General features: G+C 34.0%; 5 protein-coding genes and 3 long non-coding RNA genes across 11 annotated transcripts; 3 read left to right on the forward strand and 5 right to left on the reverse strand.

The window, feature by feature from the left end:
* Nucleotides 1–16,470: 16,470 nt before the first annotated feature.
* Nucleotides 16,471–20,561, forward strand: LOC128546608 (cobalamin binding intrinsic factor-like). Its single transcript, XM_053517551.1, has 4 exons — nt 16,471–16,751; nt 18,379–18,552; nt 18,954–19,078; nt 20,398–20,561. Exons 1-4 carry the CDS (start codon nt 16,693–16,695, stop codon nt 20,514–20,516), a joined length of 477 nt encoding a protein of 158 aa, XP_053373526.1. The 5' UTR covers nt 16,471–16,692; the 3' UTR covers nt 20,517–20,561.
* A 3,285-nt stretch (nt 20,562–23,846) lies between these two features.
* On the reverse strand, nt 23,847–32,301 carry LOC123532963 (uncharacterized). Its single transcript, XR_008366074.1, has 5 exons — nt 32,201–32,301; nt 28,856–28,916; nt 28,169–28,300; nt 27,883–28,007; nt 23,847–25,184 (listed from the first exon to the last, which is right to left on the reverse strand). It is a non-coding gene; the product is annotated as an uncharacterized LOC123532963 (long non-coding RNA).
* Nucleotides 32,302–34,713: 2,412 nt separating this feature from the next.
* Nucleotides 34,714–40,018, reverse strand: LOC128546609 (uncharacterized). Of its 2 annotated transcripts, none has more exons than XR_008366075.1 (3): nt 39,917–40,018; nt 36,050–36,075; nt 34,714–34,873 (listed from the first exon to the last, which is right to left on the reverse strand). It is a non-coding gene; the product is annotated as an uncharacterized LOC128546609 (long non-coding RNA). The 2 variants fall into 2 exon arrangements; XR_008366076.1 differs by lacking the exon at nt 39,917–40,018 and adding an exon at nt 39,801–39,912.
* A 14,095-nt stretch (nt 40,019–54,113) lies between these two features.
* Nucleotides 54,114–71,861, reverse strand: LOC123531785 (uncharacterized). Its single transcript, XR_008366077.1, has 3 exons — nt 71,502–71,861; nt 64,162–64,360; nt 54,114–54,975 (listed from the first exon to the last, which is right to left on the reverse strand). It is a non-coding gene; the product is annotated as an uncharacterized LOC123531785 (long non-coding RNA).
* On the forward strand, nt 59,237–77,862 carry LOC123531782 (protein white-like). 3 transcript variants are annotated; one of them, XM_053517552.1, is made up of 20 exons: nt 59,244–59,398; nt 59,612–59,859; nt 60,732–60,877; nt 61,137–61,185; nt 62,277–62,466; nt 63,676–63,846; nt 64,168–64,334; nt 64,902–64,973; nt 65,682–65,784; nt 66,365–66,460; nt 68,516–68,544; nt 68,930–69,035; nt 69,729–69,860; nt 70,314–70,406; nt 70,874–70,931; nt 71,825–71,902; nt 73,227–73,332; nt 73,844–73,944; nt 74,967–75,052; nt 76,536–77,862. In XM_053517552.1, exons 2-20 carry the CDS (start codon nt 59,744–59,746, stop codon nt 76,638–76,640), a joined length of 2,004 nt encoding a protein of 667 aa, XP_053373527.1. In that variant the 5' UTR covers nt 59,244–59,398; nt 59,612–59,743; the 3' UTR covers nt 76,641–77,862. The 3 variants fall into 3 exon arrangements, with proteins under 3 accessions (XP_045168960.2, XP_053373527.1, XP_045168961.2); XM_045313026.2 differs by having other exon boundaries at nt 59,246–59,398; nt 59,601–59,859; XM_045313025.2 differs by having other exon boundaries at nt 59,237–59,859.
* Nucleotides 77,863–82,763: 4,901 nt separating this feature from the next.
* Nucleotides 82,764–102,881, forward strand: LOC123531783 (protein white-like). Its single transcript, XM_053517553.1, has 19 exons — nt 82,764–83,017; nt 86,299–86,441; nt 87,410–87,458; nt 87,776–87,965; nt 88,493–88,663; nt 89,552–89,718; nt 90,281–90,352; nt 90,615–90,717; nt 90,986–91,081; nt 93,092–93,114; nt 93,571–93,676; nt 94,218–94,349; nt 95,307–95,399; nt 95,985–96,042; nt 99,087–99,164; nt 100,290–100,395; nt 100,729–100,829; nt 101,307–101,386; nt 101,666–102,881. The coding sequence occupies exons 1-19, from the start codon at nt 83,004–83,006 to the stop codon at nt 101,768–101,770; spliced, it is 1,887 nt and encodes a 628-aa protein (XP_053373528.1). The 5' UTR covers nt 82,764–83,003; the 3' UTR covers nt 101,771–102,881.
* A 1,153-nt stretch (nt 102,882–104,034) lies between these two features.
* LOC123532344 (uncharacterized) lies at nt 104,035–111,254 on the reverse strand. The gene is made up of 4 exons (XM_053517555.1): nt 111,030–111,254; nt 109,672–109,849; nt 108,143–108,323; nt 104,035–105,599 (listed from the first exon to the last, which is right to left on the reverse strand). The coding sequence occupies exons 2-4, from the start codon at nt 109,837–109,839 to the stop codon at nt 105,493–105,495; spliced, it is 456 nt and encodes a 151-aa protein (XP_053373530.1). The 5' UTR covers nt 109,840–109,849; nt 111,030–111,254; the 3' UTR covers nt 104,035–105,492.
* Nucleotides 111,255–115,221: 3,967 nt separating this feature from the next.
* Nucleotides 115,222–121,041, reverse strand: LOC123532241 (hornerin-like). Its single transcript, XM_045313632.2, has 4 exons — nt 118,317–121,041; nt 117,934–118,200; nt 116,532–116,666; nt 115,222–115,559 (listed from the first exon to the last, which is right to left on the reverse strand). Exons 1-4 carry the CDS (start codon nt 121,024–121,026, stop codon nt 115,378–115,380), a joined length of 3,294 nt encoding a protein of 1,097 aa, XP_045169567.2. The 5' UTR covers nt 121,027–121,041; the 3' UTR covers nt 115,222–115,377.
* Between the last annotated feature and the right edge of the window lie 9,213 nt (nt 121,042–130,254).

The following is a 130,254-nucleotide window of genomic DNA, read 5'->3' on the forward strand; positions in this document are numbered from 1 at the left end:
TAAGAATAAGAAAAAATTAGTCGGACTAAAGATGAGAGCTCTTAAAGAAGAAATAATGAGAGAAAAAATAAGAAAAGCTACAAATCGGGATATGTACACTGAAATTTATAAGCCAATTACTGAAAAAATAGAAAGTCAAAAAGAACAATTATCAAGTCAATTATAAGCATTACCTGGAATTAAAGAACAACTTGCATTAATTCCAGAACAGTTTGCTGATAAGATACATGAAATAGAAAATCTAAAAAGTTTGGAAGAGCTATTCCGAGAACCAACACGATTATTACCGCCGAAAGATCATTGGGTTTGGATGATGAAGATGATGAGTTTGAAGACACTAGAGAATTTCCTGAAGAATTAGAAGAATTAGAAGAATTTGAGGCAAATTTAGATGTAAATATTGATAAAGATGTATTATCAGATTGGAATTTACCTGTATTATCAGAGTTAGTAATAAACAAAGATAAAGATGATTGGATAAAAACAAAAAAAGAGGTTACCGAAAAATTAAAGAAATGTACTCGTAGAATAAATGAATACAGTAAAAAAAATCCAAATGAAAAAATTGAATTTACAGATGCAGAACCTATGGCTGCAGGTGAGTATGTTTCGGAGTTAAAAACAGACAAAAAAAATCTTAAAAGATATGGTGAACGTTTATCAAAAATGATTAATGACTCAGAGGTATTTGGAAAAGGAATAAAACATCATAACCCATATAAAGTTTCACCAAATGGACAATATGGTAATTTAATTATTAACTTAAATAAACTTTATGGTCAAAATAAATTAATTGCTAAGGATAGAATAACTGGAAAAGAAGTCATTAACACTAAAGTAGATGATGATTTAATTGATTTGATTAATAAAAGATATAACAATAATAAAAAGCATTCAATTCATTCAAGAAAAATATTCAAAGAATTAACAGAAAAATCAGAATTACCTATCAATAAAAGATCTATGAAATTTAAAAAAGTAATTAGGGGACACGGTTATGACGTTTGTCCATGTAATCCAAAAGAATTGGTTAATGACTTGGAGTTAATTTGTGGTTCAATTGATGCTGGAAATAATAATGAAGAACTAAAAAATGAAGGTATTAGAATAATTGATGAACTATTAAAAATGAAAAAATTGTTACCAGAACAACATGAAAAGTTATATAAAAATTATTTTTCTTGAATATATAAATGGAACAAAAAATAGTATTAAGTTCTGAAACAGTTAAAGATAATAAAAATACTCCGAGTGATTTTACACTCAGATTTAGTCGTTCTTTAATTTTAGATAAAAATAAAACTTATGTTGTTGGTTTGGATAGTATTAACACTATGACCTATTCTTGGCATAATATTAGTGATGAATATGATAATAAAAGAATTCGTTATAATAATGGTAAGGATTGGAAAGATATCATATTTACAAATGGTTCTTACAGTTACACAGATATTAATAATTATATTAGGGAAACATTAATAAGTAATGGTGATTATGAATTTGATAAATCAGAAATTGCTCCAATAAGTTTGGAATTTGATTTAAGTAGTTTTAAGATTTTGATTTCAATTACAGGTAATTTTAAGTTGGATTTGGAAACATCAAATTTTCATACATTGCTTGGATTTGAGAAAAAAAAATAGACAATACTGAATGGGGAACTAAAACACCAAATATAACTAACTCTGTGGATACAATTTACATTCATTGTGATCTTATTGATAATTCACTTGTTGATGGTAATTTCAGTGATATTATCTATGCTTTAAGTACTGCAGATTTAACAAGAGCTTATCCATTTACAAAAGAACCACAAAGAGTTGGATATTCTGAAATTAATAAATATATTATAAATTCAATTAGAATATATATTACAGATGTATTTGGTAGAATAATTAATTTTAATGAGGTTGAAACAAGTTTTACACTAATTTTAAAAGAAATTAATTAAAACTAAAGTATAAAGGTATTCCATGTATGATTTCTTTTCCTGTGTGAGCATCAACATAAATAAATATTCCTTTATTTTTGTCATAAACTTTTTTTATTTATTAAAATAAATTTTAATAATAATTTAATTAAAGCTTTAATACTTTAGTTTTAATTAATTTCTTTTAAAATTAGTGTAAAACTTGTTTCAACCTCATTAAAATTAATTATTCTACCAAATACATCTGTAATATATATTCTAATTGAATTTATAATATATTTATTAATTTCAGAATATCCAACTCTTTGTGGTTCTTTTGTAAATGGATAAGCTCTTGCTAAATCTGCAGTACTTAAAGCATAGATAATATCACTGAAATTACCATCAACAAGTGAATTATCAATAAGATCACAATGAATGTAAATTGTATCCACAGAGTTAGTTATATTTGGTGTTTTAGTTCCCCATTCAGTATTGTCTAATTTTTTGTCTCAAATCCAAGCAATGTATGAAAATTTGATGTTTCCAAATCCAACTTAAAATTACCTGTAATTGAAATCAAAATCTTAAAACTACTTAAATCAAATTCCAAACTTATTGGAGCAATTTCTGATTTATCAAATTCATAATCTCCATTACTTATTAATGTTTCCCTAATATAATTATTAATATCTGTGTAACTGTAAGAACCATTTGTAAATATGATATCTTTCCAATCCTTACCATTATTATAACGAATTCTTTTATTATCATATTCATCACTAATATTATGCCAAGAATAGGTCATAGTGTTAATACTATCCAAACCAACAACATAAGTTTTATTTTTATCTAAAATTAAAGAACGACTAAATCTGATTGTAAAATCACTCGGAGTATTTTTATTATCTTTAACTGTTTCAGAACTTAATACTATTTTTTGTTCCATTTATATATTCAAGAAAAATAATTTTTATATAACTTTTCATGTTGTTCTGGTAACAATTTTTTCATTTTTAATAGTTCATCAATTATTCTAATACCTTCATTTTTTAGTTCTTCATTATTATTTCCAGCATCAATTGAACCACAAATTAACTCCAAGTCATTAACCAATTCTTTTGGATTACATGGACAAACGTCATAACCGTGTCTCCTAATTACTTTTTTAAATTCCATAGATCTTTTATTGATAGGTAATTCTGATTTTTCTGTTAATTCTTTGAATATTTTTCTTGAATGAATTGAATGCTTTTTATTATTGTTATATCTTTTATTAATCAAATCAATTAAATCATCATCTACTTTAGTGTTAATGACTTCTTTTCCAGTTATTCTATCCTTAGCAATTAATTTATTTTGACCATAAAGTTTATTTAAGTTAATAATTAAATTACCATATTGTCCATTTGGTGAAACTTTATATGGGTTATGATGTTTTATTCCTTTTCCAAATACCTCTGAGTCATTAATCATTTTTGATAAACGTTCACCATATCTTTTAAGATTTTTTTTGTCTGTTTTTAACTCCGAAACATACTCACCTGCAGCCATAGGTTTTGCATCTGTAAATTCAATTTTTTCATTTGGATTTTTTTTACTGTATTCATTTATTCTACGAGTACATTTCTTTAATTTTTCGGTAACCTCTTTTTTTGTTTTTATCCAATCATCTTTATCTTTGTTTATTACTAACTCTGATAATACAGGTAAATTCCAATCTGATAATACATCTTTATCAATATTTACATCTAAATTTGCCTCAAATTCTTCTAATTCTTCTAATTCTTCAGGAAATTCTCTAGTGTCTTCAAACTCATCATCTTCATCATCCAAACCCATATGATCTTCCGGCGGTAATAATCGTGTTGGTTCTCGGATTAGCTCTTCCAAACTTTTTAGATTTTCTATTTCATGTATCTTATCAGCAAACTGTTCTGGAATTAATGCCAGTTGTTCTTTAATTCCAGGTAATGCTTTTAATTGACTTGATAATTGTTCTTTTTGACTTTCTATTTTTTCAGTAATTGGCTTATAAATTTCAGTGTACATATCCCGATTTGTAGCTTTTCTTATTTTTTCTCTCATTATTTCTTCTCTAAGAGCTCTCATCTTTTGTCCGACTAATTTTTTTCTTATTCTTATTTCATTAAGTTTTGATTGCATTTATATAATAATGTAAGATAATGTAAAATATTGTAAAATAATGTAAAATAATGTAATATTATATAAATGGAAATTCCAAATTATGATACAAAAAGTGATAAATCAAATAACTTTACACAATTTTATCCTTTTATGCCAGATTCATGTTTTAGAATGTTAATATGTGGATCTTCTGGATCTGGAAAAACAAATACATTAATGCATATACTTCGAAAACCTCTTATATATTATGATAAATTATACTTGTATGCTAAAAACTTAGAACAATCTAAATATCAAGATTTAATTAACAACTTAAGTCAAATTGCAAAAAAAATTAAAGTAGATCCAAATGAAATACTTGAATATTCAGCTGATCCCAACCAAATTGAACCTTGTGAGAATCTTGAATCAGAAAAACAAAAAGTAGTAATATTTGATGATTTTGTATGTGAAGATAAAAAAGTTCAAAATGAAATAACAAAATACTTTATTCAAGGACGACACAAAAACTGTTGTGTTATTTATTTAAGTCAGTCTTACTATAAAACACCAAAAGATATTCGAATTAACTGTTCACATTATATTTTATTTGAAAGTCCAGGTAAAAAGGAAAATGATAGGATTTGTAATGAACAAAATATAGATTACGATTCTTTTGCTAATGCAACAAATCAAAAATATGATTTCTTATATATTGACAAACCAAGGAAGTTTTTAAGAAAAACTTTACTGGTAATATATAATGGGAGTTTTTAATGATGTAAAACAAATAAGTGAACCTGAAAGTATAAGTAAAGTTAAATTTGATATTGATTTAAGTGATTATGCTACTAAAAAACAATACAAAAAGCTTAGGAAGGACATGGAATCATATCTTCACAGAAATAAGTAACTTGATAACACAATGAACAGAGCATTAGATATGGGAGGTAATAAAATAATCAACCTAGGAAATCCAGATAAATCCACTGATGTAGTTCCAAGACGGTTTTTGTATAGAAAAATTCAAAGTGTAATAGATGACTATAAACTTGAAGATGTCAAAAGTATAAAACAAACACTAGAAGCAGAAGTAAAGAATATTGAAGAATTAACAAAAGATTTTAAAAAGAATTCATTATTAATTAATCAATTACAAGGTAAAATTGAAGAAGAAATGAAAGCTATGGTTGATTCTATTAAAGAACTTGAAGAGAAATCTGATTTGACAGATGATACATAAAAGAAGTATTTCGAGTTAATTTAAACATTTTATTCACTCAAATTCAAGAATTAAAAGATAGTATGATTAAACATGAAGAACTAAAAGACAAGATTATTGAAGCTGAGAAAAAGTTACAAAATATGTATCAGTTAGAAATCAGAACAGAAATAAATAAACTAAATACTGAAACTGAAAATAAGCATAAAGATTTATTAGAATTAATTTCAAATAAACTTGCAGAATATAAATCTGACCTGGAAAAGGCAGCTTCACAAAGAGGTGATGATCATGACACAGCATTAGAGGACTTTAAAAAAGAGCTAAATTCTAAAATAGATGACTTTAAAAAACAAATTCGAAATTGGATTAGTATTGTTGACAACCGTCACAATTTAAAGTATGCAGACTTAAGTAATATTACAAAAAACTTACAAGAAGATATTAATGAATTTAATGCTAAAGTTGAAGAACATAAAAATGAACTGGACTTTGTAGTTGAAAAATCAGTTAAACAAGGAGAGTTAATTACTGCTAATACTGAAGCAATTAACATAATTAATAATCAGCTAGAAAATTTGAAGAAACAACTTATAGACCTGATTAATAATGTTGATGCACGTCACAATACAAAGTACGAAGAGTTAAGTAAACTTAAAGGTTTATTACAAAAAGATATTAATGAATTTAATGATAAATTTAATGATAAATTTAATGATAAAATTAAAATAATAATAAATGATTTGGACTCTGTAGTTAAAATATCAGCTAAACAAGGAGAATCAATCACTGCTAATACTCAAGTAATTACTGCTAATACTAAAGCAATAACCGCTAATGTTGAAGAAATTACCACTAATACTCAAGAAATTACAAAAGTAAAAAATGTTTTTTTAAAACAAGAAACACAATTAGCTAGAACAAAAGGCGTTGTTGACAATTTATCTGCTTCTGAAATTGCTACAACAAAACGACTTGATGATTTAGCTGAAATAATTCTTAAACTTAAAAAGAAAGACAAAAAAATAAAAGAAGAATTGGAAAAAGAAATAGAAAAAGTGAGACATGAAGTGTTTCTCTTTGAATACTATTATAATCATACTTTTGATTACATACAAATGAAAAAGTATTTTGACCGTCGTGGTGCCTGGATATATTCAACATATAAAAATATGGCCGATCTGAACTATTTAAATATATTTGAAATAAGACCTGGAATTATCGTAGATTATAAAGATTTTATACTCATAGACCAAAAATATAAAATAGATGTACTAGATATGCTTTTGAGTGGTGTGTTTATAGTCAGAAAAACCGGAACTTATATAATAGATATTAAGATTTTATTAAAGGGTGCGAGCCCTATAGGTGAACCGTATAAACCGACTAAAAGCCCAATATCACATTTTATATTTAGGTGGCGGAATTATAGACCTCAGGATGATGTTTTATTTTTTGATATATTTGATAATGTAAATATAACAGCTGAGACAGCTGAGGACTTTGACACTGATAAGTTAATATCTATGTATAAGAAAAAAATTAAAATTTATCTAAAACAAGGGACAATGTTTGATATTCATCCTTATGACGATTCAGCATCTACAGAAGTAACATTTATGCTTTTGATGGGTAGTGACATCAAATTCTACATATCAGATGAATCTGTATCTTATGATGGAAACAAACTTTTGAATTAAAAGCTTTAATTAAAATTTTAATTAATTACTGTGTAAATAAAGTAAATCTATTTTTAGTAACGTTTACAATGTAAACGCCTATTTTTAGTAACGTTTACAATGTAAACGCCTATTTTTAGTAACGTTTACAATGTAAACGCCTATTTTTAGTAACATTTATTTTTAGTAACGTTTACAATGTAAACGTCTATTTTTAGTAACGTTTACAATGTAAACGCCTATTTTTAGTAATATTTATTTTTAGTAACGTTTACAATGTAAACGCCTATTTTTAGGAACTAAGCATAACACAACACGACTCAATGATATAAAAGTTGAAACCGGTTATATATAGTGTATATTCTTTATTATAATAGTGTTATGGTTTTGAAATTATCATAATTTTATTTTCATGTGTTATAATTTATTCAATTACTTTTTGTTTTTAAATAATAACAACTCCTAAAGTAATTTTATTCTTCCAATATTAATTAAAATAATTTGTATGAATTTCAATTATCAAAGGGAGATATTACTTGTTTTTTAATAAAAAGAGGGATAGATTTGTAAATAACCTGACCTTATTATATTTGCTATATTTAGCGTTTGGTTTCCCGGTCTAAGTTATTTTTAGTTTGAAATTTTCTTGTTTCATGGATAATTATTAATATATTTATTGGTATTGTGTACATTTTGTGTCATTTCTAATGTCTTTAACAGTTGTTTTATCTATGTAGAAGGATTACAAAACAAGGAAGTAAAAGAGTGATTTAAACAGAAAATAAATGTGGTCTAAATTCAACCACATTATATTTTACTTCCTGTATGTTATATTAGGCCAAACTTATTCTACATTTTGTCTCTCGGTGTAGTGTTTAAAGTTTTTAAGTGGAAACTATTTTTAAATAAAGACATATGTTTTCTTCATTTTAAATCATCTTTAATTAAATCATCTTTAGTTAAATCAGAGGTTTTTACTGGGTTTAAAACCTGTGGATTTTAAATTGTCTGGCATTGGCCAGTCCGGATCAAGGGGTTATAGGTCAAGTGGGGTCGAACGCTCGCACAAACAATTACTATACTACTATCAAAGTCCATTCAAAGACTGTATGATAAAGATCCGCTTTAGTTAGATGTGTCAGGCTTGTTGCACATTTCATTTTCGCATTAGAAAACTCAGTCACATATTTTATTATATTCTTTTTTTCTATGCTTTCATAAGATCGGCTTATCGAGTCTATTAATGAAGCAATAGTAACAGATTAGATATAGATACCAACTTCAATCAGTGTGTGTCATGTAAATGTTTTACATATACATTAATGTCAGTGATAAACACATATTCATAATGGTTAGTGTCTACAGACGATTTAGTAAAGATAGAACCAAACTGTGAACTGCTGAATGTAACAGATGAGTCTATATCATCTTTAACAGGTTATCTCCCAAGTTGTTTTATCTGTTATGAAATACACCCAGTTTTTTTACAAAGAGTGCAATGTGCAAATGTATTTCCATAGGAAAATCCTGATTATTTGATGATATAAAAGGAATTATAACATTGTTGTCTTGAAACAAATATCTTATTAAATATCAAAAGGTCAAGTTGCACAGAGGTCAAAATCAGTATTACAGGCAATTCAAAACCATCAAACACCTCATCCAACAAAAAAAAAATAGGTTATCTTATGAAACGTACATCAAGAACATTCTTGACATAAAACAGACAACTATTAAAATTAACTCGGAATGCACTGGTTAAGCAAACATACTTAATAAACAGTATTATTTTTTTTTCCGGAGTTCTGCACTCTCACTGACCCAACTGTGTAAGAATGCCCTTGGAAAAACCAAATACCCAACTATGGCTGATATTGTCTTTGACCCCAGAGGTATCCTGAAACTTATCCAAAACCTGCTGCCCCAGATTTGATTAAGCCCATTTCCTGAAGAAGCTCTGATATGAGATCCTTGACATAGTATTACTGATTTTTCAAAGATCCCTAAATATTGGTCAGCTTAAATCGGAATGGACGGAGACAAATGTTGCCGCACGGTTTTAAAAAGGTGATACTAGTGACCCCGCAAACTATATTTCCATATCTCTAACGTGTGTTCTATGCAAACTCTTATATTATTGCGCTAGCCTATCCACACACTTCTCAAAACAGAACACTCTATATGAGCTGCAACACGTGTTCCGGGAAAAACGGTCCTGTGAGACCAAGCTAATAGAACTTGTTGATGAAATATCAAGGAATCTTTCCTCAGGCAAACAAACCGATCTTATCCTACTAGACTTCAGAAAAGCCATCGTCAAGGCCAGTCACCATAAATTAATATTCAGACTCCAAGAACATGGTGTTCCCAAATAAATCGGGTCTTGGATCAGATTCTTCCTAATAAGCAGATCCCAGTCTGTCGTCGTCAACGGTCATATGTCTGATCACGTCCCTGTCAAACAAGGGGTCCCCAAGGGCTCTGTCCTGGGACCCCTGCTCTTCCTACTGTACATTAACGATCTCACTAATACAGTCACCTCCCAGGTACGGCTATTTGCAGATGACACAGCGTGTACCTTGCAGTTTCCTCCCTCATAGATTGCCAAATGTTACACACTGATCTTCTAAACTTAGAAACTTGGGGAAAATGTGGGATATGGAATTTAACCTTAGCAAGTGTCAGGTCCTTCACATCACACATAGCAGAAAGCCAACCTAGTTTCCCTATAAACTACATGGTCAAACACTGTCCCTAGATAAGGATGCAAAATACCTTGGTGTCGACATCAGCCACGACCTCAACTGGAACACACATATCAACAGAATAACAACAAATGCAAACAGAACATTATGTTTCCTTAAATGCAACATCAAAACAAAACACGAAAACGTCCAAGCACTCTCATACAAAACACAGGTCAGGCCATAGTTAGAATTCGTCTCATCTGTATGGTCCTCTAAACACAGGTTAACATATATAAGCTGGAAATGGTGCAGCGACATACAGTCAGATGGGTTACAAACGATCATTCACGAAACAGTAGCTAGCGTAACGGACCTACAGAACACCTAAGGCTGGAGCACACGTGAGAGGAGACGTTTAGATTCCAAAGTGGTCATGTTCTACAAGATTTATCACCATCTTGTAGCCATCCCGCTTCCAGCTTACAAAGAAGCCCCAGCCAGGTTCACCAGACAGATGCCATGAAACCATAAAGAGGCGTGAGGCAGTAAACATCGATAGATAGATAGGTTTTGCAGCTATCATGAACACCATTTTGGATATTAATAATGTTCCATAAAAAAAAAAAACTTTTTGTAATTGTCTTGACAACATAACATACATTTTAGTGCATTTCAATAAGATATATACAATTTAGCTCTCCTGTATATACATAAGTCTCCATATACAGAAATTTAACAATTTTTGGTGGCCATTTTGGATTCCATTTTTAATATCAGTTATCTACCACACAAGATGCAACTGCATCAAGCAATTCTGTAATCTAGAGTGAAATGTGAAAATGCATTTCCAAAAGACAGTATTGATTATTTGTTAAAGGAATTATAACATTGCCAGTTTGTCCACAAAGTCTTGAAACAAAAATCTTACTTAATTTGGCAGCCATCATGAACGCCATTTTGGATATTAGTGATGTTTCATAAAAATAACCCTTTTATTATCTTTTTGACAACATAACATACATTTTAGTGTATTTCAATAAGATGTATACAATTTAGCACCGCTGTATACCCATAAGGCTCCATATACAGAAATTTAAAAATTTTCGGCGGCCATTTTGGACGCCATCTTGAATATCAGTTATCTACCACACATGATGCAACTGCATCATGCAGTTCTATAATCTACAGATCCTAACAAACATTTTGGTATATAGAAACCTTTGTTTACGGAGATAAACCGGTACCTTGTCAGTTATGCTTAGGTATTTGCAGTAGTATTTGTACAATAAATCAATAATAAGTCTTGAAAGAAGTAAAAACTTACTAGAAAAAAGGAAAATAAGGGAAATAAATTTGGCCCCAGTGTGGCTTGGACCTACGCCCCCTGAAAATTGCAGTCAAAATTGGTTTATGGTAGGAATTCAATACTCTTCAAAAAGGAGGTACTCTATTACGAGTCTTATACCTTAATCTGATGTAAGATGTATAGCGGTCGGTAATTTCAAAAATCTTTTCAAGTAGATCAGATTTGGTTCTGATATTTTTCTTTTGATGTATATAATGATAAGCTACAATTGAAACAAAATGTTTTCAACATAGCACTTTATATTATCTGGGAAGTATACGTTAAAACAAAAAGAAATAAAAATATCAAAATTTACTAGTTTTTGATAGTTTCTTCTTAATGTATCTCTTAGATGCACGGTGACCCCAACTGTTTTTCTTCTATTTTAAAGCATTCTTGTTTGTAAAATATTAAAATGATAAAATATTTTAATAATAATAAAATATTAAAACAGTAAAATATTTTCTAAAACCTTTGTTGTGCAATACAGGTCCAATCATGCTAAAAACTACTTCAGTTTAGCAATTGCTGTTTAATACATGTAATGATATAATTATGCATAGGTTTATACAATTAATATTCTAAATATGATTTACAAAATGCAAACCGTTGTAGATCTAAGCGAATAGAATTATGTACCTAAAGTTTTTTTCCCCTTTTTCGAAAGACTGAGGCGCATGGCAAGAATACAATTTTTCATAAATTGCTATACTCCACATTAACGTAAGGAATAGTAAATGTAACTTTTAAATTGCATTTTGTTTTGATGAATATAGTAACTGTAAAATCTTTAAATTAAAAAGTTATCTTACTATCATTATTTTAATAATTTCGACAACATTTTTCTAGGACACAGAAATGGCTTGCTCAGCATCAGAAAAAATATATAATGACCTTTTATAAAAAAAAGAAACAACTCGAAGCTGACCAATAACACGAATTTTAAAGCACAGTCACGTACACTTGCGGATTGATGTTACATTTTGTAGTATAAAGTACACTGTAATAGTAATTTCATCGTACAATTTTGACAAACGTAAATGCAAAAAAAAAAAAAAACTTTTGTGCAGGCATTTTTGTTTGCTCGGTAGCGTTCTACATGTTCTATGGTTCCAAAGAATCTTTTTATTGAGTCTAGTATTTAAATGAAATCAAGCAATTACGTCATTTCAAATGCCACGTTAGATACAGAAGAGAAGATGTCAATGAATCGGGAATTCATCTGTGGTCAGGTGTTTGGAGTTGTTTTATTCTGTGTCGGTTTTGTCGGAGGAATTGTTGTTGGTATCTATGTTTATCATGGAGGACCTGACAGCGAGGTTACTTGTAAGGTAAACACGCCTTTATCACCTCATTTGTGACAATAAATTGTATAATAGTGGTTTATAGGCTCACACGTAGTATTTCTATCAAATAAATCAGTAAAATTTAAGAAAAATTACAAACGAAAGGTGGTTGCAAAAAGACATTTTACTTTCCTTCCATTGCCGAATTTAGTGTCTGTGACACACTGATTGTTTTTGGATTTGCTGTCTTATCAAACCTTAACACGCAGAATGTGACAAAGGTTTCATACACATGTCAGGTATTAGTAATCGAACACTACTGGATCAGAATAAACGATCTTTTAAAAATCTTGACATGATTTAAGTTTTACTTTTACTCACTTCTTATATGTCTTTATAAAAAATATGTAGGTTACGACAGCTTTCTTTATTATAAAATATTACATGTACTAATTAAATTGATTTATCTCTTTACTTAATCCTGTCCAAAATTATCTTTATTTTCACATGTTTGACGACTTATGGGTGAAAATAAAGCATTTATATAATATTTTGGTTATGCGATAATGTATTAAAGCGTCAGCATTGACGTCGTTTTAAGTACTGAAGACGTAAGCAGAATTGACTAAGTCTATAAAAGGTAAAGAAAGAAAAAACTTTTTGTTATTTCAGTAGGAGAAACTAATATGTGATAAAAAGAATATTACATGTTTATCTTTCCCAATTGAATTTATTAAATGCAGACCCTCGCATTTTGTTATTTAATTCGGCTTGTTTAATGAATTCAATTTCAAGACTTAGCGCTACTCAGAACGTTTGCAGCGGGGTCGATATCCTATATATACAGTTAAGGAAGATAGTCTTTAATCGAATTAGGATCGATGCTAAGTTATCGGGTGTTGCCCTCATACAATTTGGCAGTTCCATTGCCAAAAAAATGAGGCTAATGGCTAACATGTATACAGGCTTTATTTTCACCCTTACGACGTCAAACATGTGAAAATAAAAATAATTTTAGACAGGATTAAGTAAAGAGATAAATCAATTTAATTAGTACATGTAATATTTTATAATAAAGAAAGCTGTCGTAATCTACATATTTATTTTTTTATAAAGACATATAAGAAGTGAGTAGAATTAAAAAAAAAAATCATGTCAAGATTTTTAAAAGATCGTTTATTCTGATCCAATAGTGTTCGATTACAAATACCTGACATGTATATGAAACCTTTGTCACATTCTGCATGTTAAGGTTTGATAAGACAGCAAATCCAAAAACAATCAGTGTAAAAAAGAATCACATAAGTTCTACCAGGAAAAGATTCTTGGCTGTTGATGTTGACAAAATAACAATATATGAACTCGTTTTCGCTGAAATCTTCAAATATATGTATCTTGTCGTATAGAAAAAATAAGTATAAAATGGTCTTAATCTCCAAATATATGAAACGAAAATCACTGCAATGATTATGACTATAAAAAACACAGGTCATTTGAGATAATGTAATGTTTTATCCATTGTTTTTAGATTAGAATAGCATATCGGTAGGAAAAGCCTCGAAAACCCAGACGTTTAACTGCATTTTATACACAGTTCCCAGCTTGATAGAACTCTGCCAAAGATTTAAAACAAATGATTTGTTTCCATATTATGACATTTGCATGATGACAGGGAAACGATGTAAAGGCACACAATTAATTTGCAGGAATATATTTCAAACCTCTGCGATACTTATCCGACAAGCAGCTTTGTGTGTCAAAAGTGTACGAATACAGGATTGAATATGTTGTTAAATGAAGTAAAAAGGATACACACCTGTATGGAACTTTATTAAGCATATATTCTTCCTTATGTTTTTCAACGTAACAGACGACAAAACCTACTTGCAAATAGTGAATGCCTCAGGGTCCCATTTGGGCGGTAAGATAAATCATGCTACATAACAAATGATCAGACCTACTGGCAAATAGTGAATGCCTCAGGGTCCCATTTGGGCGGTAAGATAAATCATGCTACATAACAAATGATCAGACCTACTGGCAATAAGTGAATGCCTCAGGGTCCCATTTGGGCGGTAAGATAAATCATGTTACATAACAAATGATCAGACCTACTGGCAAATAACAAATATTTCGAGACATCTTTGGTTGGTATACTGGCGAATATCAAATACCTGTATACTTCTTTAGGGCGGAAGGTAAGCAGTTAATAAGTTACTCAAGAGACGACCAAAGCTACTGGCAAATATCAAATACCTTGGGACCTCTTTTTGTCGATAAAATACAATTACGTTACGTAACAAATGCCAACACCTACTGGCAAATATAAAATATTTTTGGACAAATTTTGGGCTGTTATCATTACGTAAACACACGAGCAAACCTTCTGGCAAATATCAAATACCTCAGGACATTTTTGTTCGGTAAGAAGAAAGCTATGATCTATACAGAGTACTCATGTACATGTCAATTTGTGTTGCTTTCCTCAGCTTTCATGTACCTGTGAATTTGTGCAGTTTTTTCTGTACATTCATATATTTGTCAATATGTGTTCTTTCTCTGGGCATTCGTGTACCTGTCAACTTGTGCTCTTTTCCTGGGCATTCATGAACATGTCAGCATATGCTTTATTCTTGGGCATTCATGTACCTGTAAGGGTGTAATCTTTTCTTTGGCATTCATGTACCTATCCATTTGTGCTCTTTTCCTGTGAACTGATTTGTAAAAGTTCATATATTTATATTGTGCATCTCAAAATTATTTTACATTGACGAATTATGTACAGAATTGTAACTTGACACGTGTTAATTCAAAGTTTACATTTAAATGTTTAAATATGTTTTTAAAACCTATTGGTTACATTTATTGAATGTCCATTCACACTTTCACAGTATCTGCAGATACTGGTACCATCAACTTCTACGCATGGACAGGGCAACACTTGTGTATACATACCTTACAGTGTTTTGTTTTTGGCAGGTGCTAGTTCTTACATTCCAATGGACGGAGACACTGTGCTGTTAAACCTCACAGCCTTTTCTCGCGCCACGGATTAGAGAAGATAGAAGACTTGAATTGCAGTTGGGATGATTAACGAATAAAGTCTTACTGAGACATTCAGAAGTTTTCAAACGCCTTACATGTATAAACACTATGTATAATTATAATATAATGATTTCGTTGATTATATTATTACATTGTGCAACTCGTATATAGGTGACGAATTCCACTATCTATCTGAAGAATAGAAAAGAAAGTTATCATTGTTAGAAAAAAAATCAGAATTTGTTGAAATCACTGATATTAAACAGCGTTGTATTTGTTGATCTTGTGACTTTGTTTCTACTTTCTAACAAAACTTATGCTTGTATACCGCCCTCTCGCCATAACATTCTTATCTTACTGTATCTTAAAGTTTTCATCATATGATCTCAATTTTTTTTTATTCATCAATAAGTTAATTTATAGGAAAACATCAAGTATTAATTTCCGAAGTATCTATTTCAGCATCTTTTTCAGCTGGTTTACAGTTGGGGTTAGTCAAATTAACCTTTAGCATGCTGGCGGCAAGTGATTCTTTCTTTGCGACCAGTGCAGGCTGATCATGGTCTGCACTGTTCGCTATTCAGTCAGTAAATTTTCAGTGAACACCCCTTCAAGTACTAAATGGTACTGCCCAATTTTGATGATGGACCAGTCCATTTTAAAAATTTAGCAGGCTAAAGGTTAACCAAATATTATCTTAAACTAATCGGCAGTTATACAGTGTTTAATTGTTAAATTTTCAGTAAATTTTCTTCCGTTAATTGTTACGTTTACAATAACAGATTTACAAGTACTTTAAGGTTACCAAATGATATCAACGTAATTAAACTATTGAAATAATTATCACGCAAATTCAAGGCAGAGATATGATTAATAGTCATGGAGAGGGTACACTTTGTCTATAACTGTGTTTTCCTTTTGTAAAATGAGGACATTAACCCGTGCTATATAGTTTCACCTTATATTCTCTCGACCTGACTTGACCGTTTTTAACGAAATACAGATATGTTTCCTTTTGCAGTATTATACCATATTCAAATATTTACAATCCGCAGAAAGAGTTCATGTCCCAATCTGCAGTAATTTATGGATAACTGGTGTGTTATTAAAACAGTATTGTGTTTGATTTGTACAATTTGTAATGATTAACTAATTCGATCATCGGCCGTATAGGATAGGCGATGCACAGGTGAATGATATATAGAGCGAGTACCTTTTCTCTTTGTCCTGGATAAAACTGTGACCTATTGATAAAAACAAAAATATGTAAAGATCATATGCGAACTAATTAAATAGAACAACACTTAATATGATAAGTACTCAAAATTACCACAATACTTATATTATATCGTTCAAAAATATCATTTGTCTTCTAAAAATTAGTAAAATACGATGTTAAAATTGTCTGTTCTAGGCGTTGCGTTGATCGCTTTGGCAGCTTGGACCGAAGGGTACGTAAATATTGTATTTTTGCTACTCGTTTCTTCATATAATTGTAGAAATTAAAAATATATTGTTAAATTCATGTTATTGACGCTCAAAATTGATTGACCGTGTTTTGGTTCGTTTCTATAAGATTTGTATTTTTATCTTAAAGGCACAATTTTTAATGTAAAAGTATAATAATTATATTATGTAAAAGTCTTAAAATTACTACAAAGACTAATCATTATTCAATATGGAATGTGATGTTATTGTTGTTTCCAGTGAATTCATCTGCTTATATGAATGTGATGTTATTATTTATTTCGCTTATATGAATACGATGCGAAGACGCGATATCTTCCCGCCATCACAACTTGTTATTGCTAATCCACAGGGTGAAGGGGCGTCACACCTGCATATTGGAAATGTACATGAAATATCCTCTTTGTTTGTTTAAAGAACGTTCACATTTTAAAATCAAAGTAAAAATACATCGTGAAATATCGTGAAATGTACTTAAAATATTGCTGGACTACAAATGCTGTATTTTTACTGGCAGGCATAATAATATTTTGAAATAAAAATAACGAAAACGTATTTAAATATAACCATATTGAAAATAAAAATCATTTTGTAGCAGTATCCCCTGCATATTCTGATCGGCGATAAAGGGTAAATATAACGATACTATTACAATCATCTATGTATAGTTAATTCTTTAAGAACTTTTAAACATCAAAGTTGATTAATGTTAGATTCTGAAAAATCGATTAATTGTTTTTAATAGTTTAAACAAAAATATTTAGTTTATTGTATAATTGAATTCTACATGTACAAACATAACTTTTCTAGTCAATATGATAAGTTTAAATACACGAATGTTTATACATTTCACATTAAAATACTAGGGCAAATGGTTTAGCCATATTATGTTTATCAGTGTATTTTCTATTTCGCTGTATGCCAAATCGGAAACTGTGTGTAAGTATATAAAAAGTGTAATTGTGTTCTGTTTTTTAATGTTTGAAATAACATTTATATTACAATTGTGTTGGAAACAAATCATTTATAAAAATGATAATATTAGAATAATTAACAAATAATCAAAGCCTCCGAGTGGTTTGTCCTCTAATTTATCATGGTCAAAGCCTCCGAGTGGTTTGTCATCTAATTTATCATGGTTCAGAGTTCAGATATGCAGAAAATGAACCATTAGGGCGTGAACACGAGTGGTTTAATATCTAAGCATTTGAACGATGAACCGTGGAAAATTAGACGACAAACGACAAGAAGGCTTTGATTGTTTTCATTCTTACATGACCATTCTTTTTCTTGGGGGTAAAAATTATACTGGGCTTTATTCATTTTGGTATTATTGAACCGGACGTCATGCGGCAATTTGACGTCATATTGTTCTCTTACCGGTTCGAGCGGCAGCCGTTGTTTTTCGTAGAATATACAGAGCTTGCCTTTCTTCTTTGTTAAACTGGCCATTATGTCGAGCCATGCCAGAATGGTGGGTTTTATAAGTGGACTGATGTTACCGCCGATATCTGTGATATCCCTTTATTGTTTGTTCGCTATTTTATTGGACAATTCAAAGCACGAATCTTTTATACCACATCTGTTTTAGTTTGTTGTTTACATTTTCAGAAATACTGGCTGTAGAAATGGCATGGTATGCATGGAATCGTTCACGTATACAGTTACTAACCACCTGATTTGGCCATATTTCAACAATTCCATTGCATTCAAAATAGACGGAAACAAACCTGTCATTCATTATATGCAGCAAGCTTGCGAAATGGAGCCGAAGCAATTTATAAAGTAAATGACAAATATTTGCATTTCTATAACTTTTTAAACAATGAAAAACTGATTTGACAGTTCCATTTGCGTTGATCTTTCTTAACTTCTAGAGTTGTTTTACTCTGTAAAAGTAAATGTTGGCATCTGAAATTGTAACAAAAACCGTTCTATGATCGTCACCTACGCTCAGTACTGGTTAGAATGGTTGGCAGTGGCGTTGGTCCGGATCCAAACTGTCTGTGGTAATGTTGAGCGAAGCTATCTGTGAGAAATGAGTGAAGTCTGTTGTAACACGTGTAACATAATGTTCGGCAGTTAGGGAGATAACGTTTACTATGTCATAAAAGACAAAAATTTTGGACGTAGTGTTTGTCACATGACTACTTTAAAACAACTGATATTGAATTTTTCCTTCGCAGTTTCACGGCAACATATTATCACCAATATGGTTACTACATCGATGCAATAAATGGCATCCGTGATAATTATTACAACAATGGAACATACTGGGAGTTCTGGAATGCCACTACCGCACTAAATGTCGGTAAGTAGCAGTATAATACAAGATTTTAGTGTGTTACTGATTTGGTGCGTACTTGATTTGTGCCGGTTATTTTTAGTTCTCTTTTCCAGAATAATTCTAACAACTTACGTCCAAGAGGATTCACTTTCTGTTTACATATTCACTTTTAAGAAACCTAAGAATATTTTAACATGATTCATTGGCATTGTTAAATGTTTCAAATCTTGAAAATTCATATACGGTAAAATCTCGGCATCTTGAATTCCGGCGGATCGACCGTTTTACTTCGAGATTAACCGAAATTCGACTTATAATGGTATTTTGTGCACGTGTTTTTAGGACGATACTTAATAATGTCTTCGAAATAGCTGGAATTGTGAGATTAGCAGGTTCCAGGTATTGTGTTTCAACTGTGTATTTGAACCATTTGTCATTACATCGTTGTATATAAAGGCACACCCGATAGTATCATTTACGCGTCTTTACATGCATAGCGTCATTCTTGTTATCATACTTTATCTAGCAGTAACTCGAAATAACTATGTAGAATTGTAGATGAAAACCCAATGTTTTAGAGAATATTAGGTAAGAAACGTTCTGAACAAACGTTTATTCGGTTAATCCATCCTGAGGCTCTGACATGTCTATCCCACACTTAGGTGCTGCTTGCTTCTTTGTAGTAAGAATCACGGATAAATGACTCGTAAATCTACAAACATTTTTTCTTAGATTAATACAGTCTATTGCTGTGACCTTTACAATATGTGGACACCGTTTGATTGTCCTTCAAATTCATGAATACTTTTCTAAAAGGGAGATGATAAGGTTTGGCATATAATACAAAATTAGTTCCCCAAGATGTGGTTATTTTTGTTTCATTTTGTTGATTTTGTTTTCAGCTAGTTACACACACACACATACACAAAAGAAAAACATATCTGTATATTAGAATTTGTTTTCTTTAAAACAAATATGTCTCTATCAGTTTTGTACATATGATCGTAGTTATCTGATGTCACAGAATGACGTTTTTCTGTGTCAGAATGTATTCAAATACTCAACGCATCAAAACACAAAATAATTGTACATATTGTGTTTTTAAGCTTTGAAATGATTTTTTTTCTAGTTTTCTTGAGGGTCGTCTCACTTTAATGTTAATGTTACTCAAACTTTACACCACAACCTTTCATTTTAATTGTTGATATTTGAAACGTACATATAGTTATAGTATTCAAGAAAGTTATATGAAAATATCTCTATCAGAAATAAACTGCGAGATGTACTTTCAAAATTCCTGGTTTAAGGTTGTTACCAGTAAATTTGATTGTTATCTATTCCAGGTGTAAGCTACTACATACCAAGCCCAGGTGATCGCGTGTTGCTAAAATTTACTGTTGATTCCAGTAAACAATCAACTAAAAGACACTACAAAAGAACGGCAAATGGGAGATTATCTTAGAATATTATAAAATGTCTGAATCACATTAAACTTTAAAAACACTGACTTTATTCTTTAGTTATATATAGGATACTTTTTTATCAACCCCTCTCTCCTCGACCCCAAAACATTTTTAGGAAACTTAGAGTTGCCCAAGGTACATCTGTCCGTCCGTGCACCCTTCGGTTCGAATTAAAATTTTGTGACGTGCATATCTAAGAAGAAATTGACATAGAGTCACCAAACCTCATAGGATTGTTAATCAGAATGTGAAGTTGTGCATTGGGACTTTGGTATGGATTTCACTCAGCCAGGCCAGAGTTACGGCCATTGACTTAGTCAAAAATATGCATAAATAAAAGTATATGTTGAAAGCACCTAAAATTTATTTGACCTAGAGTCATGATACATTAGGGAATTATTATATAGCATGCGGGGTTGTGCACCTGATATTCTGTTTGGAATTTAATTGCCATACCAGAGTTATGGTCCTTGACTTAGTAACAAAATGTGTAAAACCCTTAAAAGTCGAATATAGACTTTGTGTCTGAAATAATTAGTCCTCCACATCTGATTCATGTGGGGAAGTTGGCAGTTACTTGCGGAGAACAGGTTTGTACTGGTACAGATTCCAGGAACACTGGTTAGGTTAACTGCCCGCCGTTACATGACTGAAACACTGTTGAAAAACGGCGTTAAACCCAAAACAAACAAACAAACAAAAGACCTAGAGTCATGAAACCGTACTGGAATATTGTTCAGCATTATTTAGCATGTGAATTTATGCACCTTGTTTTGTTTGGGATATGCATTAAGGGCCTAAAAGCTTGTGTCGTACGTATCTCAAAAGTGATTTGACTTGGAGTAATTATAGAAATGTTGTTAAGCATATGAAGCTGTGCCCATAGACTTTTATAAGGAATTTAACTCATCCAGTCCACCTCTTTCAATTTTTTTATCTTGCTTTTCTTGACGAAGTTTTGTAGTACCCATACCCACACCATTCCTATACCCCATAATGACACATACGCCCCCACCCTCCTCCTCCCCAAGGTAATTTGAAAGTTTACTCAGCATACATTGTCAACAAGTAACATATGACCGTACAATAAGAGGAAAAGTTTTCACTTTTTTCACCAAGGTATTCTGTATAGCCCAATCCGTTAAATGTGGAATTTGCATATTTTTTTTCTTTATGTTTACATGTGGTTTTCCTCACTGGCACCAGACAAGAAAGAAAATGCCTCTGTACATGTTATACCCTACCCCTAGGTATTCTATAAGAATCATGGTCATGGACGGGAAAATATACTTACCCATTTCAATCGCGCATTACGTATCTAAAACGCGCAGTTCGGTAAATGTGTGCTGTAGATATTGAACAAGCGGTAATTTGTCTTCCATTGTGAACAAGTCACTTTTCTTCAATATTTCTTATATGAGAGAAACAACGCGTTGTTTATAGTTTTTTCAATATACATAAAAAGCTTCCTTGAACTTCCCTAGTGAAGTTCCGGTCTAGATTATAGACACACCCTGATTGGCTGATGTGAAAATGTATGTCAGTCGTGGTTTAACTACACGTGTTCGCTAATATGTGTATGTGCAGCATAAATGTGCAATATGAATTTATTCAACAGTACAGATGTAAGCCAATGTATGACTTCAAATTCAAAGTCATATATAAGATGAATTTCATACATCATTTCGAGTTTTATTGTTAAACTGTGAATATTTTGCATTCTGTTTTTGTTTGTTTACATTTCGCCTAACATGTGCACACTGCTGTGACCTCTAGACCGGATGTTCATTAGGGGAGTTCACGCAAGTTTTTCTGTAACGTTAACGAAAGCATAAAATATGTGGAGTATCTCTGCAATATAAAATATTGAGACAATGTGACTGGTGCACGATGGAAGATAAATTATCCCTTGTTTAATATGCTGGGTACCCATTCACCGAACTGCACGTTTTAGGTGAGAAATTTACGGTTGAAATGGATAAGTGCACTTTCCCGTTCACGACCATGGTTCTTATAGAATATCTAGGGGTTGGGTATAACATGTACAGAGGCATTTTCTTTCTGGTCTGGTGCCAGTGGTTTTCCTTTAACGATAAACAACTAGCACTTCCGGGAGTAAAATGTTGTTGTTGTTGTTAGAATTTTAGTCAAATCACGACAATTATGGTCGTACGGAGACATTTTATCTTTAAAGAGTTGATAAAAACACTGAGTCGCCAATCTAGGAATTATTTCAGGCATGAATGAGCATCTTGTAAGAACCACTGACTTTCCGCCAGCCAGCTGTCACGAACAGATCCATTCAAACGAACTTTGCTATTATTTGCTTGGTTGAATTCTCTGTTTTGAAAGGATCTTTTTAAGCATTTCTTAAACTTTCACAATCGTAAAGTGTCGTGTGGCTGTCGCAAAAAGCCTCCCCGCACTAGCTATATGTGATTATTGAGTCCAATTAATATCACAGAGTTTATTCAATATCAATGTAATAGAATTCCACTTTTTGTTGTTATTTGACGTTGGAAAGAAAGTAAATTTATCTAGCAAAGACACTAGGAACAAGGGATAAATATGCCAGCAACTCTATATTAAATGCACTTTTGACAAAACATTTTGAAATCATTTCACTTTTACTAAAATACTCGGTAAACCAATTAGTATGGGTCGTTTTGCATTAGAATGATCATTGCAAGAAAATGTCTGTCATTCCTTTGCATTAAGTTAAAAATGTTATACACTTGATGAAATTATGGGCAAGGGCGTCTTTCAAGCATAGGCTGGTTGCACTTCATTATTTGCTTCTGTCATTTTGGTCTCTCTAAATGAACCGCGTCTAAAATGCTGGTATTTCAAAAGTAGCCACTGTGCCCTGACACTGACTTAGATGTGAAAAAAATACGTTTGTGATATTATATAGCTACTGTTTTACTATTATTATGATTAATAATGAAAAAAAGAAATACCACTTAATCACAATTGAAGACGTTTTGTTACATTGAATATTGTTTGGAAGGGTAATAGTAAATATTCAAAACATTCATTTCGTAAACAAAAAAGTTTAGCATAAACCAAGATATCGGAATCAAAACAAGAAAACCTGGGTAAGACAGAATTATAATTTGACCTAAAAATATTATATTTATCGATATCAAATATTAAAGTCTAGATAAGCCTTAAATAGCTACTTATTACATATTCTTAATCAGCGGTTTTAAAATTGTCAAAAAATATGTCCTAGTCCGCTAGAACATAACAAGTTGCAAGATTGCCATAAGATATCGCTTCCTTAGGAATACTAGGGCATAATGTTATATAAATAACAACCTACAAAATTCAAAAGGACTTTAAACACTTTATTAAGAGTTCACACAAAAAGAAAGACATCAAAATCTCAAATTCAAAACTAAATGAATAAAAAATCAAGTTAAATGATAACATGATAACATGAAATTTTGTTTACAATATCAAACAGTGGGAATAATTAATACCAAACATAGATAATAAATGGAAAGTCCGATATTATATTCTTTTGTATTCCTTTCTAAGAGGGTCAAAGACATCATCTCCGCTTTGTATTCGAATTGTACTTACACTTTTCTCGAATGTCTTAATCGTAAAATAATTATTATCTTTTATCGTATTGACATGTACATGTATTAAAATAAATGAATTTAATAAATACTCGTATTACTTGGAACATAGTATCAAATTGGATATAGTAACAAATATCTTTTGACAACAGCAAGCTGTCCTTAATCTTTTAACATGTAATATATATTGTTGTTGTCAATATTTTAATAAACAATTACATGTTCAAAATTGTTTGATACGTGTTATTTAAAGCACAATATAGCATGTTAACATTAAATACTAGTATTTTAAAAGTATTCAGCATAGCTGAAAATGATATTATTTCAACCCTCGCGTCAAGTAAACATTTCATCGTGCATATTTTTAAATTGTACATATGTCAATTAACATTTCGAATTTTGGCAAATATGTATTAAAGTCACCATAATGTTTTGTCATTAAGTAAATAAGCAACACAAAGAGTACTTCCTTTACTATTAAACAAAAATTCGTCATAATCGTTCTGGGATATATGAGAGAAAAAGAAAGGATTATGCTGTTCGATGAAAGACAGCCTATGGTCGTATGAGTTTCTATAAGTCACAAGGTTAGATTAAAATACGATAATGAGCAAAACTATGCATTTCGTTAAAAAATTAAATAACCACTATCACTTGATTTCGTAAGAGTAGACCACCTGCAGGCTCCTTCCTTCCTATATATAACATCTTGTTGACATCAAATGGAAGACTATTTGTTAGCAAATGTTAGAAGCACTTGTACCCAACCTATTAGCTTTCATTGTATCTTTATTGTTTTGTTTCATCACATATATGTTTATATTAGCTATAAGATATGACAATGACTCGATGGGCTCTGAGACGTTAGCACACTGACATTGTAATATAACCAGCGGTATTAGTAGGCTAACAACAGAATTACAGTAGTATAAGATACATGTATAAAGTTTGTTATAACGCTCATGGCACACGATATTCTGACATCAAAACGCTAATGGTTTTCACATGTCTCTTCTTTCTCACTTCTAACTAGCTCAAATACAAGTTCGTCTTTATCTATTGGGATATAAGTACTGACGCCTGAAAAATGAAAAAAAAGATAGGATATAAATACTGACTCCGGAAGAAAATACAAGATTGTTTAAATTTCAGTTATATCATCTCTTGACAAGTTATACACTGCATTAAGCATGGATCAGAAAAAAATTATATATTATAACACATTCATTATTCAGACTACGCTAGAGACTAGATCACTAGCTGTCACATTCAAAAATCGGTCCTGATAATAATACGGCTGCCTCCTGATCTATCTATGCATATGTACTCGTTTTTACACGGAAAAAACTAAAAACTTCATATTACTTTGACCAGATATGTCATAAATTGTCATAAGCTAATTGATTATAATTACAATATATACCTTTCTATTGATTTGGTATTATTTCATGTTTGTTGGCATATGGCTTAAGCCCATTTATCAATGTTCTAGTGTAAAGAGTGTTCTGAATAGCTAAAATGACAAGGTAAAAGAAATTCATAAAAATACCTAGTAATTTCACTTAATCCGATTATATTCGTTATTATCTTGAATTTATCATACTTCAGATTATGTAAAACTAGCTATATATTTCGGAAAGGTCTTTTTAAATTACAAGAAAGAAGTCACTGAAAGGAATAAATAACCAGTTTTTTTATCAAGGCCAATAGCTATGGTTGACCTCTACTGGCTAGCGTCCTACAACCGGACACCTTTGGAATATTTTTCACGATAACTCGGGAAATAGATACATGTAGTAGTTGAAATTTTACGTGCACAAAGCTAGGTTCTGCTCCCAACTAAAGAGCTGATTTGTTTACTTATAAAATTAGGTCAAGTACTTTTCGAGGCCTGAACGAAGGGCCACCAAATCACGTTGTTGTAAGGTCTTACAGTACCATGTTTCTGGACAGCGAGTTGTCACTTTATTGATTTTCAATTTACGTTCAACATGGAATTAAACTTTATTTTCAACCAAGGGAAAGTAGTCGTAGAGTGTCTGAGTCATAGAATTTTACGAATTACCTCTCTTGAATCTGTAATTTGATCGTATCACTCCCGATCAAAACTTTTTTAAGTGAATATTTTGATATGAAAATGTGTTTTAGGGTGTATTAAAATCATGCATTAAATTATCAAAGCTGTATTTCCCTGGTTTAAGTGCTCACTAAATGTCTCGTCTGCTTACCTCAAACTTGCATGGGAGGCGGGACCTCATGGAAATACTGCGCATTCGCATTGTGCCATTTCCGAATTACCCCGACATGTAAACATGCTCCGTGAGTGCAGACGAAATGAAATTTAGCATTTCTTGTAAAATACTTAAATTTAACTGTTGTAACTTCGCTTTGTTGTTGAAAATCAAGCTTCCGTTTGATCGTGAACAGATTAACCAGGTTAAAGACCGAAATAAAGCGTTCACGGGACTGTCCGGTTTGGTGGTCGCTAGCCAGTAGTACAAAGAAGTTTTACTTCATTTTATACAAAATTCTCTGCTTGAGATCTGTGAAATTATGACGTCAAATTATGATGTCAAATTGCCTCATGGCGTGTAGGTCATTACTTCTCGGAGCAATGAAGTTTAGTATTATCAACATCGAGGTTAAATTCCCACATATTTGAACTCTGAACCGTGGTAGATCAGATGATAAATGTTGCTAAGGTCTGGATCATTTCATTAATAAACCATGCTAGTATGATATGATTATTGATCATTTTAAAAGCAAAACACTACCTTGGACATATTGCACGAGACCTTCTCTTGAATATTTTACAATGGTGAAAAAGGCATATTATGTGCAGCAAATCAAAGAGTTTCATTGACAAGAATCCTCATGCAACATGCGTGGTAAGTTTTTTATTTATCTATTTTCCTACTTTCTCACATAAAATAGTATCCTGTCCAATGAGAGTCTAAAATCAAAACTGATGTCTCATTTCTATTTACAGATGTAACAGTTTCTATCTTACGGATGGTATAGTTTATAGTCACTTCAACACGTGATAGCATATTCCAAGGTTCCTATTTTTACAACCAATTCCTACTTCGCACCTTCTCATATACTTGCAACTGATAAATGTTTTGAAATTTTTGATATCGAAAAAGGCTACATTTTCAGAGGAAAGTACCCCAACAAAATTCCTTTTTCTTTTACTAATAAAGATAGTAGTTAGTAGATCCTCGGAGTTAAGAAAGGTATTATATTGATGATATTGTCATATTAATCTTTAGCCTGCTGGCGACAAGTGACCAGTGTAGACCAAGATCAGCCTACACATCCGTGCAGTCTGATAATGGTATGCACCGTTCGCTATTCAGTCGGTAAATTTTCAGTGAACACCCCTTTCAGTCATGAGTGGCACTGCCAAAACTGAATGAAAGTCCAGTCCGTTTTTGAAATTTAGCAGGCTAAAGGTTAAAAGAGAAATCGGAGAAAAACCTTTATCAAGAAAAAGATGCTTCAAATAGTAGATCTATGATATGAAAAAAGGCCTTATTACTAACTGTATGGCTAGTTTTAGCACATTTGTATATAGCCAAGACGCGCCTTTTTGAATAGTGAAACTATAACAAATGATTACGTATAGTATGACTGATAAATCAGCAACGAATATGAGTGTCGGAACAACATTGCTTTTAAACAAATTAATAATTATATTGAAAGAAGAATATGTCCAGCTGAAAATTAATCTAATATCATAGAATTAATATATCAAGAACAGCTAAATAGCTTTTACCGACTGTAATTTCTCCATACTGGTTGTACATTTTCCAAGATGTTCTGTCATTATCCCAGTCAGAAGTCACACCATTAAAGGAGTTCATGAAGTAACCCAGGTCACCAAAGTACGTTCCTGTAAATCTTAAAATGAGATTTTATGTTTCAATTAGTATCAAATTCTGTGTTTAACCACTTTTAATTATATATTTTGTCTTTTTTCTACGCTATTAGACTTTTAATGAATTTAAAGTATTAAGAACCATATGTTGCGTTGGAACAAAACTATTACATAGAAAAGGTACCTGAATCCTTGTTGATTCCTCGCAGCTGACTCTAGGTAACGAATCAGTGTCTTGCGGTCTTCAATGACTTGTGTAATGGTGTGGCAAAAGTTTGGCTCAAGCAAATTATTCCTGATGGTTATTTTAAATGTCCTGAAAATTGAAAGGATGTGCATTTGTTGGTTTAAATTCACACCTACTATATTTTATGCTGTTTGGCGACTTTCCAGATTCCCATAATAGAGGAAGACCCTAGGTGTCCCTCGGGGCATCATTTCAGACACGGGCACCTAGGTAGAAACACCGACCTTCCGTACGCAAGCTGGATGGCGTCCCCGCATAAACAAATTTTACATCCCAAGTAAGGTTTCGAACTAGCAGCGATCAGGGGCGAGTGTGATTCAAAGTCAGAGACCTTAAGCACTTGGCTACGGAAACCCCGTAGATATATACGTTAAGTTTACCTTATATTTTCTGATATTTTGTCGTTCCAACATCGCGAGCGCGCGCGCGCACGTGTGTGTATGTTTCAAACTGTGTTTTCCGCTAAAGTCAACAAACAACACAAAAGCTAATAAATATATTCAATAACGTATTCTTTCAACTTGAAACTATTTCTATAAGGTTATGTAAAATTTAAAGAATATATGAGTATGTGAAAATCTAAAATGGTGTATATCCAATCAAAATTATCCATACATTACTTACCTCGAATCAGCTAATTCGAGCACAATTGTGTCATCTTCTTGAGGAATATAGCTACTGACACCTGAAAGATTACAGTTCTTTAAAATGATGAAATATATGTATATATAAACTCTATATGTTGTACTACTCAGACGCGTTTTATAAGCTTTCTGCAATTAAACATTCCTAAAGATTTGTTATAAAATGGTTAAAATATTTTTCTATTAGTAGGTGCCGTGCAGAGGGCATAAGACGTGTTCCCGTATTAAGACCTAGCGTTGTTACATTTTCTGGTCTTTTGGGATTACGAAATCCTTTCAATCTTAAGTATAATTGAGTTCCGCTTAAATAGAATCAATGTAACAGTCTGCAGTCATTTTGTTTGTTGCATTTTATCAGGATTACCACGTGACTTTTCAGTATTGTACAAAAGGGGTAATAATTCGATTTAGGTAACATTTTTGCAAACCTATTTTTCTTTTACTTGACGGATTATGATAAGATATAAAGCGTCGAAGACAGGAAAACTAGTGCTTCCTTTTGCATAAAGCGTCAGCCACACATTCTCAATGCTTTCTTCAAACTTCGCCCAAATGTCATTGTAAACGTTACCTACACATTTGGTCAGTAAAAACATTGGGCAAAGTGTTTGAGAAAAGTATTGAGAATGCCTTGCAGACGTTTTGTGCGGAAGAAAACACTCGTTTTCCTTTACTCGACGCTTTTCATATTTTCAAAATCAGTCAAGTCAAATACAAATTCATGTACCTCTCAAACCGAGTCTGTTAGCATGTTGCTTGGTTGTGATCTTTGGTTTGTGATCTATGCTTCTAAAGCCCGCCCGCTTAACTCAATAGGGAGAGCGTTGGTCTACGGATCGCGGGGTCGCGAGTTCGATCCCCGGGCGGGGCGTATGTTCTCCGTGACGATTTGATAAAAGACATTGTGTCTGAAATCATTCGTCCTCCACCTCTGATAATTCATGTGGGGAAGTTGGCAGTTGCTTGCGGAGAACAGGTTTGTACTGGTACAGAATCCAGGAACACTGGTTAGGTTAACTGCCCGCCGTTACATGACTGAAATATTGTTGTAAAACGGCGTTTAACCCAAAACAAACAAACAAAACAAAACAAAATGCTTCTAAAGGAAGTTCTTATTGATTTTATTTGACATCATTTCGAATATTCGATTGATTTCTATTTTATACATCGGGATTCGTGTTAAATTTGTAAATCGGAAAGATTCCGACTGCTGGCTTATCTTATCTGGACGAGCATTTTCTCGGATATGTATAAAATAGGGATATTTGTTAATATTTAGCGATTCATACTTAATGTGGTGAATTACATTATATAAATATTGAATACCATTTAACGATTCATATTTAGAATGGTTAATAATAATATATATAAACTGAATACCATTCAGTGGCTCATACTTAAATTGGTGAATAATATTATATAAATACCGAGTACCATTCAGTTTCAAACGCTTCTTAAACACGGCGGGGAATCTCATGGTTCGCCTGATAGTACGAACGGAAAATGAATGCAGTGTCTGTCGGTTCGTCAAGAAAAACAAAGCATTTTGAATTAAATACATGACTGTTGTAATTACAATATGACCTATCATATGGCCATTGTCTTCCGGTTAATTCCTAAAATTAGCATGCTTACTAACATAACGATCACTTTTTGAATTTTGCTATCATACTCAACTGATCCAAAACGTCTTTCTATACTTATTACTATCTTCATTTGATACAAATACAAGAAAGATTTAAAAAGAAATGCTAGAAATAACCCTCTATCCGTGCATTCCACCACTATGGAAACGTCTCATGGATTCAGACATACCGAGTGTTCTCGAAAAGTATAGAAAATTGTAAAAAGTATCAACCATATGAGACAATGGCCATATGACTGGGCATGATACAATAACAACAAGGCAGTCTGAAAGACAGCTATATCCCACACCACTGTTATGGATAGTGAAAGGGTGGATGGTACTGGGTGGAAGCATTGACGTTGTTAAGTATATTTCATAATCCATCTATGACGACATCAATGAATTTGAAAATCCTTCAATGGGTTTAGGAGATACAGAGTGGACACAAAATGGAAGGCTCAAACGTTTGACCTTGAGTTGTGACCTTGACCTTGAGCCAACATGGCTGACTCATGAGTTCTGCACATCGCTTGATGAGGTGATCATTTGACCAAGGTTTCATGAAAATCCTTCAAGGGGTTTAGGAGACACAGAGCTCAAACATTTGACCTTGCGCCGACATGGCTGACTCATTAGTTCTGCATATCGTCTTAATAAGGTGATCATTTGACCCAAGTTTCATGAAAATCCTTTAAGGGGTTTAGGAGATACAGAGCGGACACAAAATCGAAGGCTCAAACATTTGACCTTGAGTTGTGAACATGACCTTGAGTCGACATGACTGACTCATAAATTCTGCACATTGTCTTGATGAGGTTATCATTTGACCCAAGTTTCACGAAAATCTTTCAAGGGGTTTAGGAGATACAGAGCGGACACAAAATGGAAGGCTCAAACATTTGACCTAGAGTTGTGACCTTGACCTTGAGCCGACATGGCTAACTCATAAGTTCTGCACATTGTCTTGAAGAGATGATCATTTGACCTTGAGTTGTGACCTTGACATTGAGCCGACATGGCTGACTCTTGGTGGGGGATTAAAATTCACGTATTTAAGTAAAAGTGTCTTGTTTTCCTCGGCGAACCGAAAGTAATGACAGCCGTTTTACGTGCGTACTATCATGTGAAGTCAAGTGATTCCCCACCGGTTTAAATAATAAGATATTTTCATGACCGGAGCAAAAATAATAATAAAAAAGTTGATCTTTCTTGCATACAGGACAGGATTTTCCCGTATTTTTGTCGGTTCTTGAGAAACTCCTAAGATGACTCACGTGCTGTAGTATATGAAAGAATGTGTAAATTCATACGCTTCTATAATCAAATAGTTCATGAAAGAAAAACAAACGTTTTTTTAATTTATGCATGGGTTGCGGATGGCAGTAATGAGCCTCGTTACCGCCTAAACAGTTACCCTGGAGTCAGATATTTCAATCCGTCCCTTCAGCCAGTGAAAGATTCTTTTATTCCTTTCTAGATTACATAATACTATAAATTTGAGGAAAATTCAAACTATCCTTAGCATTATTGAACGTTTCAACATGACTAGCCTCTATGCATTTTACAGGTATATTGGTATGAAATATAAACGCACACATAATAATGTCTGCCTGACCGACACCATTTTGTCGTCGCTAATTTACCTTATGGAGGATGAGATCATCGGAGTTTTATTAAAGTGACCATGTTACTACCTACCAACGTTCAGTTTTCCATGCTGGTTTGATATTTGCCAACTTCTCCCCTCATTGTTACCAGCGACCCTATTGATGGATTCAATGACGTAGCCCTAATCCCCATTATAATTTGCTGTAAACCTAACAGAAAAAAAAGTATTTTTAGGTATGAAAGAAATATTTTACTTCATTTAAATCCATCATTCAAGCACAATCAAGTGTGTAGCTGTGTCAAATATCCATCCCATCATACATGTTAAATATCAGCACTGGATTATATGAGATGCATTTCACAAAATACATATTTAAGATGAGAAAAACACAATGTTTCAGTACAAACAATTATATGCAAAGAATTATATCATATTAAAAAGTGTCAGTGACATGGTTGAAATATTTGGTATTCCATCAGTAATAAGCAATATTTAGAAACATAAAAACTACATATGTTTTCAAAGAATGTGTCATTAATAATCGGAGAATGGTCAGGTGGTCAAATGGTTATTGTCAATCCAGAGGCCCGGGATTCGAATCTTGGTCCAGGCATAGGAACGTATTTGTCATGGAAAGGCTGCTATATCAATATGGGTAATATATAATTTAAGTATTTTTATTATATACGTTACTAGCCAAAAGTTTATACATATATTGACAATGTGCATGCACACCTAAAAATAAAAATGTTCTTTTTTTGCAAATTACCGACCTAAATGTCCTTTAAAATTTGAAAGTGCAAAAAGGATAACATAATTTAGAAGATGTCTCTTTCTGTCGTTCATGATGAAGGTGTAACTAATACTTATTACTTTTGGTGTTTTATTAAGAAGCACTGGGGGCATGGACAGTATATTTGAAACTTGTACACGTCGATACTTGTGCGAAAAAATTTCAATTTTGAGAAATGTCAGGGAAGAGTAGAATGTACTTCATATAATTTTTAGCCTGCCGATTCTCTTATCTTTATGATAAAATCTGCAAATGACTGGCATAACACGTATGTATATTTTTGAAGCATGTGGCCAGACGAAAGTAATGGTGCCTAGAAAAGTGTCCCATGATCGTTTTTTTCGTAAATCTAAGCTGGAAGGTTATCTATATAGATGGATGACCATTTCCATTTCGTCTGACCCTCAATATCTCAGTTAAGATTTGAGACTCGACCGCCTACATTTAAGCTAGGAAAATCGATTTCAGCATTCATTTATTTTACACAACAAATACTCGCCCGTTTGAATCCTAGAAGCGGTGTACCCGGTTTCGCACACATTTGCAACATAAACGTTTGCTAAAAATTAAAGACAACAACTTCAAATACAGATTTAATATCAAATTAATGAACAAATTTCTTGTATTAAAAATTTGTATTTACAACGGTTAAAATTTATGACGTCATGGAGAACGGAGCACTTGAATACAATACCTTAATGGAGAACATGTTCTTCCTGAAAGTACACCTCGATTTTGGAAATATTGTTTTTTTTTAAATGTGTTGTCTTATTGTAATTGAACCTGATTACTTACAAATAAACACTTGAAGTGCATTCACATGTAAACATCTGGATAAAGCAGGTGGGACCACAGCAAATACAATTTTAAGAAAACATAAACTCTGTTTTTAACATTCTTCAATAACATAATATTTTGAACAAAATAATATGCAACATCTACTTGTATGTGGCATATAAACAGTATATTTCTGCAATATGAACTTTGTTTAACTTTTTAATATGGTAAACTTGCACAGCGGTGAATCAAGTTTCCTTTATTTTGATAGTTCTAAGTTTGGAGAAGAAGGATCAATGGAGTTTTAATAAATATTTTGTATGTTTCTATACTTTTGTGTTAACATTTTCTTCAGTTAAGATGTATTTTCATTGAATAATTTCGGCTTATGCACCTGTAAATTATTTTTAAATCCATAATCCGTACTCACTGACCTGTGACCATTTTGTTTTTGGTTCGGCTGCAGCTTTTAAAGCGAGGCTCGCGTGCAAAAACGACAAGCGGCGGTCAGCTACCAATAGAAAGCTGTCCTCGATCAATTAATGAACAAAACATCATTGTTTTTATTGAAAATAACTTAGAAAACGTTCATTTTCAGCAGGTGTGCGAAACCGCGTCCTGTGCGAAACCGGGTACACTGACTCTACATCAAAAATAAACAGTTGAATATTTAAGATAAGTCTAGCCATTTTATCCAGAAACCTGACACAGACCGCAATACAAAACTGGCCCCATACAATACAAGACTGTAAAAGAGAATGTGAAGTAATTTTGCATTTTTTTTCTTGTTTTTAAATGACCAACACTGCTAAAAATTATTTAACCTTGATTGCTTCAAAACTGATAACATTTTGTCGTTTTATCCTCAAAATCAATTTATAATATACAATTCAAAACTATAGCGAAATCTACCCGTTCAGAAATAATTTTGAAAAACACATTTAATGACGAAGAGTTGATTCAATGGAGATGGATGGAATACCTTAAAGTGAGAGAAAAGACTTTGACATAAGCAGGTTTAGATTATTTAACATTTCATATCTTTAACAGTAACCTTTCAAATCTTGGTTTATTCATTTCAACTGCACGCTCCATGTAATGAATTAAAGTCTGGTCTTTTTCAAAGGCAAGTAGAAAACTGTGACAAAACTTAGGCTCAACAAGCTCATTCTTGATCGTTAGTTTCATTTTCCTGTAAAAGAGAGGTGAAAAACATTTTTCTCGGAAGTGACCTATTTTATAATATTAAAATCTGTATAACAAGGACTTGACATATAACTAAACAAGAGCTTCGCTTGTGGTTATCAATGCGGTGATGATTGTTACAAAATCGACTTATTCTACTGTCTAACTTACCTTTTTTCTGATGTGTAAAAGAGTAATATGTTTTTTTTTATTAAATAAGTGTTCCGGAAAATTGGTCTTATACAAGTGTAAAGCAAAATAAATAAAAAGTACACAATGGGCATTTGGTTCATACATTTTATAACAGGGATGTATGGCCCTTTAATAATTTTAAAAACGTCTATATGGTAAAGTATACGTGTTGCAAGTTAAATACTGTTTCATAGACAGAGATAGAGAACCATATCAAATAATGCTAATATTCAAGGTACAAATAGTATATAACAATAGTGCAGTCTGACAAACGCGTCGATGTGTTTTATAATAAAATGGGAAGTAAATGAGTTATAAGTGAAGCTTTCGGTGCTATATCAATGTATATTGAAACACTTTTTCTAAGCCCTTATAAAATGAAGTGCTTATAGATTACGAAAAGACATGCTGGCTTTTAAGGGAGCTGTTTTATGTGTCTTTAATACTAAATGCAGTAGGGCCACACTTATTTTCAGAACGTATATTCGACCTCATGGCCTTTATCAAAATCAAACATTCTTCACACACCTTTGTCTCGTGATTTTTCAAAATATAGGCGTAAAGTGATTTGAAAGAATCGCATTGTGGAAACCGTTTTTGCCAGTTTATTTGATAAAACATCCCATCAGATCGGACCCACTTTTGTGACGGACTGATAGGAAGTGCACACCTGGTTGTCATAATGAGACAATGTGCAGGATGATGCTTGCAGCAAAATCGACAGGATAAATGTCTTACTTCGAAATTAAATCGCGTCCGCTCAATATCTTAAAATTATCTTGAACAATGTTTAAACTACTACATCGAAACAATGGTAAAATATAGAGCGGATGATATAACTAAATATCTCAATATTTTAAAGTTAAAAGGTACATGCTTAAATTGACTCAAAATATGTTATAAATATTGCTCATGTTGTTAGATTAAGTGATGTGCAGCGGTGTCATGAGATGATATTAATTTCTAGCTTCAGCCTTAACATATATCATACCTATCTTCCTCAGGCGTATTTTCCTTCTGAAATATAAAGTGAATAAAGATTATTGAATTTCAAAATTGTAAATGTCAGTAGATAAATTAAACACTAGGGATATTCCTCTTAAATAAGGTAATCTAGCATAATTATTGAATATACAATACATTGATATCATCGGAAGCTATCATTTCATGAATATTTGTGATTTTAGTTAGAAACTGAAGAATATTGTCATGAAAAAAGTAAACTCCAATATAAAGTTTATAGACAAGTATGTCCTATTCCTATCATTGACACTTACCACAGCGCAATGGTGGGGTAATCTGGCGACGATGTAAGGACAAAAGCATGGCGATGGTGGGGTAGTCTGGTGACGATGGTAGAATAATAGCATGGTGATCGTGCAATAGCAAAGTAGTTTTAATGGAACGGTATAGCTAAATTACCATTCTTCAATCGCCAATTTACCACCTTTTTATTCTTGCATACCAAAGCAATGTTTAATACGGGCGACATATAACAAAGATCAATGTACAAAACAAGATATAGTTACCTAGTTATTGCTGAAAATGACAATAGGCAATGGAAGGATTGTTTGGAGAGTGATAGCAGAAATGCAAATGTCCATTCTATCATCACTGAAATTGCTATCCTTCTATCTCTCTACTCGCATACAATATCCACCGGAGCGACACAATTAAAAGTCATATAGCGACTTTCCAGCTATTGATAATGTAGGAAGACCGATGGTGCCCTTTCGGGAATTATTCAGGCATAGAACAGGCACCTTTGTACAGAACCACCGACCTTCCGTAAGCCGGGTGGATGCTTCTTCACATGAAAGAATTCTAAATCCCAAGTGAGGTTTCAAACCTACACCTCTGAGGTGCTAGTGATTCAAAATCAGCATTCTCAACCTTCTGGGCTAAGAGGCCCTCAGCTTTTATCAAATATCAAGATTTAGCTGCCTTATTACTCAATGGGATTTGTTGTAGAGTATATGTTATAAATGGACTGTTGAATTCGTTTAATATCAGTACATAATGCATTTGACAAATGACCATATGATACTCTCCAGTGACTCGAATCAGATAATTTCATTGAGTACATGCAATAAACTGAGTACTGTAATTTATCTTGCATAAATACATTAATGGCTCAATCTAGTTTCGCAAAATATGTTGAAAACATGAGTACGTCGGTGTCTTACACTCACAGCACTGTGAAATCTTTAATATTCTTGGAATATCAGTTTCATGGGGGCTGTGGTCACATCAATAAGCGAAAGTAAATCCAAATGAACGAATAGAATTTCCATTCAATTTATCAGCAAAGGTCGTTAGGTTAACCAATTCATATCACCTCGAAATAAGTGATTCGTCAAAAGTACACTTTATGCCAATGAAATTAAATGGTTTGACATTATCATGCATACAGGCCACTTACTTACCTCTCGTGAGTATATTATTGACATTCTGCAAAAAGGGAAAAACTCTAAGACTTGTTAACATCAATATTGACATCTTTGCTTCAAACAAGCATTAGAATCTAAGATGATATTGTGTTATATGGTCCTCTTCCCACTTATTCTGTTTCGACATAGAGTGTGATGGAGATGAGTTGTTAAGTATTGGTCTGTACTTACTAATTTACGTTTGAACCATCTGATATTTATAATTGTTACCTAACGCCTGATATTCTGAAGCAAAGAGGCAGTACACTTGGGTTTTGCTGTTATTTCAGACAACTCTTCCAGAAAGATATGAAAAGTTTGATATAACGAAACTAAGGATATTTATCTGCCTACACAATGCAGTGATGAAGTCTTTATTCCACATTAAATGATTAAGGGGTCAAGACTGAAGTTTTAAATTTTGAGATTACAGTATTGTTTTTCTTAATTTCTTTACTGTAAATGTGTTCGAATTTCTGTATTTCTGTATTTTTTTTCAATACCGATTGTGCCTACATCAGCTGTGAATAAATACTTTGAAAATATCAATATGATCGGATATATCATTCAAGAGATATGTCTGTAAGTAAATGTACCAACTATGAAACTGATACCTTGCTTAGGGAAAGCATTCCGGTATAGCGGTGTCTTAATTACGTCAACTTCGTTATACGTATTTCCCTTATCTTTTTTTTTAAAATAAACAGTATTCTGCAAAATGTTTCTTACACCGCGGTTTCGCCATCGTGATCTCGCGCTTTGCGCTTTATGCATCGCTTTCTCTAACGGTATGCGAAGTGCGAGATAACGCTGGCGAATGACGAAATCGCTAAACTTTAGCAATTTCGCGCTTTGCCACCGTGATTTCGAGCATGTGAATATTCTCGATTTCACACTTCGTCTTCGTGATCCCGCGCTTTGCCATCATGATTTCGCGCTTTGCCACCATGATCCCGCGCTTCACGTATCGCCTGTTCATGATGGAAAAGCGCGAGATCACAATGGCGAAGTGTGAAAAAACGAAAATTCCAGGCTTTAACATTAGCATTGGGTATACATTTTACCAACAATATTTAATCATAAAAAAAATGTTTAAAACATAGCGTGATTGTTGATATACCGGTATCTCAACGACATCTAAAACCAAGTATTACACTGAAATCTTGATTGGATATTTTTCAGAATGTCGTTAAAGGTCTTCTGAAATATAATACATATAATTTAGCTACCTATAATGTCACGGTATAGAACTTGAATATTAAAACGGGGAGAAAATGTGTAGGCGGCCGGGTAGCTCAGTCGATAGAGCATCGGAACGGAATTTCGACGCCCCGGGTTCGCGTCCCGGTCTGACTGCACATTTTTCTCACCCTCTGACATTTGGCGCCCAACATAGGACCGTGACGGCATTAAACTAGTTAGACTCCGACGCCTGTAATTGCTTATATATAAAGTACCCGCTGAATTTCAAGGACGAATTCCAAATGGTGGGGAAATATGTCACGGTATAGAACTTGAATATTTAAACGGGGAGAAAGTGTGTAGGCGACCGGGTAGCTCAGTCGGTAGAGCACCGGAACGGTATTCCGAGGACCCGCGTTTGAGTCCCGGTCTGGCTGCACATTTTACTCAATGTGACAATAAGGCCATTGAAAAACCTGTAATCACCAATTATAAAGAAAGAACATAATTATCTCACTGTGAATTAGTTGTCAGATACTGTAATATCGTATGACTTGTACCGGTGTCAAGCGAAATAATAAAAGCATTTATTTCAGTTTTATACGGTTGAGTCGAGTAATAATTTTCTTTGAAACATCGCCGAAGCAAAAAAGACAATTTTTTCCGTTTTCCGTATTTTGTAATATATCAACAAAAATGACCGTTAATTTTGTCCAAAATTAGACTTTTCCTATTGACCTCAATGGAAAATATTGGTGATAATATAAACGGTTCAAAGTGTAAGTGTAATAATAAACTTACAATTTCTAAAATTATATTATCATTTAGCTGAAATATTATATCAATGATTGCCGCCGAAGCAAATTCGTTATCTTAAACCATTTAAAAGATATAACGATTACATTGAATTTATCCTTCTTTGTCTAATGTGTCAAAAAAACGAAAATACCGATTACTGGAAAAATTGAAAGTTCAATATGGCTGAATATGAATTGATGAATATGAGTAGAAATTAAAAACCGTATCTACATATTTGATGATATAAGATAATATTGAAATTAAATCACAATCAGACTTTTATTCTTTACAATGTTATTATTTGACTGTTGAACCAAAACAAATTTTACTTACCTAAAAATAATTATTTAGAAATAAAAAACATGTTCCCACAAGTTCGTTTAAGAGAAAAATATTTTAAAGACAATTTCGTTTGATATTTTATATTAAATCTTTTAAAAAAAATTTACCTTTGTTTGACAATGTATCAGTTCCTATAAATGATCAGTTATCAAACATATCGCATAATAAGACGAATGAATAAATTCAAAAGCCTTTTGTAGTAGTTATTCAATCCTAACAAAGCATTTGCATGTTGCAATAAAACGCATTGACCCTTTTGCTATTATAAGTCACATTTACATGTGCCATATATATTTTAACGATTACTAAACATATTATACTCCTTCCAACTAAATTGAATAATAAAAAAAAACCTTGATGTTTTCATATTTTTGATATTATGAACACAGCAGACACAATATAATTATATATAATAAAAGTTATTAATATTGAAATATAGTTTTTCAGTGAATCGTTTCTAGAAATTTCAATGGTGATTCAAAATATAATTGACTGAAGTTTGTATTTTGCATTCTGCACTGTTCATATTTACCATTCACAAATAAATGAAAGCACAAACTTATAAATTGAAACTTCATTTATGCTGACTACAAACAAAAACACAAAAACAGAAACAAAGATCTAATAAGAACTGTAACGTTCCAAGAATACATAGACGATGTAAACAAACAGACTCCAAAGGAAAACAGAAAAATAAAATAGACCGCGTCAATGGCGGAATCGCAGTTTTAACTGCACTATGTCAAAAGGGGTTAGCTACTTTTATCAGGAGTGTATTAAGTTCTATATTTATTTATTATCTCTGTTTGAACGAATGATACGAGGGCTGTTAAAAATAAAGTAGACTTTTGTTGTCAGACACCAGTTATGTATAGTGCAATGTGAAATATAAACTTGTAATTCGCAGTATTTGTGTAATTTGGTCATAAAGGCCAAACGCATAGACCGTTTTAATTGCCATAGCTACGCATAACCGGCGCAGTCGCTTTTTCATCTGTCATGATTTGAATTGACCACTAATGTTCGCACTGATAGTCCACTTGCTTACCGGAAAATAAGTGCTGCAACACGTCGAGCCGATATGCACCAATGCTGTTTGCAACGCATATAATGTCGTCATTGGATCGCAAAACTGATTAGAAAGTTGTTAAATTATGTAGAGATGTTGGCAAACACCAGCTGAAATTTATAAACTAATGAAGCAGACGCTAAAAAATGTTCGGACATCTGTGTCTGGATCTTCAAATGGTACAACCGATTCTTAAAAGGCCAAGAATCGCCGCCGAGAGAGAAAACAAACAAATCGTGATTCGACAGTAACGTTAATCTATGTCGTCTTGAATAAAGACCAACCACACACGGTGCACATCCTGTCTGAGATGCTTAGCATAAGTTTTCATGCTATTTTCAGTGTGTCAACCTTACAACTTATTTGACTTAGGTATTGTTTATAAGATTTGGTGAAAGAGATTTTCAAATATAAATTAATTCAAACTTAACTTGTGCCCACCTTACATACTTTTCGCTGCCGGAATCCTAAGGGGTGCCTGTTTTTTTCCTGCTTATGTTTGTGCGTTTGTGTGCTTGAGCATGTGTGTCTTTGGCGGTGCCCTACAGAGTTGTTATATCTTACTTGTCTGTTTATTTATGTAAGTCAGTTATGTCTTTCGTACATGAGTGTCTGTGCTGCTGTGTAGGGTAACTGTGATTAAGGAACTTAGCATTCCCTTTTGAATATTCATTCTTGTTCCACTTTCCCTTTCACCGTCCCCCTCGCCTGTTCAACCGTCTACCCCTTCCTCCCCCTATTTCTATATTTTGCATAAAATTAAATTGTACTTGTTGGATTTTTGAAGAAACCAGTCTATAATATTTTTCCGTTACAGATTCTTTTTGTTGTGGGCCTACTTTGCAAATACATGGCTCTGAGACTGTGTTTATGATGCTCTGTGCTTCCGAGAAATCTACCCTTTATTTTTATCTTTTTTATTTAAGCATCTCGATGAAGCCCTGGAGTCGTAAACGTCACTGAAATAGGTGTACCGTGCGCCAAATTTTGGATAAGTGACTATCTTCGAGGAGGTGTAATTCCTGGCTGTATGATGATAATCACAAGAAATTAGAAGTAAAGTTAAAAGAAAGATTGCGAATCATGATGGTATGTATCCTGCTTAGAGGAAATGTCTACGATATTTTCGAACAACCCTCGTACATGGTAAAAGCACTCTCCTTTTTTAAATGATGGTCTTTGTTGGGCAGTACAAAATAGCATCCTGGAAGCAGTCACGGTATTTTGCTTAATCATATTAGAAAGGTAATCTGCATTGCATTATCTTATCTTGCGTCACGCAGAAGTAAAATATATACAAACAATACCGCCATTGTCAATAATTTGAAACAGTATTTTTGGACACTGTGCATTTAGCTTTTCATATATGTTTTTACTATATTTGATGAAAATAGTCTTTAGTTTTTAAAATATCAAAACAAATGAAGCTTGCGATTCATCCTAACATGTGATTTCCATATTTTTTTCAACTGTTAACAATAAAATCTGTTTAAAGATCCCTTGGAAGCAAAGAATACAACCTAGAAGAATAATAGCAGACTCGGTTTGATTGAGTCTGTTCATGAAAGGTAATGGAATGTGCAACACCTCTCACGCCCCCTAGCACCGGCTTAAGCGGAACTCTATTACACATATGTTGAATGAACTCCATGATCCCAAAGGACCAGAAAATATAACAACACTGAATCAAAGTACGGGGAGACTTTTTACAGCCGCCACACGACACTTAAAGATTGCTGTTGTGATAGTTAATAAAATCTGTTAAAAGAACCCTTGGAAGCAAAGAATACAACCAAGAAGAATAATAGCAGACTCGGTTTGATTGAACAATAACTTCAATATTAGTTGATACTTTTTTCATAAAACGGTGCATAAACAACACCGTATCTGTACGGCCTTTTCGAAAAGGTTGTAAAAAGTAATTTGCCATGGGGAAGCATGATTAAAACATTTCTCATTATATAAATCTGGGAAGATAATATGACAATTGTGTACATAACAAAAAAATACAGTTGTATGACTAAAATAAGAAGGACGGCATAATTTTTGCTAATTTAGTGATGAAATGTTGTCTTAGTTAATAAATGCTGCAGCTTTATCATTTTTTTTAAATTAGATTTTCATCTTTCGTCCCCATTTCCATGGAATTACCATCCTATATCTACATGTATATTAATCTGACTATAGTATTATCCACATTTTAATATAAATGTACTCATATGACTAAATACTAATTGAAATATTAATTGCCTGTTCTAATCAATATGAGGTGTTTCAACAAGGTAGTGGTGTCAACCAGTTTTTGGTATCAATTGCTTTTAGGTGTCAACTTGTTATTGGTGTCAAACAGTTATTGGTGCCGACCTGTTATTTGTGCAAAGCAAAATTTAAAAATGTAATCCCCGCCAGTTTTTTTTAAACACATTTTATGAATACATGTAATGAACAAAAAAAATCACAGAGTTTAGCGGATACACACTGGGTTTTGGGCTAATTTTAATCAACTTTATGATACAAACTTTATTCGTATTTTCGCTCCTATTGTGCATACAAAGTCGCAGGTTAATATAATATTTAACACTGGTATACGCGTATAATCAGTTTCTTTACAGACGGCAGAATAACATGGGAAACTCCTCGCAAGACAAATATTAAAGCAGCCCAGTCTCATAAACGTTAAACAAACTGCCATAAAGACTCCAACAATGACCTTAAGAGACAAAATCGTGGCTCAAGTCCATCGTTTCAGTGCAGAATATAGCAGTATCTAAGCACCAAAACGCGTTCCAATTTCGTAATGAGGCATTCTTTTGACGTAAACCGTCGGCTTTCTAAAAATCCGTGGGCAATGCAATATATACTATTACTTGGACATAATACCAGCAATATATCTATTAGTAAATGGTGAAATGCATCCTTAAACCCTACTGAACGCTGTTAATTACAGGAGTAACAAGGATTCGAGCCCATTTCTGGACACCTGAATAATCACAAATATTACGATTTTCAACACATTTCACCGCTCTTCGCCATCATGTAAGGCCATGACCTAAGGAAACCAAATCGAAACTCAAGTCAATCGTTTATTTGCAGAATACAGTTGTATCTAGGAACCAAACATCTTCCAATTTCGTGATGAGGCCTTCTATGGGCGTATGTCGTCGGCATCCTGAAAATCTGCCGGCTATGTAAAATGTTCTTTAAATTGGACATATATACCAGCAATATATCCACATGGTTTAATTCTTCCTCAAATCCTCCTGGACGTTGTGAGTTACAACAGTAACAAGGATGGATTCGAGCCCATTTAAGGAAATCTGGAAAATGACAAAAATTACTATTTTCAACAATTTTCACCGTTCCTCGTCTGCCCTTCTTTGAAGATCCGTCAACAATGTGATATGTATTATTATTTGGACATACATACCAGCAATATATCCACATGGTTTGATGCATTATCGAGTCCCCCCCAAAACGCTGTGAATGGCAGCAGTAACAAGGATTCGAGCCTATTTTCGGACATTTGAAAAATACAATGCCGTCTGTATCCTTGATATACCCTTACCTATTATCTTACATATTGTATCTCAAACAACTTCATAACTACTTTTGTTTCTGCTATAACTTTCAACAGAAGAAGCAGTAATCCGTGTATCTGTGTTCATCATATTTGACATCACGTTTAAGTAGTACACATTATTTACACCGGCGGTTGTTTGGCTGAACGGAAGTTAATACATGTTTCTGGTTCCCGTCATGGCTACGTAAACTTGTGAAGGAGAGAGGACACATCTTTTTACATCATGGCGGCAATAATTAACGCAGACAGCAAAACTGTGGGTTTTATTTACGTGAAATGAGGTATATATATAATAGGATATGTGATTTATTGCATGCAGTTTTATTCTGTATATAAAATTATGTCATTTCCCAGTATACGATAGATGTAGATATTTTGAGGCAGGCCGTAAATATACGTTGTATATATGTTTTTAGAAAGTATGACTAAACAAAAAGAACAATAGAAATTCAATTGCTTGTTGATTATTTAATTTATTATTTGTTTTCATTTTATACGTTATACATACTTCTTATTTGTACTTGCTTAGAAAAAAATTAAAATAAATATTAAAAAAAAATATAAATAAATAACAATTGCAGTGTTTACACAGTGAAAAGAAATCTACCATATCACTAGCAATGTGTGTTTATCAGGAAAATATGGTGTATGATCAGAGCCATTTAATCTTTGCATCAGGACATTGATATAAGTATAGTTTTAATACACGGAAATAGTGTAATAGTTGTTTGTGATATCTGTGACTTTTTTTCTAGCGATAATGGGCAAACATCGATAGTCAGGGAGTTTACGTTGCAGCAAGTTTGGTGTTGCAGGAGGCCGACACTGTCTCAAGCCAAAAGAAGGGAAAGGGAACATATGTAAAAATACAAGAAAATATGAGGTACTAGAAAAACCTGTTGCATGTACATAAAAGTAGCAAATTGAAAAGAAAAATATTTGCTAAATTATTAGTGCAAAAAGGCAAAAAGGTACATTATTAATAAAAAAGTGATTCTGCGGATGCATCAGAAATAAATGGAAATAGAGTTTGCAATTTAAGTTCTTTGAAAATGCAGTGTCGGAAATAGCTACACATTCCGCTTTATGCGAAAAAAGGACGTGAACTTGCTTGGAACGTAGTAGATTCAGTTATTTTTGTGAGTGATGGATTACAAAGCATTTTAAAGACACAGTGTAAAGGATTCGGAAATGCTTTTATCATGAAAAGTAGAAATAGTGTGAACAGTGGTGCTAGATCAATATCAGAAATAGAATTAATGTTAGAGGTGTTTGGGGAAGTTTGTTGACTGGTGTTGGTTGTTTTAGTATAAATGAAATCTTGGGAATATTAGGCATTCCTGGTGTCAATAAGATTAAATTAAAAGATTAAAAGATAAAATTTAAAGTACTCTTTGAGTAAAGAAGAAATCATTTCATGAGAGTATACTAGCAATTACAGTTGCTTGTGACAGTGGGTGGTGTAAGCGCTCTCCTATTCATTTATTTATTTTTATTGGGGTTAACGTCATACTGACACATTTATAGGTCATATGGCGACTTTCCAGCTTTATTTGTGGAGGAAGACCCCAGGTGCCCCTCCGTGCATTATTTCATTACAAGCGGGCAAATGGGTAGAACCACCGAGAGCGCTCTTATAAGCATGATAAAATGCAATGGCTAGTGTGGGGGGAAATTTTGGGTTGAATACCAAAAAATTACTTCACATAGGTATTAGAAACAAATACCTGTTATATTTGTAGTGCAGCTGAAAGTAAAAAAACAAACACCTAAACATCATAAATGTTTCAGAAACTGGGGAGAATCTTCTCAAGTTATGGAAAGTGGCATCATTCTCGAATAATTTTTAATTTGTGAAAAGATACACGGTGTTAGGTACATAAAGGTAATTGCAGACGATGGCAGCTCACTGTATGTAAATATAATCGAAAATGTTGCTCGTGCACAATTTCAGAAAGTGTAATGCGCTAATTACTCATGTAAATGTTTGCGAGCTCACCTTGAACAATTGGTTAATGACAAACCATATCATAAAGGAAATGGTAATTTTAATAAGCTAAATAGGAAACGAATTGTTCAGGGTGTGAGATGTGCCATCAAAATGCAGAGTGCCGGAACAGATCAAGCATCAGCAAAACAGAAATTAAAATTGGACACTAGAATCTGTGCAAGACATGTGCTTGGCTTAAATAACCTATCTTCTATAGACTTTTGTAAACATAAAGTGTCAGATGTAATCAATAATGAGGAAGAATATGATGCAGATGAACAAATTATTGAAGAGGAAAATGGTGATGCAGTGATAGAGGCAAGTGACTGATACTATGAAGGATTTGACAAAAGATGAATCCACACAAATAAGGAAAGGTGAGACAACAAGTGGACATATGTATGAGGCACTAATTCTGAAAGATGTTTATTTCATTCTCAATAGAATGGCAGAGAAGGCAGACCGACTTATCTCAATTTTTACCAGCAATCTTGCAGAGTCGTGGATGAATGTCTGATGTAAGTTTGATGGTGGCAAAATGAAAAAACAGGTGTTTCGGTGGGTCTTTTTATGCACGCTGTTTTAAGGGTGGCCTTTAAACAAGTCAAGGACCAGCATGGTCCGCAATGGTGTATGCAAAAATGACCGGTAAAAGGCCTAATGATATTTTCATACAGACATATAGAGAAAGATCTAAGTTGTTTGTTCGGACAACAAATAAGCAACACAAGCCTATTACAAAAATCAGTAGGAGTAAGAGAAAGATGTTGGTTACCAAAAGTAACCAAGGAAAGAAAGCAAAAAGATCATTCGGAGCTAAGGTTTTATCAGATGTAACTGATTTGAGAAAAGATGAACTCCAAAGAGATTGTTAAATGTATTATACGCAAAGCGTAAAGGTATCAGATAACGAAGCAAACCAAATTGAAATTGAAACAGGAGGTCAATCAATAAATGAAAAATGGAAGATTGAAAGAAAGGAGAGACTAACTAGTTCTGTTTTGGAGAGGTGATGAGAAGAAGTATTTCTAACATAGCAGTTTCCTGACAAAAATACTACTCTGTGCAAAGATTTTGTGATTGTGGTACTCTGTGCTTCCGAGAAATCTACCCTTACCTATTATCTTTTGTATTTATTTCGACGTTTTCGGAAGATAAACATTGAGATGTACTCTTGGCAGCGCTATATACCAGTGTCTCCATCAAACACCAAAATAAGACTCTTATGCATACCACGACAATGTTTTTGATCTGTCTGCTGTGTTAAGTCTCTCCTTAATGTCAACAAGATTTTGTACTTTTGTACATTTGCTGTCATTAAGCTATTAAATTCATGGGATACAACTGTGGAATGCTAGTTATGTTGACTGGCTAGTGTTGAAGTTTACCGTTCGTCTCAGTACGCTTACTTTGATGAATGTTTCCAAAAACAAATCAAGCAAATATTTACAGGTTTGTATAAATGTGATACAGTACTGTGCTTGCATTTTTTTTTATTTTCTAACGGAAAGATAAGTAAAAAGGTGTAACCTACTTTCCAGTGTGACAGCCAGGCTGTATTTAGTAAGAAAACTATTATACCGGCGCGATTTTGATCACAACTGAAAGTACGTCATAATCTTACTTGAAGCCCCAATACATTATAGTATACGAATATTTTGTACGAGTGAACAGTCAGAGTGACTAAATTCTCGAAACAGGTAGTGTAAGATCGATATGGATTTTGCATTTTGATTGTATATTTTTTTCAATTTTGCAATTTTTTACATCCGTAATTGCTGTTTAACCGTTGCCTTATTTCGAGCTTGTAGATTTTTTTTGTCGTGATTTACTTATATCGGCACGCCAAATCTCCTGCCTTTATGCAGTTGTCAAAATTGTTTCTTAACTGTTGATTTTGTTTGTAATGTTCTGTATGATAAGTGGTTTCAAAAGTATATGAAATATAAATAATGTTAACATGGTTAAGATCTTTATCCCAGTTTCGTCCAGTTGACGGCCAGTTGATTACTTCCCTGACGAAAACCCCGTCTTTTGTTTGAGGTATACCATGTTATGTCGCTGTATGCCTTACCTGTTTACTATCTAAAGCTGTTTAGCCAGTTGTAAAGGCAAAATATGTTTTCTATATGTCATGAAGAAATATAAAGCTACTTGTAAGTGACGATTTGATTTGGAGAAGACATGCTGCGTTTATTTATATGGAAAATATTATTTCGTTTACTTTCGTATACATGATGTTTATCACTGAGGTATTGGCCGAAATATTTTGAACGAGGACCATGAAAAGAATTTTAAGTAATCAGACCTTTATGAAATCCCCTCCTATAATGTAATGCAAAATTTGAAAAAAATAAGTTGTTTTAGAATGTACTATAATGTTTGACGACCCTAGGTGAAATACTTTTGATATGTACACGACATAAATTCGGACAAACGAAAAAACAAAGGCAACTCTAACTGAATGTCAAATTATTTAATTAAAGCTCATTATCAGCGAATACATGCACATGTGCATTAACTGTTTTAGGCGCTTTTATGTGGTTGTGTCAACTACAATCGTTAATCAATGTGCTACTCTTTCGTTTGTCTATACGAATTATTTACCTTTACGGAAATCCATTTTTAAGTTAAGGTACATATTAGAAAATAATCAATCTGAAAATGATCACAACTCAAATGGATACGTTCAAGACAAGAGCTCTATATAAACTTCATAGACCGTTTAAACGATATACCGTTCGTTCTATAATGCTAATAGTTTTTCTCGGTTAAAATTGCGTTCAAAATCTAATATTTACATTGACCATATTCTTTTCCATTGACTATTATAACGTTCATTTTTTTGTGAACAGCAAAAGGAAAGGCGCCAACGTGACGTCATTGCTGCGAAGTGATAACGGACCGCTGTTATGATAGTCAGGGAAACGTTCCTTTATGACGTAACAGTTGTTCCGTCTGGTGAACAGAATTGACGGGAAGCTGATCTTATTGTTAAATAAAACAAAATCTGTGCAATATATATTCTAATATGCTTTTCTCTGTTTAAACACGCTTAAGCTAGAATGACGTCACGTTAACGTGCGGTGACGTCAATGTTTTTGTTGCGACCAAGAAAGAGCGCTACCATATTTTATCTACTGTTTTAGATTAAGGACATATTAGAATCAAAATAATTTATAGCAAAACCGTGTTTAAACACCATTTTTACGCTCGGGCGGTAAATACGTGCCCTCGTGAAATTATGGAGCCCGACGTGTAACCGCCCATCGTGCATAAATAGTGTAAAAGCACTCTTTGGCTATAAATTAGCTCTAAAATATATAATATCGTTTACAAATGGAAAGGTAACATCTGTGTCACAGTTACCTGATATAATTTATGGTTGTAATATCATGTGCAGTTCTCACTTGTGTTGCACCTTGTATGGATGTTTTCTGTGACAGTTAAAACAATTCAACTAGTGAAAAAGTATTTCATATGCCATGTATATTAACTTTTGTTATGTAAAATTTCAATTTTCATCGAAATTGAAACCGTCAATCTGCCCTAACCACCACCGAACAGATTTGGCAGCGAATCCCCTCAAACTCTAGTTCAGAGTATTAGTACAAAAGCCGTATTTTCATTGCAACAGAGCAATAAACAATTGTGTTGCAGTGCACCTACATTACTAAGGCTTATAATATCTTGCGATGAGCCGTGTTTATATAAAATATCAATTGTTTCAAAAAATAAAGACCGTCACCCTGCCCTTACTTCTCAACCCGTTTGGCAGCGAATCCCCTAAAATTGTAGTTCACAGTTAGTTTAGTTTATACTAATTTATTTTAGCTCGATTGTGATGAAAGCTTTAAGCTTACTTGAACCACTCTCGAGTCCGCTTCCTGGAAAACCAAGTACTGGTGTCATATGAGAAGTCATGGTCGTGACCCCAGTGGGGCTCGAACCCACGACCCCCGGGTCGAGCGGCCGACACCTTAACCACTAGACCACCGCTCCCCTGTTCACAGTTAAAACACATATTTTCATTGCAACAGAGCAACAAACACTGCTTCCCGATATTACTAATACAAGTAATACCATGTGCTGTTCTAACTTGCGTTGTGCCATATACGGTTGTGTTCTGTGGCATCTGACATTTATTAGGCCGGTGTAATGAAGTATTTCGACCCCCATAGAATAATGACCCCCCGGTCATTATTCTATAGAAAAAGTGACCCCCCGGTCATAGTATTATGACCTCCGGATCATAGTACTATGACTCCCCCACGTGAAGTAAACTGAACCTCACGAAGAATATTGACTCCCATAAAAAAACGACCCCCGGTCATTTGGTCAAATTTAGTGATAACTCATGTTATCTAAGGCCTAATTGCTGCATTTTATGCCCCCACTCGGGGGAGGGGGGGCATATAGATTTGCCCTTGTCCGTCCGTCCGTCCTTCCGTTTGACCATTAGCCCCGGATACCATCACTTGACACAGAAATCAGAGCATTCCGCAACGGGAAAAGAAATTCTATTTCTAGACGCTGTGTCTTGGTATATACAATTTTTTCAGGAAAATAACAATTCACAATACGTTCACAAAACACACCAGTGTCAATAATCCCTGCAAACTTCGGTATGAAGTAATTCTTCAGAAGAAAACTGCACAAATAAATGCTAGCATAGAACTTAGTATTAATAGAAGTTGCAATACTTAGCAGTGGCAGTAAAGTACGGTAGCGGCAACAATAGGAAGTAGTAGTAGTAGTAGTAGTAGTAGTAGTAGAAGTGGTAGTGGCAGTGGCAGTGGCAGCAGCAGCAGCAGCAGAGGAATAAGTGACAGCAGCAGGAGAAGAAGAGGTAGATGTACAAGACTTATTAGTGGAAGCAGGTATAGTAGTATCAGTAGTAGCAGTTGTAGTAGTAGTAGAAGAAGAAGAAGAAGAAGAAGTACATGCAGTAATAGCAATAGAAGTAGCGGCACCAGTAGTTGTAGTACAATCAAAATGTTAACTATTGGCAATGGAGGGTACTAGAGTTGTAGATCTAGTAAAATTGTCCGTTAGGTTTGGTGGGGATCACTTTTTAATAGATATTATCGTCGAAAGTCTTTTTAGGAGCCGGTGTTTTACACGGAAAGAGTAACTTTTTTAAATAGAATAATGTCCGGGAATCGATATTGTATGAGAGTTCAAATGTAGTAATTTCGGCAGTGAGTATTTTACATGGAAGGAGTCACTTTTTCTATAGAATAATAACCGGGGTCGTTATTCTATGAGATTAGAAGGGAGTCATCTTTAGGGAGTCAGTATTTTACTTGGAGGGGTCAGTTTTTCTATAGAATAATGACCGGGGGTCGTTATTCTATAGAGTTTTCAAAGGGAGTCAGTTTTTATAAGGGGAGTCAATATTTTACAGGAAAGGAGTCACATTTTCTATAGAATAATGACCGGGGGGATCGTTATTCTATGGGGGTCGAAATACTTCATTACACCGGCATCAAATATGTTTCATAAGCCATGTATACTTACTTTTGGTATGTTAATTTTCAGTTTTTATTTCAAAATTAAGACGTCCATCCCGCCTTAACCAATTTACCGATTTGTCAGCGATGCCCCTAAAATTCAGGTTGACATGCTTGATAAACAGATACTTTTCAAGGTGATTGAGGTCAAACATCCATGTCACAGTGTCCCAATATTATATATGGTTTCTGTGACAGTTGAAACAATTCAACTAGTGACAAAAATATTTTATATGCCATGTATATTAACTTTTTCTATGTAAAATTCAAATTTTAATCAAAATTGAAACCGTTGTTCTGACCCTAATCACTCAACCGATTTGTCAGCGAAGCCCCTCGGATTCTAGTTCAGAGGCTGCTTTCATTGCAACAGAGCAACAAACACCTGTGCTGCAGTGCGTGCACCTATATTACTAAGGTTTGAAATATCCTGTGCTGTTTTCACTTGCTTTGAGCCGTGTTTATATAAAAAATCAATTATTTCACCAAATTAAGACTGTCATCCTGTCCTAACTACTCAATACATTTGACAGCTAATCCCCTAAAATTGTAGTTCACGGGTAGAAACAGATATTTGTTTTTGCAATAGAGCAACAAACACTTGTATTGCAGTGTATGATATTACTAAGGCTTTTTTATATCCTGTGCTGTTCTCACTTGCGTTGGGCCGTGTTTATATAGAATATCAATTGTTTCACTAAATTAAGACGGTCATCTTGCCCTAACTACTCGGCAGCAAATTCCCCAAAAATTGTACTTCAAAGGTTAAACACACAGACATATTTTCATTGCAATAGAACAACAAACACAGTTTCCCGATATTACTAATACCTATGGAAAACATATACAGTGAAGTTTCGAGCCCACAGCGGTGAGGTACAATTGATTCTAGGGAGAACTGGTTCTAAGCCAGTGATATTAACCATATTATCACAAAGCCTTTTCTTTTAGAGCCCTATCATGGTAAAGTTCCATACTTTATGTGATGAGGAAATGGTTTTCTCATTTAGAGTGTATAATTGATGAAAGTTCCCACCTGAAATGGATGGGAAAAAGATTACTTGTTGTTGAGCTCATGTCAGGTGCCATTTACCTTTCCAGCATCCGGTCTATGCCGATACTTCTGTATACAATACTAATTTAATAGTGAATCACTCAAGACTGAACTCTGGTCAAGTACCAGTCAAGTCCGGAAATCGAACCGGGATTAAAGGTGTTGTAGTCCACCTGCTAACCACTTCGCTACTTACCCTCTCTATGTATTTGATTTGACGTTGTAATCTAGCCTGCTCACAACTGAGCCACTGACTATCTACCAATATCAACATAAATTATATAAATATTTCTAAAAATATGAACAATGTTGATATTTCTAGATGCCTTTATACAAAAAAGGTTGGCTTTTACAGACGGATTTTGAAAGAAACACCAGGGCCAAGTATTGTATTGCACATCAACATAAACTGTAGAAAAAAGATTGAAGTTGAACCACACTATGTGCATTTGCTAGAAATAAACATCTTACATGTCAGCAGTCGGGGCTTTCATGTTGAAACTGGTACTAATTATTTCAGGATTATATTCATCACTAGAAGCATTTCTGATGTTTACTTCTGTATTTCTACTTGTTGCCAACATTTCTGTTTCTTATGGTAAGTCATCGTAAGCATGTGGTTTTGTAAATATCACAGAAAATCATGATAATATCGTTATATCGATCTGTTAGCATAATACGTTATCCTAGCAAATGAATGAGAGGAAAAGCTTTAAGGATATAGTAAACCTTTATTCCAGGGGAAATTCAAATCTACTGAACATATTGAATTCTAGCTGTTTCTTGTAAAGTAGAACATACTCTTAACTGTTACTATATAATTATATAATATACAGAAATAATTAAATTAAAGTTGAAAACCAAACTTTTGGTCCTCTGATGTAGATTACTGGGTAAAAGAAACCTCGTCCTCGTTCGGGCATGCGCATTATCAAATTTTAAGGCAACCTACTTCCTTAACCGGAATTATTCCTGATTCACGATCCCTACTAGTTTAGAGCTACCCCCACGAGATCATGCAAATAGTACATTTATTCGGATTCTTAACCTGTCAATAATAATTTGAAGCTAAATAAAGTTTGAGTATACCTGATTTATTTGAATGTCACATTATTCTGCATTTTTCATATTTTGTCAAACTGTCGATTGGGTATACATTTTATCAGATATTTATATTCAATACAAATTAAATATTATATAGTTTAAGATGTCATGTGAAACAATATATCAGTCATATAAAGTATACAATACAGATTGATATAATTAAGATTACAATCATTTCTTTTTGTGTAACAATGGAATATTAAGATCTATGACTTTCAACCCTGTCAGTTTAATATAAACTGAATTCAATTGCTGCCAAGTATTTTAATTGCCCTTTGTAATATACACTTTATAAATTATATGTGTATAATAAAAGCATGCATAATTTAGTAAACTGATAAAGCCATTTGGGATTAAAATCTGATCGCTGTCTTTGGAACGAGAAGGTTTTACCATTGATTTAGAATGTGTTACTAGATGAACAAACATTCTCGTCTTAATCCTCAAGCGTACACACTAACAGTTCATATAAATTATCTAAAAGAGGATAGAACAGTCGGTTAGTCGGTGATATCAGACTTTCTTCAAAGTTTATCAACCAATCCTACATTACTTATGTATTTCAAACTTAAAATGCAGTGCCGTAACTAAACCTGCCAGTTGCTAAACTTGGCTCTAACGTGGTTGGACAGCATATTTTCCTTTGCGATACATATCCTCTGGAAATGGAACTTTGCTATGCCCGTAGTATGACGTGTTCCCATTATGCAATACGGCATTTGTCACACATTACTTTAGATCAAGAACCAGAGAAGGGCAAAATTGAGTAAGGAGAACAGGTGATTTGGCGATTGTCAATACCGTAGCAACTAACATCAGATCTCTGTCTTAAATTCTGTCTGGATATTATACAGATCTGCAAATAAATACAAAGAACAAATCAAGCTTAATGCCGTGACAGATATCATTTTTCAGGTTTTTCCGGATACATATTGTTTCATAAGCCATAACGAAACCATATATATATTTTTTTTTCCAAATAGATATTTTCATAGTTTATAACGAAAGAAATATATTTGTTTTTTCCCGAGGTAAATATTTTCATAAGTTATAGTGGATGCCATGTATTTGGAATTCGGTCGCCAGTATTGATTTATAGTACACTTCGATGTAACAATAATAGATTCTGTGTGTACATTTAAGTGAGAAAGTGTTATATTTTTAATTTTTATTTAGTCTTCTAATTCAATTTGTGTAGCTAGTTGTTTTGTTGTTGTTGTAAATAAGTAATAAATTACCTTAATTTCGATAAGGTAAAGATATGAAGGGATAGTTGTATATATTATTTTGTATGTTTTTAACTTTTCTATTTCCCAAATAATTCTTACGTCTAAAAGTACGGGAAATGAATTTGGTTGACGGGAATGATTTTATTTTGACTGTTGCATTGCATTTACAGTCAAAATTGTTTGAAAAGATCATATTACGGAGGTCGGCAAAGTTGCTTTCATTCACATGTGATCTTTCTTCACTCTTAGTTATAGTTGATAATAGCATTTGTTGTCTAAAGAATCAGCTGGTCCGTGGTGACAATTATCACAGGTTATGATGTATTTGCAAACTATCTCGGAAAGAGGGACCATACGTTAGAAAAAAGAATATGTTATCAGTAAGACTCCAGTATTTAATTGTAATATTTCTTGTTTTATTTAATTTCTTTTCTTCAATTTGATCCTACGTTCAATGTAAGCTTGTGAATGATACCATATTGTATCTTGGTACATGTACTTTCCAACGACACTAAGCCTTTTTAAATGTGACATTGATTGGGTGAGCAACAGAACACTAAACAAAGTGCCAAATCCCCAGATATTTCTCATATTTAATAATCTATAGATGCGTAGAAAATAGCGGCCTTTGACCCGAATTCAGGACCCAGAACTATTGCTTGCAATCGAAGCTTGGTTGGTCTCGTATGAACAGGTATTTGCATACTTTACGATATGGCAATATTAAGCCCCAGTCCAGGGCCATCCATCCCTCAATTAACAAGGAATCACATTGTCGATTGGCACATGTACTTTCCAACCATACCTTTGAAATGTGCTTTTGAGCGGATGAGCAGCTAGCAGTACATTAAATATAGTGCCAAAATTAATATTTCTTGTTCATAAATACATACATATACATGTAAAGAGTATGGATTTTGATCCGTATTCAAGACCCAGAAGTTTTGCTTTTTAATCAACGCTTGTATGATAAAAATAAACGTGACATATTGTAGCTTGGCACATGGACTTTCGAACGATTTGAGGGCTTTTGAAATGGAACGTAGAATGGGTGTACACTAAGTATGTTGCCAGAACGGAAGGAAATTTCTTTTACATAATTATCTACATATACGTAGAAAGTAGGGATTTTGACCCGAATTTAAGGACCCAGAAGTTTAGCTTGCAATCAACGCTAGAACGATCGCATATTACAAAGCATTTACCTAATTACGAAATAGCAATTTTAAGCCCCAACTCGGGGCTCTTCCACTTTAAGCTGACTTTTTTGGAGTGATTTTTAACCATGCTTGTATATTTCTTTACATTATGATTGGTAGATACACATTTGAAAGGAATCATATTGTAGCTTGGTACATGTACTTTCCAACGACACCAAGTCCTTTGAAATGTGCATTTGAGCGGAGGAGCAGCAGTACACCAAATATAGTGCCAAAAACGGACATTTCTTTTACGTAATTATCTACATAAGCGAAGAAAGTAGGGAATTTGACTCGAATTAAGGACTCAGAAGTGTAGCTAGCAATCAACGCCTGAATGATCCCCCTTTCAAAAGACAATTTTCTTGGGGTAAATTTCACCCGCGCTTGTATTTATTTCTTTACCCACACGGTGTTCTCCTGGGCCTTGTGGCTGGTATAAAGAAATTTGGAAGGTATCATATTGTAGCTTGGCTCATGTAATTTCCAAGCACATAAAGTCCATTTGAAATGTACATTGAGCGGATGAGCAGCAGTACACTAAATATAGTGCCCAAAACGGAAATTGCTTATACATAATTATCTACATATGCGTAGAAAGTAGGGGAACTGCGTGTATTGTAGATTGGCACATGTCATGTACTATCCAACGACACTATGCCCTTTGAAATGTGCCTTTTAGCGGATGATTGTTTTGTACTTGGACATAATTATATACATAATTTATGTAGAAAGTAGCGATTTTGACCCGAATACAGGTCCTTTAAATTTAGCTTGTAACCAACGCTAAGGTGATACCACATAACCAAGCATTTACCTAATTTACGAAATAGCAATATTTAGCCCCAACCCAGAGCCCTCCTTTTTCAATTTTCTTAGGGCAAATTTCATCCGTGTTTGTACATTGTATATTGTTTTCTCCTGGAGGGTGTTATTGTTAATCTACTTTTATTTAATATTACTGTTATTGTGATACGTCGTTTCTTCAGTGCATGTTTACAGGCTACTAGTGATGTGTTACACTGTTACAATACTACTTCAGTTATGTCACTTTTCTGAAGCATTGCAATATATTTCAATTGACAGTTTACTACTATATCATTTCTATACGTCGTGTCACAATCGTGCAGACTTGAAAATTATTTCTTTTGATCTTGTTAGTTGCGTCACTAGTATGCAGCCTTGCAAGTTTTTTTTTTCTTCTGACACTTTACTTTTGTATTATTCTGTTCGTTGTGTAACTATGGTGCAGTCTTGTAAATAATTTGTTGGTTGTGTAACTATTGTGCTAGGATGATTATTAAAAAATATCTTCGTTGGTTATAGGAATTTCACTATAGATTATAGTGTAATTTTGGAACATCGTTATTTGTATTGGCCCTAGTGCTTTATTTTATTTCAAATGTATACTATATATTCAGGCTGACACACGATATATGTATGAGCTTTGACTATGGTTGAATTTTAGAGAAGGCAAAACGCGCGTTCTGATCGAAAAGTGTAATGCGTACATGTAAATGAAACCATTCAAAAGAAAAGTTTATGCTATCGAAAATAAAGGATGTTTTGTTGTCTAAAAAGTGTCATTTTTTCTAATACTTTGAAGACTATTATGTAAGTCTTATTTGCGAGCAAGTTTATTGATAATCCATTGATTAAGAAAATAACAAGTCCAGTATTTGGTAGACATTTTCGTTTAACACAATTATATTTTTGTGTCGTCTTGTTACATTTGAATACATGTTTCTAAAAGAGATAAATTGAGATTTTCATTTTTACATGGAATAAGTTAATCTTTTTTGAAATGTTAGAAGGTCAATGCGCCCGCGTACATTGTTAATGTGTTTCGTGTTCAAATGAAACTTACTCAGCTACAATTCGTATCTTTATAGTCTCAGTATGACAAGGCGACGATTGTAAACAGTTTTTTCCACCAGTAAATATAAACACTTTTTAAGATCATCACGATTGTTAAGCATTGTAACTCCATCAATGTATAGATGACGCATGTTATATTGTGCTATGGTATATAGAGAAGTCCTAGCAGTTATCCCAAGGGATTCTGAAGGTGTTATAATACGAAATTAACATGCGCTGACGCATACGCGAAGGCAAATGAGACTTTTAATCAAACTAGTGCAACATTAAAAGATAATAAAAAAGTACTCGTGTCCTGATTTTGCTGCCCATGGCAGTCATGATCAAGACGACCTCCAGCAGCTTATGAACTATCTTACAGTGAGTTTGAACCAACAACCAACAATTTAGTACAATGGTAATGGGTCAAGATGAACAAGTATTATCTCTAGATATCTGTCAGTTTGTTTCCAAATTTAGGTTTATCATTTATCAGCAATTAAAAAAAAATGTTAACACAATGAGTTTGAATGACACTAATTTTTCAAACATAATACTTGTTTTCGGTCCGTTGAAGCCAAGAATAATATACTAAAACAGTTTCGTGCGGAGTATGTGATTTAACCAATAAATAATTTAGAAGTCAGTGTCAAGGTCATTTCTAAACTCCTTTGCACGTACACTGATGTTTACTTAATAGCCATGATGCACGCAACCATAGGTCTTAAACGTGACTGCATACTACATAAAGGCATTATTCTGATCTTAAACCTTTATAATTATTAATGAATAATACCCCATTATGATTCAAACTACATGGCATTGTGTTATCCGATATTATCTCAATTTGGCATTCTCGTTTTAAGACGGTTTTATGTTTTAATAACTTTTAATAACATTATTTATTTTGTCAAATATTACCATCATAAAAACGCTGTGTAATCGGAAACAAAAACAATTTGAAATTGAAATGAATTATATGCTGATTTAAAAGGTATTGTGTCTGAAACATACTGGATATATGCATTTGTGCTTATTATAGTACTTTTGTTGTTGTTTTTTTAATTGCTTTTATGAAACCAAAATTTTGACTTAAAGAATTACTTAATACAACGTCTGTATTAGTTCATGGGTTTGACAAAGTATATGTAAAATAAAAGGTTTTTTATTTGCGATTTTTATGTTATGTCGTTTAGCTGTTAAATAGACGAATCAGTCAAATATCCGGTTACCCCTGCAGTGCAGCAATTTACATCTAAGCGACAATAAGTTGTTATACAGGAGGTTAAACGTTCTTATGGAAGAGACATAGATTAATCAATATACTTAAAACATTAGAATGCCTGTCAACAAAGTAAATGTAGAAATGAATGGAAATGCAAGTGATCCATCTCCTCACTATGAAAAACATCAGGACAGGAAAGGTACTCGAAATAACCATGTTCTCAACATCAGGTGAGTAATTTTTGAATAACTTCTGTTATAGTGTAATTATTAAAAGCAAGCAGATGAAATAAGAACAAAATCTGAAAAGTAGATCCCTCGGAAGCACCGAAAACAATGCAAACAGTGAAAATTGCAGACTCGGTTTGATTGAGTCTGTTCATGAGCAGTAATGGAAAATGCAACACTGCCCACGCCCACTAGCACCGGCTTAAGCAGTATTCAATCTTCAAATCTAAATGAGTTGAAATCAAGTTCTGTTTGGTTAACAAACCCCGCGTACTCACTGAAGTTTGTTGTAAAATAATATTTATCCATAACAATTTGCAAAACTTTCTGCATTAATCTGGAAAAGAGACAAAAATATGAAAATATAAAAATAGATTTAGCATGATGAATTGATAATATATAAGGAATTCCTGGCAGTTTTCACCCTAACCATTTTTCCTTCTTTCTCTCTAGTGTCGTTTATACAGTATTTCAGTTATGTATTGGCGGTTTGTTAATCCAACCGGTGTTTCTAGATTCTGTACCAGTACTGCTTTTCGTAAGTATCTGCCGATTTGTCTGCATGAAACAGAGGTCGAAGATGAATTGCTTTGGAAACAATGTTGTTGTTTTTTTTATCATATTTTGTGCCTAGCCTGGGAATCGGACTCATTGCTAAAGAAGCTGCAGGTCTGCGTCCTCCTTATTTAACTATGCAGTTTGGATAATTTAAAACAAAATCAGACTGTTGAAGATGACATTAATAACAGCTAAACGCAGTAGACTGTAATTTATTATATACTTAAGTATAAGCTGCTTTACTTTACAGCAATAGTTCTTTGAACGCAGAGTTCTATATCCATAAGAAAAGTAACAACAAATTTTGAATATTTCAGAAACGAAGCACATCATGCTCTCATAGACTCAACAGAAACTGTAGTGCTATCCTGGGAAAATGTTAACGTGAGTGCAAGTCCAAAGACTCGAACTTGTTGTAGTGGTAACGATGTCACAGAGGTTCCAAAACAAATTATCAGAAATGGTATGCCCTGCCGAAAGCAACTTCTTTATTCTATAACCGACATTTATGAGTCAAATAACATGGTGACTTTATAACTCAAATGTAGCAATGTCTAAATATACTTTGTCAATAAACATTTACTATTAAAATAATGTCTGAAACTGTGAATGAATAAGTGATATTAATTTGAAATTCAATTTCTCATTTAAAACCAAACAATTTAAATGAACAAGCGATTTTAGATGTCACTGGTATTAATACTTGTACAATAAATTTTCAGCGTATGGACATGTGAAACCTGGAACACTTCTTGCAATTATAGGAGCCAGGTATATACAATAATAACATTTTAATATGTACTTTTAGAACTAACATACAAGAGATCGAGTACACAGACATATATAAACAATGCTTGCGAATCGGAGAGCTCGGTCTATCTGTCTATTTTAATAATATTCCTATGGTCAAGCAAGCAAATTTAATGTTGTCATGTACAACCAAAACCAATGAATTGAAAACATTAAAAATTAACGTAACCGCACGTCGAAAAGTATGATACCACACAAGTTTGAAATATCAGAATGATTTTGATATTCATTTAGATAGGCAAACGATAACATTGTAATGTCGGTACGTCTAAGTGATCAAATAAAAGAAAATAATAAGGAATGGATCTAACAAAGCAGTATAATAAAGCTTTATTGATATAAATACTTCTGAAAATGTAAAGGTAGCTAAATCTATTGTAATATTTCATTCAACTTTGTATTCAACTTGTGACCTTGTCAATGAATTTTCCTTAAAAAGTTGTTTTTATTCAGACCTGATACTTGAAATGAGCAGAATAATTATATGCATCTTTTCTTCAAATAACAATAGTACGCCCTAAAACACCATTTATTCTCCATAATGATGTCCGAACTTCATTTTTGGTACATGACGTCAATTGTAACGCTATTTTAATGTGTATCGTCGCATTAAAGTTCAGTAATGGCAATATTTTATTCAGACTTATGAACTAGTTTATTAAATTTTATAGAATATCGCCAAGAGTATGTTTTTTGTAAAGAAATGTTAGTTTTGCATCAAGCAAAAATGCACTCGTTTTTACACGGAATAACATAACGCTCCCAAGTAGAGTAAAATTAATAACCTTTAGACTGCTAGCGGTAAGTGATTCAGCCTTTGCGACCAGTGCAGACCAAGACCAGCCTGCACGTCCGATGGTCTGCACTGTTCGCTTTTCAGTCAATGAATTTTCAGTGAACACCCTTTGAATAACAAGTGGTACTGCCCAAATTGAATGATGGACCAGTCTATTTTAGAAAATTAGCCGGATAAGGGTAAATATCTCTGCTGCAGAATTCGTACTCATATTTCTATGCAAAACTAACAACCTATAATTACGTTTAACTTTCAGTGGATCTGGGAAGACAATGCTTTTAAATGCATTAGCATCCAATACTGACAGTGAGTCTCTGACGTCATCTGGTGACGTAATGGTAAATGGAGTTAAAGTTGGCAATGGTATACGGAATATTTCAGCGTATGTGCAGCAGGATGACCATTTTATAGCCACAATGACTGTAAAAGAACACCTTACTTTCAGGGTAGACTAAATGAATCAATTATATATTTAATAAAAATTTAGATGGTATAATATCTTGATCTTAGTATTCGTCTCTAATTAAATTATTGTACAAACACATTTGTACAGTAACTTGTTCAGTACCTGTAAACGAAGTATATTTAGAACTAATTTCTGTGATAGTATATTGGACAGAACAGACATTTCGTTATTATGTGTGTCTGTAAGCTACTTAACAATACCTCACGATATGCCCTAATAAACTGAAATAGATTGATGCAAATATTCTTTACAACTATAAATCATTTAATCTTACAATATATCTTAATTGATTTCGTCGCCTTAATTGGTATCTTAAGGTATTGGACCCGTAATAGAGTATCTCCTTTTTGAAGAGTATTCAATTCCTACCATAAACCTACTTTGACTGCAATTTTCAGGGGGGCGTAGGTTCAAACCCCACTGGGACCAAATTTTTTTTTCCATGTTTTCCTGTTTTACTAGTAAGTTTTTACTTCTTTCAAGACTAATTATGGATGAATTGTACAAAAGTGGAAAATTTTCATTTTATAAGTGATTTTTTGCTGTTCAATGTGAATTTACCTCTGAATCAGGAGGGGTAGAGTTAGACATCTTTAAAAATACTGAGTTACGTGCGGTAAAAGTTCTCTATGTTGCCTTCATTCTTTAGATTACATATTGTGGAAGAAATGCAAGTGGGTTTTACTATTGCCCCAAGGTTATTTTTGAATGAAGTGAGCAAAATTCAGAACAGACCCACAGGATTCGACCTTAATTTTTCAATGTTGGAGTTAGAATTCTGTCTCATTAAATTTGTTTACTTGAGGCACCCCAGACAAAAATGATTTTTACAGTTTTATTTTGTGTTTTATAATTGTTTAACAATAGTTGGTGTTTCTTTTATCAAAATTAATGCTGTAATGAATTCTCTGCAAACGTTTTAGATAGTGGCCATCACATTGAATTTTGTCTGTTCTTGAGCATGAGGAAATACCATAAATTATACAAAATGTACAAAAAACGGCACGGTAAAAGTTGTTTAAAATTTGCAACACAGTTTGAAACATGGTCAACTTTGAGAATATACCAAGCAAATGCAAATTTTTAAACATTACTATTAGGGGTCCAATACCTTAGACATCTATCCAAAAGAAGTATATGCATTATAGTATCAGTTTGGAAAATTCAGTATCGTATATATCCAAAATAGGCTTTGCTTCGAATGGAAAAAGAAGTATCAAAGAAAAGAAGACTTGAACGTGTAGATGAAGTGATTCTAGAACTTGGTCTGCGTAAATGTCAGGACACAATCATAGGCCATCCAGGGCGAATTAAGGGCATATCTGGTGGCGAAATGAAGAGACTGTCATTTGCTTCAGAGGTCAGTCACACGTGATATTTTCTTTTTATGTTAGCATCTTTGCATTTTCTACTTATATTTTAAGGTCATTTCAATAATCACACTGTAGTGAAGTGTGTCTGATTTGGTGATAGTAAGTTTAAAACACTATTTGCGCTGTCATTTATCTCCTGCTTGAGTATTGAAACATATTTTAATGGAGCATTATATCATTGTAACATTTTATTTACAATAACAAAAGAATAAAGAAAAAACACAGTTTTGTCATTTTCCAATAGAATGATTGTTAACAGTTTATTGAAGAATTTTTATTCTACCTACTGTTTGTTTGCTTACCGAAAGATCTTGACAAATCCGCCGTTGTTATTCTGTGACGAACCAACCTCTGGCTTGGACTCATTTATGGCAGAAAGTATAGTGCAAACTCTAAAAGAAATGGCTGACAAAGGAAAAACTGTATTGTGCTCCATCCACCAGCCTTCATCTGAGGTGTTTGCATTGTTTCACCAGTAAGTAATACCCTCGGTGTCTTTTCCTGAATAATCAGAAAGAAAATTTGTAATCATATTTTTATCCCTCTAACATATTACTGTCTGCCTAAAAGTAATCATCAACAATTATTGTAAAAATCTGTATAAGAACAGGGAATGAATACTAGTGCGTGGATTCATGCCCAACATTTATCTCGACCATCTCAGAAGATCTTGTCGTCCGCTCGCTGTCGAGACATATACATGTTCATTGCTAGTATGTCGTTCAGTAATGCATCATTTGCCTTGAACACCGATATATTATATCTTTGTTACCATTAAAATAATGCATACAACTGTATTAGGTCTTATCTCGTTATTTTAAATTTAAGATGTATATCGACATGTAAATTTCACTGAAAACACCAAATAATGTTCGCGTATCAGTTATGCCATGTATGTATTATTATATCACTAAAGCTGCGTGGATTCCTGCACCGATGTCAATAGGTGTTATCAGTTCAGAAACATTTCTCAATGGACAGTATTAATCATCCTCCAAAAGGAATTATCATTTAGTGTAAACGCTGAACATACATCTTTCAGTGTCTTGATTATTGCTGCTGGAAGAGTTGCATTCCTTGGTGACACGGAAGAAGCTCTTAACTTCTATAAAAAGTGAGTTTGTAGATCGATCTAAATTACATTTGCTTGATTTATTGTCGTACCGACACAGCTATAAGTCATGGGGCGATTTACAAACTTTTTGGCGTTGGATTAAGACATACGATGCCCCTCTGCACACAATATCATCATCAAGGACAGACAGAGCGAGGGTTCGCACCCGAACCTCATCGATAAGGGGCAATGTTATATATGTAATTTATATTTTTCCATCTCTCTCAAAAGTTGTTACATGTATACCGTATATCGTATATTAGGTGAAAAATATTCAACAAAAGCTGGAGTTCATATTTGTTTCTGATTTAGTTATTAATGCTTTTTTCACAAAACAAATCTTTGCGACTGACGCTTTCTAGCTCAATAGGAGGAGGCAGATCTATAGATAACGGGGTCATAATATCGATACCCAGGCGAGTTGTATGTTCTTCGTGATAATTTGATAAAAAAAACGTTCTATCTGAGGTCAATTCGTCCTGCATCTCTTATTCATGTGGAGAAGTTGGCAGTTACTTGCAGAAAACAGAACAGAATGCAGAAACACGGGTTAGATAAACTTACTGAAATACTTTTGAAAAACGGCGCTAAACCAAAATAAACGAATTTAAACAAAATGATTTCTTTATGATTGAAAAGTTTTGTATTTATTTGTTTGAATTCTAAACCGAAAGAATATTTAGTTTTAAAAATATTTGTATCTTTTAGCATAGGATACCCGTGCCCCGTGAACTTCAATCCCGCTGACTTTTACATCATGACCATGGCCATTGTCCCTGGGAAAGAAGAGGAATGTAAACAAAGAATTGAGGTAACTGTAACTTAGTTATAACTGAAGATGATTTGGTGAGATAATAACAATTTTAGTCGCATTTAAACCATAAAAAGTTCCAAATAACGTTTGGAACTAATTCATATTGTAGAAACATTTTTGTAGCATTTATTTAAAATAGGCTTTGTTAACTATCATCAAGCGGTATTAAAGTACCGGGTTAGGGCCGTATAAAATCTCCCCGTTCTTGGACACAGTATTGATAAAATTTCTGTTTCCTAGTCTTTTTGAGCGGACAAATCAACGAATTGCGATGGATTATGCAGATGTTGCAAGCATTAACGCTATTCTGGCGTAAAACATGTTTTAAGAAGATTAACACTATGTCAATAAGCGTTAAATTGCCTTTCAAAGGTGTTTTAATTATGCTTTATAAAGCCGTTATACGCTTACATTTCACCCTGATGTTAGCATAGATTATGTTAAATTGGGGTGGCAACAGCACTTAGTTCCATTGTAGACATACGTCTTTTGGTAAAAACTCCCCGAAAATTACAATAACTGCAGTCTTTTACTAGAATATGATTAGTGTCACGCTTTGTTTCCAATTCTTTTCCAGAAAATTTGTGACCAGTTCGACCAAACAACGAACGCCAAAGCCATACTGCAGCAGAACAAAAACATTTGTGAGAATCCAGAACGCACGGGGGTTATTGTAAGTGTTGACTTGTACATAAGGCTGGCATTTGGTATTCTTAAGTAATAGATTTATCGACTGTTCGTTAACTTCAGTCTGAAACATGCATTATTTTATTGTATTTGCGTATTACGTTATTTAAAATGGTACTTGAAAACAGTATCAGAGAAACTGTAAATACAGAATTTATGACGCAGTTATTCAACAACGTTAAATTTTTTGATTCAACAGACCTTTCAAGACATATTGAATAAAGTGCGTACGTATTGGCCTTGCTGAAAAGTGACGCTGATTACAGACGACAGAGTGTATGTCAGTTAGAACATGACTGAGCTCGTTTCTATAACGATAAGAAAATCTATTTTAAATATATGTAAAGCGTTCACATTTAGTTTGAAAACAATTTCTTAACGCCGAAAGACGTTTCACAATCAACTCTCTAAGGGACCTTCGCCGCCCAGTTGTTAAGGTCGATGACTTCATATCACTACTGTCCTTTATCGCTGTAGTTCGAAACCTTGCTTATGATGTGGGGAAGCTGTCTATCTGGCATACGGAAGGACTAAGCGTCCATCCGTGATGTAGCATCTGGGATCTTCATGCACAATCGAAAGCTAGAACGTTGACATATGACCTACGGTGGTGTCGATGTTATGTTAAACCCTTTTAAGACTTATACTGTAAAATCATTTAATTTCGTGGGCATGAAATTTCGTGGTTTTAGTCAAAACGTCAATTTCGCGGGGATATGAATTTGTGGATTTCAACTTTTGAACATAAAATGAATGGGAATTTTACTTGTTCGTTGGGATTAAATTTCGTGGATTGACTCAACCATGAAATCCATGAAAATTAGTCCCCCACGAATATTAATGATTTCATAGTATGCAAACTTTAGAAATTTGCAATTATCTTAAGGAAAATATTACTAATGATATATCATATGAAAACATTTTTGTCAGAAGCTCGCCAAATTAAACCCCCAACTGCCATATAAAAGCCAGAAGATGGCGCTGGGGCAGGTTTTTATATAAATTATGCATGTTTCACATTAGAGAGCCCTTTTTCAAAATTTTAAATAAACTACTGAATAAAAAGTTATGAAAAATTGCATAAATACACATTGAAACATTCTTTATCAATTGGTGTTTTTATTTTTTAAAACAAAAAATTGTGAAGTATAGTTTCAAAAAATTATCTAAACCTAACTGCCAAAAATTTGAATTTGCCGGGAGGAGCTAATGAGGTCATGAACCCTAGAGAAAACAGAGAATGTAAACAATTCCCACGTGGTTAATTTTATCAACAAACTTGATCAGCAGAAGGCTTGATGTATCAATAGAATTAACACCTAGAGTGCATTGTAAAACTTTTCCAGAAAAGTAATTTTGAATTTTTAAACTGAATAGAATATCATATTCAATCATTTCTGCAGTTATATTTTTATGTGTTATTTAAAAAATGTTTTAAAGATATAGGGAACTAAATAACAGACATACAGTGAAAATTATTTCAAATAGCTTATCATTTTTATTAGACCTTATCACAGCAACACTTGCTAATTTGTGTGCATTGTGCTACATCTCAGACTTAAATAGTTTATCATTTCTGCATTTATTGCTACATTATCTCAATTAATGGACCTGCCAGCAATGACAGAAAAGTTAAGAATGTTTGATTTCGAGTTTCACTGTTCAATTTACATTAATAAGAAGTTTAAAAATCAGGAATGCTAGTCTCAACTCAATTTTTCATAACAATGATATTGATATGGATGCACAAAATATGTATAATAATAATTTGTAATCATCAAAACATGTAAATTCATATTTCTTCTTCAACTGACCATTGTTTACATTTGATTTGTGAATCATTGAAAGTGAGCTATTTTTAGCTGACAGACAGCCTGGAGTAGCCTTGTTATTTGATAGGCCCCTCCTACAAAACTTACTGCCAGGGTAGTAAAAGTTGGGGCTTTAAGCCATACATAATTTGTCTAGAGGTCTTAAGAAATCAGTAATATCACTATTTTGTCTGTTACGAAGACTATGTTATTACAATTTTATCTTTCAGTTCGAAGAAGCCTTTAGCAGCAAGTCCAGGCAAGTTGCTATCTGTTATTGTAGCTCCCATGAAAGACAATTTTAAATAAATGTTTACAATACAATTACAAAAATTATAAACTAAACAGAATGCAATCTCTGATCTTTATTGTGGATGAAACAAACTCGCTTTTGTTTGATTTTTGTTTATTTACCATTATATTTACAATTTAACACAGAAAAGTGTGACCGCAAGTCTTAGATAAAAGACTGGTGTAATTATTATAAAAGAGCATAAGCAAAAATTTTATAATGAAACTATAATTTTTTGAAAGACCATTTCGTTAATATACCATTAATGTTCAAAAATTGTCCTGAAACGTGTTGTGAATAGATTTTTTAAATGATATTACTCCTAAATTTGTTGTTGTTTTTTTTTTATTAGATACGAAGCGTCATGGATACAACAGTTTGGTTCCGTATTTGCACGGTCTTGGACAACAACAATCAGGGAACCAATGGTTATAAAAGTGCGAACAGCGCAAACAATTGTAATTACACTCTTCTTACTTAAATTAAAATGCTCATTAACTGGCCTTAAAGATAATACCAATCCGAGTTGTTCATGATAAGGTTTTTTTTACATTGTCTGGTTCTTTGGGATCATGGAGTCCATTCAATATCTGTGTAGCAGAATTCCACTAAAACCCGTGATAAATGGCGTGAGAGGTGTTGTGCCTTCCATTACCTCTCATGAACAGACTCAGTCAAACCGTGTCTGCTAATATTTTGCTTCGTTGCATTCTCTGCTTCAAAAGGATCTTTTTACAGATTTTATTCAGTGTAACATATAGACACATGTCTAGATATGTCCTAAATATTTGATAAAAACGGTAAAAGATTTATTTAAGGTGTAGCTCTTTGTGGACAAGATGAAATTCAACAATTTATGGCACAGTAGTACTTAACACAAACTTGCCCAAAAGTAATTTAAAACTTTTCATTTGAAAAAAAGAAACGTAGAAAAGCGTACAGTTAAATGCTCAACAACGCACACATCGATGACAGCTTTGTTTTAGGACTGTGGTCAGAAATATATACACCATTTACGTCGCAATAATGCTTCGCACATAATCTATGTCACGAATTCTTTGTTTTAAGGAATGTACTGATTAATGACAAACAAAACTTGCTTCTAGCATTTTCTTGATTGTTTGTCAATACATTGTAAAGCTTTTTTTCAGGTCTTAGCTGTAGTTCTTGGTTTACTTTATCTCCAACTGGACCTTACACAAGAAGGAGTTATGAATATCAACGGCGTTATGTATCTAATGCTGTTAAACATGACATTTGTAAACATGTTTGCGGTTTTGAGCGTAAGTTTGTAAAAGGCCGTATGTGTCGATTTGCGTTCAGTCACGTTCCATGAAACTTGAAATCTTGAAGGTCTGTGCTTAATTGTTCAGATCGTTTTACAGATTTTATTTCAAATATGTACAGACATGGTACATACATGCCTTTTAATTGTTTTGTACGTAAACGTTTTCTTGTAAAATGTTGTAAAATGTGGAAAATGATTAACCATTTATTCGGGAATAAACACATCTTACCATTTAATAGTTTAAAAGGATGTGGTATAAGTAAATTACAACTACTTTACAATTAAGATGACCAGCCCTAATTTGGTGCTGTGTAGGTTTAACGTATCGTGTCATTCCATTATATAAAATAAAAGGAAATTATGTATGTTTATAAAATAGATTATTAACAATCTTTATCAATTATACAATTCGAATACATATCAAAATTACTATAATTTTCTTTTGCAGTCATTTCCTTTAGAGGCGGCAGTATTTTCACGGGAATACCGCTCCGGTCTATATGGCGTTGATATCTACTTTATGTGTAAAGTTCTAGCAGAGGTATTATGATCAATTTAAATGTTTTCAATTGACACAAATTTATATCACAGGAAGATTTTAAAGCTTTAATCCTTAAAGTTAAATCTAAGTCAAGACTTAGGTTACAGTATTTTTTATAGCTACGAGCAGACATCGATTTCTAATAACCCTATTACGCAAACGACTTTTACTGCAAGCCGTTGGTGTAAGAGTCAGCAATATTAACCACTAAGTCACAGACAAGGTTATGATGATATCTGGTCAGTTAGCACCAGTGCCATATGTCAAGGTTCACTTGTACAAAACCATTTTGTTTGGTATGGAATTGTACTTTATCTACACATTTAAAAAGATTTGAATTTGTATAGATTTTTAATGAGCATATCCATGTATAATATTGCGCACAATTGGCATGTCCAAATATTCCTGTAAATATTTAATATAAATGGAACTTTGAAATGCTAATTGTATACATATTTATATTACAGTTGCCATCTTTTGTCATTATCCCAGCCGTGTTCTGTGGTATATCTTACTGGATGGTTGGTATGTCACATTTTGGTTATGTTATTGTGTTTTGATATTTTTCTACCAGACTTTGTTTTGTTTGGTTTACGACACACCTGTACTGATGTGTAAATCATATGGAGTGTTTGGGCTTTTGATGGCAGAGGTAGACCTATTGTGCTCCTCCGTGTATTATTCTTGACACAGCAGGCATTTGAGTAGAACCACTGACCTCCCATAAGCCAACTAGATGCCTTACTCATATGGAAAACATATGCACATTAAGTGAGGTTACGGGCCTACGGCAATGAGGTGCTACCGATTCTAAGTTAGTGGCTCTAACCGCATGGCCACGGAACCCTTTCTTTTAGACTCTAAACGTGGTACCATAACTTATGTGAAGAGGAAAACGTTTCTCATTCAGAATGTGTAGTCGATAAAAGTGCCCACCTGAAAGAGAAAGAGATTACTTTCAATTGAGGTGTCATTTCCATTTCCACCATCCACTCTAATCACTCATATCTAAACACTGGTCAATTATCAGTCGTGACCGAAACCGAACTTGGATCGAAGGTGTTGTAGTGTCTTCCGAATCAGTTTGCTACTTACCCTGTCTGTGTATTTGATTTTGACGTTGTAGTCGAGCCTGCTATCCGCTGTGCCATTGACTACTTCCTTGTGTGTTTAAAATTGGACGATGTTATAGATGTTTCTCGATGTCTATCTACGGAAAAATAGATGCCTATATATAGATAAAGCTTGTCGACTAGTGCATCAATATTACTGAATGCAATGAAAATAAACTGAATTGCACATAAACATAAACTGTAGTAAAAAAGAATCTACATGTATTCGATAGAAATAAACATCTAAAATGACAGTAGTCGGGGCATTCAAATTAGACATGTATAAACTGGTTCTAATTATTTCAGGATTATATTCATCACTGGAAGCATTTCTCATGTTTACGGCTGTACTTCTTCTTGTTGCCAACGTTTCTGTTTCCTATGGTAAGTCATTGTTAGCATGTGGTTTTGTAAAAATCACAGAAAATTACGATAGTATCGTCATATCGATCTGTTATCATAACCATTATCCTATTAAAAGGATAAAGGAGGTATCATTCCTTTATACCAGCAAAGGAAAAATTAAAATCTATCAAACAGATTGAATTCTAACTGTTTCTTGTAGAACTCGTACGGGCATGCGGACAATCAAATTCTAAGATAACCTGCTTCCTTAACCGAGATTATTACTCATTGGTATTCCTAGTTTAGGGATTCTCCACGAAATCTTGTCATAAACTACGTTTTTTTCCCGGAATCTTAACCTGTCAGTCGCAGTAAGAAGCTATATACTGTAGGTTTGTACCTGAAATTCATTTGAATGTCACATTCATTCTGCAGATTTATTCTATATTTCGTTGAAAGGTCGATTTGATAAACGTTTTATCAGATATTAATATTCAATACAACATAGTTATTGATTACGAAGTCATGTTAAACAATAACTATCAATCAGGCGAAGTAAACAATACAAATTGGTCTAATTAAGATTACAATCACTTAATTTTGTATAATAATGTTAGATCAATGTCTATGAATGTCAACCTTGTCGGTTTTATATAAACTATTTTAGTTGCTGTCAAGTAATTTAATTGCCCTTTGTTATACACCGAAAAGGAATTACACTCTAAATAATGTGTTTATAACAATAAAGGTAGAATTTAGTAAACTGATAAAGCCATTTGGAATTAAAAACTGATCGCAATCTTTGGAACGAGCAGGTTTTACAATTGATTTTGAATGTGTCACTAAATGTACAAGCATTCTCGTTTTAACCACAGATAATATACGCTAAATGATCTTAGTATAAAGTATAAAAAATGTTAGATTAGTCAAGTCAATCGCTTGTTTTGGCTTTTCTTCAAAGTTTATCAATTAATTCTACATTACTTATGTATTACATGCTTCAAATGTTTTGCCGAAGCTAAATTTGAAGCTTTGCCGAAGCTAAACCTGACAGTTTCTAAACTTTACATTTCCCATTACGATACCTATCCTCTGCATATGACAACTGGCAATGTCCGTAATATCATGCGTTCCCATTATACAATACGGAATTCATCATACGTTACTGTAGATCAAGGCCCGCAAAAAAACCCGGAGAAATGCAAAATTTGGTGATTGTCAATACGGTACCAACTAACTTCAGACCTCTGTCTTCAATTCTGTATGGACATACAACTCTGCAAATTAACACAGGCAAAAATCAAAATCAAACATCAATAATATGTCATTGTTAATCTGTCATTTTATTCCTTTTTTATCTTAGGGTACATTGTATCAACGATGTCTAATTCGGTAAGCATGGCGTTGGCTCTAGCGCCACCTATGATGATGCCTCTGTTTATGTTTGGAGGATTTTTCGTGAATACAGAGTATGTTTAAAAGCTGGTGTTTTATTAATTTATTTTAATTAAGTGTTTGGGGGCCACGCTTCCTTTGAAAATAATTATATAGATTATACTATGTTATGTATATTTGATTTTTGAATTTAATTTGTAAACTGATTTTATTTTTTTAAATGTTTTAGTATACGAGTAAAAATGGAGTAAAACTTTCATGAAGAAATTCATAGTTGATAAAGGATGCAGTTTTACACTTAAAATACTCATCGTTATAACTAATGAAGATTTTTGATATAAAAAAAAGCTGTTTAATGAAATGATTGAATCAAAGTAACAAGTACTCTAGCTCAATTAATTCTATTTGTTTTAACAATTCCTTAATTGATAAGTTCTTGATTTCATAATATCAAGTTCTTAATACGTCACTTTAACCTAAAACTTCCACTTTGTGGCATAATTATATGATTCGTGAAAGAGGCTAAGGACTCTCAAGAAGGATAAGACCCTAACGTAAACTTTTGTTTTGTTTTTCAATTTTCAGGACTAATCCTGTATACTTTATATGGCTGGAATACCTGTCATGGTTTAGGTACTCCAACGAACTTCTTGTTGTTAACCAGTGGGACAATATTGACACAATAAGTAAGATGTGTTTTCCCAAGTAAATAGTTGTCATAAGTCATGGCGAATCATGACGTATATTTGTGGGTTTTTTTGTTTTTGTTTTGTTTTGTTTTGTTTTTTGTTGTTGATTTTTTCTTCTTCTTTTCAAATAAATATTTTCATATTTGGTAACGATATCAATTTTCCCAAATAAATATTTTCGTTAGTCATAATAGATGCCGTAGATTTGATTTTTCTAAAAAATATTTTGCATAAACATAACGGCTATCCAAAATGATATTACAGTAAGTCAAATTTCAATTTTTCAAATTTTCCCGGATAAATATTATTTCATAATCCATAACGAATACTATATATTTGTTTTCCCAAATAAATAATTTTATAATTTTAACGAAAAAATAAAATTTTGTTTTTCCCAAGTAAATGTTTTCATAGGTTATATTTAAAATTCGTTTGTCAGTATTGATCTTTAGTACACTTCGATGTAACAACAATAGATTCTGTGTGTACAATTAAATAATAAAGTATTATTATCTTAACTTTTATCTTATAATAAGTCTTTAAATTGAACTTGTGTAGCTAGTTCCTTTGTTTTAAAATACATGCTGATAAACGGCGTTAAACCCAAAACAAACAAACAAACATGCGATATTATGTATGTATCAAATCAAAAGACATCAGGTGTATCATAGTTCAAAACAACTGACATATTTGTACATAAAACTTTGATAATAGTTTATATGTAACCGTATACTCTTATTTTATGGCCTTCCGGTCAATAAAATAAAGATGGGTACTAAAATCCATAGAACAGTTTGGACTATAAACCGGTCAGTCATTCTGTAAGTGCTTTATTACATGATATCAGAAATACAGTTCAATTATTTATTTTTCAAATGTGTCTTGACCATGTTGACATTGCATGTTGTTGAATTTTTGACCGATCACATAGCACTATCTATGAACCGGCAATTTATAGATGGAGCCATAATTTTGATAACTATTCAAATTTTACTATATATTTTTTTATTTTATTATAGCTTGTGATAGTAACAATGCTACTGCTAGCAACAGATGTTTATACAAGAACGGTCAGCAAGTAATAAACTACCTTAATTTTGATAAGGTAAAGAAATGAATAGATAGTTTGATATGATATTTTTTGTTAGTTTTTAAGTTTTCTATTCCGCCCCTCTTGCAGTTGTCAATTGGCTTCGGGTAACTTCACTCATGCGGTGTGTTCATGGGGCTTATGATTGGTAAAAATACATTTGAAAGGTCTTATATTTTTGAAATGTGCCTTTGAGCAGATGAGCAGAAGAACACTAAGTATAGTGCAAAAACGGACATTTCTTGTACATAATTATACACATATATATGTAGAAAGTAGGGATGTTCACCCAACTTCAGGACCCAGAAGTTAAGCTTGCAATCAACGCTACGGTGATTCCATATGACCAAGCATTTTTCTAACTTAAAAATAGAAAAATTGAGGCCTAACCCTTCAGTTTCAGTTGTCAATTTTCTTCGGGTAAATTACACTTGTGCTTGTATATTTCTTTATGCGCACGGTTTTCTCCTGGCGCTAAGGATTGGTAGAAACACATTTGAAAGGTATCATACTGTAGCTTGGCACGTGTACTTTGTCCTTTAAAATGTGCCTATGAGCGGATGAGCAGCAGTCGCTAAATACAGGGCCAAATTTCATGTACATAATTATATACATATATATGTAGAAAATAAGGATTTTGACCCGAATTACCCGAATCCAGGACCCAGACGTTTAACTTGCAATTACTGCTAGGATGCTCCAGTATGACCAAGCCTCTACCAAAGGATCCTCTCAAGGTTTTATATTGTAGCTTGGAACATGTACTTTACAACGGTACTTAGTCCTTTGAAATGTGCCATTGACCCGGTGAGCAGGAGTACACTAAAGACCGGACATCTCTTACATATGTACGCAGAAAGTAACGAATTTTGACGCGAATTTAGGGCATGGAATTTTTCCTTGTTATATACTTGTTCCCTATTAACCCTTTCAAAGTGTCTTTCTCGATTTACTTTAAGTTCCAAGAAGTTTCTAATTTTATGTGAAAAACAGAAAATGCTGCTGTCCAAATAGAGACTACACATAAGTATATAGTTAGAAAAAACGCTACTTTCAATATTACCCATGGAGTCATAAATGGAAATTACTAAAACAGTGTATTTTATACAGTACTTTTATAAAGTTAATCATTTTGTCGAAACTATGACAAATACATAATTCTTTTCTCATGTTGTCAAAAATACGGCGTCAGATAGGAAATTACGCCCACGATGACCCTTTTTACATTCTATCATATGTATAAAGGGTCATCATAGGCGACATTTCCTGGGTGACGCCGTCTTTTTGACAGCATGAGAAAAGAATTATGTATTTGTCATAGTTTTGACTAACAATTCCTATTGGAATAAGGCAGCTACAATTAAATAAAAGGTATTACGACCCTTTAAAGGGCTTTGGCAACGTTCTCTTGTTTATACTGTATCGCTGTATCTGACCAATCGCAGTGATTGTTTAAAATGAAATTCATTATCTCATATTTTTTTTCTTTTCATTTCAGGACAATTTCTGGTTAAATGTAGGCCTGCTGATTCTTCTACTGATAGTGTACAGATTGATAGCTTTCATCATACTGTTTGTTAAAGCAAGAATTTCAAAGAAATAACAGTATTTTATAAAGAGTAAAAAGTGGGTGAGAGTCCGATCTGGCACATGTGCTACTGCAGTTATTACCTGCAAATTCAATACACGTAATGGCTATTAATGATGTATTACAATATTATAATATTAGTTTAGTGCCGTCACTATTGTGTAGCATTGCAAAAGATTTCTATTGACACTTTACTATATCATTTTTGTACCTCGTGTCACTATTGTGCAGACTTGCAAATTATTTCTTCTGGTCGTTATTGTATCATTTTGTTTTCTTCTGATCGTTATTGTATCATTTTGTTAGCTGTATCACTATTATGCAGCCTCGCAAGATTTTTTTATACTGCTGACACTTTATTTTTATTTATTCTGTCAGTCTTGTAACTGTGGTGCAGTCTTGTAAATAATTCGTTGGTTGTGTTACTATTGCGCTGTGATTGTTAAGAAATAAATCTTCCATAGTTGCAAAGGCGTGACTATTGACTATTATAGTGTATCTTTGGAACATCGTAATTCCTATAGGTCCTTTATTTCTTTTCAAATGGATGCAATATGTTCAGGTGGACATAAGATATATGTATGAGCTTTGACTATGGTTGACTTTAAGAGAAGGCAAAACGCGCGTTCTGATCGAAAAGTGTAATGTGTGCATGTAAATGAAACTATTCAAAGGAAACGTTTGTGCTATCGAAAATAAAGGATGTTCTTGTTGTCTAAAAGTGTGTGAGTCTTTTTTCTAAAACTTCGAACACTAATATGTAGGTTTTCTTGGTAAGCATGTTAATTGATAATCCATTGATTAAGAAATTAAGACAACCAGTAGTAATATTGTCACCTTAATTCCAGAAGCATATACGGTCATTTTTGGCAAAATGCAGTATTTGGTATCGTTGGATTTGTCTCCATACGCTCTACAACATGCACTAACTTATATGCGTGTAGCTCTAACGTGAAGAGGGTAAATCGTTGTGCCACAAACGTCTAACTCACCTAGATTAAGTTCAAGTCAGATCTTTTCTTTAAACGCGTTTCTCTCCAGACGAAAAAATAATAAAATGAAGTTATACGCTTCTGGAATTAAGCTGACGAAAATTTGTTACACATTTTCGTTGAACATTGTATTTTCTAGTTTCTTTGGAGTTTATGCTAAGACATATTTACTAATAATTTGCATAAATATAAAAAAGAACCTAGCAAGACGAAATAACAAAACATGAATAAAATCTCCGCTGATGCTCCGTTGTTTTCTTTAATTTTTTTTTGTGTTTGCTTTTCTAATCGACATCTAGTTAACTGACGTCATGTTACTTTTGAATACATGTGTCTAAAAGGGATAAATTGAGATTGTTTTTGTAATATGGAATAAGATGAGTTTCCACCAGTAAACATAATCACTTTTTAGATCTTCACGATTCTTTAGGAATGGTAACTTCACCCATGAAGGAATAACGTTTGTTTCTTTCAATGTTTTAACACCTGCAGATTTCCTAGGAATTAGGTGTCATACTAGGAAATGAACAAGCACTAACTCTATTCTAGCATAAAACGCGTAAAAACAAATAAATGAACATAGTGTCCATCAACGCCATTAGATGTCCATGAAATGCGCGGGAATGTCAGCGTTGTTTTATAATGTTGACGTCATTGTAGGGATAATACACGTTTTTTTTTGTGTGTGTATTAACGTCTGCAGAAGCCCGCGGGATTGTTTGTGACCGAGACCGAAGGTCGAGGTCACAAACATATCCCAAGGGCTTCTGCAGACGTTAATACACAAAACAAACGTGTATTGTCGCTATTCTTGCATAAAAAATATTTCACGACGATTTATGCATTGTTTTCATATGTGATGACTTGACGATTCCGGTACATTTTTTATTTACCATTCCTGTTGTTCTTGGAAACGGTAAACATGTTTTAAATATCCGTATCCAGGGCCCGGAAATAAACAACACTATCTAAAGCACATCCTGAAGATTTTTAAGCGATTTTTTTATCTCTCATTATTACAAACATAAAATTACCAATAACTGTTCATATCATTTCACAATTTGGTGGACTCGATCACAATTTCAAGAATAATAACTTTACGTTCGAGTTATATTGAGTACGGACACGCAGTTGGAGTACGGATGAGTACGAACGTAGTGTCAAGCTTCCAAGCTGTTTATATAAATTCTTTGAGAAATTAGATAAAAACATACCGACTGATACTTACCAAAATCATAAATATGATTCCTAAAAACAAGGAATCGCACAGGTAAACACGTGATTCTATAACATTCACGGTTGTCTACAAAATCTGAATTGACGCCGAGTTCTAAAAGGGGAGTAAACAAGGGAAGAAACGAGTTCGAACAATGTTAGGGGCAGCGCATTTGGCGTTAGTTACTGATACAATAAAACATTCTAAGGTTTAGATTGCATCTTTAATGCTTCAATGAGAGGTTTTTATGAAAGAAACAAGACGCAGAAACCAGATGTCAAACTGCGCAGAATTACATATACGTCCCTGGGAAAGCATTTCAAAAATAAAAATCGGGTATTAACAGCACGTGAATTGCCTTGTTTGCACACGATTTTTCTCCCGTTAATACATGGGCGGATCCAGTGAAAAAAGTAGTTTTTATGCAAGAATTCCTTTTGAATTATCCATTTTAGGGCCGTAATACGTTTGAGTACCTGTAATAAATTACAGACTCTGGTATATACCAGATTCAAGCGATTTGAATAATAGGTATCTTTAATGTAAATATTTGGTAACCATGGTTATTCTAACCTTAACCTTTAGTCAATATTTTATACATACTATACACTAAATGAGTGCGGACACGCAATAATGTGCGTGTTTTTGCCGTACGCTCTAACTGATAATCACTTCCGGACATGCGCAGATGACCTCTTCAAGTCTGCAATGAGCAATATCGAAAACGTTTATGTATTGCCACGGAGCGCGCATATGACAAGAACAGCTTCTTTATGCTAGACTGTATAAATAGAGAATAATAGGTTAGTGCCGTAGATGAGAAAGTTTATCTGGCGAGGTGGAGGAGGTTATCGGGTGAGCCGAAGGCGAACCTGATAACGTCCGGAGCCGAGCCAGATAAACTTTCTCCATCTTAGGCACTAACCTATTATTCTATTTATCTTGTCATTACTTCATTTTCCGATATTTGGCAATTTATTTTACAAAAATAAGTGTGCGACAACCGCTTCAATGACGTCATATTCGTAATGACGTCACTTATATAATGACGCGATTACCGCAAAATCGCAATAAACTTCTTCGTTTTTAAATAAAACTCATTATTTGACCACTCATTTTCTTAGTTCGACATTTCACAAAATGATGATGGTTTCGTTGCAAAATTTCTTATGACAACAATATCGATCATAAGGTCACATGATCAACTGACCGTATATCACTGGTCACATGATCAACTGACGGTATATCAAGAAAGATATACGGCACCCTGATATCGGGTCGAAAATACTACAAGTGACAGGATAAAGGGTCATTATAGGCGACATTTCCTGGCTGACGTCGTCTTTTTGATGTACCTAAAACTACGAAGGATCCGAAAGAAACAGTCACATTCACATCTTAACATGACACTCTACAGCATTGTATGAATAGATTCAACGGTTACTTTCACAAAAATACATAGACAGAGTAAAATGAATAGACAAACGTTTTTCCTTGTTAGGTTTAACGTCGCAATTATAGATCATATGGCGACTTTCCAGCTTTTATGGTTGAACAAGACCCCTGGTGCTTTTCCGTGCATTATTTCATCACAAGCGGGCACCTGGATAGAACCACCGACCTTCCATAAGCCAGCTTGATGGCTTCCTCACATGATAGATTCAATGCCCCAAGTGAGGCTAGAACCCACATCAGTGGAAATAACTCTGATGAATCCCTAACACTCGTAATAGCGACTAAAGCTATGTAATGTTATCCACAGAAACGCTCATGCAAATATATAAGGAAAGAGCTACTTGAAGTAATCATTATGTTAGGAGAAAATTTACAGAAGGTCACGTGAGTGATGCGGTTACATTAAAACTCTAATATGTTATATAAAATATCTAGATCGCTGATCAAATTGTATAATTGTATAATGTCATTGTTTACATTGTGAAACAAAGTCAGCGACCTTAACCGCCCGGACATGGGGGCCTCCGTAATTTATATTTAGCGGAATAAATAAGTACAAAATATATTAGAATATTATGAGAAAAATACATACAAAATATATGTACCATATAGCGGTCAAAGTATTATGCGTTTTGGTCCCAAAATTGTGTAAGAAATTGCTGCCTGTTTAATTTCTGCGTTTTCACATAAAAGGAAGAGAAATTTCTGCGTTTTAATTACCAAGGAGGAGGTAATTCCTTGCATGATCGGACGTCGTGAGAATGATAGCGTATGAAAACAATAAACTAAATTACTGGTATAAATCCCGCACGATAACACAAACGATAACATATTTGATAATTGTGATTTTTCTTCGTTAAAACGTTTCAATACAGAAAATATTATATATAACATTACAGTATGCCCTGAACTTGTATCAGTGAAAACCTTTTTTAGTTCAACGATGCATGAGGATCATAATGATCAAACAATAATATAAGCATGCTGTCGTTTAATTTATCGTGCGGGAGAAGTAACTGTTGTAATGTAACTTTGCTTTTAATGAATACATTATAGGATATAATAACATGAGAATTGAAAAATACAAGTCCTACATCAACTGTACAAACTTCAACTGCAAACTGTGATATATCGGCATAAAGGTAATACATGTATGAAGGTTACTAAAGTATAGTTCGGAAGATCTTCACAAGGCATTAATAAGAACAACTCAAGTAAAATTCACTGAGTTTATTTCATTCACAAAACAAAAAAGTTTTTTTAAGGTATGACAGTTAGGATTTTGATTGACCATCTTACCTAATTACATGTATACCATTATCGGTAATTGTTAGATGACGAATCGGTAATTGTTACATGACGATGGTAAATAAAAATTTCCAATAATTACCTCGGGTAACATATCGTGAAACAACGTTGGTGAAAAAAAGCAGATTCTTTTGCGTTTTAAATTTTTGCTGAATGAATATTCTGCTGGACATATTTTTGCGATTCTACCGAGAGACCGCAGAAACGCAGAAATTTTCTCCCGTAGAAATAACCCGCTCTACTGTAGCTTACTTACTGAATTAACTTGAGATATTACATTGCAGTTCGGTGCCAGATTCAAAAAGCATAAATAAATTTATTGTTTAACTGAATTAAGACGGATTGTGTTCAACAACTAACATTCAGAATAACCCATTCCTTATGGAATCCACTACCTAAAGGGTATGAAAGTACCTTTGATGGTGAGCGCTACGCAAGGAACGCTCGGTACCATTACACCCCCCCCCCCCCCACCTACCCCCAACCCCGCCAACACACACACACACACAAACCCGTCTTTGGAGAGACGTGACAAGGACCCAGTACCTGCTGGACAAACTTTCATATTATTTTTTAGATTTTTTCTTGTTATTCTTGCATTCATTTTTAAAAATGATTAATAGTTTTCTTAAGCCACATATCAGTACGGTCACCTACTTTATGTAATTGTTTTAATGCCAACATCTTATTTATCCTTTGTGTAGGAGAAACATTCTTCACATTAACGCAGTCACGTACAGGAGTCAGCAGGTTAAACTTAACTGATGGCATTTTTAAAACCGTGGATATTTGGACACATTAACGGACATCGTTCTATTATTTATCCGATACTATCAAGAAAGAATACTGTCCGCACAAATATCTTGCTCTCTTTCCAACTGTATCGTTCATTCGCACGTTAAAAGAATAGAATTACTTTTATAAAGAACTAAAGAATACCTGATTAAAAGACAAGGTATTATTTAAGTATGTCAGATAAGTATTTATTTATAAGTATGGTCTATGATTGAATGACTTTAACGGCAGTGGAAATATACTGAACTACGGTTGTATTAAGGTCCTGTCCAGATTTTAATTGTTATATTTCATTCAATATTTAGGCCTACCTCATGCACGCTGCGATTGATGTTATCTCGCATCTGATATAAATCATTAAATACCCGTGTCATAAATTAAGTTCAAATTTTATAAATATATAATAATAATATACTACATAGGTAGTTGTGGATATATTTAACTCGGCAAATGTAATTGTTTGATAACATGAAGATTAAAATTTTGTACAGTCTAGATTTAAATCACTTTGAAAAATAGACAATTAAATTTAATGTTTATTTGGAAAACGTAGAGAGAAACGGTAGGCTATATAGGGACTCTTAAACATGTGACTACGAAGTTATACACATCATGAAGATCAATGTGTAAGTACATTATACTTATACATTTTAATCAGTTTACTCATATCAACTTTCTTCTCATATCATTGTGCGATATCGAGTAAATTTTGTTTAGAGAGATAGATAACTTTATTCCTTTAATTAAGAAATGAAATGATTTTTTTCGGTGTTCATGTGAAATGAACGACAGAATAGGATCGCAAATCCATGAATCGCGCTAGCGATTCATGTTTAATTTGCCGATCCTATTCTGTCGTTCATTTCGCATGAACACTAGCGCGATCAAAATGGTAAAATAGGGTTATTATAACAGTAGCGCGCCGAGTGTGATCCGACGTGAGCCGAATACTCGAGCTATTGTTATAATGACCCTTTTATTATATACCTTTACCATTTTGATTCTTGTTTTGTTCTTGAACGAAATCTTCAATGTTTATCGATATTAAATGGAACTTAGTGAAGTTTTATGTGCGCTTTTTATAGAAATTTGTCGGGTCATGAATATTGAAAATAGTCCGGCAGCATACAATACGCAAGGTACAATACGGAATTTAAAAGTACAATACGGAATTTATGTCTGTCTGTTCATATTTAATTGTGAAATACAAGCCGATTTTTATCAGAATTTATATAGGTATATAATAAAGGTATATAATAAGGCAGTGGCTAGAGAACCGGAATCGGTTCCCTAGACTGCGAACTTATTCGTCCGGAACCGGTTCTCTAGCCAAAGTACCGTGCATAGGCTAGGGAACCGGAATTTTATTTCTATGCATAAAACTGTCGAAATTCACTTTGTTTCTTTTGGTAAGCATCATGTGCATGTTCTTATCTTAATAAGTTAATTAATTTTACTATTTCAGCAAGCTATGCCCTTTTATTTATTTGTGTTTACTGTGTCTCCATAAGTGTACTCGCCGCATACTGTCCGCCATATTGGAATGATAAAATAAACTAGTACGAATGAATGCGAAATCGTCGGCACTGGAGCCGAAAGAAACTTGAAAGGTATAAGACAATAAAAGAAACGATTAAAACAAATTAAGTTATTTCTGTAAATTAGTATTGATTACATATCTTTGAACGTAAAATGCTGAGGTGTTACAAACCAATATCATGTTTAAAGTGATCAAAGAATCTGTATGACGTTTTAAGGGCAATTAAATTAATTTGTTCATCAATAAACATGTAATGACGCAAATACAAACCAATATTGTTTTATATTTAAATAATTTAAACATAATACAAGTTTAAGGCAAAATTTAATAACATTTAAAAACTGCAAAGTAGTTTTCAACTGCAAAGTAGTTTTCACACATTCATTCGTACTAGTTTATATCATTCCAATACGGCAGACACGGTATATATGCGACGAGTACACTTTTGGAGACAGTAAACGAAGAAATGCAAGGGCATGGTGAAATTGATTAATATAATAATAAGCATGACACTTAACAAGAAAGAAAGTGGATTTCGGCAGCATTATGCATAGAAATAAAATTCCGGTTCCCTAGCCTATGCACAGTATTTTGCTTAGAGAACCGGTTCCGGACGAACAAGTTCGCAGTCTAGGGAACCGATTCCGGTTCTCTAGCCACTGCCATATAATAAAAGGGTCATTATATCAGTAGCTAGATCTGGGACTTTGTTTTCGGCTCTCGTGGATTTTGCAAGGTCAGATCACAATCGGCGCTTGCGCGCCTCGTGAGATCCGATCTGGCAAAATTCACTCTGCATCCCAGATCAAGCTCCTGTTATAATAACCCTATTATATTTACATTTGCCCTATTCTTTTCAAATGTACAGTTCGTATGAACAGGAAAAGGAAAGGCGCGAAAGTTACGTCATTGCTGCTTAGTGATGACCGACCGCTGGTTTGACGACGTCCGCGTATAGTCAGGGAGAACGTTCCATAAATGACGTCGCAGTTGTTCCGTCTGGTGAACAGAATGGCCGGGAAGCTGAATTTAATGTTAAATGCCACAAAATATGTGCAATTTATAATATTGTCTTGTTTACAAATGGAAAGGAGATATAATGTAAATATAAGAAATGAAACATTTTTTTCGGTGTTAATGCGAAATGAACGACAGAATAGGATCTGCAAATTAAACATGAATCGCTAGCGCGATTCATGGATTTGCCGATCCTGTTCTGTCGTTCATTTCACATGAACACCGAAAATATATCATTTCATTTCTTAAATAATTACAATACATTTAAATCTTAACTTCAGGTAGGAAAGTCAAAACCCTAAACATCAATTTCAATTAAGAAATAATATCTCCTAAACAGCAATTTAATATTTAATAAAATCGTTGTTAGGAGTTTTTATGCGAAGGAATTATATTACGAGCGCGCGCATTTTAACGGCAAACTATGATTTTCTTCAAGAACAAATCAGTGTCTGATACATAAATTTTCGATTCAAACACGTTACCAAGGGTTGTCTTTGTACATCCTCGACAGCATCCACCAGATATTTACCTTAGTCTCTTTTTAAGCACGCTGTTATGTCGTTTGGCGTCAGAAAAATAAATTGTGACATAATAACACTCAGAAAAACAATTAGGAAAACAAATCGGGTCGTGTTGCAATTGATATTAGAAATAATACTGCGTTTAGAAATAATACAGTTCTTCAATCCCGTATTAATTTCACATATTTGGAATGTTAAATGCTCGTAAAATAGAGTACTCGCGCAAACAGGTTTAAAAATGTTATATCCATCCTTTGAAAACTGTTCGTAAACAAAATTAATATCTACATCAGTTAAATGTGTCTGCACGCTCATGCCACCTTTGCATACAATTGTCTTCTTGTAAATAGAATTTTACTTTGATAGTGATAATGTAACCCTTTATGAAGTTGAATTATTGCAAATTTATTGTCTTTCATGATAAACTGTTATAATTTCCCCCAAGTTGTTTTATTGACTATTTCAATTTCGTGTAGTTTCAACATTGATTAACAGAACTCCTTAAATTAAAGAATATCATACAGAACATACCTTTTAAAGTCTTCAATATATAAAGAAGAATATGCTGTAATCCGATACATTCTAGGTCGAATAAATCCATTTAGAAGTACAAATTTGCTGCAGCGTTACTGTTCAAATATGTGAAACCGGCAGTCATTTACAGCCTCATTATGTAATATAGTGAAACACCAGCGGGTTGCTTTCATGTCTGTAAGTTATATATACACTGAACTGTTTCTTTTAAACAAAACTTAGAATAAATTTATATTTGTTTGCATTGATATATGCTTTCTCAAGTATATATAGTTATCTTTTCGTTTTATAGACAACCTGCCGAAACTGGTGTTTATAATGGCGTTGAGAAAGCTTCATTGACTTGGCAAAATATTGATGTACGTATAAAACCTAAAGGGTGTCTACCATGCTTTACATCTGACGACATCCCTCGGCGAAAGATCCTACGTAATGGTAAAATATTTATGCTTACCAAAAGCAACGGGCTCATTTTTTTGTTACCACAGATAAAAACTGTATGTATCCACCTGACTGCTTAAAGACGGTTTTCTTCTTAAGTTTACGCTTTCCGCGATCTCTTTTGTGTTACACTCTGTTAAAATTAGAGTAACACTTACACCTTTTAGAATAAATTGATGCTCTTGTTAAGATTAAAATGGAATTACTTTGAAAACAATACTTTAATGACACTGTAAATCATATTAATGTGGACAAATTATCTGTAATAATGAAGATGTTACTAAATGTCGTGAAATGGTGAAAGTGATGATGTAAAGAATTGTGCAATTCCCGTCATGCATATATATATATATATAAACAGTTGAGTCAAAGAACGGAGAAACATTTTACAGTCGAAACACGGCACTTGAGGACAGATACTGTCACAGTGATAATTGGGAAAATCTTATCTGATCTTTTAATAGCATAATAGGTCGGCATTAAATCTTCACACGCAACCAGGCAAAAGTGTAGAAGAAACAATATGAATGAGTCTGGTCAGGAGAGATAATGAAATGAGCCGCACCATGAGAAAACCAACATAGTGAATTTGCGAACAGCATGGATCCAGACCAGCCTGCGCATCCGGTCAGGATCCATGCTGTTCGCTAACGGTTTCTCTAATTGCAATAGGCTCTGAAAGCAAACAGCATGGCTCCTGACCGGACTGTGCGGATGCGCAGGTTGGTTTGGATCCATGCTGGTCGCAAATGCACTATGTTGGTTTTCACATGGTGCGGCTCAAATGTGCAACACCCCTAAAAACCCCTGAAAATCTGCTGAATGCAGCAACTGCTGAAACATTTCTGGGGATCAAAACAAAAACGTTGACATTGTCTATTTTGCATGTACCATGAATGTTTTGTATGTACAAATAATGGCATAAATACTCTTAAATAAAAGTTACATGTAATCAATTTCAGTAAGTGGTCATGTAGAAGCAGGAACTTTGTTAGCAATTTTAGGAGCAAGGTGAGAAAGAATTTTCTGAGTCTGAAATCATTTTTGTGGAATTACTACCTGTTGAAGTGACTGCCTGCCTTACAAAATTTGTAATTGAAATAGTAGGGTCATCTGAATAAACTAAGTAATTTGATAAGATGTAAGAACAAACCTAGAAGCAGAATGCCTAGGTGCAGGATGAAACAATGCAATGTTAACAAAGTTTAGCTGAATAAAAATGTAGCGTTGATGTGTATGAACAAAACCGAGAAGCTGCGGGCTGAAACAATGCATTATTCTTATAAATAAAGTAAACATTGTTTATATTGACATGCATTTAACTACAGTGGTTCAGGAAAAACAACTCTTCTCAATACACTGACATGCCGTACCAATAAGGACACTTTGTCAGTGTCTGGTGATGTGCTGGTAAATGGTGTAAATGTAGGGAATGGCATCAGAAACATCTCGGCCTATGTGCCACAGGATGATCTGTTCATGGGAACTCTCACGGTGAAGGAACATCTTATATTCAGGGTATTAATGTTATTTATTCGTCTCTTGGTCGAATAGTTTGGAATCTATTAACTTTAAACGCCGTTTCGAAAATTCAAATAAACGGACGGCGTTTTTGCTAAGAACGGCAAAATTTATAATGTGCTTGTATATTAATGGAAACCCAAATTATGGTGTATTAGTTGTCAGTGTCTAACGAAGAAAGTATATGAAGGTTAAAAAATGCATCTCTGGGAAATTTAATATTGATGGTTTATGTATACTATAACACTGTTAATGTTACTTACATCTGATCTAACATTGCTTTTAGAAGGTATCTGTGACACCGTTACAGATTTTGAAATCACAACCTGTTGTCATCTCTTCCATCTTTACATCAGTAAGTCTGTCTTCTTAAACTGTAGTTCATTTCTGATTTGATTTATCTGGAAATACAAACCATTATGCACTGCATTGACATGTTGGGTTCTTAGTGACATCTACAACAAAAACATATATATGCTCGATGTTCCAATTTCATGAGTATTAGTATATTTCATGTGCAAAAGGCAATGCTGAGAATGGACAAAGATTTAACTAAGTCCCAAAGGCTTCAACGTGTTGATGACGTTTTGAAAGAACTTGGACTCAACGATTGTGCAGACAGTCGGATTGGGAATCCAGCAACAAAGAAAGGCATATCGGGAGGGCAGATGAGAAGATTGTCGTTCGCATCAGAGGTTTGTGCTCAGCATATTATCATATCCTACAAAACAGATATATTTCGAAATAAATAACATATTGAAGTGTCAGCAAGTCTCATTGTACAAATATAGATTTACTGGAAAAAGTTTAGCTCTGTTAGTTGTAGAAAAAGATCCAGGGCGCCAGCGTCAATTGGTTTATTTTCAATAGCTGTAAATAACTAAAATTATTTTACACCAGTAGAAAAAGACTGATTTCAGTTATTGTATTTCAAATTAGGCACTTTTTGGTTGCGGGTTTATCCCGTAACCAAAGTTAAGTGTATTTCTGACAATCATGTAGCATCTTTATTTGATTCCAAATCACATCCAAAGGATATGTTCATGTGCTACACAAAGTAGTCCCATTCATGAACAATGCGGATGAATTATCAATGATCAAATAGTTCTTATTCATCTTCTATATCCATTTACACTGGCCATTTAGATTAAATAAGACCTATCAATGATTAGGTATTCCAGCCTACGGTTACATCACTGACTTCCAGCTGTTCATGTAAGGTCAGGCAGAGTTTATCTTAGATATTAGGCACATTAGTATTTGTTTCTTATACATGTATATTTAAAGATTGGCATTTAAAATGAAAATAAATCTATCAAAACCCGCAACCACCAGACATCTCAAGGCTTTGATTATATATTGTCTATCAGTTCAACTTATTAAAGGTAGTCATCACCTAAATTATTGGAACCTTTATCTAACTTCCCGCTCAGTTAAAAATTCAAATTCAAGTTATGTCATATACATATACATTTGACATGCATAACCTTTAACAAATCATTTATGACAAAGCTTTCGTGCACATGCAGACAAACGTACATTTGTCTCTTTGTGTTTCACTATTCACTTAATTTATAACATAGATACTGACCAATCCCCCTCTAATGTTTTGTGATGAACCGACTTCCGGACTGGACACATTCATGGCGGGTAATGTTATACAGAGTTTAAAGGCGGAGTCTAATGCCGGCCGAACTGTTCTGTGTACTATACACCAACCGTCGTCGGAAATATTTGCCTTATTTGACAAGTAAGTAATTTCCCAAATAAGTTGTTTGTACACCGCTACACTTTATGTTTCATTTAAGAAAAAAAAATATTTATATTGATAATTCTGATTGAAAGAAAACGTTATACATGTGGTCATATTCCATACGCTTCTGCAATTCTTCTGTTTAACTAAAATGATCTTTAATAATGAAAACTCAATATTTTGGATCACCAGAAAGAGAAGATTACAGATTAGCCTACTTGGTAAGGCAAGTGCACGGCAGTCTTAAGGTCGAAGGTTCGAATCCTTTCAGCGGCGTTGGTGAGCTACCAGCTAGTTAGATTATGTCTCCTGATTACCTACCTGCCTAATGCCTGGCAGTTCAAAGTAGGAATCGGAAAAGGAAGCTGTTTAATATTTGAATGTGTCACATAAACCAATATGGCTGATCTTTTCAGTATGGTTGTCACTAATATAGACAAACACACACTTTTATTACAGATCCAAATATTCTTACTTTACAGATATTCAGATAGTCCTTTCCATGAAGTAGGTGCAGAATCAATGCCAAAACCTTACTGTCAATATTTTATTTTTACAGTATACTGATTATGGCCGAAGGACGTGTAGCATTCATGGGAAGATCTCAAGATGCTTTAAGCTTCTTCTCGAAGTAATTGCATATTTGATCTAAGTATGCCTGCAATGTTAAGTATTACTTTAACTTGTCTTCTGATATGTAAATATTTTATATTTTGTTTTATGTACTTTATTCCTGAGTAAATTATCAAAATTAAAATTTGAAGGAATATGTTTTGTTATATAGCGGCACTATGGTTGCCAATTCTGCTGCTTTCCGCCGTGATCTTATATAATAGTTGTTCTACCGGAAATGCTTCTACTAGTATTCATTTTTCCTTCTATTTTCTTTTTAGTGCAGGGTACCCTTGTCCGAAAACGTTCAATCCTGCAGATTTTTATGTACTCACACTGGCGGTTCGTCCTGGCAAGGAGGATGGTTGCAGGGAGAAAATCGAGGCAAGCCATTGCATTATTTTTAAACATTTGTTTTCAAAATACGCTTATAATGATACTTTCAGTTTACTTTTATCTATTCAATATGTACAACATTTACAAAAAAAACAATTGCATATTGAAAAATATCAGCAGAAAAATGTGAACTGTTCAACTGGCCAACGGAAAAAACATCTGCAAAAGGAAATAAAGGGAAAGCATTTGTTTGTATGATATATATATTTCATTCCTTGTTATTTCGAAAACTTGAGATTTTTAATTTCTTTTACAGACTATATGCGATGAATTCGACTCGTCAACCTTCTGTACAAATATGAAGAAACAATCAGATAACGTTCCCTCAGAGATAAATCATTTACAAATAAAGGTGAGTCTTTTTCAACGTTATATAAGATAGATATCTTTATTTCCCCTCATTGTGGAGAGCACAACATATATACAACTATATACATTACAAGAATTATATGTACATATATACATTCATCAAATTCGTTTATATAATCATATACAAACTCAATATGTCACTCATTATTATAAGAGAAATGGAACAAATTTTATTTGTCATGGAACTTATTGTGTTCAAAGTACACCCTCTGTTTCCGCATCCAACGTAGAACTGCAAAACCGCGATTCATTGTTGCTCAAAGAACATTTTCGTGTTCTATTTTTCACACTTCACACATTCTAAATGTGTATCCATTTGAATATAACTTCTTGAAGATGCCTTCAGCATAGATTGAATTAAATTCTAGACATTACACAATTAATAGGGGCCTACCTTTAAGGGAAGACGATATTTGGATTTACTGACCCTAAAAAGTGGTATCAACGGAGGGCGTAGCCTGAGGTTGATATCATCCCAGGCCAATGAATCCTCATATTGACTGAGCCTACAAGGCAAAAATTGTTTTGTTATCAAAACCCAACATCTCGGACGGGGTGGGGGGGGGGGGGGTTAGGAGAAGAGTTATAAAACCCAATCCAAACCATATGCAACGGTTTGTAAATATTCCCGACGTTTAAACATAAATAATGTGTGACGTCACATTGTTATAATGACAAAAGGTTATTACGTCACTGCTTGTGGTAAAATAGCTATCTAGATTATACAGTCGTTAGCATTACAAGTTAAGGCTCGTGTATTATGTTATAGGTGTAAAGTAATTAATTCAGGAAACGATAAGATTTGTTCATTGTTGTACGATACAATTTTGTATTTACATATGAATGGTACACATATTTCCTCTTGGATTTCTTTTGTAAAAAATACTTTAGATGAACCTGGATTGTCTGAATATTTTCATGCTAAGTATAGGCCTATAGACATTAATTATTTTTAAACAATTGTGAAATGTAGGTTAAAGAATCGGTTTTCGCAAAATTAGCTTGACAGTGTTGTCACTTCACCAAAATGTCTAGTCTTCTTACTTATGAAACAGAATTCGGTTTTGAGGAGTATCTTGATATATTCTCTCTAACTTGAGTAAGTCGTAGTGTAAAGTTAGAACTATGAACCATGTGTTGCCAACAGATACTTGCATATAGAGCGCAGTCAAAGGGTCTGCCACCTCTGCCCGAAACATTGGCTAGGTGAAGAATTCCATTATCTTTTGGAGTGCAGTTACTTCGAATCCATTAGAATTCCCGATAAGTTTACTACTTGTTTTAATATTTATCAACTTTATAACCCCATAAATAGTAAAGATAAGCTTTTACTTGTTAAATTAGCACTGTATTATAAAAATTATAAGGTCAGATTTTGAATAGCTTATTTTCCAGATTTGATATTTCTTAGTATTGATAACTCGAGAAACTACTTTATTTGTAAACATGTACAAAATAAACAAACATTAACATGCTTCAGGTTTTTGGTATAAAGTTAAATATTATGACTATGTAGAAGTTATAATTATAACTCATCACTGTGTTTGGTTTCTAGTGTAACATGTAAATGTTTTAGACCCTCTATTATTGAGTTGGTTCATATGTGTTATAAGAGACAACACAAAGTGATTCCATTTGTTTTTTCAAGCCACTGGTTTATTTTTCAATGATACGTAGTATTTTGGGGAATATATTCTGTCATTATTTTTGTATTTGTAGTTTTTGAGTTGTCTCCCTTCCATCTTTAAGTCGTTTTAGTGCGAGTGGTCCAATTCATTTTTCTTAGTAAGTCAGACATGTTTAGTTTGTACCGCATTTTGTACCATACTGATTTTATTACTATTCTATTATTTGACCTATTTTATCCACATGCATATTATACGCCATGGATTATAAATAAAACTGAAACTGATTGCATTTATAAATATTAGATCTACAGGACATTTTTAATGCGGACAGAAACTGACTGATTTTTTCTTGTGTTCCTTTTCAGGATAGCATTTTGAATGAAGACAGGTGTGTATGCAAAAGTGTCTATATATCTTTCAAGAGTATGTGTCGTAGATGTAGACAGCATATATCGATTTTGTTTCCAAAATTGCAAAGATTATTTTAGTTGTTTATCGTAAACATCATTCGTCAAAATTTGTAAGAAATCGTTCCCAGATGTTTTTTCGATTTTTCACTGGAAGTAATGTGCCAAAGAAAGATAATATTATTTAGATCCAGATCTTTGGTGTGTCAGACAAATTCAAAATGACGTCAACAATTGATTCATATTGTACTACATTACATTGTATTGTACATATTGTAATGACTTTTCCCATGCAGATATTGTTTGTTCAATACATACTTAGTTAACAATCGTACATATATCTTTTTTTCCAGTTTACTATAAAAGTGCCAAAATCTTAGTCGAAGTAGTGTTACAGAAAATGAATCAAAGAAAAGTATTTTTTTTCTTCCTTGTAGATTCAAGGCGTCTTGGCCAGTTCAGATGAGCACTCTTTTATCTCGTACGGCAAAAACTACTTTTAGGGACACATTGATGTTGTCCATTAGTATTGGCGAAACTCTTGTACGTATCCTTGCTCATGGCCTAAATTTTCTGACTCTGACTAACCATAACACGCATAACTGAAAATTTTCAAAATTCGAATAGATTCATAATGTTAACTTGATCATGTATGTAATAATTTCATAGTAATACATGGTTAACATAATTTCCAAAACTGTCGAATGCGGATGTGTTCAGTATATATGTGTATTAATAAGTCTGCTATTGGTCTATTTCCATTGAAAGTACGAATTTCTAGTTTCTACAAAGTTGCATGAAACTGGCAAACTTGTATTTCACCGAATGCAATACATTCCACTAATCATGTACAGAAACAAATCTATGACATGATCATAGGTTGTCTTTCAGTGAAAGGTATGGATTTTCCTAAAGGTCTGTTGCACTTTAGTAACCTAAAGAAAGTTCTGATTAACAAAGCGAAATGTGTTTTATTTTTAATTTGAAGTAGTCTGTATCAAATACAAGTTTTGATACCATCACCACTTAGTTGTCCTACATGATGTTGCTTGTTGTTTATATTTGTGTGTTTTAATTATGATAGGGAATGGCCTTACTGCATGGGCTTTTATTTCTCCGACGTGACACCGACCAGGTTGGTGTGATGGATATCAATGGTGCATTGTTCTTGATGATTCTGAATTTCTCCGTTACCTCCATGTATGCAGTCCTCAATGTAAGTGATTCGCGAACATATTTGTGGTCGTGTTGAAATTCAGTCATAACATAAAAAACAGTTTGTTTTTTGTTGAATTGAACGTCGCACCGACACAATTATACGTCATATGACGACTTTTCGGCTTTAATGGTGGAAGAAGACCTAAGGTGCCTCTCCATGCATTATTTCATCACGAGTGGGCATCTGGGTAAAACCACCGACCTTCCGTAAGCGGCAAGTAGTTTGTTCAGGCTTAATGAAAATAAAAGATGAGTTCAACTGTAATTTGTACCCTTTTCGAAAGCATTTCATGCAATAAAATAGGTGATTGTATCTCCTGTTTCACTAAATCGCACGCAGAGGACATTTGTTTGTTTCAGCGAAAGATCGAAAAGTCTTTCACCAAATTTAAAATTTGGTGTTCACTGGTAAATATATATTCCAATCTAACATGTGAAACAAGCATTTTTTCATTTCATGCCCTAAGACTAGTTTTGCCTGCTCGACGTCCTGCGCATTGCTCAACGTTATACGCAAACCATCATGGCGTCACAATGTTGGTATTGAAAAAAAAAATCAATATTTTTTTTTAATCTATCTTGATTTCCTTTGCATTTTGATACAATGGATTGCATATCGCCATGTTTTTAGCAGTATATGTATACTCCTTTGCCTTTGGGGCAATGGGAGTATATTTTGGAAATAATTTCTAAGTAATCGTACATTATTCATATTCTTCTGCGTTCAGCATTCAGTTACAGTGAACATTATAAAATGAAAATCCCACTGTTTTAAACAGTGAAAGTTTCAAATATAATCGAGGTTTGTGTTTCATTTAACCCCTGAGATTAAGTATTAGATAAATGTTGATATTTGAATTGTTGACATTTGCTACGAATTAGTATGCCTCAAGTTGCGAGTTATCTTTTCAGGCGTCAGTTAACCAGCTCTCATTATTTAGTACATATTTTACAGACATTCCCAATAGAGGTGCCAATATTTGTTCGGGAATATTCCGTAGATCTGTACAGAATCGACGTCTATTATATATCTAAAATGCTTGTAGAGGTACGTGGAGATAGTACTGTTTTTCTATGTAGTGTAAGTTAATCGAGTTCCTCAGCTTTCACATTCGTGCTATAGTCCTTTCAATTGTTTGGCAAATATGTTGTTAAGGCATATAGTGTTATAGAAAATTGACAACAAGATATTGAATAACTCTTTATCAGTTTAACTAAACTGTTGACTGGGCAAATGTCGCAGTTCGAAAGTAATTTTACTAGAAGAAACCTAACGAACGTTGCCCAGATGTTCTAAGCGAAGAATATGCACTTCAGCCAAATTCTTTACCTCAGCATCTAGTAAAGATTAACTTTTTTAATTATAATCTATTACTAGTATTGTTTCAAATTTAGTTATAAAACATTTTTTTCACAAAGTCATTTTATTTTTTACTTTAGATTATTACTTTTATAATTATATTACTACTTATGGTTTTCTAGTTATTCTCATTCTCATTATATCATCATAATTAGTATAAGAATTCTTTTTGTCATTTTATTTCTCATGCTTATTTTCTTGCTTATTCTCTCATCATCATCATCATCGTCACCATCACCAATGTACATATAGTTAATTATGGTTTTATTTTAGCTTCCGTCGCACCTTATCATGCCGATAGCCTTCTGTTCTATTGCCTACTGGATGATAGGTATGTTATGTTCTTCTAATTCATCATCTGTCCCACTATTCTGTACGAATTGTGCCTGTAATGCAATTAAAATGTATGGTATCTTATCTCAATGCCTTGTAATTTTGGTATAGTAATGCATGGTGTTTGACATAAGACTATCTTCTTGATTTTTATACTTAAGTTACTTTGACATCTAATCTCAGAACTTTGTAATTCCGTAATGCCATTAAAATATATGGAATCGTATCTCAGTACCTTGTAATTTTGGTATTGTCATGCAATGTGAAGCTATTTATTTGGTACACATCGTTATATAATTTAAGAGGAAAATTGTGACGATGTGGATAGAAACAATTTTTGTATAATAAAGTATGTGAGCCGCGCCATGAGAAAACCAACATAGTGGATTTGCGACCAGCATGGATCCAGACCAGCCTGCGCATCCGCGCAGTCTGATCAGGATCCATGCTGTTCACTAACAGTTTCTCTAATTGCAATAGGCTTTGAAAGCGAACAGCATGGATCCTGACCAGACTGCGCGGATGCGCTGGCTGGTCTGGATCCATGCTGGTCGCAAAGCCACTATGTTGGTTTTCTCATGGCGCGGCGCATGTGAAAAGATCCTTCGGAAGCACTGAACGCACTTAAACAACATAAAAGCAGACTCATCCCGACTGAGTATGTTCTTAAGATTGGGCCTTCATGTTTAATGTCTTAAACAAATTTGGCTTTCAAGGATCCTTCATTAATTGGGTAAAGACATTATATAATAATATATCCTCATGCGTAATTAATAATGGGTGGAAATCTGATTTCTTTAAAATCTCACGAGGTATACGACAAGGATGTCCATTATCAGCTTTACTCTTCATTATTGTAGCCGAAATCATGGCAATTAAAATCCGTAAAAGTCAAGATATAAATGGAATTGCAATTAATGATAAAGAAATTAGGCACTTGAAAATTACTCAACTAGCAGATGATACTACACTTTTCTTGAAAGACAAGTCAGAAATTCCTTTTGCAATTCAAATTATCGATGAGTTTGGTGTATATTCTGGTTTAAAACTGAATAAAATAAAAACTGAAGGTTTATGGATTGGAAAACTGAAGAATAATGAAAATACAAAAGAATTTGACATCAAATTTACAAATAAATCTGTCAAAGCACTAGGTGTAATCTTTGGAAATAACAGAAAAGAATGTGATAAACTTAATTGGGAAAATAAAATATTGCAATGTCAATCACTTCTTAATAATTGGAGTAAAAGAAATTTGACAATTTATGGCAAAATTCTTGTAATCAAGTCTCTAGCGTTACCAAAATTTACATATCTAATACAAAATTTAGAAACTCCAAAAGATGTTCTAAGTAAGATAAATGCACTCTTCTTCAAATTTCTTTGGGATGGTAAAAACGATAAAATCAGGCGAAACATTACTATTGGGCATAAATGTGATGGGGGACTCGACATGATAGATATAAATATATTCTCAATAACAATGAAAATAAAATGGGTACACAATCTTTTATCACATGAAAACGCGAATTGGAAAGTTATACCACAGTTTTTCTTAAATCAATATGGAGAGAATCTTCTGATATTTTTCATGAACTTAGATTCCTATAAGTCACTACCACGTACTAAATACACTATTCCTAATTTTTATAAAACACTCATAGATGTATGGATTGAATTCAATAAAAGCAAAATCGATACAACTAAATTAGAATCTTTTCAAGAAATACGTAAACAACTACTCTGGGGCAATCGTTTCATAAAATATAGCGGCAAATGTCTTATATTTAAGTCATGGATAGACTCCAAGATCATTTTCGTTAATGATATAATCTCAAATACTGGAGAAATTGATGTTAATAAAATATTAACTCTTCTCAAATCTAAGCATAACTGGATAGCTGAAACTCAAATCATAAAGAAGGCAATACCAAATTCATGGAAAACGAAATTAAAATCAAAAGATTCGTACTCAACAAGGGTAAAGACAGAATTAGCTTTATTTATTGAACCTAATAAACCTTTAAAAGATATGACAAATAAAATCATATATGATATACTTCTAAAAAGAAAATTTGAACGCCCATATATCCATAAATACTGGGAACAGCAGTTTGGTAAACACATTATGTGGAGGTCCTTCTATTATGTTTTAAATAAAGTCACTTTAGACAACAAAGTAAAACAGTTTAAGTACAAACTTATCCATCGTATTGTTGCTACAAATCTGAATTTATTTACTTGGAATATATTTGATAATCCGTTTTGTAAACACTGTAACTGTATTGAGGATTATTCGCATTTTTTCCTAGACTGCAGATATCTAATAAATTTCTGGACAATCATTTCTAACGTCTTCAAAAAATGTGGGTTTTCGAGATCGTTTAAAAACTTAGAAAGTATCGTCATTGGTTATAAAATTGAACTTAAGAGTATCAAGGCGTAAATTTATTATTAAATACCATTTCGTATTGCATATATAAAACCTATTTTATTAGCGATAGACGAACTAAATATTTAAATATTAGTAATGTCCTGTACAATGATATTATTGTTCTAATAGACTATTTGGAAAAAAGAAATACAAGACTACCTATTTTGAAAACCTTTTTGAAATACATGTAATGTAACGAATGTTGAATAATACTTTGTCACACATTCTATACATTTATATCTTCTTTTATACTGCTTTTTATATTGTATATGTTAATTTGAAAAAATAAACGGGTCGTTCTACAGATGTAAGACGATTCCAAAAAGAAAAAAAAAAAAAAAAAAAAAAAAAAAATGTTCTTAAGATGTTATGAAATGTGCAACAATACAAAGCAACAGATTTTAGGTACCTACTGTCTTGACCGGTCTTGTATGTTGACAACGTATAACATGCATAACAAATCAAACGAATATTGTCACACAGTACGATCATATGCTATGTAGAGCGTTTGATCTCACTAAGACAATTCTGTATCACTTTTGTGAAGATATTGATTGTAGTAAGTAAAATTACACCAGTAATAAAAACAATTTTCTCTTATATTTTAGGGTTGTATTCTACAGTAGAAGCATATCTAATCTTCACAGGCGTCCAGACGGTTGTTGCAAATGTTTCGGTATCTTTCGGTATGGTGTTGTTTTATTTTTTTAAAGATAATGGACCTGTAACGACGCTCGGCAATTTCCGTGTCATTCCATAATATCCAAATTCTACGTCGGTATTCTTTGGCCTTTATCACTACAAGCCGGGAAATGCAGATGTCGTGTACGGAGGTGACGTAATAAAACGGACTTTGCCGATTACGATTACGTGTCCAAGACCTTCTAGTGTGCTGATGTGGAAATAAAATATGTCAAATCATGCTGTCACTTCATTTACCATATGCAAATGGATTATCCGCCATTTCAGCATTCCTTGAAAGCCTAATTAAGTTGGCTTTTGAATAATTAAGTATAATTACAATGTTCACCTAACAGCTGTTACTGTATTAATACATACGTAAATATGACACTCCTCTTAATTTGTGACATATCGCGATCAAAGTGAACAACATTTTATGTCTAATTTGACCAAATCCGATTAGTAGTATTACTGTAAACTGGCTTAGATTCTGAGATCTTGAAGGTGGGCAGTCTATACGGATTTACACAAACTTTGATAATTCTGTCAACATTTTAAAACTGATAAAAGAAAAATTTAGTTTAGTTTAAAGATATATCAGACCCAAAGTCATATTTCAAAATATGAAAAATTTCTTCATAGTGTCTAAGTATCTATGTAAAAATATAAAAAAGAATGTGTGTGTTTCTAAACAGTACTGTGTATTCGGTTAAAAGTAGTACACACTGGAATGTTTTAACTGTCATACATGATATCTAATTGTTAATGTTACTCTACAAACACGGCTGATTTATATATTTAGATAAATTCATTTTATTGTAACTGTCTAAAAATAAACTATTTTGAAATTAGTTATTTAAGGTTAGAGGCATTGGATATCTAAAAGTCAGACTGATCAAGCTTATGTCGACTCGCCAGAAATAAAGGTTTCTTTCCGAGTGTTGAACAACATTTCCCAATTAGAACCTATACTGCTTTGTTTTTTTTTCTATTATAACGACTGCTGAATCAAACACCTAATCATTTGTCCGTAAAGTGGAAAAGGCAATGCAAATACATGTAATATTCATCTATAATATTTTCAATGAGCCTATGACTTTATATTACACAATATTTCAATGTCTTTGAAGGCTATCTCATATCAGCTGGCTCACCAAACGCTGAAGTGGCAATAGGAATAGCAGCCCCTGCTGTTATATGTTTCATGATGTTTGGCGGACTTTTCATGAACTCTGAGCAAGTATTGTTCTAGAAATCGGTATCTTAGCAACAAAAATGTATAACTTATTTTAATATTTACTTCCATTTGAGATAAAATGTATGAAATCTAAGTATATCAAACATGTAAGAGGGCACATATTGTCAATTAATACAAGAGGCTTCACTAAATACATTTCAAGCGAGAGTTTATCGTAATTCTGCTCGTTTTGTGTACTATTGTACACACTTTTTTCACATTCACATAAAATTGTAATTGCTTTAAAGCGATTTATAACTGTTTAAGATATTAAAACTTAAACTTTCACATTATAGGAGTGCAAGTTCATTTAACATATAAATCCATTTCAGCTCCATTCCAGTGTATTTTGTTTGGCTCGAATACCTTTCTTGGTTTAAGTACGCAAATGAACTGGTCACTCTCAATCAGTGGGAGAACATTCAATCTATAGGTAGTATCTATTAATTTTTATATATGTTTTGTTTTTGTTGGGTTTAATGTTACACCAATTCAGTTTAGGTTGTATGGCGACTTTCCAGCTTCGATGGTGGAGGAAGACCCCAGGTGCCCTCCGTGCATTATTTCGTCATGGGCAAGCACCTGGGTAGAACCACCGAACTTTCGTTAGCCAGATGAATGGCTTCCTCGCATGAAGAATTCAACGCCTCGACTGAGGCTCGAAGTAAACCCACATCGGTGAGGGGCAAGTGATTTGAAGTCGGCGACCTTAACCACTCGGCCAGTGAGTCCCCTATTTTAATAACGGGTGATAATATTGTTTGGGAAAGGAGTATAATTCCTTAATTTTAAAACGAATAGTACTAAAACCAAGTTAATGACAAGTGCATATCAATGAATGAGGTAAGATATGTCAGGTACAGTACGTATTTTCTTTCAATTGTTTAGATACAAATCAAATTTCTTTTAGATTGCGATGCACCAGCGGGTAGCGACGAATGCCTGTTTAGTGATGGACAGTCTGTCATAGATTATTTTAATTATGACAAGGTAACGCAATTGACAAACTGTTATATAATATTTTAAGCACGACAAGTTAATATAAGTGACAATCTGTTATTATAGACCTTTTAATTACGTTAAGTTGATATAATTTACAGTCTGTCATAGATTATTCTAATTACGACAAGGTTAATACTATTCGACAGTCTCTGATCGCGGCAAGGTAATACAATTGATAGTCTGTTGAGGATTGTTTTAATTACACAAGGTAGTGTTATAGATTCTTACTGTATACCAAACATGACAAATATTTGAATATATTTGCAGAGCAATAAGGAGCTGGATATTATACTTTTGTGTGTGATGCTGGTTGGCTTTCGTATACTCGGGTTCATCGTTCTCCTTGTTCGTGCAAAGATGTCCAGACATTAGATAGATTTAATCAACTGAAATATGCACACAGTTTTCGGGTGGCCAATACAAACACATAGTCCTGATTCTGACAATGAAATTGGTGATCATCAAAATATACCTTTGGAAATGCTATAATGTTTAGCTGTTGTGCTTATTATGCACATTTGCTGTTCATTGCGAGAGATATTTAAGCAATTAATTGCATTTTTGTAGGCTTCATTTGTGTAGCAAATGCATTGATATTTGTTAAGGTTGTGCTGTCTCTATATTAACTGGTTCTTGTCCCTAATGTTTTAAGCAAAGTATGTTGTCTTTTGATGTTTTTGGTGTTTATTCACCATCGTTTTATGCCCCTCTTCCCCTTTTTACAAATACCTTCCCCACCCTCTTTTCTCTTTTTTTATTATCTCATATCCCCGCTTTTGTTATTGTTTCTATTTGTGGTTGGCCCACTTTATGATATGTGGCATTCGCTCTGTTTTTGCCCTCGGCGCCTTCAAAGAATCTATGCATACCTTTTAATTTTTTAAGTGTGTAAATACCATGCACAAACACAACCATGCATTTCATAACTAAATGAAAATTACACAAAGCTGATATTCACAGCTTTACTTTCCCCTCTCATTTCCATTGATTTATAGATAGTTTTAGTAAAATGCTTATGTCATACCTCAATAAATGAACAAAGCAAACGTTCTAACATTGCGTCATGACGCACAGTTCACATATATAAACAACGTCATAGTTATGACGTCATGGTCGAGTTGTACGACCTGTGATGCACTACATCTTTGAAGTCAATAAAAAACATAGGCAATGGAATTCAAATGAGTTTTTGGTTGAGTTGAATTTGAGAAAATACCTAACCGCATAGCCATCTTAACAATTGCTATGAATGTCTGTGAGGGCAATTTGCGAAACATCATTCAATACCGTCTGCCTGTTCATCCATTTTACAGAAGTTAAAAGGTCTACAAAATATATCTTCAGTATTTAGTTCTCCCTTTAGATATTTGATGACATATTCTCATTTTATTACAATAATGTGTTGGTGTAGTACTTGTTTATATTATGTTACACAATGTTTTTGGAAACAATTATATGTGTCAATAAATGTTTTGTTTTTGTTTCTATTGTTCTGTTTAATTGAAATATCTTGCGCAAACAAATATATATGATTGTTTTAGAAACGTTAGTAATAACTCATTACAGGAGCATGATTCCAGATTTATCGAATCGTTTACAGAATAAGAGCTGTATGGCCTTAATGATGACTTGTCCGGCTTAAGGTCCCGAAATTTCTCTGTTCTTGACCTTTGACCCTCAACACAATGGGTCATCTTGGTATAACAGGCAGTCATCCTATGAAGGCTGTGAACTTTTAGCCAATGCATCCTTTAGTTATTGAGTTCCAACTATTTTCAGTCTCAAAGTCATTGTGACATTGACTTTTGGCCAACTTGCCCAAAAAGGAATGTTTAATCTACTGTCCAATGGCAATTTTTCTATGAAGTTTGAAGGCAGTAGGCCAAAGGGTTCATAAGTTATTGGGCGAAACCATTTTTATTCTCGAGGTCACTACGAAAGGCCCTTCAGACAAAGAAGGTCATCTACTGACCTCGGACAATAATCATGTGAAGTTCGATCATAGCTAATTAAATTGAGCCGCGCCAGGAGAAAACCAACATCGTGGGTTTGCGACCAGCATGCACCCGCGCAGTCTGGTCAGGATCCATGCTGTTCGCTTTCAAAGCCTATTGCAATTAGAGAAACTGTTAGCGAACAGCATGGATCCTGATAGACTGCGCGGATGCGCAGGCTGGTCTGGATCCATGCTGGTCGCAAACCCACTATGTTGTTTTTATCATAGCGTGGCTCAACTATTATTATTATTATTATTATTCTTTAGACATTGAACAGAAACCATTTATTTCTCAAGGCCATTGTGATCTTGACTTACTGACCCTAAAACAATAGAGATCATTTACTTACTCTTTAATTATTAAGTGGAAACTACAGCATTTAGGTCACTGTGACCTTGATCTTTGAACAAAAGACCCACAAAATAATAAGAGACATCTACAGATCACAGGTTATTATCCTTTTACAAAGCATTTTCTAGAAGTCGATCGGAAATCAATTCGTCTACCGACCGACTGACGCCGACTAACCGACCTATTGAAAATGCGTAAAATAACATACTTCGTCTTATTTGAGGAAGGAAAAAACATCCCCGTGAGACATTTTATCATAGAACAAGAATAATAATTGATAACACACTCTATCAATAATTCATATTAATTATTTATTTAATGTGAATCAGAGATATAGGGTTAAGCTTTACATTTCAAAATCATATTTTCGAGCAGTGCTATATGACCTAGATCAACATTCTTCTTTGCTAGTATTTTCCGACTACATACATAATTATAAGGCTTAAAAAAGTGAACTGTTTGTTTCCGGTAAATTAGACTTTTTGGAAATTCTTTCTCTGTCAAAAATGATTACAAATAAGGGGGTTATGCCTTTGCAGTATATATAAGTTGATTTCTATCATCACTGACCATGTTTAAAGCATAAAAAGTGCTGTTTTGCAGCTTTTTGTTAAATAAAAAAAAACTTTCCAAGGCCATAAAAACATTTAGGGTCAGGCCAAAGATTTAGGGTAGGTCGGGATACCGGAAACAAACATTTTTTTTTTAGGTTTGTATATAAGTTTTCTTGTAATATATTTTGTATATCTTGTTTTAATCATAGTATGTCTTGTTTCCGAATATGAACATTTCACACATAATTCACTGAAAAAAAACAAGAGCTGTCTCCATAGGATGACACATGCCCCCTATGGCACTTTAAATGAATAGTTATGGCCGATGTTAGAGTTTAGGGCCTTTGACCTACGGAGCTGGGTCTTGCGCGCGACACGTCGTCTTACTGTGTCACACATGCATGCGTAGTTATTTTAAAATCCATGCATGAATAACAAAGATATGGACCGGACACGTCCATCAATGCACTATCATGAAAAATGACCTTTAACGTCTAAGTGTGACCTTGACCTTTGAGCTACGGACCTGGGTTTTGCGCGCGACACGTCATCTTACTGTGGTACACATTCATGCCAAGTTATTTGAAAATCCATCCATCGATGACAAAGATATGGACCGGACACGCCCATCAATGCACTATCCCTTAATGTCTAAGTGTGACTTTGACTTTTGAGTTACAGACCTGGGTCTTGCGCGCGACACGTCGTCTTACTGTGGTACACATTCATGCCAAGTTATTTGAAAATCCATCCATCGATGACAAAGATATGGACCGGACACGCCCACCAATGCACTATCCCTTAATGTCTAAGTGTGACCTTGACCTTTGAGCTACGAACCTGGGTCTTGCGCGCGACACGTCGTCTTACTGTGGTACACATTCATGCCAAGTTATTTAAAAATCCATCCATCGATGACAAAGATATGGACCGGACACGAAAAATGCGGACAGACCGACAGACAGACAGACGGTTCAAAAACTATATGCCTCCCTTCGGGGGCATAAAAACATATCTGTACAAGTGCGAGTAAAACTTCCACAACAGCTTAAAGATAACTATACAAACACATTTTTCACTTACATATGTCCCACTGAGGCCATTACTGTTTGGCTACTTACATATGAATGATTACAAACTTGTTTTGAATCAATACCTCATATAATGTCCCCACAAAATAAGTTTATTGTTCCTAACAAGAGAGTAACAATACCGTCAAGTGTACCACTAAAGACAAGGCTGTTCGAAGGTAATGTCGTTTCATGATCGAATCAACAGTTGTTATGATCCACTGGGGCCCTGAAAATTAACAACTCTAAATATTCAAACAACATTTGTTGCTCTGAAACATTAAAACACAATAAACTTCTAAATGTTGAAACAGTATTTGGTGCTCTGAAACTTTAGAACACAATAAACTACGGTATTCCGTTTGGACAGTCGTGACTTTAATTTAATACTAGACTGCGATGCACGATAGTATGATGACGAAAACGCGATGGCGCGATGGCACGATGATAAAGCAACGATGGTACGATAGGGAAATAGCGATAGCACGATGATGAAATCGCGATGGTGCAATAGTACGATGGTGAAATGTCGATGTAATATCGCGTTTTCATCATCGTACCATCGCGTTTTCACCATCGCACCATCTCGCCATCGCGTTTTCGCCATCGTACCATCGCGTTCCATCATCATGTCATCACGTTATCACCATCGTACCTGTGTTTTCACCTTCGTACCATCGCGTTTTTCACCATCGTACCGTCGGGTTTTCACCATTGTACCATCGCCTTCCGGTTAGAAATGCGTAGTCCCGTGTACTTGTAATTTGTCAACAATAGATGAATGTATCTCAATGTATTTTGTTAGAAGAAATTTATCATTTAGATTCTGCTGTTTTGCAAAATGTTTGACAAAATGTTCAGTGCTCAGTTCATTAAAACTGTGTAAAATCTTTAAGGTCACGTCCTTTGTGTTTTATGTATATATGAAAGTAAATAAAAAGCTGGGTGCAATAGTCACGTGGTATTATTCAAACTCAGCTTATTCTTGTTAGGATGTAGAATTTGAAAAAGCGATTGTATCAAGCCTGTATTTTACTGACACATATACTGTACTATTGCGCATGACCACCGGAAGGCGATGGTACGATAGTGAAATGCGATGGTACTATGGTGATAACGGGATGGTATGATGGTGAAAACACGATGACACGATGGTGTAAACGCGATGGTACGATGGTGAAAACGCGATGGTACGATGGTAATAATGCGATGGTACAATGACGAAAACGCGATGGCACGATGGTGAAAACGCCATGGTACGATTATGAAAACGCGATGGTACGATGATACGATGGTGAAAACGCGATATTACATCGGCATTTCACCATCGTACCATCGCATCATCGCGGTTTCATCTCGTGCCATCGCGTTTTCACCATCGTACCTCCGTTGTTTTATCATCGCATCATCACCATCGTACAGCATTTGGTGCTCTGAAACTTTAGCACACAATAAACTTCCAAATGTTAAAACAGCATTTGGTGCACTATATAGTTCCAAATATTCAAACAAAAATTATCAGCATATTACTATTCCAAATATTGAAACAGCATATGGTGCTCCAAAATTATCAACATAATAATTATAAATATTTCAAATATTCATATAGCATTTGGTGCTCCTAAAATTAGCAATACATATAATCCCAAATATTCGTACAGCACTGCATTCCATTGGCCTAAACAGAGAACACCATGCTAAGTATATTTATTCCTACTAGCAATATTTTATTAAACAATGCCAGCCTCGGTTTACAAAATGTATACATTCATAAAATGAATCAAATTAATTCATAAAACTTAGATAACTCCATCACCTTCAGAAAAGTAAATGTAAAAATAATCGTCTTTAATAATCCAGAAATATTATTTTCACGCCAGTCAAAGACACTCACTATTGCAAAACAATTGCCCAAATATCATATAACTTCATTTTGTGGTCATATGTAAATATTATATGTACAGGGTAATCTTAAGTAGGACTAACTAACCCTCACTTAAAGTAAAACTTCACAGCTTAGATGAAACCCCTATGATGTTATAATATTCATTCAACATAGTTTTCAGCCAATCACAGTTCTATTAGAGCTGATATCTCTTATGATCCCTGTACAAGACTAACTACACAACATAGTAAAATGCTATCTAAATTAGGCTTTCTATTCCATTTTGATATTTAACTCGTCTGATTTTTTAAAAGAAATCTACGAGGTATTGTCGTCAATTGATCGTCGGCGTCGGCGTCGGCGTTGGTATTTTTTTTTGTTTAGGTCCACCTTTTCTCAAATACCATAAAAGGTACAGTTTTGAAACTTTGCACACTTATTTTCATTAGGCGACTCAGTATCGACTTTGACTTTTCTACCGAATACTGACTTTATTATATTGTATTACGTGTTCAGCTAACTAATAGTTAACTATAACTAATAGGCCCTTTTTGTATTTGAGTTTCTCGGTTAAAAGTTTTGTTTAGGTCCACCTTTTCTCAAAAACTATAAAAACCTACAGCTTTGAAACTTTGCACACTTGTTAAGCATCATTAGTTGACTAAGTAGACCAGAAATCATAACTCTAACCTGTATTTCTCAGAATTATGGCCCTTTTTGTACTTAGAAATACTGAACTATAACTCTTTTGTTACATATTGACCAGCACATGTAGACGAGCGACGGCTCCCGTAGGCGGTGCTCTTCTTTTATCTACCAGTCTGTTCGGGGAACACTCAAAAGACTTGTCAATGTACTATCAATGATTTAATGAATTAAATACAAACCTTTGTTTTCAAGCACGTCATCACTAATTGTGCGTTGTAAATCTGGGATAATGTTCGTAATTGACCATACCATAACAGCTAATATACAGGTCGGACATATCAGCCATAAACTAGCTTGCTCAATGGGATCCATAAAGTATAGCAAAAGAGTAGAGATCATAACCACAACTTCTACCGGAACCTGAAATAAAACAAAAAAGTAGAGATTATACAAACGACTTCTATCGGATCCTGAATTATAATAATAGTGTAGAGATCATAACCACGACTTCTACCGGAATCTGAAATAAAACAAAAAAGTAGAGATTATACACACGACTTGTATCGGTTTCTGAAATATAACAAAAGAGTAGTTATTATAACCACGACTTCTATCGGAACCTGAAACAAAACAAAAGTGTAGAGATTATACACACAGCTTGTATCGCGTCTTGAAATATATCACAAAAGAGTAGTAATTATAACCACGACTTCTATCGCAACCTGAAATAAAACAAAAAGATTAGTGTAGAGATTATACACACGACTTGTATCGGGTCCTCAAATAAAATGAAAGAGTAGTAATTATAACCACGACTTCTATCGGAACCTGAAATAAAACAAAAGTGTACAGATTATACACACGACTTGTATCGGGTCCTAAAATAAAATGAAAGCGTAGTAATTATAACTACGACTTCTATCAGAACCTGAAATAAAACAAAAGGAAAGTTACATGAAAACAGAAATCATTTTATTTATTTTCAAATTACCTTGATTACTTTTCGATTTATCTTTAAAACGATTTTAGTAGGGTATAATCCATTGTTAATTTCGTCCACTTTTGACATCACTTATTTTCAACCTTTATTTATTTATTGATGGATTGGTATATCTTACGAATAAAAGCAACATTTCCATGCAAAAGTTTGAAAATTTCTGAAAAAGATATGTCCGTTTCTTTTACCATGTGAAAATACATTTTGCCATAAAACTGACGTTCGTAAAATGTAGATATGAAACACTTTAAAAAGATCCTACCTTCACTCTCTGAGACCTTTATAACTGTATGTAATTCATTTCAGACAAAAAGTCATGCCCTTGGTAGTCTAACTTAGAGGAAATGTCGAACATGTGTATGGTAAGTTAATTAAGTAAATCTAAAGGAAGGATATTCTTTGTAAGTATAGACCAAACAATAAAAAAGCGTCGCCTTTTTGACTGTGTCTGTTTATGGGCAGAGTGCAACACCTCCCACGTCTCGTAAAATTGACTTAAGCAGAAACATATTACAAAAAAGATTATCAAGTTCTGCAAAAATTCTAGGACAGGACAGATTGTTGACAATAATGTTTTTAATGGTTTAGCTTAAAAAAATGACATTGCAAATTGTGTGTTTTGAGGTTCGCGGGGAAGTTTGTTGTACAAACTGTCTAATCTGTTAGGTTGAAAATTTTCTTCTTTCATTCCTGGGAACAATACAGGTAGAAAACAAGTCATAGAACAATTTGAATACCTTCCAAATATGTTCGTGATGAAAGGCAACTTACGAAAAACATCTTTGCGATATCAAAACTTTGGCGCCATTGCATCAAAAAAGCAGTAATTGGTAGGTTCCGTCTGGCTGGATGTTCTATCTCGCTCATATAAATAAATCCATGAAAGTAGAAACCACTGGACAAAACAGCTATTATCTTCAAGACAGCCAATGCAAACATCCTACCGAAACTGAAATATTTTTTCAAATCTTAAGGTACTTGAGACGTAATAGAATATGTCATCACTTGAACGTTCGAAACTAATTGCTGTTAGGGATTCGATATGTGTTTTCTTGCGGCTTCAGTGATGTCATTTTTGGATACCATAAATCAGAATTAAAGACATCATTAAATTGGATATATGAAGGAAGTCATAAAACAAAATTGGTTTGAAGATATCTAATAATCGAATTATAGATACCTATGGATCATTTTGTGACAGCTTTAACATTTACCCTGCTAAATTTCTTTAATGAACTTGTCTTTTTTTTCAATTTGGACAGTACAACTGATAGTTAAAAGGGGGTGTTTACTACAACAATACCCACTTAATAGCGAACAGTGCCGATCTTGATCAGACTGCATGAATGTGCAGGCTAATCTTTGGCTGCAATTGTCGCAAAGGCAGAATCACTTGCCGTCAGCAAGCGAAATGTTAAAGGCATTTAATGATATCTAATATTAATTACTGATATCATAAAGGAATTTGTGATTTTGTGATATCCAAAAATAGTTTGAGATATCAGAAAATTCGCATCCCCCCCCCCCCCCCCCCCCCCCCCCCCCCCCCCCCCCCCCCCCCCACACACACACAAAGGTGTCCATTTCGATTCTATACATTTAGTCAGAAAAATCCACAAAAATACGACTGAAAATACAACAACAACAACCGAAGAAATGATGTTTCATCCTTAACATTCAAACATGTAGCAAATACATCGACATATATATCACACAATCGTCGGAACAGGCGTCTTTATGCAGCAGCTTGGTCATAGTTGTTTCCGGTTTTGTCCTACCATTTGAGCCGCGCCATGGGAAAACCAACATAGTGGCTTTGCGACCAGCATGGATCCAGACCAGCCTGCGCCTCCGCGCAGTCCGGTCAGAATCCATGCTGTTCGCTAATGGTTTCTCTAATCGCTATAGGCTTTGAAAGCGAACAGCATGGGTCCTGACCAGACTGCGCAGATGCGCAGGCTGGTCTGGATCCATGCTGGTCGCAAACCCACTATGCTGGTTTTCTCATGGCACGGCTCATTTAATACAAGCTTTCTAGCTAAACTAAATCTAACTTAAAGCAATACAAAGTTTATCACAGATTTGATTTTAATATTTCATTAATAATTACTAAAAATTGTTATAATTACCTTTCTTGTAGGTTCTCTTTTCCTAAAGCGTAATTCTCTTTTTATGTTTTCCAACGAAATCTTCTAACGAATATTCTTTTTGTGGTTGTTTACGTCTCATTTACCGACATGAATGTCTGCATGTGTATTTGAAATATATATTTAAGTATTACTTTTATTAATGTAACATAACCCTATAAAACATACCGTCACTTAAGCGTAAAATCTTTAAGTCAGTGCAGTTATCCACTTCTTGCATTAAGGTGACGATATTTACAATTTTTGTTAAATTTGATATGCATTTATAATTACATAATGCAGGAAGTTGAATTAAAGTGAAACAGGTTAAAAAAAAAATACACGGATTTTTAATTCAAATTAAAATATGCAGTCGTGTACTTCCCACAATGAAATTGTCTTAATCATACACATAAAACATGTTAAACTTTCCTTTCTAGTTCTTTCTTGAATTACGTTGTTTTTTTATTATTTCATTTATTTTTACTTTTGTTGTTGTTCAAGTTAAAAAATGAGGTAAACTATGTAGTATGGTTTTACTGCTTATTAAAGTTTATACGTCATATTGTCCTATATATGAGCCGCGCCATGAGAAAACCAACATAGTGGCTTTGCGACCAGCATGGATCCAGACCAGCCTGCGTATCCGCGCATGGTTTTCTCATGGCACGGCTCATAGGTATGTGGCCGCCGTTCAAGAGTGTACGTTGAAATAAGCTATCCTCGTGTGCATTTAAAGGAACATGAATAATTACTACATATAGTGTATATAAATATATAATATATATAAAATCATATATTTTGTAAAGTTAAATAGTTTTTTTACGTTTCATGAGGAATTTATACTTTTGAAGTAAATATCTAAAGATAAAAATATTCTAGTGAAAGATGGTCATTGATTAGATTCTATCAATTAAAGTTGACTTTTGGCATGAATGAGCACTATCCATGAAATTTTGTTTTTGTTGTTGTTGTTGTTGAAATGAGTCTAAGCATTAACAAATACATTGAAACAGAATTCAAAAAAAAAAAAAAATACAAATTAGATTTTTGTTTCATGTAGTGTTTAAATGCAGTCTGATGTCAGCGTCACAAATATAAAGTGTGATTCATCCTCCTTTGCGGGTAAAGTTTTAAAATTATATATATATATATATATATGTGAGCCACGCCATGAGAAAACCAACATAGTGCATTTGCGACCAGCATGGATCCAGACCAATTTATGCATCCGCGCAGTCTGGTCAGGATCTATGCTGTACTTGGAGATTACAGTATTCATCCTTTTAAAACAATGTATATGTTCATTTAAGTGTTATTTAAATAGGAACGCTTTACAACTGAGATGTACACGGATTATATATTTAGGCGCCGACATGTCTTATATGACCTGTCTAATAATATATATTCATCAGTAGTGATGCGGATCAGTAAAAAGTAACAGTGATCAGTACTGAATGGAGAGCCACCGAAAAAATATAAATCTGGACAAGCATCTGACCTGGGCTATACTTTTATTCTGGGAAACTTTAAAACAAAGTATTCCGGCGTAGTAGTTTCAATTATAGTTCTACACGTATATGTTTCGTAGATGTTTGCAATCTCTCGGCCGGATTTAGCTAGAAGCGACAAAATAATTCGGTCGAGGATTGAGTGTTACGTCAGTGATGAAATAACTTTCCACCTGGTCATAATCTTCTTTAACAAAACTAAGAATGCCATTTTTAGTAGAATACTGTCTAAATATGAGTTCATTGTAATTGATTAAAAACTTGCGTTCCAACGTAGTTGGGTGTGCTTTTTAAGTCATTATTCTGTGTCGTCAAGTGGCGTTGTATATTGACCACAATTTGTGTCATTAGGTGACGGCATTGCCAAGACTTAGTTGTAAGTTTCTGCAGTGCGCCGACTCAACTTGATATAAGTTTTCAGTTACTTTGATCAATGTATGGTTTGTTGAAAAAAAAGTTTTTGCTCAACCACAAACGACTGAGCCGTAAGTTTTGCGCCCCCACCCTCCCAGCTCCTTACTTTACGGTGAATGAAGTTTTCATTTGACTGCACGTGCATTCATTTCACAGTGAAGACTTGCCTCCAGGACCTTAATTATATATAATTGCTGTGATCAGTGACTGGAGTAAAGTGTACCGGTATTACCTGTATGTCACTGTCCCCAGCATCTTACATGTATACTTTGCATTTGTTCATGATTTGCAGTGTTATTTCAAATTAAAAACACAAACACTTTGTTACTCGTATAAAGTGTATATATATGAAATGCATCTTTGTATTTTGGTGATTTTCTGCTCCAGCTTTTTGCAAAGTTAGGCATAGCAATCATATGAAATAGTTTGTTTTTTTTTTTTTTTTTTTTTTTTTTAAAATGATGGTCATAGCCCAGCACGCATGTATAAACGGGGCTCATGTGGGCCATATCTAGGCAAATGTACCATACAGGTCCTATATGAGACCCATATTTTAAGTATTTGCCCACATCGGACCCATATGGGACCCATATATACAATGTCTCTTCGATGTGGGACCCATGCCAATCCCGTTTGCAAATACCATGTGGGCCTCATATAGAAAACAATAAGGGGCCTATACGGGTCCCATATATTTTGCTAGCTTGGAGAATACTGGCATATATTCTAGCATGCCTGAATTCGTTCCGCTTTTCAGTATTTCAAGAAATAGTCTGAGCATTTCCATGTGTTATACATTGTCTACGGAAACATGTTTTCTCAGGCACGAGTTAAAACTGGGGAGGGAATTTTTCCCGGGCGACTCGTATTCCGTTTAAGAAAAATACAATCGATTTTGTTCTACGTAATACAATGTAAACTTGTTTATTGTGGCATGCACCTTAATAGATATGATGACATCTCGTATAATATTTGTACAAATTAGAACCAAATTTTCATTTGCATTGTCTTTCATGATGCCGTATGATTGGTTCTCTATTAACAGAATGTTAATTTAGTGGTTACTATTTAATAGTTATCAGTAGGGTATATTTGTACTGTGTACCGTTAGCAATGTTTCCTTTTTGCAGCCATCGGTGGGGATAATTGTTCTTTCGCTGGATACAAATTTTATTTCCTTTATTTATATAATGTATTTTTTTGTTCCATGTAGTTTTCGAAGGGGCAAATGAAATTATGTAATTTTCCATATACATATTGTCACGGTATAGAACTTGAATATTAAGACGGGGAGAAAGTGTGTAGGCGGCCGGGTAGCTCAGTCGGTAGAGCATCGGAACGGTATTCCGAGGCCCCGGGTTCGAGTCCCGGTCTGGCTGCACATTTTTCTCACCCTGTTGCATTACACTGGTTAGTCTCCGACGCCTGTAATTGCTTATATATAAAGTACCCACTGAAATTCGAGGACGAATTTCAAAAGGTGGGGAAATGTGTCACGGTATAGAACTTGAATATTAAAACGGGGAGAAAGTGTGTAGGCGGCCGGGTAGCTCAGTCGGTAGAGCATCGTAACGGTATTCCGAGGCCCCGGGTTCGAGTCCCGGTCTGGCTGCACATTTTTCTCACCCTGTGACAATATGTATGTATATCATGTGCATTTTAAACATTATCTCAACTTGCTAAATTCCATGAAAAATCATTAAATAAAGTTGAGACAGTTTCCTTTTGTGTACAATTCTAATTTGTTTTGATTTTCTGTTGTGAACTGTTCCAATTATGTCAGGGAAATTTTTCTTGTGGTATGCCTACCTTAACGGGTATTGACCAAAAATTTCTAAATGTTCATCCGAATTCAAATCGCGAAAACATAATTTGCCGCTTTGCCTATCTCACTGTACCAGGGCACAGCTGCGTATGCCAGAGGGATCCTGGCAGTGTCAGGAAGCCAAACAAATGCCTAGCTGGTAGTTTGCGGCGAAACGGTCTACGCCGCAATTTTAAAACGAACTGGCCCCCAAAATATACGGTATGGTTTTTTTGTCTAGGTACGATATATAAACAAGTAAAGAAGATAAGTCGTTTGAACGAGATAAATGAATACTAGATAAGTTACAATAGTCGTGGGAATGTGACAGAATTATAACGTCACAGGACAGAAGATAAATTCTGATATCCCCTGCCTGTTCCGTGTCTTTGAGGATCCATCACCATAGAAACAAGTGCATAGCTAAAACAATACAATTTGGAGACGTAACTAACAGAAAGTCTGATTGATGATGAGACAATTTTCTTGCGTTAATCAGTTCAGATGTACATCATTGATAATATATTCAAAATATTCATAACATTAAATTACTTTAACTTTAGCACCAGATCTTTTCTGTATGGTCACTGGTAACAAACGCACTAGACTGAGTGAATGAAATTTATTTAAAGATCGGCTTTGCCACACATTTTGTCTTCTGTAGCTTTTTTATGTCCTTGGGTATTTTAGTCGATGCACAGAAGGCATACGGACACCATTGCCCTACACACGTGCATAGTTGCTTCCCAACTTTTTTGAATTCACCATACTTTATTATGACGTTGCCTTTCTTGCAAGTCTTCTCTGAAAGAAAAAAAAAGAAATGTATATACGCGATATGTCACTGGAATTCACTGCTTTTTGTCGTTTGCCTTTAGAAATATTAACGATGCTTAACAACAGAGCTAAACAAAAAGACTGAACAATATGCCGCTAAGTGTTTTCCATTATAAATTTAACAATTCTATAATACTTGAAAATACAACATGTTTTAACAATGTTAGATTACAACATTTACTTGACATCTAAAGTCTGCTGGTCATAACAATATATAATGATGCATAAAACTGATGAACCTTCTTCTAATAATTGTAAGAAGGACGAACAGGCACTGCAATTCTATACTTTTTGTTACATATGTAACGTAATGTTCCTAATCGCTCGTTCGTGTCATAATTTTGATTTATAACATCATTGTCCAATTATACAACAGTTTCAGTCTATCTTTATATATATTTCACATCAATTATTACAAAACTGAACAAAATCACAACAAAAGAGCAGAAATGGTTGAGCAAAAAGGTTTTCTACATTTGAGCCATGCCATGAGAAAACCAACATAGTGGCTTTGCGACCAGCATGGATCCAGACCAGCCTGCGCATCCGCGCAGTCTGGTCAGGATCCATGCTGTTCGCTTTCAAAGCCTAATGGAATTAGAGAAACTAATAGAGAACAGCATGGATCCTGACCAGACTGCTCGGATGCGCAGGCTGGTCTGGATCCATGCTGGTCGCAAACCCATTATTTTGGTTTTCCCATGGCGTGGCTCATTTATGAATGCAAAACATAACTAAGCTGACTGGCTGACCAATAACATTAAGCAACAAATTACAGTACGCGCGCGCGTGCGTGCGTGCGAGCAAGCAAACGAGCGTGCGTGTGTACATGTGTGTACATGTATATATATTCCGCTTGTATTGAGAAAAATGATTCCAAAGCGTACGTACAAGCTACCAAGTTCAATAAAACCTAAAATTTAGTCTCATTTTCCTTACCTTGTGGACACCTTAGTTTACAATTTTCATCAAACTCTGCATCTAGACATTGAAGTTTCTCCCGAGGGCACTTAGTTTTGCATTTGATAGCGCCATTTTTACATTTGCACTTTTCACAAGGGTTTCCCACAGTGCCTATAATATGAGATAAAATTCTTTTTAAAATTGCTATATAAATTTACATACTCTTTTTATACATAATGTCCTAAAGCGGTACAATTATAAATCAATGCAAATGTTTAAGTAATTTAGACGACAACCAGAAGCGCATGTCTACCACAACTGCCTTGCTTGTCTGGATTGTTCAGACGAATGGTTCCTATGAAAAATGTCTACTTTCTTTAGATGGCTACACGAGCGGACCCATAGATGGTTTAGATGAGTGGATCCAATCAGTAATTCAAGGGCCATAATTCAAAAGTGCCTGGGCGGATTTGGCTAGTTATCGAACTTGGCCGAGATCTTATGGTCAAACACATTTTGTTCAATTTTGGTGAAGATCGGAAGAGAAATTTTCGACTTAGAGTGCGGACAAGCTTTGTGACAGACTGACACACAGACACACACACACACACACAGATTGAAGTAAAGCAATATGTCTCCCACACCACTGTGTGGTGCTAGACATAATTATATGTTGGTAATTATAACAAGATAGTGTAACCCTATTTCTTCTGCGAGTAATATATAGCAATAGTTCATAAAACAACACTCTGCTTATAAAATTTCGAATAAGCTGATTATATAAAAATGATACATTTTTCTGAAAATAACCTTTGATTCTGTCGTTAACAATTTACAAGAGCCTCCCATCAACACATTCTAGACAATATGCTGGCGTTCTAGATTTAAAGATGGTCGAATTCGCTGAGAAATTTGTAGACAAGGACGGAACACTAGCCAAAATCCTTGACGATGGATGAATTTGCAGGGAATAATTGTAGACAAGGACGGAAAACTAACCAGAATCCCCGACGTTCTAGATTTAAAGATTGGCGAATTCGTTAAGAATAATTGTAGACAAGGACGGAAAACTAGCCAGAATCCCTGACGTTCTAATTTGCAGGGAATAACAGTACAGTAGACAAGGAAAGAAAACTAGTCTGAGTTCTTGACGTTCTAGATTGATTTAAAGATGGATGAAATTGCAGTGAATAATTGTGGATAAAGACGGTAAACTAGTCAGAATCCACGACGTTCTAGATTTAAAGACTGATGAATTCGCATGGAATAATTTTAGAAAAATACGGAAAACTAGCCAGAATTTCTTACTTTCTGAATTTAAAGATGGTCGAATTCGCTCCGGGTGATTGTAGACAAAGACGAAAAACTAGCCAAAATTCCTAAACATTTGATAATTTGCAGTAATAACAAGCTTACAGGGTTAAATGATATCACCTACCTTCTGGGACAAGTTTTCCATTATATTTGCAGCCACATTCAAGGCAACAGCTATCATTCCTGTAGAATTGGTTTTTGACCGAACATGTTAACTTTTCACACTGTTCTGTTTTGCATTTTGGTGCACACTGCTTGCAACATCCGTCATAAGGTACTCGAAGGCCAGTACCACAACTTAAAGATTCGCATCTTTTCTTTTTACACATGTATTTTCCGTTAGTGAAACAATCGCAGATGTTACAAGGGTCGTATGGATCTGTGAACGGTCCTGAAATAATAAGTATGCCAAATTATGGAATATTCTTAATTGATTAATCATGAAAAAGCAATTTAATTTCAAAATTAAAAACTAGCCATGGTATTATCAGATAGTATATTGCTCACCTGACGGATATATGAACCCGTCTTTCTCACATTTCAAAGTTGATTTTTGTGTCTTGTCGCCTTCATTTCCAGATGTCTTTAACGAAGTGTGATCTTTACTTGTGGACGCCTTGTGTGTTTTCTCTTCTTTACTTCCAGGTGTCTTCGGTGAAGAGGTGTCTTTACCTTCGGACATGTGTGTTTTCTCTTCTTTGCTTCCAGGTGTCTTCGCTGAAGAGGTGTCTTTACCTTCGGACATGTGTGTTTTCTCTTCTTTGCTTCCAGGTGTCTTCGCTGAAGAGGTGTCTTCACTTTTGGACATGTGTGTTTTCTTTTCTTTGCTTCCGGGTGTGTTCGCTGAAGAGGCGTCTTTACCATCGGACATGTGTGTTTTCTCTTCTTTGCTTCCAGGTGTCTTCGCTGAAGAGGCGTCTTTACCATCGGACATGTGTGTTTTCTCTTCTTTGCTTCCAGGTGTCTTCGCTGAAGAGGCGTCTTTACCATCGGACATGTGTGTTTTCTCTTCTTTGCTTCCATGTGTCTTCGCTGAAGAGGCGTCTTTACCATCGGACATGTGTGTTTTCTCTTCCTTGCTTCCAGGTGTCTTCGCTGAAGAGGCGTCTTTACCTTCGGACATGTGTGTTTTTTCTTCTTTGCTTCCAGGTGTCTTTGCTGAAGAGGTGTCTTTACCTCCGGACATGTGTGTTTTCTCTTCTTTGCTTCCATGTGTCTTCGCTGAAGAGGTGTCTTTACCTCCGGACATGTGTGTTTTCTCTTCTTTGCTTCCAGGTGTCTTCGCTGAAGAGGTGTCTTCACTTTTGGACATGTGTGTTTTCTTTTCTTTGCTTCCGGGTGTGTTCGCTGAAGAGGCGTCTTTACCATCGGACATGTGTGTTTTCTCTTCTTTGCTTCCAGGTGTCTTCGCTGAAGAGGCGTCTTTACCATCGGACATGTGTGTTTTCTCTTCTTTGCTTCCAGGTGTCTTCGCTGAAGAGGCGTCTTTACCATCGGACATGTGTGTTTTCTCTTCTTTGCTTCCATGTGTCTTCGCTGAAGAGGCGTCTTTACCATCGGACATGTGTGTTTTCTCTTCCTTGCTTCCAGGTGTCTTCGCTGAAGAGGTGTCTTTACCTTCGGACATGTGTGTTTTTTCTTCTTTGCTTCCAGGTGTCTTCGCTGAAGAGGTGTCTTTACCTTCGGACATGTGTGTTTTCTCTTCTTTGCTTCCATGTGTCTTCGCTGAAGAGGTGTCTTTACCTCCGGACATGTGTGTTTTCTCTTCTTTGCTTCCAGGTGTCTTCGCTGAAGAGGTGTCTTTACCTCCGGACATGTGTGTTTTCTCTTCTTTGCTTCCAGGTGTCTTCGCTGAAGAGGTGTCTTTACCTTCGGACATGTGTGTTTTCTCTTCTTTGCTTCCAGGTGTCTTCGCTGAAGAGGTGTCTTTACCTCCGGACATGTGTGTTTTCTCTTCTTTGCTTCCATGTGTCTTCGCTGAAGAGGTGTCTTTACCACCGGACATGTGTGTTTTCTCTTCTTTGCTTCCAGGTGTCTTCGCTGAAGAGGTGTCTTTACCTTCGGACATGTGTGTTTTCTCTTCTTTGCTTCCAGGTGTCTTCGGTGAAGATAAGTCTTTACTTTCGGACATGTGTGTTTTCTCTTCTTTGCTTCCTGGTGTTTTCGGTGAAGAGGTGTCTTTATCCCCGGACATGTGTGTTTTCTCTTCTTTGCTTCCATGTGTCTTCGCTGAAGAGGTGTCTTTACCTTCGGACATGTGTGTTTTCTCTTCCTTGCTTCCAGGTGTCTTCGCTGAAGAGGTGTCTTTACCTCCGAACATGTGTGTTTTCTCTTCTTTGCTTCCAGGTGTCTTCGCTGAAGAGGTGTCTTTACCTCCGGAAATGTGTGTTTTCTCTTCTTTGCTTCCAGGTGTCTTCGCTGAAGAGGTGTCTTTACCTCCGGACATGTGTGTTTTCTCTTCTTTGCTTCCAGGTGTCTTCGCTGAAGAGGCGTCTTTACCATCGGACATGTGTGTTTTCTCTTCTTTGCTTCCATGTATCTTCGCTGACGAGGTGTCTTTACCATCGGACATGTGTGTTTTCTCTTCTTTGCTTCCATGTGTCTTCGCTGAAGAGGCGTCTTTACCATCGGGCTTGTGTGTTTTCTCTTCTTTGCTTCCAGGTGTGTTCGCTGAAGAGGCGTCTTTACCATCGGACATGTGTGTTTTCTCTTCTTTGCTTCCAGGTGTCTTCGCTGAAGAGGCGTCTTTACCATCGGAAATGTGTGTTTTCTCTTCTTTGCTTCCAGGTGTCTTCGCTGAAGAGGCGTCTTTACCATCGGACATTTGTGTTTTCTCTTCTTTGCTTCCAGGTGTCATCGCTGAAGAGGCGTCCTTACCATCGGACATTTGTGTTTTCTCTTCTTTGCTTCCAGGTGTCTTCGGTGAAGAGGCGTCTTTACCTTTTGACATGTATGTTTTGTCGTCTTTGCTTCCTTGTGTTTTAGTTTCTCTGTTTGCAGATGATTTTGATGCATTATCAACTGTATTCACAGATGATGTTCGTTTCCCGTCGTCTCTACTGTCAGCTGCCTTCAATTTGGAGGAGCCGTCTTTACTTCCAGATGCCTTCGATATAGATGAGTCGTCTGTACTTCCAGAATCAACATCGGCTGAAGTCATCCAAGCCGATACATTTGATACAAGTATAACGGTAATCACAATTAATGTGAATTTCATGTTTTGTGCATTCGTTGTTTCTTTAGACTAGTTAGTGCTTCTCAGCTCGATTATATATACCTTATAGGGGTTTTTATCAATTATCACACCACTACGTATATATTACTTTGCGTGCAAATGACCATGTTTTCTTAATGGTATTAGCTTTTATTAAAGTCAGATACTTTTTTCCTTCCTTTCACTTTATTATAATATACAATTTAAAAAGCTGTTTCTATTTTTATCTTAGAAACTGATACTAAATTTATTAAAGGAATTAATACATAGATAGTTTTATGCCTCTGTCTAGTTTATGAAATTATTGCATGTACTTTTTTAATTAAATGTAAAAGAACATACGTGATTTTTTTTTTTTTTTTTTTTTTTTTTTTTTTTTTTTTTTTTTTATAAAAGCGTTTAAGTTAATTTACTCAATTTTACTTCAGCACAGTGTTATTTACCAAATATCTAAGATAATGAATTCTGAGCATTGTTTTTTATTAACATTTGCCTCGTGTTGGCTTTACCTTAACATGAGTAAGTCAATTAAGGCGACAATTCCCGGTGGGGAGAAGGGTACGGAGAGGGCAACGAACACCGGTATCGCAATATCAGTATCGATTGTCGACCTTTTTTTATAGCTGTTATCTCCCTAAATGAAATCGATTTTCTGCCACATCGCGTTAGCGTTAGAGGCCCGTTTCACGAAACCTACTTAGGACAAAGTTTAAAATTAGAAGTAATTTAGGTGTTTCATGAACATTGTTTTTAACTATTCGGCTATTCTTAGAATATAACTAAACAAGAATAAGATAAATGTGAGTTAAAATTGAATTAAAGACACACTCTTAAAAAAGATAAAAATAATACGAAATAAATGTCTTTTAAAAGTTCATACTTAAGAAAGAACTTAGGAAGGAAATTATGACCTTTACTGAAACGGGCCCCAATTCTTCCTCATTGATATTTATATAGATCTATGAATATGTCTTTGCTTGTAACAAAAGAAAAAAAGAAAACAAAACTGAGGGAAAATACGGTGTTGCAGATATTTTTGTTATTAGATATTCCGCCAAGGCATCTGTGTCATAATCCAGTGTTCAACCATGCGTAGGCTCTTGAGCGGATCATCTACATGGGTGCCTACGAGGAGCCACATATCTGTACGAATTATTTCAATAATTCTTTAGAACGTGTTGAACTTTTTTATGTTACCAACAGCTTGCTATATGGGCAAAACTACGTGTGTTTACAATTTTGCAGGGAAAAACTCACCGTATTTGCACTAGAACGTACTTAAGACCTTCCTGTACTAACCTTTATAGCTTTTTTTCGGTGCAAAACAATTTCCATAGTTGAAATTGCATTGACATATTCACCTTTATGTGTTATCAAAACGGACATGCCGACATACTCTGGAAAGTGCTGTAGATTTTCTTGGTGGCATGGTGTCCCATCATAAATTTAAAAAAATAATAATAATAGTCATTTTACGTTAGTGCTGACGAAATAATATTTCTGATTAAAAAATCTGTAAATACGAAATTTATGTCAATTTCACTAAAAAAATGGTATTGGTAGATTTCTCGGAAACGCAGAGCACCCCACACACAGTCAGAGAGCCATGCACCACAAAGCAAGCCTGCAACTAAAAGAAATAGTACATTTTAGTTACATACCAAATACAAAATTGGGTAAGGGTTAGATAAACAGGTTGGGTGTTGGGTGGGAGGAAAAGAGAAAAGATACAAAATATAGTCGGGTTTCAAAAGATGAATATTCAATAATTGTTTTGTAGCTACGACATTTTATTTTCAAATAAACGGAATATAATTTCTCAACTATATCCCTTTAAAATATCCATTTTGCAAATACGAAATATTTATTTCGTTAATATGAAATTTTACTTCGTAAAAACGATATAACTATTATTTGAGAAAAACGAAACACATTTCGTATATAAGAAATCATATTTCATAATAACGAAATAAGATTTGTATTTACGAAATATCACTTCGTAATTACGAAATATCCTTTCGTAAACATGAAATATTATTTTGTAAATACGAAATAAAAAATAAATGTGCCGAATATAGGTCCGTACCTTAGGCAGTTATGGCGCATGTTTTAATTTTTGTCATATCGATACATTGCATTAGTCATGACAAAGATATTTTCCAGTTATAATTTATTCCCCGCCGAAGGCGGAGGGATATAGTTTTTGCGTTGTCCGTCCGTCCGTCCTCCCGTCCGTCTGTAACATTTCGTGTCCGCTATGTATCTCCTAAACCCCTTGAAGGATTTTCATGAAATTCGGGTCAAATGATCATCTCATCAAGACGATGTGCAGAATCTATGAGTCAGCCATGTCGGCTCTATGTCAAGGTCACAACTCGAGGTCAAATGTTTGAGCCTTCCATTTCGTGTCCGCTCTGTATTTCCTGAACACCTTAAAGGATAATCATGAAACTTGAGTCAAATGATCACCTTAACAAAACAATATGAAAACCAATGAGTCAGTTATGTCAGCTCAAGGTCAAGGTCACAACATAAAGTCACAGGTTTGAGCCTTCCATTTCGTGTCCGCTCTGTTTCTCCTAATCCCCTTGAAGGATTTTTATGAAACTTGGTTCAAATAAGTACCTCATCCAGACAATGTGCAGAGCTTATGAGTCAAGGTTATAACACACTAAATAGTTGTTGTTCTTTATTCTATATAAAACTGACCCATTTCCAATGACCGCAGCACACATCAGGACCCATTTTAAATTTCTGTAACGTACATTTTCTTGAAGAATATTGTCAGTGTTAACTAGAAATCAAAAGAAAAGTAGGGGTCATGTTTGATGCAAGAAAAATAATTTCAGTCAAACACACAAACTGCAAAATCAGCTAAAAAATGAGACCCCAAATTATACTGGTGGTGTATGATCTAAGTTTCCATGAAAAAAATTGTCATGTTGTTATTTCATTTTGAAAATGCTACCTACATGTCAAGCATAGATCTGTCATGTGATTTTAGCCAAAAAATTGCAAAGAAAATAAGGAAAATAGCTCTACAGAGCAAAAAAAACTGAGGACTATTTGTGTTCGCCATTATGCGACTACCATTTTTTTCGCGCAATTTTTCTATTTAGTGTCTGTATGCCTATAAGAGAAACTTTTTTCTCTGACAGTGTGACAGTTTCATTTGAAATGTACAAGAAACCCAAATGCATGATGAATTACAAGGTTTTAGCTTGATATCAACATTTTCCAAGTTTTTACGGCATTTTCAGTACAATAAGACAAAGCATCAGATTTCGTCAAAAATAGCTGTCGCGACATAATTTTGAAGCAGTTACCCTAAATTCAGCCTTGTTTTGCCCTGTTTTGACATTTTCTTCTCTGATCTGCATGCAAATTACACATTTAAACTGTTATATATGTTTACTTTTACCTCTGATGGCCAGAAAATAGCAATCAGTAGCCTATAAGTATGCACTTTTTGAAAAAAAATACACTCAAAACAATGAAAATGTGATATTTTGGGGTTTTATCCTCATTTTCAACAAAATTGCAATTAATTTGTCATTTTCTATCAAATTCTAATCAAACTAGCCCATTCCCACCATCATCTGGCCAGATTTCACTTTTTCGGCGACGCCGTCTAAATTCGTTTTCGTTACCTATGCCACGTGACTTCAAACTGCAAATCAAACTGCTTGATAACGCATTATAGATAATTTATCAAAATGGAAGATTTATGCAACACTCTGCCTGATTGGACGAGAGTGTCAATTTCTTTCACCCTGTTCATTGTGCTACGCTGAGTGAAATGTAGACAAAGCGTTTATCCTAAACGACGCTGTTCACAGTTTTAAAGCTAACTTTGGCTCAGTATATTTAGCAAGAATATTGATATATCTCAAAATGATATGTAAGTTTAATAAATATGATAAAAACCTCTTCAAATACCAACATATATCAAATTAAAGAAAGAGCTGAATACGGTCTGCGTATCACATGAATAAGGGTGTGATAAGAGTATTTTATGTAGAGATGTGCTTTTTAAAAGATTTTCCTTGTTACAATTGTCGTCTGTAAATGAAAGGTTTCTTGCTTTTGTGACTTATTCAGATTGCATATTAAAATGAGTACTTGTTTGCTTTGATATTATATTTGATATAAATTATTTAACTGATTTATTATATATGAATATTTTTCTTTAGTATGGATGCAAATATTGAACTCAGTTGAAATCTGTTTCATTATATATTATGCTATATAATGACTGAATCTCATTACACTGTAATGAAGGTACGCTGCATACAGTTTATCTATGTGATATGACTACGGTCAAACTTTGCTTATGAAACAGAAATGTTGAAATAATTACAATTGTATGTTTTGCTTGACCTTCACTTTTTTTTTATAGGTGTGACGTCATTGTCCAAAGATTCGTGAATAGCGAATATGCATTTGTTAAAGCGGGATCAGCTGGCCTATTTTAGAAATGAATAAAAATAATAAATAAAAAAGTCCTTTAATTGATTTTTCTCATGTATTCTAATCAAACTTGATTTGTAGCATCTTTATTAGGCCCGCAGCCAACTTTGTTCAGCTGTGACATTTGACCCCTTTTAGGGGCTGCTAGAGCTAAAACTAGAAATGCCTTTATACAGCGTCTCATCAACAGCTTGGTGGATCTTTGTCATACTTGGTCTGGAGCATCATTATAAGGTCCTCTTCCAAATTTATTTATATAGGAACTTGGGCCCTATTAAGGACCACTATAGCTAAAAGTAGATATGCCTTTCTTCGCATTAACCACTAAAATTTAATGGATTTTTATCAAACTCGATGTGTAACAATATCGTAAGGTCTCCTGCTATTTTGTTACAAATGGGGATAGGGACCAATTTAGCTAAAAATATAAACACGTTTAATGACCTCTTCTCATGAACCGCTTCATGAATCTTCATCAAACTACTGCTGTAATTATTCGTCTAAGGATAAACGAAACAAAATTGCAACCCTACGAAACCTTTGCGAAAAATTTAAAGAGAACCATTTAAATTGTTTAAGTGCGGTTGTTAGTTTTGCAATTTGAAAAATGTTAGATGAAAGATGAATGTTAGATGAAAAATTCATAAACTTCTTTCCTTATTACAATTCGCTGACCATCATTTTTAAAGATATTTCTTGTTACCAATGTCATCTTATAAGACAGTCAGCTCAAGGTCAAGGTCACAACTCGAGGTCAAAGGTTTGGGCCTTCAATTTTGTGTCCGCTTTATATATCCTTGAAGGATTTTCATGAAACTTGGATCAAATGATCACCTCATCAAGACAATGTGCAGAACTTATGAGTCAGCCATGCCCGCTCAAGGTCAATGTCACAACTCAGGGTCAAATGTTTAGCCTTCCATTTCGTGTCCGCTCTGTATCTCCTAAAGCCCTTGAAGGAATTTCAAGACACTTGGGTCAAATGATCACATCATCTATACGGTATGCAGAACTCAAGAGTCAGACTTGTCAGCTTGAGGTCAAGGTCACAACTCGGGGTCAAATGGTTGAGCCTTCCATTTTGTGTCCGCTCTGTATCTCTTAAACCCCTTGAAGGATTTTCATAAAACTTGGGTCAAGACGATTTGCAGAACTCATGAGTCAGTCATGTTGGCTCAAGGTCATGGTCACAACTCCAGTTCAAATATTTGAGCCTTTCATTTTATGTCTGCTCTGTATCTCCTGAACCCCTTGAAGGATTTTAATATGACTTGGCTGAAATAAAGCACCCAAACGATTCGTCCTCAGGGTCGAAATGGTTGAGTACGAATCAACTTCTTTTGAGACTAGGTATAAGCCTATATAATCAGTCTAGAATATATTTTCTGCATGTAATTGAACAGGATTAAGAAAAGGAATAAATATTTAGTGGCTAACTATAACTAGACTCAGTTTTTACATGTATTTGGACAATTCTTTGAACATGTAGTTCGTCTGCTGTTTTGTTTTCGTTTCGGCGGTGTAACACCGCTATATTCAGTGATAGGTAATAGTGTATTAAATCTAAAAGGGACCCTTGCTACATAAAATTGTGATGTCCAGAGTGTTCACGCCAATTCTTGACGTAGACACACACAGACGAAATATGATCACAAAAGCTCATCTTCTCAGTTTGCGATAAAATCTTGCCCAATCAATATAGTAACACTGTACCGAATAGGATTCTTATTAAATTTCTAAGCTGCAAAGATAAAGCATTGATTTTTTTTTTCTATGAAGACAGTTGGTACCTTATATTCCTTATATCATTTATATGAGAAAATAAATAGCATCCAGAACAAAACTTTTCACTCACTCCTCTGCAACTCAATACCCACTCCTATCCAGTTACAAATTCAGTCAATCAAAATCTATTGCATCAAAGACACATCTAGGAAGGTAGTCTTTTCATATCTAGAAGAGTCCAGACACACACCAATAGCTGTCATGTAATAAATTAATGAATTAACAAGACCTGTGACATTAGTCACTGATTAGTGACAAATGCCCCTAAAGTGTGGCGAACAAATGGACAACAGTCTGATGAATGAAAAGACGGAAGTGTGACAGTGCGAATTGCCAAATTCAATATGCTTCCCTTCAAGGGAATAAAGCACATTTAATTCTACAACTAAACAAGAGTAAAGACAGTCAAAAAGCATTATTGTGACAAATAACTACCGTAAGCATTTTTTTCGAAAGGGAATGATTACAGGGCCTTTCAGAAGAAAACGAGCCCCAGTGTTCTTCGTATTGGTTAATCAAGGTCCCCTGGTATTTGCTGTAGGACATCCGGTAATTTGAGATTCAGGAAATGTAAAATGTGATATCATGACATGATATCAGTTGATAAAATGGCTTTCAAATATCGTAATTTACAATTAAAGAGCTCTTGTGATCACCTTTATAATCAACTTATAAATGCCATCAGACAGACAATCAACATCCCATGTTGCATTAACTCGGTACTTGTGTATGTGTATGAAACGATATTGACTGTGTTTGGACTCAACAATTTTAGGACTGCTGTCTGAAAAGTAAGACAATTCTTTGAAGTCCGTTTGATGAATCACTTGATACATAAAGCACACAAAAAAATCACCCCTGAGAGTACAAAAGAGAGTCATTTCGCAACATGTTAAAATCCTAGAAACTCTAGCATCTCTGGCTGAAGTCCGTGTTATGAATCACTTCATACATACACATGTAAAACACAACATATCGACCCTGAGAGTACCGAATAGTCAGCAATCTTCTTACACCTTTCTAATATGACCTTCCGTTCCAAACATAGCTGTGAGACTCAACCATTATTCTTTACACAAGAAATACTTGACAATCTCCAATCTGGAAAACAAACATATATCATTTTAATGGATTTCTCGAAAGCTTTCGACAAGGTCGATCATAAACTCCTTCTCTATAAACTCATGGAACTTATTTCAACAAAACATCTCTATCCTGGATTCAAATCTTTAGTTTGTAACCGTTCTCAAATAGGTAGGGGGGCGGGGGAGGGTGAAGGATCTACCATGCCTCCTCCCCCACCCCACAACACACATCATTTTTTTAAAGTTTTAAATCAATTTAAATGTACCAAATAGTTTTGATCTGATCTGAAAGTCTCTAAGTGTTTTTTAAAATAGTATTTTGTAACACCGATGGTAACATTTTTACTCCAAAAATAGGTATGTTTAGCTAATTTGCGTAATACTAACCATAACCACAACCAACATCTCGGGAAACAAGATTTAGTAACTGGAATGTCGGGGGCGCGGTGCGAAAACTCGACGTTGAAGCAGCGCTAATTATCGTGTTTTCGCCACGCGCCCCCGACATACCAGTTACTAACTCTTGCCCCGCGACCCCGCTAATTATCATGTTTTCGCTCCGCGCCACCGCTAAATAGCGAGTTTTCGCCCCGCGCCCCCGCCATTTTAACTTGTAAATTCTCGTGTTTTCGCTCGGCGGGGTCGCGGGGCGAAAACGCGAAATGGCAGAAATCAGCCACCATAAGATACCACTAAAATTTAATATCAATGAAATAACGATTGTGTAAAGCTATATTGTTTGGAAATGAAGTTTGAACACCTTTTTGAAGATGGAATCAGTATGAAACATACTATACACATGCTACGTTACCATTTCAATAACCTTGTTTTGTTACATCAATTATTTAGAAAATATATAAAACTTTATTATAAAACTTTATATTTTATTAAAGTGTCACATGTAAAACAATCAAAGCATTTTACATAATGTATAAAACTGTCTCAATAAAAGTTTTACATCCAGCCATTACTGACTTACGAGACACTAAAACAGTATAAAACATAAATATATATCAGACAGCTTTGATCAGGTCTTAATGTTTCTCAGTGTTTTCTATAATTATTGTATAGTATTTTATTACTGTGAAGGTAAATACTTTTTCTACATTAGGTATTTTAGCAAATTTGCTTAAATTAATCTATGCTGAAACAGACATCTCTGAAAACAAGATATAACTAAAAATAAACAACATGATGAATTAAACTGTGATCAGTAAACTAGTGTTATTTTAGCTGAAGAACATTAAAATATAATGTAAATACTTATTTGAAGGAGGAATCTATTTGTTATATACTTAACACATGTTACGTTACCATTCCAGTAATCTTGTTTTATTGTATCGTTATTTTCGCAGAAAATAATAGAGGAATATTTAGTTATCAAGTTGTTAAATACATGTACTGTGAAATCATAAATATTCGTGGGGGACTAATTTTCGTGGATTTCGTGGTTGAGTCAATCCACGAAATATAATCCCAACGAACAAGTAAAATTCCCATACATTTTATGTTCAGACGTTGAAATCCACGAATTTATATCCCCACGAAATTGCTGTTTTGACCAAAACCATGAAATTTCATGCCCACGAAATTTAATGATTTTACGGTACTTCTACAAAGTAGTACAGCTTCATACTTTCCAAGCAATGAAGGCGCTTTTAAGTACGTTACCACTGTACATTGTTGTATTTAGAAATATATATGAAGAAATCTTAACCACTGATTTCAATACTATGATATCATGGATTTGTTGAAACTTTAAAGTATTAATTCTAACATTATTTCTTCACTTTTGTCAACAAAGAAATTATCTGAAACATTCATTACACATTCAATGTTCCTTTTTTTTCATTTTGAATCAATTCATATATCGGTTTAATTATACTAATAT

The sequence above is a fragment of the Mercenaria mercenaria genome, chromosome 11 (assembly GCF_021730395.1).
Source record: "Mercenaria mercenaria strain notata chromosome 11, MADL_Memer_1, whole genome shotgun sequence".
Classification (NCBI taxonomy): domain Eukaryota; kingdom Metazoa; phylum Mollusca; class Bivalvia; order Venerida; family Veneridae; genus Mercenaria; species Mercenaria mercenaria.

What these genes read in the sequence shown, in the direction of transcription:
- LOC128546608 (XM_053517551.1), top strand. Translation starts at nt 16,693, where the DNA reads ATGTTAAAATTGTCTGTTCTAGGCGTTGCGTTGATCGCTTTGGCAGCT. An exon ending in TTGGCAGCTTGGACCGAAGG is followed by an intron (nt 16,752 to 18,378) that starts GTACGTAAATAT and finishes TTACATTTTCAG; the next exon opens with AAATACTGGCTGTAGAAATG. An exon ending in CACTACCGCACTAAATGTCG is followed by an intron (nt 19,079 to 20,397) that starts GTAAGTAGCAGT and finishes TATCTATTCCAG; the next exon opens with GTGTAAGCTACTACATACCA.
- LOC123531782 (XM_045313025.2), top strand. Translation starts at nt 59,744, where the DNA reads ATGCCTGTCAACAAAGTAAATGTAGAAATGAATGGAAATGCAAGTGAT. An exon ending in AAAACAAATTATCAGAAATG is followed by an intron (nt 60,878 to 61,136) that starts GTATGCCCTGCC and finishes ATAAATTTTCAG; the next exon opens with CGTATGGACATGTGAAACCT. An exon ending in GCTCTTAACTTCTATAAAAA is followed by an intron (nt 64,974 to 65,681) that starts GTGAGTTTGTAG and finishes TGTATCTTTTAG; the next exon opens with CATAGGATACCCGTGCCCCG.
- LOC123531783 (XM_053517553.1), top strand. An exon ending in GATTGTCGTTCGCATCAGAG is followed by an intron (nt 88,664 to 89,551) that starts GTTTGTGCTCAG and finishes TTTATAACATAG; the next exon opens with ATACTGACCAATCCCCCTCT. An exon ending in GGAGAACATTCAATCTATAG is followed by an intron (nt 100,830 to 101,306) that starts GTAGTATCTATT and finishes AATTTCTTTTAG; the next exon opens with ATTGCGATGCACCAGCGGGT.
- LOC123532344 (XM_053517555.1), bottom strand. Translation starts at nt 109,839, where the DNA reads ATGTTTGCATTGGCTGTCTTGAAGATAATAGCTGTTTTGTCCAGTGGT. An exon ending in ATATCGCAAAGATGTTTTTC is followed by an intron (nt 108,324 to 109,671) that starts GTAAGTTGCCTT and finishes GTTTTATTTCAG; the next exon opens with GTTCCGGTAGAAGTTGTGGT. An exon ending in TGACGTGCTTGAAAACAAAG is followed by an intron (nt 105,600 to 108,142) that starts GTTTGTATTTAA and finishes GTTAATTTTCAG; the next exon opens with GGCCCCAGTGGATCATAACA.
- LOC123532241 (XM_045313632.2), bottom strand. Translation starts at nt 121,026, where the DNA reads ATGAAATTCACATTAATTGTGATTACCGTTATACTTGTATCAAATGTA. An exon ending in CGGGTTCATATATCCGTCAG is followed by an intron (nt 118,201 to 118,316) that starts GTGAGCAATATA and finishes TTATTATTTCAG; the next exon opens with GACCGTTCACAGATCCATAC. An exon ending in TGGAAAACTTGTCCCAGAAG is followed by an intron (nt 116,667 to 117,933) that starts GTAGGTGATATC and finishes CTCATATTATAG; the next exon opens with GCACTGTGGGAAACCCTTGT.